Source organism: Astyanax mexicanus, chromosome 4, assembly GCF_023375975.1.
Source record: "Astyanax mexicanus isolate ESR-SI-001 chromosome 4, AstMex3_surface, whole genome shotgun sequence".
Taxonomy (NCBI): domain Eukaryota; kingdom Metazoa; phylum Chordata; class Actinopteri; order Characiformes; family Acestrorhamphidae; genus Astyanax; species Astyanax mexicanus.
Window position 1 is genome coordinate 52,246,275 of NC_064411.1, and position 144,179 is coordinate 52,390,453.

The 144,179-nt window shown below is 38.4% G+C and overlaps 1 protein-coding gene across 2 annotated transcripts; it reads right to left on the reverse strand.

Annotated features, from left to right (window-relative positions):
- Positions 1 to 12,808: 12,808 nt before the first annotated feature.
- cables1 (Cdk5 and Abl enzyme substrate 1) lies at positions 12,809 to 80,665 on the reverse strand. Of its 2 annotated transcripts, XM_022678690.2 has the most exons (10): positions 79,958 to 80,665; positions 48,859 to 48,930; positions 47,300 to 47,392; positions 42,830 to 42,907; positions 31,398 to 31,503; positions 29,669 to 29,822; positions 28,770 to 28,873; positions 22,017 to 22,123; positions 18,954 to 19,161; positions 12,809 to 16,990 (listed from the first exon to the last, which is right to left on the reverse strand). In XM_022678690.2, exons 1-10 carry the CDS (start codon positions 80,443 to 80,445, stop codon positions 16,850 to 16,852), a joined length of 1,551 nt encoding a protein of 516 aa, XP_022534411.2. In that variant the 5' UTR covers positions 80,446 to 80,665; the 3' UTR covers positions 12,809 to 16,849. The 2 variants fall into 2 exon arrangements, with proteins under 2 accessions (XP_022534411.2, XP_022534412.2); XM_022678691.2 differs by lacking the exon at positions 42,830 to 42,907 and having other exon boundaries at positions 79,958 to 80,660.
- Positions 80,666 to 144,179: the final 63,514 nt, after the last annotated feature.

Here is a 144,179-nt window from a genome sequence, read left to right on the forward strand (position 1 = left end):
ATCAATTTGCACACTGTTGTCCAGTGACTAATAAGTGCCAAACCTTTGTATTATACATTGGGTAGCAAGTGAACAATCAGTTCTTGATGTGTTACAGCAGGAAAAATGGGTCTTATTGAAGGTAGAGTCCACCAGATGGCTTTTGTAAAGGTTGTCAATCAACTGGTCTTCATGAAGTCAGAGTCCATAATCTTGTTTTGGTGAAGGTAGAATCCATCAACTGGTCTTCATGAAGGTAGAATCCATCAAGCCTTCTCAAAGGTAGAGTCTATAAGCTGGTCTTCATGAAGTTAGAATCCATACATTTGTCCTTTTGAAGGTAGAGTCCATCAACTGATCTTAACAAAGATAGGGTCAGCCAGTTGGTCGTCATGAAGGTAGAGTCAACCAACTGGTCCTAACAAAGGTAGTCTTGTCTTGACAAATGTATAGTCAGCCAACTGGTCTTCATAAAACTATATTCCATAAGCTGATCTACACGAATGTGAAGACAACCAGCTGGCCTTCATCAAGGTAGAGTCAACCAACTGGTCATCATGAAGGTAAAGTCTATCAACAGGTCTTCATGAAGGTAGAGTCCATTATCTGGTCTTCATAAAAGATAAAGTCAATCATCTTGTCCCTATGAAGGTAGAGTCCATCAACTGATCTTCACAAAGGTAGAGTCTATCATCTGGTCTTCTTGACGGTAGAGTCAACTAACTGGTTTTCACAAAGGTGTAGCCAACCAGCTGGTCTTCAGAAAGGTAGAGTCTATTATCTGGTCTTCTTGAATTAAAAGACATCCTGTTGGCCTTCATCAGGGTAGAGTCAAACAACTTGGTAGAGTCAACCAGCTGGTTATCTTCAAAGGTAGAAAATCTTGAAGTCTAAAATCTGGTCTTCAGAAAGGTATAATCTATAAGCTGGTCTTCATGAATGTAAAGACATCCGGCTGGCCTTTATCAGAGTAGAATCAACCAACTGATTATCATGAAGGCAAAGTCTAAAATCTGGTCTTCACAAAGGTAGAGTCTATCATCTGGTCATCATGAAGGTAGAGTCAACCAACTGGTCCCAGCAAATGTGGTCAACCATTGTGTCTTGACAAATATGTAGTCAACCAGCTGGTGTTTATAAAGCTTTAATCCATAGGCTGATCTACACAAATGTAAAAAACAACCAGCTGACCTTCATCAGGGTGGAGTTAACCAACTGGTCATCATGAAGGTAAAGTTTATCATCTGGTCATTGTGTATAATTATAAGAACTTAAACTCCAACGGCAGTGTCTACAACCGTGTGACCTAGGGGTTCTGATTAGTACTTGAACCAATGACCTCTTGACCATGGAGGCATGGTATCTACCATTGAGCCACAGCATCTCACAAGGGACACAGTTGTTTTCTTAACATTTGAGTTTTTATATTAGACCTAACTCTAAAAAAATCCAACCTGTTGACCCAGGTCAGGCTTGAAACCAAGAACCAAGTGTTTCTAATAAAGTGGCCAGTATGTACAGTACTGCATGTTCAGTGCTGCTATTAAACTGGAGTGGCCCAGGTGTTTTGGCGATTTCTAAGCTACCCGTAGGTTAACCTGGAATGTGGAAAGGCGTCAAATCCACTTCTTTTTTAAGCTGCTTATATAAATGTTCTCTGCACACAGAGGGAGGGTTTAATCTTACCGGCTTTCGTGAGATTTTAGACCTTGTTTTCCTCCTCTTGCCAGATACTTCATTGGACTTGCTTCTATTTTTAGCAATTTTGGGGTACAGTAAAGTTAATCAATGTCCTTCATCCTCTGCATCCTGTAGCATTCTTAATAAAAAACAGCAATTAAAGTAAAGATCAGGTTCTCAAACTGAGATCTGAGAAAGCTTCTTGCTAATATATATTTTAGACCTATCAGTGCACTACATCACTACTGCTTTAAACTTTTTCCCACATTTAAAGTGCCAAAACCCAGGATACACAGTTTTCCACCTTAGGTTTCCTCAAAATGTATTCGACCAGGAATAAAGACACGCTAAAAAATGAAGAGATCATTTCAGTTTCTGAATCAGTTTCTCTGATTTTGCTATTTTTAGGTTTATGTTTGAGTCAAATGAACATTGTTATTTTATGCTATAAACTACAGACAACATTTCTCCCAAATTACAAATAAAAATATTGTGATTTAGAGACTTTATTTGCAGAAAATGAGAAATAACAAAAAAAAGGCAAAAAATGTTTTCAATTGAATAAATTAATTAATTTTTTTCTGTCTTGCATTTTTATTTTAAACGATAAATTCCACAAGTGCGGTAACTTTTTTGCAAACTACTTATTTTTTTTTTTACTCACCCAAATAAACTTAGGTTTTCATGAGAGAGGTACAGCTCTGGAAAAAAATTAAGAGACCACTTCAGTTTCTGAATAAATTTCTCTTTTTTTTGCTATTTATAAATGTTTGAGTAAAATGAACATTGCTTTTATTTCTCCAAGTGAAAATAAATAGTCATTTAGAGCATTTATTTGCAGTAAATTAGAAATGCCTGAAATAACAAAAAAAAGATGCAGAGCTTTCAGACCTCAAATAATGCAAAGAAAACAAGTTCATATTCATAAAGTTTTAAGAGTCAATATTTCAATCAATCAATCGACATTTATTTGAACTCGGGAAAAACATTGAGGGTGAACCTCATCTACAATGTTGCAGAGCCTTTACAACATAAAATAATACATTTGAAATAATAAGGAATAAAATAGTAAAAAAAAAACTAATTTTAAATCAACATTTAATATAAATAAATAAAATATATATGTAAAACAGACAATTCTAAAATACCTTAAAAACATCTAATTTTACAAATAAAAAGTAAAATATACATATATAAATATATATATATATATATAAATGAGTAAAAAGATAATAGTAAAAGTAAAGTAAAATGTTAAGAAATGATCAAATGAATAATAGAACTAAAAACAAGAATGAAAATATATAAAACATTAGAATAAAACAATAAAGTAATAATAAATAAATAAAAACAAATGAAATAAATTAAAAATTAAAATAAGAAAAAGAAAAAAAAAACTAATAAAAAAATCATAAACAAATATTTGGTGGAATAACCCTGGTTTTTAATTACAGTTTCCATGCATCTTGGCATCATGTTCTCCTCCACCAGTCTTACACACTGCTTTTGGATAACTTTATGCTGCTTTACTCCTGGTGCAAAAATTCAATGAGTTCAGTTTGGTGGTTTGATGGCTTGTGATCATCCATCTTCCTCTTGATTATATTCCAGAGGTTTTCCATTTGGTAAAATCAAAGAAACTCATCATTTTTAAGTGCTCTCTATTTTTTTTCCAGATTGTGAGAATTTGATTTAAAGCACAGAGTTTGTGTTAAAGAACAAACAAACAGAAAGACGCAAACAGAAAGGCCAGAATCAGTGAGCAGGTCTGTCAGATTGAGCTGAAGCATGAATAAGTAAGGTGGCCAGGCCTTGCGTGTCTCTTCTTGCGTCACTCATTGGAGGTTAATGGGCTCATCTGACAGTGAAACAGGATGAGGAGGGAGGCCTCAGGCATTAGATAGCCGTCTCGAGTGCGGGAGCGCCGGAATCAGATTCAGTGGCCCATCTGGGCTGATTTTCCCAGGGGGAGTGACTTCATTCAACCCGGCCGCTCTGCACCGACCTCTGGGCCACATTTCACATTTCACTAAGTTCCACTTTACTGGTATCTACAGGGGTTGGACAATGAAACTGAAACAGCGGTCATTTTAGTGTGGGAGGTTTCATGGTTAAATTGGAGCAGCCTGGAGGCCAATCTTCATTAATTGCTCATTGCACCAGTAAGAGCAGTAAGAGTGTGAAGGTTCAATTAGCAGGGTAAGAGCACAGTTCTGATCAAAATATTGCAATGCACACAACATTATGGGTGACATACCAGAGTTCAAAAGAGGACAAATTGTTGGTGCACGTCTTGCTGGAGCATCTGTGACCAAGACAGCAAGTCTTTGTGATGCATCAAGAGCCACGGTATCCAGGGTAATGTCAGCATACCACCAAGAAGAACCAACCACATCCAACAGGATTAACTGTGGACGCTGTAAGAGGAAGCTGTCTGAAAGGGATGTTCGGGTGCTAACCCGGATTGTATCCAAAAAACATAAAACCACGGCTGATCAAATCACGCAGAATTCAATGTGCACCTCAATTCTCCTGTTTCCACCAGAACTGTCCGTCACCACAATAAATTATTGTGCTCTAAAACCAGGTGTTTCAGTTTCATTGTCCAACCGCTGTACATGCCAATAAAATCCTAAAAATCAGTGTCTCAGAAAATGTGAATAGTATATAAGACCAATTGGTACTTTTGTCAGTGTGGGCAGTGTGCCAAGTCCTGCTGGAAAATGAAATCCGCGTCTCCATAAAAGTTGTCAGTAGCAGAGGGAAGTCTTCAGACACAAGCAGATGACATGTCTCTCCAAACCATCTTAATTTAAGTGCAATACTCTTATTTAACTAAAAAAGGAGTAGAGTTTCCAAAAATTCACTCTGTTGTCTCCAGCTCTGTCCGTATCCCGGCAACATCATGACGCACTGTTGCTATGGGAGACCCACATTAAAGCAAATTTTGCCTGCACACAAAATCCCAGCTCAAACGAAATAACTACCTCCATACAGAAGAGCAGCATCTCAGGGATTAAACGAGTTTAAGCACATTTACCACCATCCAGAACTTCTCAAACACACAGATTCTACAAACCTGAAGGAAGAGGGAGGAGGGGGGATATGTGTTAGACAGGCTGGACTGGGATTCCTGCATTCAGGGGAATTGTAATTGGGAATCACAACATAAGTCAATATATGCATTCTAAATGTTGCACATGTTAAATATATAACATGTTGCAAAACCAAATATGTGAAAATGCAGATGTAACAAGTTATGATAAGAAATTATGATGTGATGGTGCAAATTTAACACATTTTGGAATTCTGAAATGCAAAACTGCAAAAATAGGTTGTAGGTTCCAGTATGTGAAAATGCTGATGTCACACAAATGTAACAACTTTTGCAATTCTTTGTTGCAATGAAGAAAATATAAAACTTTGTGCATTCCAATATGTGAATTTAACTAGGCAATTACACAAATGCAATTACACAAAAACACACTGTGGAATTCTGATGTGATTACGCAAATTTTGGCACAATTTTGGAATTCTAAAGTAAAACATAGGGCTCCATAATTTATAAAAACACTATTTTGTTAAGTTAAGTTATTTTGGTGGAAATACAATGTGCTCGCACGAATGTAGAAAACAGAATTCTAAATATGCAATAATGCAGTCAGCATTTCAGCCAATATATGGTTAAAAAGCTTTTTAAAGCTTTATTTTTTGGTTGAAAGTGAAAGCTGAACAGACGTGTTTTTGAAGTGGACTAAAACTGTTCAGGATAAACTTAATTCTGGCATGTATCTTTTTCGATTTTCAAGGGAGAAATCGCTGTAGATCCAGCGCTTGTTTTACTTTAAAAGAGAATGTTTTTTTAAGAATTACATATATATATATATATTTTTTTTACTTAGCTTAGCTTTACTCGACTTAATTACCCCCCCCCCCCTAACCTAACCACCACCCAGCAGTGAAACCTGCTGAATTAGAAGGAAAACATGGCGACACCCTTGTTCCTTACTAGTGTCACATAATGCGCCTTATAATTCAGTGCACCTTATATATGAATTAGACCAGAAAATAGACATGTATTGATTATTAGTGCACTATGTGGATTATAATCCAGTGTGCTGGATATTGTGAAAAATACAGTAGACTATAGACCAGCAGGGTCACTTATTATGTCACAAAAATAAAAACATGGTTGCGACAGAACAAACTAATTAGTTTTCAGCCCTGTTCTGTCCCTACTCAGTGCATACATATTATTCAGCTATTTTTCCAGCAATTTTTACAATACTAATTCCCACTTTAAAAGTTATCATTTTGCTAGCTTTGGTCATTTTACACATTTTATACATTTTACACATTTTGCCGGTACAATTTTTGCATTCATACACTCACCTGTACTCTCTTCCTGGTCTGGCAAAGGGCCCTATCTTCTTCTTCTTCTTCTTTCAGGTTTATGGCGGATGGCAGACCAACTGAAGGTGCATTACCGCCACCTACTGAGCAGGAGTGTGAAGTGTGATTTCGGGAAGTGACATGGCCAATAATAAACAAAATGTAGGTGAAAGGAAATTCATAAATAAGTACATAAAACTAAAAGAAAGTAAACGAGAGAGGGAAAAAAAAAAAAAAAAAAAAAAAAAAAAAAAAAAAAAAACTAAATAAAGCAAAATATACCAATAGCTTTCAAATATTGAAAAACCAGTTTATGAACCGACCCCATCCCTGCCCCATAAGAAAGCAATCCTGTCAAAGAAAATTCTTTATGACCCTTGTCTTTAAGAGAAGAAAACAAAATCTTCCTTTGTACAGCATATTTATTGCAACAAAAAAGAACATGGTCCACGGTTTCCCTCTGCGGACAGTGGCGACAAAGCCCTGTGGAGTGTTTCTGTATAATTTGCAAAGAGGCATTCAGCATACTGTGACCTATTCGGAGCCTTGTTAGTACAATTTCCTGCCTCCGACCGTACCCTCCACTCCCTCCAAAACCAACTCTCGGTTGTATTGCAAACAAATGCCTCCCCTTTGGTTCATGTTCCCAATTAGACTGCCATAATGTTCTAACATGTTGCTTTACAACCACTCTTGCCTCAGCTTTGCTAAGAGGGATATTGAGATCACTTCTATTTTGCTTCAGGCAGTGTTTAGCAGCTTTGTCAGCAGTCTCATTACCGTCCACCCCTACATGTGCTGGAACCCATAAAAACTGAACTAAAATAGTCTGCATGTGTAAACGAAATAATGCCTGAGATATTTCTAAAATTAGGTCTTGTCTACATTTAGATTTGCCAGACTGGATGCTTTGTAAAGCAGACAAAGAATCTGAACAAATCACCATCCTCATTGGGCAAACATCCTCAGCCCACTGCAATGCTAAAAGAATGGCGACAAGCTCGGAGGAAAATACAGATAGGTTATCAGACAGTCGCCTACCAACAACCACATGAAATTCTGGCACAAAAAACGCTGCTGATGTGGAACCCACAGTAGGATCCTTTGACCCATCAGTATACACCTGCAGAGTACCATAATAATTAAGTGCCAGATGTTGTTCTACCATAACAGCTGTACTTCCTGCATCACTCCATTTTTTATTAAGGAGGGAAAAATCAACCCTAGGCAATGGGAACAGCCAAGGTGGTACCACTGATATAGGAACAGTACTGCTGAAAGCACGAGCCTGCAATCCCATTTCGCCTGCTTCTGAGTTGCTCAGACACCCAAAACTCCTTGAGGGACCATGAAGAGGAGCACTGCAATCATGTAGAACAGACACAGCTGGATGGCTCTCTATGTGCCCCTTCAGGTTGGACCAATATACAGTAGACAATGCAAGTCTTCTTAAATGCAAAGGCATTTCTCCTGTTTCAACCTGTAGAGAAGCCACTGGGGAGGATCTAACTGCACCACAACACAATCTCAGAGCTTGTGCTTGAATTACATCGAGTAATTTTAGGTTAGACTCAGCAGCTGATCTATAGGCCATGCAGCCATAGTCAAAAACCGATCTAATTAGAGCATCATAAATGCACAGGAGAGAGGAACGGTCAGCCCCCCAGTCACTTCCCGCCAAGCATTTAAGGACATTTAATCCTTTTTTGCATTTGTCTATGATCTTCATAATGTGATGCTTCCAGGTCAATTTCGAGTCCATCCACAAACCAAGAAACTTGATTACCTTCACCTGTTCCAGAGTCTGACCATACAATTTAAGCCCAAGTTCATTTGTTTTTGATCTCTTAGAAAAATAGATGACCTGGGATTTAGCCACAGATAACTTGAATCCCCATTCATTTGCCCAGTGTTCAACCCCAACAATTGCCTCCTGCATCTTTCGCTTAACAAAGGATAGATTCCTCCCTCTCTTCCACAGAGCCCCATCATCTGCATACAAAGATTTTGCTATGTCAGGACTAACCCCAGAAAAGATATCATTGATCATAATGTTAAATAAAATAGGGCTACAGACACTGCCTTGCGGAGTCCCATTTTCAATAGAATACACTTTAGAACATGAAGTACCCACCCTGACCTGTATGGACCTATTCATTAAAAAATCCATTACCCAGTTGTACATCCTCCCTCCGATTCCGAGCATAGACAGCTTAATTAGCAGACCTTCTCGCCACAGCATATCATAAGCCTTCTCAATATCAAAAAATACAGCAACAACCACTTCTTTATAAAGCTGAGCCCTCCTGATATCCGCTTCTAAACCTAGGATTGAGTCCATTGTCATTCTGCCCCTACGAAAACCACTCTGATAAGGAGAAAAGCTATTCTGACGCTCAAGAAAGTAGGACAACCTTTCTGTTATCATGCGTTCCATAAGCTTACTTAAATGTGAAGTTAAAGAAATAGGCCTATAACCAGCTGTATCAGACAAGTCCTTTCCTGGCTTTCCTACTGGTACCACTACGGCCAATTTCCAAGCTGACGGAAGTTGCCCTGCTGTCCAAACTTCATTATAAAAGTCCAAAATTATACTAAGAGATTTGTCTGTGAGATGTTTAAACATATCATAACAGATATTATCTTTACCAGGGGATGTTCGGCCAGATCTCTCTATGGCTTGTTTGAGTTCTAGTAATGTAAGATCACTATCTAAAACACTATCAAACACCAATTTCTTATTTAATACCTCAGGGTTTTGTGCAAGGACTCTACTCCTGCAGGCCACCAGCTCACTACTTAAATTTGCAGATCCATGAACCTGTACAAAAGCTTGAGCCAGAACTTCTGCCTTGTCCACATCAGTCACAGCTTCCCAGTCTCCCTTCTGTAAAACAGGAATCGTCCCAGTTTTTCTAATGCCCCTCATTTTCCTAATCATAGTCCAAATTTCAGTCACAGGAATGTCAGTCCCAATACTACTACAAAAGGACCTCCAGTACTCCTTCTTTGAAGATTTTACAGTTTTCCTGACCACAGCTTGAGCTTGTTTATAAATAATTAGATCAGATGCCAACAAGGTTCTTCGCACCACACGGAGGGCAGTATTACGCCTTCTGACTGCTAAAGAGCATTCTGGAGTCCACCAGGGAACTGCTGCCTTCTTACCACCAAACTTCTTTACAGGTATGGAGTCCTCAGCAGCTCTATACAGAATTCCACACAGCTCCTCATTACATTTATTTACATCTCCAGACATAGACCAGTCCAACAATCTAAGTTCACACAGTTCAGAGAATTTGTTCTAATCAGCCTTATCAAAATTCCACCTATGCAAGTATCCTCTTGGTTCTGTAACAACCTCTGTACCCAACTCACAAAAAATAGGATAATGGTCACTACCCAGAGAAGTAAAATGCACCACATCCCAAGTACTCATGCCAGCCAAATCAGAAGAAGCTAGTGTTAAATCAATAGCAGACTTGGTATGACTATTCATACTAAACCTAGTAGCCCTACCATCATTTAAACATACCAGGCCCTCTTCCATTAAAAACTCCAAAGGGCCCTATCATTGTTTTAGCTGCCCTTATATAGGGCCTGAGCAAAATTGGGGCATGCACACTGGGCCTATTTTGGGCCATACCATTTTTGAGGGGGTTCTTTGGTGTTAAAAATATTTTAATTATTCTTTTCTTGTTTATTTCATTGGATAGTGGCCTATGGAATGTATTATGATTATTTTGAGAATTATTTTTTTCCATTGTCTGTTTATTTGATTTATTGTTTGTTTTGTTTATAATTGTATTCCCCTGCAATGGAAAATATGTTGGTTTTGGCTGGGTTGGGTAGGCCAGTGGTGGCCTATTTAAGGCCTCATTTCATGTTTGATAAAGATTGGTTAAGGTTAAGATTTGGTACGGTTGGTTGGTTGTCGTATGAACCAATGTACGACTTAAGGAATAGGTTGATTCATTATGTAAATTTTTGTTTATTTATTTTTTTGGTATTTTGCCATTTTTGTGCACCTTCACAAATAAATTCACTTGCACTGGATGTGCTACTGCAGTTGCCATTATTTCTTTTTCCTACAACCCACAACCTTTTTCGGCACAACTACCCTCACCTACAAGTAAGGTGTGACAATGGTATACATGTGTTAAGGGTCCAGTACTGTCCTGGTAGTACTTAAAGAGCATTAATAGAACGGATTCACCGGAGCTGGTTTGCGATATTTAGAGTGTGCTATACAGTTTAACCAGTTTGGCATGCGTCTTGTAGTCCTTCTGGGCTCCATAATGTGGAAACACGAATAGTATTTTGTATTTTGCCTTTTACTACAGTGGCTAACAGTATTAGCAGTAGCGGCTAAGCTAGTCACCTTTCACTGCACCCTGTGTTTACAAACTGCCCCTATATGGCGATCTGAACATCCAGTTCCCCAAAGCAAAGGGGGCAAATCGCCACCTCAGCCAAAATTCCAACCTCTTTACAAAAAAGGAAGCGAAGAGAGAGAGAGAGAGAGAATCCCTCTCTCGCTCGACCACTCGCTCTGACGGTGTACACATATTTGCCCACAATGCGGGTCAGTGCCGCGGCCGGGGCTCAGGAAGGGCCGCAGATACCCGCTCAATAGGGTCTTTATGGGGGGAATTAGAGGGTCAATGCTGAGGCTTTAGGCCTGCAGGGCGGGGAGCGCGAGTGCGTGTGCGCGAGTGTTTGTTTTGATCAGTGCAGCACGAGACGGGCCTGACCGCGGGCGTGTTTACACCGGCCAGGCCTCGCAATTGCATCAGAGCAGGCAGGACTGCCGTGTTTTGGCTGCTTTTGGCAGAACCGACTGTGCTATCTGATTTCTAATCAGACTTCTGTTGAGAGTCCTGGACAATAACACTATATAACATGATATAACATGATATAATGCAATATAACGCAATACAGCGATGGTGACTGAGCACCAGTTCATGTACTGAACATTTAATCTGGACTGCTGCGACTCCAGCCGCTCCTAAACTGGGTTTAACGATCATTAACAAACTCAAAGCACAGTTCAGCACAGGTACACAGTGTACTGAGGGGAAGGCGGAGTCAGATAGAATACACCTGTACCAGACATCCCAAGTTGCAAAAGTTGATTTCAGGGAGGTTACTTTTTGGGTGTTACAAATTTACTTTACATTTTATAAATGTAGTAATTTAATTTACTTTCTAAAAAAGTTATATGATACACTGTACTTTAAGTGAACTACTGTAGCAGTTGTTTTTAACACTTTGCTAAAATGTACAATAGTATATGTGGAAATACTTTTTTTAGAAGTATATTTATGGCGTCACATCAATGTCAAAAGTCGAGGGCGCAAAAATACCAGGTGAAAAAAAATAGCCAGCGTGTTTTAACATTTTGCGTGTGTTAATTAACTTCTTGTGAGCACAAATGTGAAACTAGCGAGCAAAAAAAAGTGAAAGGTGTGCACGCTGAAGAAAATGTTGCTCTTGAGCTTCATTTTTCTCCTTTCGCTGTGTGAATTACCCGCAGAAGCAGCAGCAGCTTGTGCTCGAGAGAGGCTTTTGCGTTCAAGTTTTAAAAGGGGTGGTTTTGACAGTTTAGGGGCGGGGTCAGGGTCGCCTTCGAACGCTCAGCGAACGCTATTGGCTGATATCTCCAGGGTTTGTGGCGGACCGCCTACCTCCACGAGTCGGAGGAGTGCGGAGAAAGAAGGACAGAAGGAGAGTTAGCTAACTGGCTATGCTAACATCCAACAGATTGGTATTAATCTACAATGCAGAGCGTTAAAATAATGAAAAAACACTGAATATAAGGTGGCTGCGTCCAGAAACTTTTGCTACTCCTCCTTTCCTACTTCTCCTTTCCTACCCCGGAAAAAAGGTGGAGGAATCGAGGAGAGGAGAGGAGGAGGAGGAGTGGAGGAAAGGAGCTGTAATTGGGGAAACGGAACAGCTGATCCCTTTTAGATAGGATGTTGACTACCGATGAACTGAGCCAATCACAACGCTCATTTTCAGCACATACCAGATACTGCCCAGCCAATCACAGCTTCTGGATAGAGCTCCGCATACAAAAATAAACACGAGAAATCAAAAAACACAATTCCAGATTCTAGAGATCATAACTTTGACAAGCATATCAAGCTTCAAGATTTGCTATTGATGAAGGTTGCATATGTAAATATTAAATAATTTTTATAGTAAAATATGATTTAATTGAATGTAATAAATAAAAAAAACTAATATTAATAAATAATAAATATAATAATACATATTATATTTTTCATACATTTTGAAGTACTGTGTACATGTACAGCAACATGTTACATATAGGGTCATTAATATAGTTTTACTAAACTATAAATTATATTACTGCTTTACTTGCTGTTTAATTAGATAAGGATCCTAGTTAATTAATATGCTTATGACGTGTATTTGTGAGTTTCCTTCCCCAATCCCACGTGCTTTGTGGGCGTGGATGCAGTGATGTCATTCGAAAATCCCTAAAAGTCTTCCGGAGTAGGATGCTTTTATGTACCCTCAGTTGGAAGCCTCTTCAAGGAGGATTTTAAGCGGCTTCTCTGGACGCAGCCGGTGTGTCTATGGTTGAAAGATGAATTTTGATGTGTAATTATGCAAATGTGACAATACTTACACCTGCCTATAGAAACAGCTGCTAGCTATATAAAGAAATGTTATATCCTTGAAATGCATTTTAAAACAGTATTAATAAAATAATCACAATTACAAATATGAAACAATTTCCTTTTTTATTCAACAAGCAAAGCAGCGTATTTACAGAAGTGTTTCTATTTTACAGACGAGTCGTTTCAGTTAGTTGTGGAGATTCCATCTGTCTGTGAACGAAGCCTAAAGTGCAAGTCAAATCTGATTTACAACAAACGTTTATCATCAATTACAATCATTCAGAATTCCCATTTCATTGTAGCTCACTTGCAGCGTAACTTATTAATGCCATCCGATATTATATCAGTATTTCATCAATCCAAAACAGAACAGGATTTGTTTTTACTCTTCTATATTTTTCTAGATTTTCACTTGGAAAAATTTGCTCTAGCTGATTTTTTTATTTTAGAATGATAAATGCATAGTCAGAGTGACACAGTCAATACAATATTTTCATATATTTGTTTTTAGGAAAAAGTGAAATGTGTTTGAGTCACACTGATGAACAGTGTTTTCGAATGCAGCGATTAGGGGGAAAAGGGAAAAAAAAAAAAAAAAAAAAAAGTCCACTATCAGAAAAGACCAATCATGAGGAAAAAATGGGAGCAAAAAAAAGCAAGAATCTTTTATTTGTGTTAAAGAGAAAATGCTTTTGATAATTTCCTATGAATCCTGTATTCATGTATAAATATATATGTATGCATTTATAAAGTACACATATATACATACATATATATATATATATATATATATATATATATATATATATAACACGTTTTACCTCTGCTCCTTATGTACATATGTGTACTTATATATTTTAATAATTATGAGTTATTATACAAGCTTAAAGTGTTACCAAATAAAGTACTACTTGGTTTGGTTCCTACTTTTGGTTGTCCCTGGGTTACTAGAACACTCAGGGTTCTTCAGTCTAGCGCTATCGGGTGGCCTTTATGTCCCGCTAGCTTTGTGGTTAGCTGCTAATGCTAATGCTGCTGCACCTAGCCTTAGTGCTGGAGAAACTTACTCACTGAAAACTTACGCTTAGATTTCAAAAATATTGAAAGTCTAAGCTTAGTGTAATTTTTAATAGAACACTTTACTCACTCAAATAAACAGTTTTCAGGAGAGGAATCTTTGTAGATTTTTATTTTATTTTAATAATTACAGTTTTTTTTTTACTTAAGACACTTCCCCAAGGATCCATATTAGAAGGGAAAAATGGCGGCACCCTTGCTCACTTTGATGTACGCATTCTTACTAGTGTTGCTTAATGTACCTTATAATTTGGTGCATTTTATGTATGAAACTAGACATGTAGATAAAATACATGTAGATTTCACAGATTTCATACAGAATCTTGGGTCATGTTGCAAATAATGGCATTAAATCAATTGTGAATGCATTTATCTATGCTTATTAGCTGTTGGTAAGGTATAAGGTATTATGTATGCTACATAATGCAATCATAAAATGCATTAATAATGGATGAATACATGAATACAGGATTCATATGGATCTGTTACCATGCTTATTTTTTTTTCAAACTACCTTTAAAAAAAAGGGTCCAGATTTAAAAGATTTTCATAACGAAAGGCTGGACCCTGGATCGTAATACTGCTGAAGTGTCTTCAGTACAGTCTGGACTGTATTAATTACCATTTTATATATATATATATATATATATATATATATATATATTGTACGGCTTCTTTTTCCGTAGCTTCGTAGCGTTCCATCTCTCCAGCGTAGCACTAGAAACGTGCTAAAAATCCACTCTAACATAGAGCACAGGGACAGTAACCGCAAGTGCAGCTCGTCACGCCGCCATCGGAAAACAACAAACCCAAAAAAAGAGGAAAAACCACAAAAAAGTATAAAAGGAATCAATAGTATGTTGATGCACATCTGTATAAACCACTCCCACCCCCTCCCCCAGGCATCCGTATCGACGCAAACGCAGGGAATGCTGGTTAAAAGGAATTCTTAGTGAGCGAAATGAGATGACGACGTTATCTCCGACGTTTCCGCAGCTCCCGACACCAGGAAAGTGCACTTTTAGTGTATGAGAAGGTCCGTTAAACAACTGAGCAACAGTCGCAGTCACCCGTGAGAGCTCTAGAGAAGTCTGTTAACAGGTTGATTTTAAGGCTATGAAGAGTGTAGAGGAGAATGAACCAGGTCCGTCACGAAGTTCACACTTGTGGTTCCTTCCTCGAGCGTGCAAAAGCATGGATAGGCTACATTTATAATCTACAGGGGTTGGACAATGAAACTGAAACACCTGTCATCGTTTTAGTGTGGGAGGTTTCATTTATGGCTAAATTGAAGCAGCCTGGTGTTCAATCTTCATTAATTGCACATTATTGCACCAGTAAGAGCAGAGTGTGAAGGTTCAATTAGCAGGGTAAGAGCACAGTTCGGCTCAAAATATTAATATTGCAATGCACACTATAACATTATGGGTGACATACCAGAGTTCAAAAGAGGACAAATTGTTGGTGCACGTCTTGCTGGAGCATCTGTGACCAAGACAGCAAGTCTTTGTGATGCATCAAGAGCCACGGTATCCAGGGCAATGTCAGCATACCACCAAGAAGGACCAACCACATCCAACAGGATTAACTGTGGATGCTGTAAGAGGAAGCTGTCTGAAAGGGATGTTTGGGTGCTAACCCGGATTGTATCCAAAAAACATAAAACCACGGCTGATCAAATCACGGCAGAATTCAATGTGCACCTCAACTCTCCTGTTTCCACCAGAACTGTCCGTCACCACAATAAATTATTGTGGTCTAAAACCATGTGTTTCAGTTTCATTGCCCAACCCCTGTACACATCAATCTTAAGACATCTGTCTGTGGTCTCAACATTTTGTTTCTTGGGTTTATTCAAGGTCAATGAAGGTCAATTGGTAAAGGTAGTGGATAACACCACACTACTTTGGGTAAGAACTTGGAAAAGAACACCAAAAACGCCTGTTTTTCCTGGTATCTGTGGTCCCAATAATAATAAGTGTTTCCACACTTTGTTTTCTGTTCGTCCATAACTAGGTCTTGGTGTTGTTATCCACAACGCTACACCAACATCACCTTCCCTGTGGTTGACTAGAGTTTGATTCCTTGGTTAGGCAAGTACTAAAGATCTTAAAACACTTGTGATTATATAACTAGTATTTCCATGTATTGTTCAATGTTATGACCATAGTTATGACCACAGGTGTTATTGAGATCTTTGGTGCTGGTGGTGATAATGTTGATGTTGGTGTAGTGTCGTGGATAACCACACTAAGTCCACTAAGTTTTTTTTATGGAAGAAAAAAGTGTGGTAAGACAAATATCTGAAAAAAAGAGGGGTTCTTGGCCTTCCCCAAAGTAGTGTGGTGTTATCCACTACCTTCACCAATTGACCTTCATTGACCTTGAATAATAAAGTTGGTATGACCAGACTGATGCTTGCAGAACTTGGGAGCACTTGGGAGCACTCTGGGTGTTCCAGCAGACTAAGGCGCTGCTACTGTGATCGGGACAACGCTGATTCGAATCCTGGTCATGCAGCTTGCCTTTAGCCATCAGCTGCCGGAGCCCCGAGAGAGCAACGACTAAATCCAAGTGTGGACTTCGGTACAGACCAATGAGTAGAGAGAACATGTTCAGATTTGGCCAAAGAGAAGCAAGCGAATGAGCGTGAAAAGTGTGAAAAATGTGAAAACTTTTTCCAACAGTCCATCAATGAAAAAAAGGCCAAAACCAGTTTGTTTTAAAAAAAAGGAAAAAAAAAGAAAAGAAAAAAGTTCTCCCGGATAAGAAATGAATTCAGAAATCTGGATACAGTCCTTTTTCTTCGAGAGTCTCTCGTAACTCTGAGCTGAAGAAGAAAAAATAAAATAAAAATAAAATAAATGAAATAAAATAAAACTGCTTCTTAGCACTGTAAAACATAAAATAAAGTAACATCCAATATGGGAGTCGTCGCTTTGGCTGAAGAAAGCTCTTTGAAAAGGAGAAAGTGTCTTTATCTCCGACACCTCCGGACCGGAGATGTCGGCCAGGTGCATAGGGTGGATCAGGAGAGTGGGGCCGGCTCTCCTGATGGAAAGCTGCTGCTAGGAGTTCTGCAGGAGGCGTCTATAGTGGGGCATGACCTCGTGCTCCGGGAGGTGCAGGTTGAACTCCAGGGCCACCAGCACGGGGAACTCGAAGGCGATCAGCTCGCGGCGATTCACCCGAAACCTCTCCTCCAGTTTCTGAAGAGCAAAAAAAAAAAACACCCCTCATTTATTATACATCAATCAGCCGGCAGGGATTGAACGCAACACCGCAAACAGCATGAAAGTTGCAGACGAGTGTAAAGATTTCATCAGGGAGGTGTGAAGGACCGAGCAGTGATATGATTCGTCACGGCGCTCGCTGTGTCCGGGTTGAACCTGACTGCACCTGGTTTAAGGATTAACTGATTAACCGTGTAGTTGGGTAAGCTGGAAGTGTCTGAATTTTGCTGCTTCAGTTTTACACTAAAGCTACAGGGTAAATGTGCCTGAAAAGTAGTGCTTGGCAATTATGGCCTAAATTTAAAAAAAAAAAAAAAAAAGCGCGGAGAAACTCACACACTAAAGCAGGGGTGTCCAAACTAAGGCCCGCGGGCCATTTGCGGCCCGTTTCCTTTTTTGGAGCGGCCCGTGAGGTATTTTAGGTTTTCTGCGCATTTCTAGCGCAGAAAAACGGGCCAAAGAGTCTAAAAGTGGAGAGGGTGCGCATTTCTAGCGAAGAAAAACGGGCCAAAGAGTCTAAAAGCGGAGAGGGTGCGCATTTCTAGCGAAGAAAAACGGGCCAAAGAGTCTAAAAGCGGAGAGAGTGCACATTTCTAGCGCAGAAAAACGGGGCAAAAGAGTCTAAAAGCGGAGAGGGTGCACATTTCTAGCGCAGAAAAACGTGGCAAAAGAGTCTAAAAGCGGAGAGGGTGCGCATTTCTAGCGCAGAAAAACGGGCCAAAGAGTCTAAAAGCGGAGAGGGTGCGCATTTCTAGTGCAGAAAAACGGGCCAAAGAGTCTAAAAGCGGAGAGGGTGCTCATTTCTAGCGCAGAAAAACGTGGCAAAAGAGTCTAAAAGCGGAGAGGGTGCACATTTCTAACGCAGAAAAATGGGGCAAAGAGTCTAAAAGCGGAGAGAGTGCGCATTTCTAGCTCAGAAAAACGGCCAGAGAGTCTAAAAGCGGAGAGGGTGCACATTTCTAGCGCAGAAAAACGGGGCAAAAGAGTCTAAAAGCGGAGAGGGTGCTCATTTCTAGCGCAGAAAAACGTGGCAAAAGAGTCTAAAAGCAGAGAGGGTGCAAATTTCTAGCGCAGAAAAATGGGGCAAAGAGTCTAAAAGCGGAGAGAGTGCGCATTTCTAGCGCAGAAAAACGGGGCAAAAGAGTCTAAAAGCGGAGAGGGTGCACATTTCTAGCGCAGAAAAACGGGCCAAAGAGTCTAAAAGCGGAGTGCGCATTTCTAGCGCAGAAAAACGGGCCAAAGAGTCTAAAAGTGGAGAGGGTGCGCATTTCTAGCGAAGAAAAACGGGCCAAAGAGTCTAAAAGTTGCCGTAATTAAGGAGTTTAATATTAAGAGACATCATGAAATGAAATATCAATTTGAAAAATCTTAGTTTACACAACACTGTCAAAGATAAAGATAGTCAAGTAAAATGGTGTTTAAATGAAATAATCAGGAAAATGTATTATTTAAAGTGGTATATTTCATTATTATTATTATTGTTTTCCACTATTAATCACGGATCCTCAATTAATCACGGATCCTTAATTAATCACGGATCCTTAACTGATCACAGATCCTCACCGGAGAACGATGACGTCTGTGGGGTAAACAAATAGACAGATAAATACTTCAGACATGAGTAGCGTTTTTGGATATTTTAGATTAAAAAGATAAAAGGGGTAAAATGAGATTGGGCCTACTTTGCCTGGGCAATTATATCACTAGCATTGTAAGCCTGTTGGGAGCATCAGCTAAAAGCTCTGTATTTCAGAATGCTGGTGGTGAACAGATGTGTGCTATTCGACAAAAGTTAGTACTTGTTATCGCGTTTCACTACAACCCAAGTTCATTTCACACCAGATTTCTCCTTTAAGTAAGATTATCCTGTTAATTTCACATTAAACACTAAACATGTGGAACCCACCCCTGCAGAAATATAATCATCTACCATACTCACGTCTATCAGGGTCTTGACCTCGTGCTTCTTGAGGTCTCCGCCGATCTTGGCCGCCAGGAGGACGCAGGCGCCGGCGCAGAGTTTGCGGTTCTGCTTGTGAAGCTTGCCCTGCAGCACCAGCTTCTCGAAATAGACGAAGGCCATGGCCACGGTGGGCTCTTCATAACCGCACTCATCCTGAGCCAGCTTACGGATCTCCCTCTTCAGACTGAAACACAAGAAACCAGTCAGAATCAGTCTAACATGAATATAAGCAGGTGAAATAATTACAACCAATCAGAGAGCTGAGCGGTGGGTTGCTGTTGTGTGCTGGGTGGATGCAGTGGTATCCCTTGTAGTTGTGTTGGTAGATAGAGGTTCATATAGTGCTGCTTTGTGGTGGCAATGGTATCCCTGGTGTTTGCTTTAGGGTTGCAGTGTGGATAATATATTGCTGCTAGGTGGTTGCAATGGTATCCCACATGTTTGCTAGGATGTTGCTAATTGGAATTATGGTTGCAAATTGTACCTACAGAGTTTGCTTTGGGGTTACTGGATGGTTACTATGGTGCTCCTCGGTGGTTGAGATTGTTTTGCAGTAGCAAAATGGTATTCCAGTTTCGATGGTATTCCAGGTGGTTGCTAAGATGTTGCTAAGTGGTTACTACGGAGGTGGTTACTGGGCCTGTTTTGTTGCTTCAGGGCCTGGAGAACATGCTTCAAGGTCCTGGACTACTTGCTGCTATGTGGTTGCAATGGTATCCCACGTGGTTGCTAGGATGTTGCTAATTAGTTATTATGGTACTCCTGGGTGGTTCCAAACTGTACCTCCAGGGTTTGCTTAGGGGTTGCTGGATGGTTACTATGGTGCTCCTCGGTGGTTGAGATTGTTTTGCGGTATCAAGGCAATTTCAATGGTATTGCAGGCGGTTGCTAAGTGGTTACTAAGGAGCAGGGTGGTTACCAAGCCTGCCGGTTTTGCTGCTTCAGGGCCTTGACAACTTGCAGCTTTGTGGTTGCAATGGTATCCCACATGGTTGCTAGGATAAAGCTAATTAGTTATTATGATACTTCTGGATGGTTCCAAATTGTACCTCCAGGGTTTGCTTTGGGGTTGCTGGATGGTTACTATGGTGCTTCTAGGTGGTTAAGATTGTTTTGTGGTAGCAAGGCAGTTTCAATGGGATCCCAAGTGGTTGCTAAGTTGTTGCTAGTTGGTTACTAAAGAGGCAAGGTGGTTACCAAGCCTGCCTGTTTTGCTGCTTCAGGGCTTTGACAACTTGCTGCTTTATGGTTGCAATAGTATCCCACGTGGTTGCTAGGATAAAGCTAATTAGTTATTATGGTTCTTCTGAGTGGTTGCAAATTGTACCTCCAGACATGCCTTTGGGGTTGCTGGATGGTTACTATGGTGCTACTCGGTGGTTAAGATGTTTTGCGGTAGCAAGGCAGTTTCAATGGTATCCCAGGTGGTTGCTAAGGTGTTGCTAAGTGGTTACCATGGAGAAATCTACTTCAGTTTCTGAATCAGTTTCTCTGATTTTGCTATTTATAGGTTTATGTTTGAGTAAAATGAACATTGTTGTTTTATTCTATAAACTACAAACAACATTTCTCCCAAATTCCAAATAAAAATATTGTCATTTAAAGCATTTATTTGCAGAAAATGAGAAATGACTGAACTAACAAAAAGCTTTCAGACCTCAAATAATGCAAAGAAAACAAGTTCATGTTCATAAAGTTTTAAGAGTTCAGAAATCAATATTTGGTGGAATAAACCTGGTTTTTAATCACAGTTTTCATGCATCTTGGCATCATGTTCTCCTTCACCAGTCTTACACACTGCTTTTGGATAACTTTATGCTGCTTTACTCCTGGTGCAAAAATTCAAGCAGTTCAGTTTGGTTTGATGGCTTGGTCTGAACATCTAACACACAGTGTACAAATGGTTTTTAGTGGAGTTCAGCTCTGGGTCCCTATGGTGGGCATGTATTAGTGGTGGGCAATATGTTCCTAAAATAATATCACGCTATTACAGGGTATTTTTGTGATAATGATATCCTTTGTGATATGATAAAACACTGAATAATCAGATTAATTATAGAAACAAAATAAATTTTAAAAGTTTTAATTAGTTTTAAAACAGGTTTAAACATTCATTAGAAAACAAATTGACTTTATAATTTTATTTAAAAAAAAAATATATATATATATATATATATTAATATTTATAACAAGAACTCTATCACAAAACTATACAAAAAAAGTACAAACTTAAAAAAAAATACTCTAACCCTCCTTTAATCTTTGGGGTCAATTTGACCCTATTTAAGGTTTATAGTCTTTTATATTTTTGTGATTCATAATTATTGTCTTTTCTTAATTTTAAGAATTTTAAGCATTAATTAAGACAATACATAAAAATATTTTTTTTATATTTTACACACATTTGTGTGGTAATTATGCTGAGGTCAGTATGACCAGAATGACCAGTTTTATGTTATAAAACTGATTCAGTTTTATAATCTTTCTCTAAATGTGTATATATACACATAAAGGGGTTGGAGAATGAAACTGAAACACCTGGTTTTAGAGCACAATAATTGATTGTGGTGACGGACAGTTCTGGTGGAAACAGGAGAGTTGAGGTGCACATTGAATTCTGCGGGATTTGATCAGCCGTGGTTTTATGTTTTTTGGATACAATCTGGGTTAGCACCCAAACATCCCTTTCAGACAGCTTCCTCTTACAGCGTCCACAGTTAATCCTGTTGGATGTGGTTGGTCCTTCTTGGTGGTATGCTGACATTACCCTGGATACTGTGGCTCTTGATGCATCACAAAGACTTGCTGTCTTGGTCACAGATGCTCCAGCAAGACGTGCACCAACAATTTGTCCTCTTTTGAACTCTGGTATGTCACCCATAATGTTATAGTGTGCATTGCAATATTTAGAGCAGAACTGTGCTCTTACCCTGCTAATTGAACCTTCACACTCTGCTCTTACTGGTGCAATGTGCATCCCCTGGATATCAATAAAATGTTTGATATAGGATATGGCACACCCTCTAGCATGTACTGTACCTTCTGATCTTGCTCAGAGTCAGGCGAATGTGAGGGAACTTCTCCTTGAAGGTCTCGTTCATGTCCTTCTTGAGGTCGGAGGGTTTGACGTACTCGATGACTGTGGTCTGTGTGGAAGAGGAAAACGTGTTACGTGGTTAAGGGGATCTCCTTCACACTATTGCACGAATATAACCAAGATTAGTGAAAGCTAATCCGGGTCAGTTCAGAGGATCTCTTTCATTTTAAAGCCACTGAACGTCTTTGTCAACGGAAGGCCTCGGGGCGGGTCGTGTTTCATGACTGCTTTACTGCTTGTAAACAAAGTCGGTGTCAACAACCCTCAAAATTTGGGTCAGTATGTTCCGCAGTCGTTCTTGGCAAATAGTGCACTTAAAAAAGTTCACGTTTTTTAAAATGAGCATAAAATACAGACCCTAAGATCTTGTGGAACATCCCTAGTTTTGATGCATACAGCGTTTTCACACCTGTAGTTTTTAGGTTTCTATGGTCCAGATCAGTTGATGAGTTTTATTGTTTATTTGGAGCGTTTCCCCCTCTGCTTGGTTTGTTTTCACACAGGCATATTAAACCTAAACGCACCAAAATGCTCACCAATAAACCACATGAGCACATTCTCTACTCTGATTAATCAGAGCTGTCTGGCAAGAAGCTAAACAAAGTAAATATAGTGAGAAGTGAAAAGATTCTGTGTTACAGTCTGTATATCTGTGCAGTGTGAAGCTGCTTTAACATTTTAAACACAGTGTTTTTAATGGGATGTGCAGCGCAGAATGGTTTGCACAGATATGAGCAGTGAACGCAGCACGTACTGCGCTCAGTGTAAACAGCATGGAGCAGCAGAGACAGTGTTTGTTCATAGCTGTGGTAATTAGTGTTATCTGTCTAATATATCAGATTAAACTGTGCTTTATCAGCAGTTTATCTCTAATAAAAGGAGTATAATTGATAGCTGGGTCGGATCGAGACCGGATCATGTTCTCACCACAAGCGAATCGCTCCAGAGTTGACACCCTTTGGGACCGGGCCGAGACTGCACTAAGGGAACAAACCAACCAGAGTCTGTTTTAACCAGAACAAATAGTTCTGGTGTGAAAACGCCCTCAGATATATCCTAAATATGGCCCAAAACAAAGCTAAAATATAGATATAAAAAATAGAAACGTGCATTTCCTGAATGGAATAAAGAACAGTTGTGCAAATTCATTGGTTGCCAGATATATACGATTGCTAGGCTATTGCTATGTGCTCATATAGTTGAGACTAATGTTTTTTGCTAAACGGTTGCAATGGTATACCAGGTGGTTGCTATTGGGTTGCTAGTTAGTTGCTTGGTGGTTGCTATGGTCTCCGAGGTGGTTGCTATTGGGTTGCTAGTTAGTTGCAAGGATGTTGCTAGAGGTGTTGCTCTGTGATTGCTGTGATGTTTCTAATGGTTACTAATAGGTTGCTAAATGGTGGAAAACCTGTTTCAAGATGGATGCCATGGCATTTCTAAGTGGTTACTATGGTGTCCTTCGATGTTTGCAATGATATCGAAGGTTGTTGCTATTGTGGTGCAAGATGGCTGCCGGTTCATTGCTTTGTTGCTGATATGTTTTTTCTAGACAGTTGCCATGTTGCTTCTAGCTGGTTACTATTGTGTTTCTAGATTATTGCAAATGTATCCAATGTTGTTAATCTGGTGCTGCTAGGGTGTTGCAATGGTATACCACAGGGATGCTACTGGATTGCAAGGTGGTTGCGAGGGTGTTGCTAGGAGGTTGATACGGCCATGTGGCTGCAATGTTGCAATTGTTGCAAGCTGGCTGATGTGGGTGGTTCTAGGTTTCTAGGTCCTTACTATGGGGTTCCAAGGGTGTTGCAATGGTATACCAGGCGGTCGCTATTGGATTGCTAGGTGGTTGAATAGGAGTTGCTCAGAGGTTGCTATGGCGTTGCAAGCTGGTTATAATGTTATTACAGTGTTCTTAGATGGTTGCAATGGTATCCAAGGTGGTTACCATGGTGTTGCAGGGTGGCTGCTAGGGCGTTGCTATGTTTTTGATAGAGTATCCCAAAAATTTCTTCTATGTTTTCTACTAGTGTATTTGTATCATTGTGAGTAAAGAAAATATAACTATACATTAATAATAATAACAATTAAAAACAACAATCTGGAGTTGATTTCTTGAGCTAGATGAACGTTATCCAGCAGAAAAATAACAATAAAAGCTAGTTTAAATTGGATTTCAATGCAGTTACTGTTAATCCTAACTAATACTTACAATAAAATAAAGTGATTAATGCTATTTTAATAAGACGAAACGCTGAGAGATTTATTTCACACACTAAATAAATAAATAAATAAATAAAGAAAGAAAATAAAACATTGTGTTCTGTCTCCTCTGCTGAACACAATGCTAATTGTCTTAAACAATTCCACTATTCCATCAGCAATAGAAGGAAGGGGAAGGGAGCCGAGCCTGGATTTGTGCTGGAGTTCAAGTGCGAGTCCCAATAACAAAAACACAGCTCTGAAATGGGAAATGAACCGGGAGGATATTATGTAAACACGATAAAGAAGCCCTTTCCTCTGGAACACGAGAACATGAGAGCACGAGAACACGATAACGGCCGCCGCTAACGAACACGTAGCTCTGAGAGAATTCAACCTCAGCCTCAGCCTGAGGAGATCAAACACAGGCAGCAGTGTGGAGTCCAGCCTCCAGACATTCCACACGCCCGGGGGGAGGGGCTTAACAAGGTCACGGCGGGCCAGAGTGTGTGAAAATAAACAAAACGCAGGACAAGATAGTGCTGTGAAGTGACTTCAAAGGAGTAAAGAGAGACACATCTTCAGGAGAATCATCATTAGTTTTGCTCATCTCTGCTTTGATTTTCTCAGTCAGTTTTTCAGGCTTTCAGTTAACAGCTGTGCTGAACTCATCAAGAGTTAATTACTTGAATTTCTTGTCTCTTAATAAAGTGTTTGAGAGCATCAGTTAAAGTAAAGTAGTGAAGAGGTAGAGTTACAGGTATATAGTGAATAGTGAATATTTGAGTAATGTTCTAATCCAGATTAAGAGAAGCAAGAACTACTCAACTAAATAAAGAAACATTATGATGATGAAACTGGCACTCATCAGGACCACCCCAGGAAAGAAGAGCACGTTTTTTCAGCCTTATCACTATGGTTTTGGATGGCTGCGGTGGTATTACTCGGTTGCTAGGTGGTTGCAAAGGTGTTGATTTGTAGTTGCTGCTGGTGTTGCTATGTAATTGCTATGGTGTTGCCAAGTGGTTGTCGGCTGTGATGTTGCTAATAGTTACTAATGTGCTACTTGCTATATGGTGTATATGATGTTGCAAGGTGGCTGGCATAGTGTCTCTTGCTGTGAAGTTGCTAACTGTTCCTAACATATTACTAAAAGAAAAACGATGGATATGGTGTAAGGTGTGCAAGGTGGCTGCCATGGTCTTTCTATGTGGTTACCATGGATTTCTTAGACGATTGCAATAGTATCCAGTGTTTTTACTCTGGTGCTGCTAGATGGTTGCAGTTGTAAAACTGATTGTTGCCACACCATTGCTTCGTTGTTGCTAGGGTGATCTCAAATGTGGCTGTGATAATTAGCGATATCTGGCTAATTGTCAGATTAAACTGCGCCTTAACAGCAGTTTAGCTCAAATAAAAGGAATATATTTTATAGCTGTTTGAGATGGTTATTATAGTTTTCCTGGACGGTTGCAATGGTATGCAGAGTGGTTATGATGGTGTTGCAAGGTGGCTGCTAGGGTGTTGCTAGGTTTTTCATAGAGTATCCCAAAATGTTTCTTCAATGTTGTCTTAAATGGTTGCCCAAGTGTTGTTTGTTGAGTCTATGTCTATGTCTATATATATATAAATATATATATATATATATATATATATATATATATATATATATATATATATATATATATATATATATATATGATGTTGCAAGGTGGCTGCTATAGTGTCTCTTGCTGTGAAGTTGCTAACTGTTACTAACATATTACTAAAAAAATGGTGGATATGGTGTTGCAAGGTGGCTGCCATGTTTTTTTATGTGGTTACTATGGATTTCTTAGATGGTTGCAATGGTATCCAGTGTTTTTACTCTGGTGCTGCTAGATGGTCGGAGTGGTATAACAGATTTTTGCCACAACATTACTTTGTTGTTGCTAGGGTGATGCCAAATGGTTGCTATGGTTACTTCCAGTTGGTTACTATTGTGTTGAGTTACAGGTATACAGTGAACAGCTCTATTTGAGTAATGTTCTAATCCAGATTATGAGAAGTAACAACTACTCAACTAAGTAAAGAAAAAAAAGAAGAAAAAAAAAAGTATCCTCAAGTTCAGTCGCAAATGATGGAACTGGCACTCATCAAGAGGAAGCCCCAGGAAAGGAAGAGCAAGAGATTCCAATGTTCTTTAAAGTGACCAGCCTCAAAAACCACAAGTTAACAGCTCCCCAGATAAGAGTATTTTGGTTTAACACTTTTAAGTTACTACATGATTCCTTATGTGTTCCTTCATAGTCTGGATCACTTCAGTATCCATTTAATAAAAACTAAAAAATTATTAAAAACTTTGAGAAGTTTTGACTTGTTTTGAATATTAGTGAACAACAAAATATTATGACCATAGATGAGAAACACAGTTATGACCAAAATATGAGGATAATTTTAGCATTCTTTGGAACTATTCCTTAAAAAAACCCCAAGTGATTAAAGATTAAAGGCCTGAATTATTTTCAAACGAAATGATTTATGATCTCTGGATCTCGTGAAAGCCTCGATTTATCCCACACTTAACTCTCACAGTTGGGATAAACAGCTGGTGACACAATCTGAACTATCCTCAGTTCACACGATCCAACAGAAATAATTCATTCAAATCACACAAAAATAAACTATTTACTATCTGTTCAGATGCTCTTTTTCATAGTGCAGTTCTCTAATATAAAGACTGGTAATGCTGTACCAATACAGCCACACCCACATTAAATCACACTCATTATTAGAGCTGTTGGCACAGGCAGTATATATATATATATATATATATATATATATATATATATATATATATATATATATATATATATATATATATATATCAGCACTGTGAGGTTATATAATGCTGCAGACCAGCAGCAGCAGCAGATCTGCCCACTGCCTGTTCTGAAAGACCAGTATTTCTGTGGGTGATCAACCCAAAAATAGCTCTGTTAAATTAACTGTAACGCTCTGTAAAAAACGGATAAAACTGTACATTTTGTGATTTTACACTTTACAACTTGCTTAAACCAAAAAATCCAGAATGAAATACAGAACAGTTGTACAAATCAATTGGTTCCCACATCTATACAGTTGCTAGGCTGTTGCTATGTGGTCACTAGGGTGAGACTAAATTTTTGCTAGATGGTTGCAATGGTATACCAAGTGGCTGCTATTGGGTTGCTAAGTGGTTGCAAAGATGTTGCTTTCTTGTTGCTTCTGGTGTTGCTTTGTGATTGCTATGGTGTTGCCAAGTGGTTGCTGTGACATTGCTAATTGTTACTAATGTATTACAAAAAAAATTGTGGATATGATGTTGCAAGGTGGCTGCCGTGGTATTTAAGTGGTTACCATATTTTTTGGACTAAGGCACACCTAAAATGTTTTACTTTTCTCAAAAATCAAAAGTGCACCTTATGTATGAATTCTACCAGTCAGGTTGTAAGGAGCAGTAAAGCTACTCCTAAATTAGTGCTTCTTGCCACGGCTAGGTAGCGCTGTTAACCTTAGCTGGCTATGCTGCTAACTGCGGCTGGATATGCTGCTAACCATAGCTGGCTAACATTGCTTACTGGGGCTGGCTATGCTGCTAACCATAGCTAAGTATTTCTGCTAACTGGAGCTGGCTAGTGCTGCTAACCGAGGCTAGCTAAGCAGCTAACCGGGGCTGGCTGGCACTGCTAACCGGGGCTGGCTAGCACTGCTAATGGGGGCTGGCTAGCACTGCTAACGGGGGCTGGCTAGCATTGCTAACGGGGGCTGGCTAGCACTGCTAACCGGGGCTGGCAGGCACTGTTAACCGGGGCTGGCTGGCACTGCTAACCGGGGCTAGCTGGAACTGCTAACCGGGGTGGCTGGCATTGATAACCGGGGCTGGCTGGCATTGATAACCGGGGCTGGCTGGCACTGCTAACCTGGGCTGGCTAGCACTGCTAACTGCACCTGGCTATGCTGCTAACTGCGGCTAGCGCTCACCCTTGGACAAAATACTGGAAAGCTAAGTTTACTGTAAATAAACGGAAGCGCTTTACTCACCTAAATAAACATTTTCAGGAGAGAAATCTGTGTAGATTAACATCCAGCACTCGTTTGAGTTTAAAAGAAAAAGTCAGAAAGATACGGTACTATTGTGTTCCTCAACGGTTGCAATGATATCCAGTGTTTTTGCTCTGATGCTACAAGATGCAACAGATAGTAGACAGACCATTGCTTTGTTGTTGCTAGGGTGATGTTGAATGGTTGCTATGGTGTTTTTTTAAGTGGTTGCCAGGTATTTCACTATATATTGACTCGATTTAACTTCAAACTTTTGTGTATTGTATTGGAAGCCAATTTAAAAAGATTTCTATTGGTTCTTTCATTGTGAAATTGTCACACAATAATTGGACAAATTTAAACACTGGGTTTTGTGAGACAGCATCAAATGCATTTTACCACGAGCATGATTTACACTACAGCAGTGAACTCACCATGTAAGAAGGGAAGATGAGGACTCGCTTGTGCTTTCCACATGGCCACTGTGGGTCATCCAGAAGGTTGGGGTCGTACTCCCTGAAATCTCCCACTTCGTTCCCTGTGGGCGGAGAGAGAACACAGTAAACAGACCCAGCGTGAGCTGGAAGTGCCAAATCGTCCACAGCAGCAGCCGTCCCAGTGAACACACGGACGACCCTGAATCGGTCAGGGGTTTGGTGTACAGGCTGTTGTGAAAACACAGATGTTTTTAACAGTACCCTACAGCATTCACTGCTCACACACTCACCCAGTCCCCCTATATCAATATACTATCAGCCTTACTATGATGGACAGACATAGAGACAGTCAGACAGACCGAGAGAAAGGAAAATAGATAGATAACTATACAGATAGATAGTTATACAGATAGATAGACAGAAAGATAGGCTGATATCTATACAGACAAACTACACGGACAGACAGACAGGCAAAATAGATAGACAGACCAAGACAGACACACAGACAGACAGATAGACAAACAGATAAATAGCTATACAGGTAGAGAGTTATACAGACAGAGGGACAGAGAGATAGGCTGATATCTATACAGACAGACAGGCTAAAAAGATAAAGGAAGATACACAGGAAGAGACGTAGATAGCAATACAGGTAGATAGTTATACAGATAGACAGACAGAGAAACATGCCAATATGTAGACAGACAGACAGACAGATAGACAGATAGAGAGACAGATAGCCAGACAGATAGAAAGAGAAATAGACAAACAGACAAAGAGACAGATACACAGACAGATAGAGACAGGCAGCTGGATAGATAGAGAGACAGACAGACAGATAATGAGAGGAATGAGTGGGAAGTGAAAGCAGGATTTGGGGGGGGTGGTGGTGGTACCTGTGTCCAGGCTGCTCTGGTTGCTGTTGGCACGTGCCAGGCTGAGGCTCCGGTGGCTGGCGTTCCGGGACTGAGAGAAGGACGAGGTGGAGTCGATGGTGTTCCTGCGGCCCAGGACGTTGGTGGGGTACAGAAACTGCATATAGGACACAGTCTGTGGACGGAGAGGAACAGGACACATCAGTAACCATCAACACACACCTTTCTACATACACTTTACGACCAAAAGTACTGGAACATCTTCACATTACATTTACAGGAGATAGATAGATAGACAGACAGACGGACAGACAGGTAGGACAGACAGGTAGAGAAGGCAGATAGATAAAGAGACATACAGACAGATACATAGATACATAGACTGAATATACAGACAGATAGAATAGATAGACATGTAGAATAGAGAAGTAGGACAGACAGGTCGGGTAGATCTGATACAAATACAGATACTTTTACTTTATTATTAGTACTATAATTAAGGTTATATTTAAGGTTATATGATGAGGCTGAAACAGACCACACAGACCTTTGAAGAATTAAATATTAAATACGCTAAATATTAAATACAGGGCATTTTTTTTTGCACTGGTTGCGCAGGAGACTTTTATTTTGACAGGTAGCGTAGTGGATTAGCTGCAATAGCTATTGGCTAACCGGTGACGCTAACTGTATTTCCGAGCTGAATTAATCACTGTTTTTTAATAACAGATTTCTTGGTGCTGGTTAGAGTGGGTAGGATCTGTGGTTTGATATTAGATGTGGATTATGGCTGTAGTTCACTTGAGAAAGTTACTTATTACATTCACAATGCTGGAATGCAGCTGTCGGCTCAATGCTAGCTAGGCTAACAGACTGCAGATGTTAATGGAGATGGCTAACGGCTAGCTGGCGATGCTAACTGTATTTCAGTAATATATTTATCACTGTTTTTTTTTTAACAACAGATGGGTGTGTTTGTGCTGGTTAGTGTTTGTAGATCCTGTGGTTTTATAGGATAGGTGGATTATGATTTAGATTACTCCAGTCTGTAGTTATAATACCTTTACAACACCAGAATGCAGCTGCTGTCGGTTCAATGCTAGCTAGGCTAACAGACTGCTGGTGTTAATCTGTTCACCCCTCAGACGCTCCTTTACTTTTTTTGTATAAAAACAGCTAAAGTTACTCATTCAGCCGCAGACTGAAGCTGCTGGGGGTTCAGGGTAAACTGTGGAACTGGAATCCGGATCAGTGATGCATTTCGTTTTAATGTTACGGCGGGTTTATTGCCCAGCTCAAGCTGTGGACTGGAATATGGATCGGTAAGAGGATCGGCTGCGATCGGCTGATATCCGATTTGTCGAATTATGTCAATATCGGCCCCAATCGGTCCCATCTCTACTATAAACACATGAATGGATGGATAGGCAGACTGGTTAGACAGACACATACATAGATACATGGATTGACTATATAGACAGACAGACAGACAGAGACAAAAAGACAGATACATAGACTAGCTATATAACCATAATGGATGGATGAATGGATGGATGGACGGAGAGACTGGCTATACAGACAGATATAAATACATGGACTGGCTATACAGACAGACAGCCACACAGACAGATAGCTAGTCAGGCTATACAGACAGAGACATATGCACGGGCACTGAATCTCTAATGAATCTCTAATGAAGATTCAGTATAAGGGCTCAATACAGGAACAGGAAGCTGGAACACAGACTCACCTTGCCGTCGGCGCCGAGCTCCACGCCCTCCAGACCAATCACCATCTCCTTGGCGCTCACGCCACCTGAGGGGTGTCTCTGCCGCCCACTCTCCACCTTCACTTCCCTGCCGAGACGAGAGAACAGCCTCAGAACCCTGACCTCACCTCCACCACCACCACCACCATCATACCACCACCATCCAACTCCTGACTGACCAATCACAGCCCTGCAGCTCATCAGTACATCTCCATTAGCTCTGGAAAGGTGGGGAAGCATGGGGGACAGGTGTGATTTTTGGGTGGGTGAGATCTGGAGCCACTGGGTTATGCAGGATTCAGGAGGAAATGAAGCTCAAATCAATTCAAGGTCAAATTAATCAAAACAGAACGATCCCAGCCACACCCACAGGAATGCAAAGCAAGCCGCTACATTTAAAGCAATGGATTAGGGAGAAAAAAATAATGATTATAAAGCATCCAGGAATGAAGGTACATCAAACACAGCTACAAATAATAGTGAAGCAGATGTGGAATTGGGCAATTTTAACTCCTGATACTATAAGGTCCAGAATACAATCCTCTAGCCATCAACCAGCATCTTTTTTGGCTGAGCAACTCGTACAAATTAAATAAACCTAAATGTTTCAGTTTATTTTGCTTTTCAAAGAATATATTATTAGAAAACTATAATAAAAAGCTATTTATTGAACACAGAAATTAATTTTCTCAAAACTCCAGCAAACACCAACAAACATCAATAAATACAGTGTTTCCTCTACTACGGCTGCACGATATTGAGGGAAAAAAAATGACATTACGATATATTGTTGTTCTGTACTATATATTGCTATATTAAAAAAAAAATACAAGATTTAAAAATAAATGTTAGCCATACACCAATGGTCCAACATGTTGTAATACTGAAAGTGCTTTTGTCTGCAAAGTATTGCCAACTATTCAGTGCATCCCTAATATACAGCAAGACACTACCTAAAAATGATGAGTTTCTTTTTTTTTTTTTTTTTTACGAATTCAAAACCTATAATAATATAATCAAGAGGAAGATGGATGATCATAAGCCATCAAACCAAGCAGAACTGCTTGAATTTTTGCACCAGGAGTAAAGCAGCATAAAGTTATCCAAAAGCAGTGTGCAAGACTGGTGGAGGAGAACATGATGCCAAGATGAAGCATGAAAACTGTGATAAAAAAAACGGTTATTCCACCAAATATTAATTTCTGAATCAATATGTGCATCTTTTTTTGTTTTGTTATTTCAGCCGTTTCTCATTTTCTGCAAATAAATGCTCTAAATAACACATTTTTTATTTGGAATTTGGGAGAAATGTAGTCAGTAGTTTATAGAATAAAACAGCAATGTTCATTTTACTCAAATATATACCTATCGCTGTCGTTCCCAGTCTCTTCCACTGTGTTATAATATCACTGACAGTTGGCTGTGGAATATTTAGTAGTGAAATTTCATGAGTGGACTGAGAGCGTCCTTACCATTCTTTCAGTAACATTTGTAGTAGCAGTCTGCATGACTAGCTGAGCTCAATGATTTGGATGGGTGAGCAAATACTTTTAGCAATATAGTGCATATACAGACATGCTAAAAGTCATGGGATATCAGTATGTAAACGGATCACGAAGTGTTCCCTTAGGAGACGGTTTGAGAACACTCAGTATGCTGTTTACTGGTATCTGATCCAGACGAACAGGTCTATTATAGTAATAAAGCTGCCAAACATGCTCTTATTGTTTGGTGCGTCCATTGTTGGTCTTTTGGCTTGTTGGACCAATTAGTTTAAATTTAACACCCAGAGCTAAACCCAACCTGTCCAACCTGTCCACCGTCTCGCCTCCAACCCTCTGAAAACATGCAGCTGCTGCAAGAGGAAGCCATGCTTTCCTTTCCTCATAACCGCCAGCATGTCCTCACACTGAACGCTGACGAGTGATTATAGTGGCAGTCCAGGTTTCGGACTGTTAAAAAGAGCAAAAGCATGAGAAAAATGTGTATAATTATACATGTAGCACCAGTCAAGAGTTTGGACACGTCTTAAATTCAGTGTTTTTAGTGTTCTGCATTTTAGATTAACACTAAAGTCATCCAAACTATGAAGAAACAACCATGAAATTGTTTAAAGGGTTCACGTTTTAACCAATAAATTTACATGATTTTTTTAATAACTTTTCCTTGCCTTTAAGGCAAATTGTCATGACCATACAATTTTAAAAAACATCAGTGCAGACATTGACAATAACACCGAAAACCAACTAAAACTATAATTAAAATATATTTAATTATAGTAGGTCTAAAATGAAGCAGATAAAAATGTTCACATGAAATTTTATTAATAATAAAATGTGTGGCAGATCCTGATCTTGATAAACTGAAACACAAAGATTTGTAAAGGCATATTTCCATAACTTTTGCAAAGCTTTCTGGGTATTTTTATTTTTCCTAAACTTATCCAGACCTGAAAATTGCAATTTTCAAAAATTCCATGTATTTTTCAGGTTTTTCATGATTGTATTAACCCTGTATTTAGTAAACAAAAAAGGGTTTAAAACAAACCAGAATATGTTTTATATTTTATATTCTTCAAAGTAGCACCTCTTTTATGAGGTAGAGTCACCTGGAATTCAGGCTTTCAGTTAACAGCTGTGCTGAACTCATCAAGAGTTAATTACCTGAATTTCTTGCCTCTTAATAAAGTGTTTGAGAGCATCAGTTGTAAAATAGTAGTGAAGAGGTAGAGTTACAGGTATACAGTGAATAAAAGCTCTATTTGAATAATGTTTTAATCCATATTATGTAGGCCTGTCACGAAAAAAAAAATTTTGTGAACAATATACTGTCCCACAAATTATTGCGTTAAACGATATTGTTGCCATTTTAAGACCATTATATAATTATAATAACAATGTCATAACAAAGGAATTACACTGTTTTAAAGACTATACACATTGCGAAGTGCAACCCCGGTCTGTCCAAGCTGGCCCACATTGGACCGATATAAAGACCCTATCTCAGCCTTCACTCGAGAGACGAAGGCTGTTAAAAGACTAGAGCCGCACTGGGCCATTACTTTGTTTCTTTAAGTTAGTTTTGGGTGTTGATTGAGGCCTTTTTTCCTAATAAAAGTATGTTTTGAGTTAATTTACTCCCTGTGACTGTGTCTCTCTGTGCATTCTGCACTACTGGGTCATGGCGGCCAGTCACAATATATGTTTTCTGTATTTTGTAAGTGCAAACACAATGCACGATATCACGATTATTAAAATGACTGCGGTCATTTCCATTAAGTCGATAATGTAATTATTGTGACAGGCCTAATATAATATATTAGACGCAAGAATTACTAAACTAAATATAGAAAATATACTTTGATAAAATGAAGGTCAGTCAATTCGAAACATTTAAATAGCTTTGAAAGTATCCTCAAGTGCAGTTGCATAAAAAAGAGCATCAAAAACTTTAATAATGATGAAACTGGCACTCATCTGGACTGCCCAAGGAAAGGAAAAGTAAGAGTTACCAGTCCCAGAAACCACAAGTTAACAGCTCCCCAGATCCATAGACTGGATCACTTCACTATTCATATATAATGTAGGGAAAAAAAATAAAACATATAAAACACTGAATAAAAAGGTGTGTAAATAGCTCTAGTGTCTAAATTTCCTAAATTAGTGCTTTTATAATTATACTGAATCAGCTGCTCCAAACCAACCCCCCTCCAGTCTCTTCTACAGTTAAACGGTTAAAAAAAGAAAAGCCATAAGGAAGCGTTTTGAGAAAAACCACAGCCTTTAAAACGAGTCCGGAAGCTGGAAAACCTGCAGCAGCACATTTATTTACTGAGCAGCAGAGTGAGCCAACATACGCCTGGATAATGTATGCAGAACTGCGGGAAAAGCACATGTGCTCTCAGTGCATTAACCCCTTACCTCCCTCAAACAGCTGCTGTTACTGGTTATTTTACTACAGTATCACTAATACAGCTACAGCTACAGCTGTCTTGGCCAGGGTTCACTTGTAAAAGAGATTTTTAATCTCAATGTGACTACCCTGGTTAAATAAAGGTAAATAAATAAATAAATCAAATGTAACTGTGAAATTACATTTGTAAATATTCAGTACACTATAGAATCTTTTCTGAGTATTGTGCATTTTTTCAATGTAAGGAAATGACAAAATAGCTAAAATACAAATATGTTTACAAATATATGTGTGTAAGCAAAAATATGATCATTTTAAGTTCAAACCTAAAATTCTGAAAAATCTAAAGAAGCAATTTTTCAATGATAGTTTTCTAAACGTTTTCTAATTTTTAATTGTTGAACTTTTTTCACATCAGGAAATTATTAATATTAAAAATATTGAAAAAAAAAAAAATAATTAAAAATAGTAATAAAAAAATAAAAAATATAGCTGCACACAAATATATATTTAAAGTCTTTTCATGAAAAATTTAAACAAAAATAAATAAATACATTCTGTTACTGAACATTCATACCTTAAAAAAGGTTTTATTTTCTAATTTTCTTTAATGAAGTTAAAATACAAGTAACTTTTCCTTTAATGGAACATTCTCATATAAAAAAATACCAAAAAACGATTTTTTTCTTAAAAAGAAATTCAGAAATATAAAATTAAATAATAGAATAATAAATAAATAATAGAAATATAAAAAAATTAAGTCATAAAAAATATAATTAACTTATTCATGTTGAATTCTCACAGAATAGCTTATTTATGAACAATTCATACCATTTTTTTTTCTTAAAATTAAACAAAAATTTAAGTAATTAACATTATTAATTCTTATTATAATAATAATAGTAAAAAGAAAACATTTTTTTTCAATTATTTTTTTTATTTGTTTGTATTTGTAATTATTTTGCATTTTATTATGTCAGGGAAAGACAAAAATATAGCTGCATACAAATATATATTAAAAAAAATATTTTATAAAAAAAAAATCTTTTTGGTGAATTCTTACAAAGATATGAATCTTTTTTATGCTAATTTTAATAATATAATAATGCAAAAATCGTTCTACATTTTAATGATCAGATATATCTTTATTTCTGTACTGTGTGTTTTTTTTTGTTTGTTTGTTTTTAAACTGAACTTAATCAGGTTATCAGTGCAGATGAAACAGTGCTGATTGTGTATTTTATCTGGATTTCGGAGCTCCAGGAGTTCAGAATGAAAGCTCTCTTCAGTCTGAGGTCATGTGGACTCTGATAGGTCGGTCGATAGGTCCAGCATGTTAATGGAGCTGCACATGCAGAGCGATTGAGTGGTCAGCTGACTCTCTCACTAACTGCACTAAAATCAATGTGTAACAGCGAGAGCTGAGAGAACGCACAACACATTACTGCACAGATCACTGCTGATATAGACCCACACCAGCACTGTTTAAACACAGGCAAGCGCCCTGCCTGCCTGTGTGTGTGTGTGAGCCAACAACCTGTGCATCGTGCAGCTTGATATAGGGCGTGTTGGTGTGTCTTTGCTATCATAACCACAGAAAAAGTACACCTTGCGCAGCTTAAAATGCACAAACACCATGTAATAATTTTCTGAATTAACCTGACTAGTGTATTTCTAATCAGGAATTTACCTTAGCAGTGCTATTCTAATCATGAATTTACATCAGCAGTGCTTTTCTAAACATACATTTACCTCAGTAGTGTATTTATAATCTGTTACAGTCAGACTTGAGTCTGACTTATTGCATATAAAGCTTCATTTTAAAAAGTTTATTTTTAAAAGTGTAGCAATGCCCACCAGCCATTACAAATCAAAAGCCCCTATAACACTGTTAATCTAAAAGTATTACCATAAATAATTAAGGTAAAAAAGAAAAAGGTAATAAAGAAAGGTACTATTCTAATCATGAATTTACCTTACTAGTCTATTTATAATCATGAATTTACCTTAGCAGTGCTATTCTAATCATGAATTTACCTCAGTAGTGCTTTTCTAAACATACATACATTTACCTCAGTAGTGTATTTATAATCTGTTATAGTCAGACTTAAGTCAGACTTATTATATGTAAAGCTTTATGTTAAAGTGTAGTAATGCCAACCAGCCATTACAAATTAAAAGCTCCTATAACACTGTTAATCTAAAAGTATTACCGTAAATAATTAAAGGTAATAAAGAAAGGTACTATTCTTATCATAAATTTACCTCACTTTTGTATTTCTAATCATGAATTTACTTTAGCAGTGCTATTCTAATCATGAATATACCTCAGTAGCGCTTTTCTAAACATACATTTACCTCAGTGGTGTATTTATAATCTGTCTAACGGTCATTCACAGGCAGTCCCTGCAGTTAATCCAGTGCGCATGACTACGCTGACGTCTAGCCAAAACATCAAGCTGACTTACCCGGGTCGTGTTTTTTTTTTACAGGATACAAATGACATAACCGCTTGTGTTCACTTACATAACCGCAAAGACTTTATTTATTATTATTATTAAAGTTCTGCTTCCATAACAGTTTAATATCTATTATGTGTACAGTCTGTACAGTGTGGCTAGACATGTGGATGTGTGTTTACACTTAAACCCTTAAAAAAGGGTAAAAACTCCTAATTCTCCTGTTTTTAAACCCATTGAGTGACTTTTCTTATCTTCACCGTTTTTACTCCCCAAACAGTTGCTAAGTTTGCTATCAGCACAAGCCAGACATAGCTTCAGCTTCAAGGTCATAACTCTGCCCCCCTACCCCCCTCTACAATAATAACTCCCAACACATGAACTTACTGACCTGCTGCACGGCTGCTACAGTTCCAAAAACTCAGTGACAAGAATCAGACTAATGATTAGATCTGATTATGGCCCACACTGTTAATATAAAAAAATACTGCTAATAAATAAAGATAAAACAGAACGGTGCTATTCTAATCACGAATTTACCTCAGTAGTATATTTCTAATTATGAATTTACCTCAGTGGTGTATTTTTAATCATGAATTTACCCCAGCACTTCTACTCTAATTATGAATTTACCTCAGTAGTGCATTTCAAATTATGAATTTACCTCAGCAATGCTATTCTAATCATGAATTTACCTCAGTAGTATATTACTAATTATGAATTTACCTCAGTAGTGCATTTCAAATCATGAATTTACCTCAGCAATGCTATACTAATCATGAATTTACCTCAAAAGTGTACTTCTAGTCACAAACTTACCTCAGCACTTCTATTTTAAATCATCCATTTACATCAGCAGTGCTGTTGCAATCATGAATGTAACTCAGTAGAGCTATTCTAATGATGTATTTACCTCATTAGTGCTATTCCAATCATAAGTTTACCTTAGCAGTGCTGTTGTAATCATGAATTTACCTCTGCAGTGCTATTGTAATCATGAACTTACCTCAGTAGTGTATTTCTAGTCATGAACTTACCTTAGCACTTCTATTTTAAATCATATATTTACGTCAGCAGTTCTGTTGCAATCATACATTTGCCTCAGTAGTGCTATTCCAATCATGATTTTACCTCAGCAGTGCTAATCATGTATTTGCCTTAGTAGTGCTTTTCCAATAATGATTTTTACCTCAGAAGTGCTATACTTATTATACATTTACCTCAGAAGTGCTATACTTATTATACATTTACCTCAGCAGTGCTATTGTAATCATGAATTTACCTCAGTAGTGTGTCTTTAGTCATGAACTTACCTCAGCACTTTTATTCCAATCAAAAATGTACCTCAGCAGTGCTATTCCAATCATAGATCTACCTTGCCAGTGCTCTTGTAATCATGAATTTACCTCAGCAGTGCTATTCTAATCATACATTTACCTCAGCAATGCTGTGGTATGAATTCACCTCAGTAGGGCTATTCCAATCATGATTTTACCTAGTACCTAGCAGTACTATTCTAATCAAAATGAACCTCAACATTGCAATTCCAAGCATGGATTTATCTCAGTTTATTCTTAAGTTTATTTCTAATTCAGTTCAGCAGTCATATTCTAATCATGAATTTTCTTCAGCAGTGCTATTCTAATCATAACTGTAGTTACTCTAAAAGCATTTTCACACTGAAAGTGCTTTTGTTTGCCATTTTCAGAGAAATATTTAGTGTTTCCTACTTTTCGCATCCCTTCAGTGAATGTTTACTGAAATTGTCTTTTGTCCCAGAACATCTTCCTCCAGGACAGATCTGTCCAAGCCTAGCGTAGTCTTTTACAGTGAATGGTGTCATCTGAGAGCATAGGCTACGTAAAGAGTGAAGAATAAGCAGGTGCAGAGCTTTAGAGAGAGTCAGGAAACGAGGCGGCGCTGAACGCTAAAGAAAATAAGCTGCAGATCTTCAGTGCAGGAACAAGTAGCCCATTTAAGACGCAGTACAGACATGTGAGGACACGGTCCGTAAAGAGCAGGTCTGCACATGTTCTCACAGCCTTTTAACCAGAAATCAACCAGAAACTGCCTTTTCTGACTCAAAACCGCTGTCTGAGCAGCCCCGTACTGAATTACACTGGAGATAAACTGGAGGAAAGTGTGTATTTTTAGACAAAGTGATTAAGAATTGAATTATTTATGAGTAGGGGTGCACCGATCATGAATTTTTATGGGCAATCTTTATTTATTTACAGCCAAATCGATCAACAGCTCATTTTATTGGCCAATTTGATGGCAACAGTAAAGACAATGGGTTTATTGACGCTTTAAACAAAGCTCACTATTTGCGGCCTAAAGTGAATAGAGTGAATAAAACTTACCTCAGCAGTGCTATTGAAGTCATACATTAAATTGAACTAGAGTATTGACTTGAATTCTAATTTTACATTTACCTCAGCAGTGCTGTTGTATTCATGAAATTACCTCAGTAGTACTATTCCAATCATGAATTTACCTCAGTAGTGTATTTCTAATAATGAATTCACCTCAGTGGTGCTATTCCAATCATAAATTTACCTCAGCATGGCTACTGTAATCACAAATTCACCTCAGTTGTCTATTTCTAGTCATAACCTTACGTCAACCTTACTTCAGCAGTGCTAATTTTATATTTGCCTCAGTAGTGCTATTCCAATCATGACTTTACTTCAGCAGTGCTAATCATGTATTTTTCTTAGTAGTGCTATTCCAATAATAATTTTGCCTCAGAAGTGCTATTCTAATTATTTATTTACCTCAGCAGGGCTATTGTAATCATGGATTTATCTCAGAAGTATATTTCTAAATATGAATTTAACACAGCACTGCTATGATAATCATAAATTAATACAGTGATATGCAACACATGGAGGCAGAACAAAACAATCCTGGAGAGAGAGAGAAGAGAGAGAGAGAGAGAAGAGAGAGAGAGAGAGGGGGGGAGGTGGTCTTGGCCCGGCTCCAAACCTCAAACCACTTGATAGCTATTTGTTTGTGGTGAGAACCTGATCTGATCTCAACAAACCGACAATCAAACAGTCCTTTTATTGATCTTATCGGCTGTTCAGGTGCAGTTTAACCTGATTTACTAACCAGATTATTACTACAGCGCTGAACAAATGCTGTCTCTTCTGCTGCTCCATGTTAAGCTGTTATGTTATGTGAAAACACTTTAACTGCTTGATCACCACACTACCCATTGAAAACATTGTGTTTGAAATATATATATATATGTATATACATATATATATATATATATATATATATATATATATAATTATATAGTCATTAAATCGGACTGTAGTCTGCATGTTTACCATGTTAAAACAAGCTACGTGAGACGAACTGCTTTCCGGAACACTCAGTGTTTGTCAGTGTAGCACTGTCGGGTGATTAGCTGCTAATGTTAATGCTGCTGCACCAAGCCTTAGTGGAAATCTGGAAATCTAAGCTTACTCTGAATAAACAAAAGCTCACCCACAGAAATCTGTGTAGATTAACATCCAGCACTCGTTTGAAAATGTGTGAAAAATAGGGTATTACCGATATATAAGCATCGAAGAATCACAGTATCGTGATACCATGCCCTGTGATCCTCACCCCTACTAATGTAGCACTGGTATTGGTCCACCAAAAGTGCCAAAGGGCAGCAACTCCAATTTTAGCATTATCACAGGCGCTAAAGAGTCGCTGTGCCTCCATATTCATCACTTTAACACCAAAATAAGCCTTTAAACAGGCAAAATGATTAGAAGACATGCCCCATTCATGTTCATCATACACTCTGTAATAGTTCCAAACATTTTTTTCTTTTTTTTAATGTATATCCACAGCAAATACCAGGGTTCATACACATTTTAACCAATAACTTTTCATGATTTTTGTTTTTTACTTATTCATGCCTTCAAGGCTAATTTTTTATGACATGGACAATAAAACTTGAAATATAATCTAATAAATTCATTTTAGGCCAAAAATGAAAATGAATCAGATAAAATATTGACAAGCAATATTTAATAATAATAAAATGTGTGTCAGATCCTGAGAGCTCCATTGTTTGGGGCTAAATTACTGAATTAACTGAATTAACAAAATATAAGATTTTCTCCATCGATAAACTGAAACACAAAGTTGACCTAATTTCCCTGACTTTTCAAAACTTTCTGGGTATTTTTATTTTTCCAAAACTTATCCATATTTTTTAATTCCATTACTTTTCAAGGTTTTTCATGACCCTATGAACTCATATCTACAGGGGTTGGACAATGAAACTGAAACACTGAAAACTGGCTCACCTGGTGGAAACAGGAGAGTTGAGGTGCACATTGAATTCTGCGTGATTTGATCAGCCGTGGTTTTATGATTTTTGGATACAATCCGGGTTAGCACCCGAACATCCCTTTCAGACAGCTTCCTCTTACAGCGTCCACAGTTAATCCTGTTGGATGTGGTTGGTCCTTCTTGGTGGTATGCTGACATTACCCTGGATACCGTGGCTCTTGATGCATCACAAAGACTTGCTGTCTTGGTCACAGATGCTCCAGCAAGACGTGAACCAACAATTTGTCCTCTTTTGAACTCTGGTATGTCACCCATAATGTTGTGTGCATTGCAATAATTTGAGCAGAACTGTGCTCTTACCCTGCTAATTGAACCTTGAACACTCTTACAGCTCTTACTGGTGCAATAATGTGCAATTATTGAAGATTGGACACCAGGCTGCTCCAATTTAGCATGAATGAAACCTGCCACACTAAAATGTGTGACAGCTGTTTCAGTTTCATTGTCCAACCCAAAAACAACAACTCAGCCAATCATTTAGACATCATATACCACAGATTCAGATTCAGTGCACCCCATTCATTGGTCTTAAAAGAAAAAAAATAATAATCAGCGGTGAGGAAGGATTGAGGGAGTGACGGGGTGGTAACTCAGGGAGGCGTGATGATGAAGAAGAAGGAGGAGGAGGAGGAGGAAGAGGAGGAGGAGGAATAAAGAGTTAACATGCTGATGAATACATACCCTGTTTGGCTACAATCACGATAGGGCAGGACAGAAAATACACTATAGAAGGATCTTCTGCCACTGATAAGGACTATCCTACAAAGACAAAACCATAAATAAACTAATTCAGTGACCTGTGGCAAAACACAGAGAACAGGACTAGACTAGAGAGATGGAGTGACATAACAGTGACCAGTCAAACCAGTGACAATACAAGTGTCTGGTGGACGAGTGTGGAGTATAGAACACAAAATAACAGGCTTTAAAAGTCAAACAAACATGTATAAAAAGAACAGTGAAAGAAAACGTAATGTTAGAAACAGGAAAAAAAAAAAAACTAAAACAGGCAAAGAGTTAAAGCAGCAGTTCATGAGATACTTTTACTATTAAATTGATGAAAATTAGTATTCCTTGGGAGTTAGGAGTGGACAAAAACGTTCAAATTAACAAAAACAATATACTCAATCAGACATCAATTTATTTACATTAACCTGCATTAAAAGTACTCTTCCTCATGCTCACTGCAATTACACATTTTCACCAGAGAGGTCTCCAAATCCACAAAACCTGCAGAATGTCGCTTGAAGCTAAAACTATCTCAAAAATCTAAAAAAACAAACAAACAAACAAAAAAATAGAATATTATTGAAAATGTACTTTATTTCAGTAATTCCGTTCAAAATGTGAAACTCATATCGTCGCTGTCCTATGAAAAACACTTATCTCCATTTTTGTCGATTTTCAGTTTAGTACATAATTTGAACAGACAAACTGTCTTTTACACTGTGTCAAAATTTCTTGATGAACGGACCAATAGAAACTCTTCAAAATTACCTGAAATAAACTGTTTTTACATTGACTTCCATTGAAAGTTTACAAGGTTTTTTCCCTCTCCTGTAAAGTTGCTGTTTTGGAGATAAGTGTTTTTCAATGGACAGCGACGATATGTATATTATATAGATGTATTGTGGCGTCTGTGTGTGTGTGTGTGGCTGCTGTGTGCCTGTCTCTGTGTGCCCGCCTCTGTGTGCCTGTGTGTGAGTGGATGTCAGGTGTGGGGCCTCCCTTTTAGGTGGGGTTATGCAGAGTGGTGGGCACCACTCTGAATCTACCATCCGGTAGATTCCTTGCTGGTTTAGTGACCTTAGGGCTCTTTATGCTGTGTGAGCGGTTGGGTTTCGCTCTCCTGTGAGTGGCAAGCCTGTTAATAAAGAGCTGTTGAGTACTTGCAATGAGTCTCACGAGTCCTCCTTCCTCTTCCACGCCACAGTATTAAATCTATTTTAAGCGTTTATATTTTTTATTGTTGATGATTATTACGGCTTACAGACAAAAAAAAAACAAACACCAAAAATCAGTGTCTCCGAAAATGTTAATATGATATATTAAAGACCAATTGGTAAATTTTTTAAAGGGTAGGGAGTGTGCTATAAAGTCCTGCTGGAAAATGAAACATGAAAAAACTAAACTGCACTGACTTTAGACTTGATAATAAAACACAGTGGATCAACACCAGCAGATGATCAGCATGTCTCTCCAAACCATCACTGATCATCAGTACATTTTACATTTCATTTGTAAATCAAGGGAGAAATCAGAGTCTGGAGGAAGAGTGGAGAGACACACAGTCCAAACTGCTCGAGGTCTAGTGTGAAGTTTCCACCAATCAGTGATGCAGATTTCATTTTCCAGCAGGACTTGGCACACTGCCCACACTGCCAAAAGTTATATACGACTAATTGTATATAACTTAAATATATTAAAATAGATCACTCTGTGTTTAATACATCTATATAATATATGAGTTTTACATTTTCAACTGAATTACTGTAATAAAGTAACTTTTTTTCAATTATATTTATTTTTTGAGATGCACCTGTATATTGAACACTTAAACACTTATCATAAATATTACAGTTTTAGTCAACATGTTATGTCTATATCTGCAGTAGACACACTGTCAAGTTATATATTTACCAAAACAACAGTAATATATTAGCTAACAGTGTGCTGCACTGCGTATCTGTCACTCATCTTTCAACAAGTTATTATTTAACAGAAGCTTCAAGGTCAGTGTTTTGCAGTAGATCATTGGTTTTTCACCCTGGTCATGGAGGACCACCTGCTCTGCACATTTTAGTGGTTACCCCTCTACCAAAACACCTGATTTAGATCATTAGTGATAAACACTCACCAAATAAACAGTTTTCAGGAGAGAAATGTGTGTCAATTAATATTCAGTGCTCGTTTAACATTAAAATATATATATATATATATATATATATATATATATATATATATATATATATATATATATATATACTTTTAAGAATTACAGTTTTGTTTACTGAACTTAGTTACCCCACCTCCCACCACCAGCCAGCGAGGGACCTGCTGAATTAGAAGAGAAACATGGTGACACCCCTCTTCCTTACTAGTATGCATTTGTGTCCATTTCCACATTGGTGTCAGCAAAATGGGTGCAATTTAACTCTTTCAGACCTGAATTAGCATATGTTCCAATGATGGAAAAATATAAAAATGCATTTTTTTCTGTCTGTATTGCACACAAAACAAGACTCAATTCAATTAAATCCAATTAACTAAAATATTGAATTGTTTTTTTTTTGTTCCAATTTAATATTGATATTTTTATCACACTAACCATACTTTATATATGTAACACTTATAAAAAGTGTTTTAAATTATGAAATATTAATCAAATTATTATTATTTTGACTTGTTGGCTCATATAGTGCTTTCATTAAATGTTACTGTTTTTGGCCAATCATTGTTTTAGTCCGGTGCATTGGGCGGGGCTAAGCTACAGTTTTTTTGGCTTGTAAACTTGTTAATTGGCTGGTTTATAAATTATTCTAATAGCTACAGCTCTCAATTAGTTTCATGTAAGCAAAAATTACACACCATTAAACATTAAAAAAAAAAAAATACATGGGTCTGGGGTCCAAAAGGGTTAATAATTACTGTGAGTAGCTGAATTCATTCATTAAAATAGGGGTACGCAAACTAAGATCCTGTCTATTTTTTGTTAAATTTAAATTATGTCACATCACATTTTGAGGTTTTAAAAGAAGGAAATGCTCTAATTATTAATATTATTAGAACAGGAGCAGCTACTGTCTGAAACACCTGATACACTTCATCTGACACGCTGGCACAGAGCCACAGCACACACACACACACATTCACTGAGGGCATGAGCCATTAAGACCCGTTCACAACCAAAGCACAACCATCCAGATCAGCAGCTTCTGATTGCCCATGCAGCCGGGCATTAAACAGGAAATAAAAACGATACAGTACAAACGCAACCTTCTATCTAGGTGTAGTGGTCAGATTGTAATGGGCAAATTAGTACAGAAAGTACAGAACAATATGCAGTTGATTTAGGGCGTGTTAGTGTGTCTTTGCTGTCGTATCAACGGGAAAAGTACACTTTTGCTCGGCTCAAAACATGCAAAAATAATCATGGGTGTGTTTTAGGTGTAACATGAAATAAACCAATCAGCGCATCATTCACCATTTCCTTTAAGAGCCAGGTGTGCTCTGACTTTGGTGGATTGCTATTTTAACGGCGCAACGCTTTTCACATTTCAGCAGAGGAAACTAAGCTGCTCATTCACCCTGTGAAAGTGCGCCAGCAGGTCATTTATGGGAACAGCATTGATTTTATTTAGTACTCTCCTTATTACTCCTGCACTTTATGTTGTCTATTGCTTGTGGTTCTATGTTGCACCATGGTTCCGGAGGAACGTAATTTCATCACACTGTGTACCTGTACTCAGATGTAATGACAATAAAAGCCTCTTGACTTGACTTGACTTGTTGATGAAAACGTTATGTGCATCTGCATTGCCGAGATAGCAATGAACGTCTGACGGGTGACTGTTGTCAGGGTTTTAATCAATCAGTAAGTGGTGCACACCTGTGTTTTCTATTGCCAAGATAGCAATATGCCAGAAATTTACCTGAACACATCCACTTCCAGACTACTACGCCTATCAGTGTAGATTTATTCACAAGCTCCGTTGCTATTTAAACGACGCAGGTGGAAGGAGTGAAAATAGACTGTTGAGGGGGTGTAAGATAGCAATGAGCATCGTGACGCGCCTTGCGCAGAGTGTGAGATACATGACTCCGCCTTTTTTCCAACTACTGCCACTGCAGAATCACTAGGCAGCCAATAAATGTGCTCGGAAGAAAGTGCCAGAACACTGGCGGTTGTACATTTATGAGTAAAAACACTTAGAAAAAAGATTTAAAAAAACACTCAACAGGATGAAATGTAAAAATATATGCAAACAAATGGAATCAAATTAATTCATATAAATAAAAAACAAAAAACAAAGATAACAAAGCAAAACTGCTGGTCACATGTCTGAGATAAGAGTCAGTTGCAGTATCACAGAAACTGAAGCGCTTGTTTACGGTGTGTGTTAACGGTGTGTGTTTACAGTATAGCTGTACCTTCCATTGCGGATATCGTGTTGCCTCATGTTCTTAATGAAGTGGACCTTCTTGAAGCTCTTTGGTCGGGGTGAACCAGATAAGGTTCGGCATCTGAGAGAAAGAGAGAGAGAGACAGAGAGAGAGATGTTCAGGTGTTCAGTCTTACATAAGAGAAGTTTGGACACACATTCCCATTCAACTAGGGGTGTGTTTAAAAAAAAACAAAAAAAAAAAACTATTTTTTCGATTCGAATCAATCTTCATTTGAATGATCCAATATCAATTCATATAAATCCAAAACGATCTTTACAATTTTCTCATTTTCCCTGTATATGCAAACAGTTTTAACGTCTCGCATTTAATCTTGCGAGACCATGCTTTTTTGAGCACCGCCCTCTGGCTGGGGTGATCAGTTAAGCTGGAGCACGGCATCCAGGATTCGTTTTCATTTTTCATCAAATGATACTAAAAAAATATTTGTTCTAACTCAAACTCATTGACATTGGCTCATTTTTTGTGAAAAACATATATCAAAACACATTTTCGATGAACACACACTGTACACCCCCCCCCCCCCCCCCCCACACACACACATACATTTATATTACATACAGTATGTTTGGTCAAGGGCTAATAAATATTGCTTCATTTGTAAATTTGAAACTAAACAAATTTTCTACTCATATCTTGAGTTTAATTCATTTTCTTTCACATTTTATTAAAAAACTAATAAAAAAAGAGTAGCACTTTTTAAAAGAAATGTAACATAAGAAAGGTAAAGGGCAAATATTAACCATGTAAGCTGTTTATATTGCTTGCAATTTAGGTGAAGCGAGCATGTGTAAAGCATTTTAATGTAAAATTGCTTAATTTTGCTGAATTAAATACAAGTAACAAAGTAAACGAGTAACACAAATATGAACACCACACAAGGGTTAAAATGTAAGTAATTTAAGTCAGTTTTAAGTTGTTTTCCAGTGTTGTTTTCACCTGTACTTTATTTAAAGTAAGACCTGACTAGCTGAATCCACCGTTAGCTTAGCGGGTTAGCCAATTCACTGGTTAAGCTAATCCCCCTTTATCTAGATTTCCAAGTACCACACGCGGCTGATGTGCTAAGTTAAGCCCTGCTGGTGCTTTTCCTTTATTTTTTTACTCCACACTGTAAATTAATATTAAAGGAGAAATCTGGTGTAAAATGAACTTGGGTTGTAGTGAAACATGATAACAAGTACTATTTTTTGTTGAATATCCCACCTCCATTCTCCTCCAGCATTCCCAAATACAGAGCTTTTAACCGATGCTCCTGACAGGCTTACAATGCGAGTGATAGGGGCATAGATTTACCCATACAACGAAATCACTATTTTTACACCATTAACAAACTCAAAATAACTTCACACTTTCATTGATAGAATTCAGAGGGTCCTGACATTTAAAACAAGGCTTTGACAGCTTTAAAGGTGCACAGATCATCAGTTTATACACTCAGTACCTTTAAGATGTTCCCAGGGTGCTGCAGTACTTAAGTTAATACACGTTAAAGTCAAATATGTGTGTGTGGTGAATGTGTGTACCTGCGAAGAGGAGCGTTCTCCTCAATATCCTCCAGAGTCTCCAGTGAAGAACGCTGGGAAATCAGTCTCCGCCTGCAGAGAGAAATACAAGATATTAAGCAAAAGCACACACAGCAAATGATACACTGCAGTGAATAAAACTAGGGCTGCACGATATTGAAAAAATGTAATGTAACATTGCAAATGTTCATTTTTCAACGATATATATCGTGATATTAAACAATGCAGTGCCCATGAAGTCAACAGCCCCGCCCCCACCCGCGCGCTGTCTCACCCCTGGACCAATCAAGAGCTGAGTCAGCGCCAAGCTCACCTCAAAACCCGAGGAAAACCCAACAGCAAAACAACAGTAATCCGCTCTTTAATCAGGCATTTAAATGGATTTTTAAAAAGTGAATAAGAGCATAGTTTTTCTGGGATTAAAAGCGTGAATTCAGCTGTAACTGGAAATATCTGCACCGCAAATCTGTGCTGGAATGAGGTGCACAGCTTTCCACACGTGCCCAACCATGTGGAGGGAGGCCATGCGTGCGGTTACCTCGTGTTTACTCCTGCAACCCCGCGCTCCCCCTCCCCCTTGTGCTTCTCAGGCAGCAGCAGCCCGTCACTCACACAGACACAGAGACAGTGCTGTGTCTCTACTTCTTGTGTCAAACCATTGCAACATGATGTGTTTGATTTAACTGCCTTAAGTGACATTGCACATCCTACATCAATAATAGTCCTTGGGGAAGACTTCTAACACTTTATTGGCTCTGGATAAGATTGTTAATATACATGTAAAAGTCTCACTTTCGATGTTCTAGTCCGTCTAAAGTGTGCCTCTATGCGATTTGCAAATGGTGCATCCAAACTTTTGACTGGTACTCAATTTCACTAACACTGCTGGTGCTCTCCAGTACATTATCAACGCCATAGAAACAGGACTGTATTGCTATGGCAACGGCTGCATCCCCCTGGGCTGTACTAAACATTCCATCAATGGATCCAATCATCATAAAGATGAAGGTGTGGAGACTAATTGCTGTGTACAGTTAAAGAGGGGTTTCAGAGAGTTATTACTGATTTAAACATGGCCAACAATCAAAATCTACCATATTATATTATAATATAATAAATAATATGAATAAATAATACAATCAGCTGTGCTGGACATGTTTAAAGGATCTGTTACTCTTGCAAACTTTAAAAAAGGGGAGGTTCTTCTATGGTTCTTCTTTAGAACAGCACTCAAGGTTGCTGCAATACTTGGTATCCAGTGAAGTCATAGATAGGCAGATGTATAAATGATTACAGGTGTGGTCTGATTGCCACAAAAGAGCATGGGTAGTGCACCTCTTGGTGAGAGACTGTTAACTGCTAGACATGCTTCTGGACGTGATTCGTTTCTCAGGGGGACGTCTGTGAAAAATTTCACACTTTTACTCAATGATAAAACTGCTGCATCTGGACTGCAATAAAAAAAAAAAAAAAAAAAACCAGGAGGACCAAATTTTTTTTTGCTTATTTTTTTTTTTGCTTTCTCGTTCACGTGACATCGCGTTCAGTAGCTCCTTCATTTTCATTCGCTGTTGTGTTTTTAACGTGAATCTCCGTGGAAACGTAATCAGTGTAATTACGGTGCGTGGCAGTGGACAAATAGCATTTTTATTAAACACCAGGAGACGAAATTTAGAGATGTGTGTCTGGATGGGACTAAAATTACTGGAGGACCACAGAGTTCATCTAAATGCAGTAGATAATTCAGCCCGTCATTTTCTCAAAGGACGTCTGAGAAAAACACATACATGATCGTTTTGAACCCCCCATAAAAGAGAAAATAACCCCCGGACCCCCTGAGAAACTCAAAGACTTTGAGAGTGGATGTACTCAAAGCCTAGTTTACAGACTTTATTAGGCGAATTTTTGGACTGAAAAAGGCCACAAGAAGGCAAAAAAAGTGCTTCCTTCAATTACCCTATAAAACAGGAAGGCTTTTAGAGGCTACTGTTGGGTAGTGTACCTCTTGGTGAGAGATCATTGACTGTTACACACATAGACTGTATATAGCTGGACAGAGCATCGTCTTTCAAAAGTGAAGCCACCACAGGTCGGGCGCCCCCTGCTGTTCGGTTTCAGAAAGCTGTGTAACCCCACCCATCCCCATAGGTTTCAATGCCAAAACAGAACAACTTTCAAATCACGTTTTTTTCTAATATACTGTAATTCTACCTCCATTATTTAAATGCAGCAGCTAGTGTAACCTCTGCTTATATTGTCAAATTTTTATATCCCCACAGAATTCGGTTTTTAAAAACGTTATTCAGCTCTATTCAAAAAAGGTGTGGTTATTGTAAAAGGGCTGGTTATGGGTGGGACCAATAACAGACCGTCAGTTCCGCTCCGCTCCGCTCTGCAGCCTGTGACCTCGAGGCAGCCCTCAGGGGCGGGGTTATTTACATGAGTAGGCTGTCTCTCCACAGTCTTTCTCCCTCCTCTGGTCTCTACTGCGCAGAATCGAGTGGCAGGATCGCCAACATGGCGGAAGATTTTGGCTTCATTTTCATTGAATGAATGTGAACGGAGACACGGCGTCCATCTTTTTTTACAGTCTCATGTCACATGTTTCATTAATGCAATCAAAGACTCTGACAGCCAGTAACCAGACTTTAAGGGGTAGTTATGTATCAGATACACAAATTATTATAGATGTGGTTTGATTATAGACACTGGGTCTCTCTGGGGCTACTATAGAAGGCTAATACTACCACCCACAGTGGACACGGAGCGCAGTAGGCGGTAATGATGATCGTGACCGGCAGTGTCTGGCTGGAATTGTCCATGTGAACAGAGAAGGGACTCTGGCAGAAATCCCCAGAAATACATGAATATTGCACAGGTCTATGTGGAGTGTTCTCTAGCTTCCACTGGACGTGGCAAAAGTCATGGAACACGTGGCTATTATGTATAGTAATTAAAGGTTTAATAATGCTTGGAGAACCACTGGTGTGAAACGTTTGAGCAACTTTCCAGCGCTACTATTGGCTGGAGTAACCGAGCATGAGCTCATGAAGAAATGTTCCAGAGTGAATCGGTCGTAAGAGGATAACGTGCACATTTTCACACACTGCGCTCATTCATTACCGAAAAGACCCTCTTTCATCACGCCCGAGGAAACGAGGTGACTTCATTAGCCTTCTGATACTCTCTAATCCACGCAAGATTGCTCAAAAGCCTCCAACGCAACATGCACTTCTATTTCTAGAAACCCAGCGTGCATTTTCTTTCTTTTTTCCCTCCCCTGAGGTTACGCTGAGGTTTTTTTCCACCTCGTATTTATTTTTCCAGAGATGATCGGAGGACAGCAGTTCACAGAACCAGGTCATGTCTACTGCTGCTGCTGTTTCTGCTCCTGTAATGCTTTCTACAGAGCAGAAAAAGAGAGAAAAAGAAAAGAGAAAAAGAAAGAGAAAAAGCAAACAAAGCGAGAACACACTCTCTGCTTCATACAGCAGATCATGTCACACTCAATCTACTGTACAGCAAACATGGAAAACGGAAACAGAAGGAAAAAAAGAAAAAGCGGAGGAGAGAAAGTAAGAGAAAGAATGCAAGAGGGAGAAAGTGTGGTAGCGGGAAAAAAGTGAGACACGGAGAGAAAAAGAGGTACAGAGAGAGAGAGACAGGAAGCGAGAGAGGATGAGAGGGAAAAAAGAGTGGTAAATGTGGGGGGAGAGAGAGAGACTGAGGAAAAAGAGTGGTAGATAGTGGGAGAGAAAGTGTGAGAGAGAAAAAGAAAGAGTGGGAGAGAGAGAGGGACGGTGGAAGAGAGGTAAAAGTGTGGTAGATAGTGGGAGAGAAAGAGAGAGGATGAGCGGAAGAGAGGAAAGAAAAAAGAGAGGTAGACAATGCAACAGAGAGAGAGACGAAGAGATGGAGGGAAAAGAGTGGCAGACAGTGCAAGAGAGAGAGACAGATGAAGAGAGGGAGGGAATAGAGTGGTAGATAGTGGGAGAGAAAGAGAGAGAGAGAGAGAGAGAGAGAGAGAGACAGTGGAAGAGAGGTAAAAGTGTGATAGACAGTGGGAGAGAAAGAGAGAGGATGAGCGGAAGAAAGGGAAGAAAAAGAGTGGTAGACAGTGCAAGAGAGAGAGACAGACGAAGAGAGGGAGGGAAAAGAGTGGTAGATAGTAGGAGAGAAAGAGAAAGAGAAAGGGAAGAAAAAGAGTGGTGGAGAGTGGGGAAGAAAGAGAGAGAGGAAGAGAGAGAGCAAAAGAGAGAGATCGGGAAGGACAGAGCAAGAGAGAAAAAAGGGAGAGAGAGGGGGGAAGCAAGCTAGAATAAAAATTGAGAAAATAGTTGAAAGAGTGACAGAAAGAGAAAAATAAAGAAGGAAAAAAAGAGAAAGCGGAGGAGAGAAAGCAAGACTGAAGAGTGAAAGTAAGAGAAAGAATGCAAGAGGGAGAAAGTGTGGTAGCGGGAAAAAAGTAAAAAGGGATTGAGACAAAAAGAGAGACACAAACAGAGAAAAAGAGGTACAGAGAGAGAGAGATTGGGAGGAAAAAAAGAGTGGTAGAGAGTGGGAGAGAAAGACAGGAAGAGAGAGGATGAGAGAGAAAAAAGAGTGGTAAATGTGGGGAGAGAGAGAGAGAGACTACGGAAAAAGAGTGGTAGATAGTTTGGGAGAAAGAGTGAGAGAGAAAAAGAAAGTGAGAGAGAGAGAGGTAAAAGCGTGGTAGATAGTGGGAGAGAAAGAGAAAGGGTGAGAAAAAGAGAAAGGGAAGAAAAAGAGTGGTAGACAGTGCAAGAGAGAGAGAGACAGACAAAGAGAGGGAGGGAAAAGAGTGGTAGATAGTGGGAGAGAAAGAGAAAAGGAAGAAAGAGTGGTAGAGTGTGGGAGAAAGAGAGAGAGGAAAAAGAGTGGTAGAGAGTGAGAAAGATAGATAGAGAGGAAGAGAGAGAGAGAAAGAGAGAGAGAGCGGAGAGGACAGAGCAAGAGAGAAAAAAGGGAGAGAGAGGGGGAAGCAAGCTAGAATAAAAACTGAGAAAAAAGTGACAGGGTAGACAGTGAAAGCAAGAAAGAAAGACTGAGCAAACGCAAAACTAAAGTGAGAGTGAGAGTACAAACAAGAGAGAATGCAAACAAGTGAGTTTGAATTAGAGAAGTTGTTTAGAGATCAGCAAACGCTGCAAGAGTACAGCATGAATAAACGAGCGAGCTCAAAAACAAACTAGTGGGAGCACACAAAAGTGAGAGAGCAACCGAGAAAGCTCAAACAGAATCAAGTTAGCTTAAAAAAAAAGAATATCGAGATCAAACGCGAGAGAAGCTGTGAGCACAAACGAGAAATAATGTAGTGAGAGCTCAAGCAAGAAACAGCGAGAGCAAATCAGAGCTCCAACAAGTAGTGAGAGCAAACGAGAGCACAAATATGAGAGAGTAGTGAGAGCACACAAACAAGATCAAATGAGAGAGAAATTATAAGAGCAAACAAGAGAGCTTAAACGAGAGAGAAGTATTGAGAGCAAACAAGTAGAGAGAACGAATGAGAGAGCTCCAATGAGGGAGTACAAATGAGAAGCGAGAGCAAACAAGAGCACAAGAGAGAAATAGTGAGAGCAAATGAGAAAGCACAAAGAAGCAAGAGCTCAAAGAAAAAAGCTTAAAAGAGAAATCTCAAACAAGAGAGAAGCAGTAGGTGCAATTGAGAGAGTAGCGAGAGCAAACAAGAGCATGAGAGAAATAGTGAGAGCAAATGAGAGAGCACAGAGAAGTGAGAGCTCAAAGGAGAAAGCTTAAACGAGAGAGAAGTATTGAGAGCAAACAAGTAGAGAGAACGAATGAGAGAGCACCAATGAGGGAGTACAAATGAGAAGCGAGAGCAAACAAGAGCACAAGAGAGAATTAGTGAGAGCAAATGAGAAAGCACAAAGAAGCAAGAGCTCAAAGGAAAAAGCTTAAAAGAGAAATCTCAAACAAGAGAGAAGCAGTAGGTGCAATTGAGAGAGTTAAAAAAAAGAAAAGCAGAAAGAACAGACTTAAGATTACAAACAGGAGAATAGTGAGAGCAAATGAGAGCAAAAATGAGAAAGTAGCGAGAGCAAACAAGAGCATGAGTAAGAGTTTAGAGTAGAAAGCTCTCACGTGAGAGAACTTAAAAGAGAAACCTTAAATGAGAGAGAAGTATTGAGAGCAAATGAGAGCAAAAATGAGAGTAGCGAGAGCAAACAAGAGAATGACAGAGAAATAGTGAGCAAGAGCAAAGATAAGCATAAGAGAGTAGTAGTGAGAGCAAATGAGAGAGCACAGAGAAGTGAGAAAGCTTAAACGAGAGAGAAGTATTGAGAGCAAGTATTGACAGCAAACAAGTAGAAAGAACGAATGAGAGAGCTCCAATGAGGGAGTACAAATGAGAAGCGAGAGCAAACAAGAGCACAAGAGGGAAATAGTGAGAGCAAATGAGAAAGCACAAAGAAGCAAGAGCTCAAAGGAAAAAGCTTAAAAGAGAAATCTCAAACAAGAGAGAAGCAGTAGGTGCAATTGAGAGAGTAGCGAGAGCAAACAAGAGCATGAGAGAGAAATAGTGAGCAAGAGCAAAGCTCTTTCTTCTAAACGAGAGTAGAAGTGAGAGAACTTAAAAGAGAAACCTTAAATGAGAGAGAAGTATTGAGAGCAAATTGAGAGTGCTCCAATGAGGGACTACAAATGATAGAGTAGCGAGAGCAAACAAGAGCATGAGAGAGAATAAGTGAGAGCAAATGAGAGAGCACAGAGAAGCGAGAGTTCGAAAGAAAAAAGCTCAAAAGAGAAATCTCAAACCGAAGAAAAGCAGTAAGAGCAAACGAGAGAAAGCAAAAATGAGAGAAAAGTGAGAAAACAGAATAGAAAGCTACAGCGAGAGCGAAGCGAGAGCAAATATGAGAAGGGAACAATCGTGAGAGAGAGAGAGAGAGAGAAAGAAACCCCTAGAACTTGGAGAAGCTCATGCCTATGATTCAGAATATCTACAGCTTTCTAGGAATAATCAGTCAATCAATAAATCAGTGAGTTTATTATAATCTCTTTAGGGCTGACGCAGGACTTACAGTTCAGTACTCTTCATCTAACCCCGTTACCCCCACCAGAACAGGGCAACCATCCAGCAAGTGCCCCACGAGGAACTCCAGCCCGGGTCACGCGCCTGAATTAATCACAGTCTGATACTCCGATTCTCCACTTCTGGAATTACTTTTACAGCGTCCAACTCGAGCGCATAACCCGGCTTAAGAACACAAAGCACAATAAATTCAATTCATTTATAAAGGTGTGCTTCAGCCGGGCGGAGGATTAACATTTCCCCTCACGGGCCAGGTGCCTCCATCTCATCAGCTTAGCTGCCCCCGATTTTATTAGTATCATGACTTAGTTTTAGTCATCGGTTTGGTTACGAAATATGACTAAATATATGCAAAAACCAGCACAATCTACATATGCAATGTTTCTTCTGAAATTATAAGGGTATGTTTCATGTGTTTGACCATGTTTCAGAGTCTACTGTTGGACATAATGCTTCCACATGGTCTGCTTCTATTTTGGCTGTTGGAAATACAGGTGCGCCACTGACTGATTAAAACCCTGACAACAGTCAATCGTCAGAGTCCATTCCTATAGGTGCTCCCAGCGCAAACCTGACTTTTAACTTAACAATAAACAGAAAAAAGAATAAAAGAACATTACTGTTCCCTTAAATTAGCTGCTGGTGTATCTTCACACTGTTAAGATACGAACACGCCAAAGTCAGAGCTCACCTGCCTCTTAAAAGGAAATGGAAAATATGAGATCACTTAAAAATGATGGAATATAATCAAGAGGAAGATGGATGATCACAAGCCATCAAACCAAACTGAACTGCTTAATTTTTTGCACCAGGAGTAAAGGCATAAAGCTACCCAAAAGCAGTGTGTAAGACTGGTGGAGGAGAACATGCCAAGACACGTGAAAACCAGTGTTATTCCAACAAACAGAGATTTCTGAGGTCTGAAATCTCTGCAGCTTTTTTTGTTATTTCAGCCATTTCTCATTTTCTGCAAATAAATGTTTTAAATGACAATATTTTTATTTGGAATTTGGGAGAAATGTTGTCTGTAGTTTATAGAATAAATAAAAAATGTTCATTTTACTCAAACATAAACCTATAAATAGCAAAATCAGAGAAACTGATTCAGAAACTAAAGTGGTCTCTTCATTTTTTTAGGAGCTGTTAATTAAAAGTTAAAAGGCTGCTTTAAATTGTAAAAATAAAACATTAAAACAAAAAAAGAAATCCAGTATTCACTGATACATAGAATGGAATGGTAGATGGTAAACCCCCCCAGCTGCACCATCTACTTGGCACAATGGAATTTCCCTCAGTTTATCCCTTTAAATAAACACGAGGCATTGTTTCAGAAGCCGGACGGGCAGAGAGTTCCTGAAAACACGGCGCTACAGACGACAGCCACGCAACAATATTTGTTCTTGATGAACTTTTTATAGGCGTCCGTCTGAGTGCCGCTTCACTTCTGACACACAGCGAAAACACGTCAGAATAATTGTTTTCGATGAGATCCCGATTCCCCCTCTCCGCTGGGATTCCGGAAAAGTTCGGCATGCGAAAGGAATGTTACAGTAACGCCAGTCATGCATTTAACAATGCAGGGGACGTGACCCCATCGCCACCCTGCTCCATTCAACGCCAACGAAACGTAAAAGAATCCGGCCGCGGCCAAACGGGTTTCGTTTCACCACATCTGTTCCTGAAAGACGAAATGGGGAAATGTAAAAATAGGGTTCTCAAACCTCGTCAGAGAAGAGGAACTGCTGCTTCTCTATTCCGTCTTTTTCAAATTTCAAAGAGCTCATCAAAATGAAGATTGAGCTCTTAGATTTGCAGCCAAGAAACAGGAGTCTCGGATATTTCTGGCAGAATTCCGTCCTTTAGCTGAGAAATTCCCAGCAATGCTTTCGAAGAGGAGGTTCATTCAAGGTCATTAATACTAAAGATGCTTCTCATAGCTCTTTAAAGACCAAATTCCATAAAGAAGGTTCATGTTTAGGTTAAACCGTAGAGACTGTGGTCTCATTAGACACAAGAGTGTGTAAAAACGTCCTGTAAAAAGGCTCTCAGTGGCTAATCCTGGGTAGTGTACCTCCTGGTGAGATATTGTCGACTACCAGACATGCCTCTGTGACACACTCAGTGTGTCCAAGTAGTGTTGGGCAGTATAGCAGTTCATCCAGTATACCGAAAGGGGAAAAACAGTTAACAGTTAGCATAACTACCTAGAGTAAGCTAATATACTAGAGTAATGGTAGTCAAAGGCTTGTCTCGCTCTGTCCTGCTTGGAAAACAATGAGAACAGCACTTTATCTGAGGAGCTCCTGCTGCTGTTCCTCACTGTACGAGTGTTTTTTTTTATCAGAGTAAAATAGAAAAACAACAGCAAACAGCAATTATTCTCTCAAAAAAAGAGAGGAATGGAATTGCACAAGTGATCCACAGCTCGGAGAAAAGTTTCTTAGAATCAGTCCTGAGTACAGAATCATTTTTTTTTTTTTATAAGTGATAAAATACCCTAAAACTCTGGATACAAGGTACAAAAAACAACATCAATAGCAGTAACTATAGCCCTTTTAAATATTTAGTAATACTGAAGCTTGAAGAATAATTTTAATGCACACTAAATTGAATGTATTTGTTAACTACAGAAAGAAGGGAATTGTAGCTTTTTAACTGATTTTTACTGTAATGTCTCTAATGGCTTCAAAAATAGCAAATTGTAAATTGATATTAAACTTGTGTCTTACTTGTGCATTAGAGCTTTTAAAAAATATGGGGGAATATTGGGAAGATACTGTACTCTGTCTTCTTTATTAAAGTTAAGTTATATTTTATAGTAACTACAGACCTTTATTTTCTTAAAGACAAACAATAATTTCAAGGATGTTTCTCCTTGGGAAAAAATGGGTAAGAAATGAAGAAGAAAAAATACATACAAGTATCCTACAATCTCCTGAAAATAACATCCAGCCTGTGTGAATGTTTTTTTTTATAATATACTATGTAACTTTGTAAAAAAAATAGTTTAATACAGGTACGTCAAACTATTAAAATGTACTGCAAAACTGCCCTCACCAGTAGGAAATACAAATGACATGAAAAAATAAAAAAATATTCGCGACTAATCGACTAATCATACAAATAGTCGTCAGATTAGTCGACTACAAAAATAGTCATTAGTTGCAGCCCTATTTAATACTGCTCTTAAATCAGAGATATCTTCAATAAAGTCTCTCTCCTCTCTCTGTTCTAGTGCTGGGCGATATGGGAAAAATCATATATCACGATATGGATTTTTTTTTATATCACGATACCGATATATCATGATATACCACATTTAAGCATGTTTTCAGTTATTCTTCGAAAAATATGACAAAATAACATCATTGCTTACTTTTTTCCAACTTTATTTCAAAGTGACATTAAACCAAACTTTCACAAATGAGAATTACTACCTTTTAGTGCAGCAATACATTTATATGTATCAAATAAAAACAGATGAGGTAGATGCAGTAGCTAATTTTTTCTAAATTATACAGGTATTTAAATTGAGTTATTAAAATCAACTCTTAACATTTTTTAAAGTGTCCTTCAAATAACGTAAAGCAGCTTCATGTCGCAAAAAAAAAAAAAACACATTATGAAGCTTTTTTTTTGCGAAGATTACTTTATTATTACTTATATAAACCGAGTTTATGCAACGTGACCACGTTAATACATTTCATTGTGGCCTACTTTATATATTTGCATGAATAATTGATGAAATTACTGTAGAAACAATAGGGACGATAGAAGGTAAGTAGCACGATAGATACTTTTCTATTGTCCCCATGATATTTATCGTCATATCGCACAGCACTACTCTGTTCCTGAACGATTTCGTGTTCATTAGGTCACATTCTATAAAATCATCACGAGCAAGCCCTAATTTCAGAGTGCGTTCACTCCAGGTCAATCTGGCCTGATCCCATAGCCTGTGCAGTCAGCCGGCACAGGACACGTTTACAGCTAAACGCACAACACTAATCACAACCCAATGGGGTGAGATTGGAGAGGGTTGAGCTTCCGTAACGATGGAGGAGCTCTGGAGCTCTGGTGGAACAGTAGAGCCGTTAGTCCAATCAGACAGAAGGTGAAGAGGAGCCTGAAGTAATGACCGGTCTGGAATAACCAATATCATCAAAACACTGTCGCTCCATTTCTTTACACATTAGAACAGAACTGCAATAACTGGTTTCTGAAGACACAGAATACACACAAAAAAAAACACTCTAAACTACTTTAAAACCAGAGAAAAGCATGTGGTTTTGATTAATAGTGTTTTATACAGGTGTAGCAGGTGTATACAGCCAGTGAAAACCCAAGAATCAAATTAGAATGTTATATAAGACCAATTGGTACTTTTGGCAGTGTGGGCAGTGTGCCAAGTCCTGCCGGAAAATGAAATCCACACCTCCATAAAAGTTGTCAACAGAGGGAAGAATGGACATGTACTTTGGACTTATAATTCATTTTACTTCAGTCCTGGATATATGGAGATTTTTGGAGTGCATTATTATTAGTATGACATTCTGGATCATTGACCTGTGTAACAAATCTGATAAAATTCTTGTATTTTTAATATCTCAGTTAGGGGTGTGACAAACATATTGTATGCTATAATAAAATAATAAAATATATATTTTGTTGCAGTATTGTATTCTTAAAATATTTTTCTTTTAATTCATTGTTTTGTCATATCGCCAAGAGTATCGTTATCATGAAAATACTATAAACTACCATGATATTAATTTAGGGCCATATCGCCTACCCCTACTTATTGCCAATGAAAACCCAAAAATCAGTATCTTTTAAAAATTTAATATTATACAGTAGAAGACTGATCAATTGGTACTTTTGGCAGTACTGTGGGCAGTGTGCCAAGTCCTGCTGGAAAATGAAATCTGCTGTAAGATTTTGCGGGAAAACAAAACTGCACTGACCTTAGACTTGATAATAAAACACAGTGGATCAACACCAGCAGATGACATGTCTCTACAAACCATCACTGATCATCAGTAAATTTTACATTTCATTTGTAAATCAAGGGAGAAATCAGAGTCTGGAGGAAGAGTGGAGAGACACACAGTCCAAACTGCTCGAGGTCTAGTGTGAAGTTTCCACCAATCAGTGATGGTTTGGATAAAGAGAGACATGTCATCTGCTGGTGTTGATCCACTGTGTTTTATTATCAAGTGTTATATATCCATGCATCGACAGGCTAAACTTGTTCTGAAGGCACGAATGAAGCGATACGAAGCAGTTATCCCTGTTTTTTCGATTCCTTGATTACTAATATAATTAATAGAGACAGCCCCCCCAGGAGACCCACCATAGCATAGCAGATCCATCAGCCTGGTCAGAACTAATGACCCTCTCCAACATCAAAACCCTGCAGCTCCGCTTCCACTCGACCCAGCAGCCACAAATCACATGATTATTAGGAACAATACTAACATCTGACAGGTGATAGGCCTGAAGTGTGTATGATGTGTGTGTGTCTATATGTGTGTGTGTGTGCCTTTTATAGGCATGTTTTAGCACATCAAACACACAGAGACTCTGCTGCTCTGTTTCCCCTCTGAAGCTGCTCTTGGCAGCCAATCTGAGGAGTCTGGGCTTTCCTGGATAACAGTGGCTGGACGGGCAGCGGGAGGGAGTCGGGAGAGGAAGTGGAGGTCGGGGTAAACGAGTAGAGGAGAGAGAGAGAGAGAGGGAAAGAGAGAGAGAGAGAGAGAGAGAGGAAGACTAGAGACGGGCATTCTGCCTTTTTGTAAAGCCAGAAAACATGAGTTCATTTCCACCAGCTGCTCCCCAAGAACAAGCCAGATACTGTGTGTAGAAGAGAGTGTTTTAGTGTGTGTGTTTGGAGAAGAGTGTGTGTGTGTGTGTGTGTGTGTGTGTATTAGGGGTGTCACGATTTTGATATTTTATCGAAATCGATTGAAATGATGTCATGGTCTCGAGCCTCGAAGTCAAAAAGATGATCGCGATCCCTCCCTCTAAGCTACGCAAATGGCGCAGCACACTGTAGCTGAAAGAGCAGCCCTTTCTCCAGAGAATGTGGACATTCTCATCTTCTTAAAGAAAAACATGAAAATATAAAAATAACGTTTTTTTGTCTAGTCTCAAATATGTTAATAGTTTTGGTACCTTAAGGACCTTAAGGTACCTTAATATATCTTTATTAAAGAAAAAAACTGTCATTCTCAGGGACCGAAAAAAGTCTTAATGTCTTATTTTTCATGTTTAACTGTTATAGTAGGATAGAGTTCAGTTTGTTAAGGCTCTAATTGTTCTATTATTTTGTACATGACTGTTCCTGTATTTTTTAAATATTTATTTTGTTATGTTGCATTGCTGTTTTAATAGTGCACACTGCTGCTACCAGAAAAAACACAAGATGGCATTACATATATATCTTAATTAAATTATTTAAATTTGACCATTAGTGCCTAATGTGGTGTATTACAGATCACTTGTACCACTTTGCATCACTTATATCAAGCCCACCTTTTGAAATAAGATATTGTAAATTGGATGAATCATCAAACCAACGACTGACCATAGACTAAAACTCTAAAACTGGCATAAGCCTCTCTGCTGTAAAAAAAAAACAAAAGAAGAAAGAAAGAAACTCGAGAATCAAATCGAATTGTGACTCTAAAATCGGAAATAAAATCGAATTAAGGATTTAGAGAACCGGGGCACCCCTAGTGTGTGTGTGTGTGTGTGTGTTGGGGGGGATGTGGAGTCTCTTCGCAACAAACACTCACTAAAACCCTGCTTTTAATGCCCCTTATCTCTCTTTTTTCTTTATAACAGTGTGTAAAATGCGCTTTGACCCCAAAATTGCCATTTAAATCAGCACAACACAGTGCTGGTGATTACTGTATCTATTGTAACTGTAGACTAGAGGTGGGCGATATGGCCCTATATTTTATGGTATTTTCGCAATAACGAAACTCTTGGCAATGTGACAAAACACTAAAATAAAAAAAAAAATGATTTCAAGAATACACTACTGCAACAAAACCAAAAAAATGTGCACCGATAAACCACATGAGCACATGGTCTCCTCTGATTGGTCAAAGCTCTCTGGTGCGGGAGCAAGACAGTAAATATAGTGAGAAGACTCTGTGTTCCAGTATGTATATCTGTGCAGTGTGAAGCTGTTTTTACACAGAACACTGCACATACTGCAATCTTAGTGTGTAAACAGCTTGGAGCAGCAGCAGAGACAGCATTAGTTCATAACAGTATATTACTAATTAAAACTGGGCGATGAATCAATTTTATCGATTAATTTGAATTTACAGTTAAGGACAATGAGTTTCTCCATCCATCCATCCATCCATCCATCCATCCATCCATCCATCCATCCATCCATCCATCCATCCATCCATCCATCCATCCATCCATCCATCCATCCATCCATCCATCCATCCATCCATCCATCCATCCATCCATCCATCCATCCATCCATCCATCCATCCATCCCGCATTATGTCAGTACCTAAACTATGTTGGAGAAAGCTTTCTAAAAGTTACTAGATGTTCTCACTGTTTACAAGTGTTTTTTTTTTGCTTATTTCTGGTTGCACTTTAACCACAAAGGGAACATTTTAAGTGAAACCAAATTAAATAAGAACTAGTTTTTAACCATTTATTTATCATTTTTAGTTAGATTTTTAGTAGGGAAAAAAATCGATTTAAATCGAAAATCTGATTTTTTTTTTTAAATCGAAGATTTTTTTTTTTGGGCCATATCGCCCAGCTCTATTACTAATATATCAGATTAAACTGCAACTTATCAACAGTTTATCTCAATTAAAAAGACGTATATATGAGAGCAGGTCAAATCAAGACCAGATCACGTTCTCCTGTGAAGTTGGGGTCTGATTTCAAATTAACAGCCTAAAAATATTATGAGCACATCCTTCTTTCTACACCCATTATCCATTTTGTCAGCTCCACTGATTGCATAGGACACTGTAATTATTTCTATAATCAACAGTCAATTCATGATACTGAAGATAAACTCAAATATTTCATTCAAATAGCCAATAAACTCAATGATTAAACATTCCACTCTTTATAGCTGCTCCTTCAGACACTCCAAGCATGATTCAGCCAACCCAACGTCTGCCAAACACTGAAGAGTGTGCCATTCCTGACCGTGAACGCAAGAAAACATCCATTTCAGCTGTAATTAGCTGCAATCTGAAGGTGTACGAGTATTTCCAGACATCTGACAGCTCTTTAGCAGCTCTGCCTCTCAGACTGAAGCCATATGTTCACTTTTAACACTTTATACAGACACAAATACGCTCTCTGTAAGTGCTGACGGTCTGCCGAGAGACTTCTACCTCACGAGCCAGCTGTCCAAACACGCCGCTCTTTAGCATAACAAGCTAATAATCACACTTTGTATATACTGTATAAAGAAGCTACTAGCTTAGCATATTCCTGACAGGTTAGTGGACATGCTAAGCGTGCTACACACCACTCAGGTGATTTTACATCTACCTTATATGGTCTGGTGTTGTGCCGAAATACGACTCCCCTGGCAGTGATGTGGGTATATAACAGATTACGCCAATTCCTGGTGATTCTGTATCTACTGTAACTATAGATTAACCCTAGGCCTGTCACCGATAACAATGTCTTGTAGACAATATACAGGGGTTAGATTTCAGCAGCCGTGGTTTTATGTTTTTTGGATACAATCCGGGTTAGCACCCGAACATCCCTTTCAGACAGCTTCCTCTTACAGCATCCACAGTTAATCCTGTTGGATGTGGTTGGTCCTTCTTGGTGGTATGCTGACATTACCCTGGATACCGTGGCTCTTGATACATCACAAAGACTTGCTGTCTTGGTCACAGATGCTCCAGCAAGACGTGCACCAACAATTTGTCCTCTTTTGAACTCTGGTATGTCGCCCATAATGTTGTGTGCATTGCAATATTTTGAGCAGAACTGTGCTTTTACCCTGCTAATTAAACCTTCACACTCTTACTGCTCTTACTGGGGCAATAATGTGCAATTAATGAAGATTGGACACCAGGCTGCTCCAATTTAGCTATGAAACCTCCCACACTAAAATGACAGGTGTTTCAGTTTGATTCTCCAACCCCTGTATATTGACCCAGAAATTGTTGCGATTACTATTGTCAGATTACGGTGGAATTTGGGGTCAAACTTGGTTTAAAAAAATATGTGTATATATGTGTAAAAAAATTAAATAAATAAAAGTCCTGCTTAAAATGTTTAATTTCAGAGACATTTCATAACCTATAAAAAATGCATTTATTGTGGTAATTTTCGCCTCTGCAGCGCCCTCTCAGGTTCAACTGTGCTATAGGTAAGAATGATATTCAAATTAATCAATCAATCAATCAATAATACAGCCCCCCTGCTTACATCCAACACTGTTCAGCCCAATCATCTTTCCCTCCTGCCCCACTCCTAAACCCATACATCACCCAGTGCCCCTCCCAAACTACTGCTTTTCAGGAATACCTTTTTAGGTATTCTAAGTATTGTTTCTATTACAGCTGAAGCCAGAGGCAGATTTTGAGCTTTGCTGGAAGAACAGAGCCAGTCTAAATTTACTTTAAGTGTGTTTAAACAGCATTTCCAATGACATTTCAGGGTCAAATTAGCAAAATAAATCCATAAAATTAAAGACAATTTAATCTGTATGACGCTAAGGTGCTTTATTTAGTTAAGAAATCGCTACAAAAAAAAAGAAAAATTATTTAGAGAATAATGTGTGCAAAAAACACATAATCTAATCTAATAAACTGCATTAGATTATAAGAACAGTCTGGAGGTGTTTGCCCAGCACTGGATGATCACTCTGTTGCTGCACAGAACGAACCAGCAGTGAATTAGTGGTCATGTGACCTGTGGAGGAAATGCCTCCTGAAGAGAAAAGGCAGAGAATTGGGATTAGTTAACTCTTTCAGAGCTGCAGTCTGAACTGTATATGTAAGGATTACAAACTAAACCATGCATAGTAAGAAGTGAATAGTGTCCCATGACTTTTGGCATGCCCTGCGAAAGCTAATGAACAATGCACTGACCTGCTGTGAGATGTGTATGTGGGGTCTCCTGTATTGAATGTGGATGAGATTGATTTTGAGTCGCTTTTACATGGTTACATGGTTTACATGGACAATTAAAGCCAGACACCACCGGTCACCATTATTACCACTGTCCACTGTGAGTGATGATACAAGCCTTCTATGATATTTTCCTTGTACACCTGTGTCACTGTGGATCAAGAAAAATTAAAATACCTCAATTCACGTTGTTTTGCCATGAGCACCTTGCACCTTGACCAGTGTCCAGTCAACCTCACTCACGAGATAACACCTCACAACTTATAGGTACAGGTGTGGGTGTTCCCAAACCAGACGTTTATTTAGATTTAGAGCTCACAAACTGCTGTCCCATGCCTTTTGGCACATCAGTGCATTATACGTACATACATACAAATATACTAATTGTTGATGATTATGGCTTACAGCCAATGAAAACCCAAAAATCAGTGTCTTAGAAAATCTGAATATTATATAAGACCAATTGGTACTTTTGGCAGTGTGGGCAGTGTGCCAAGTCCTGCTGGAAAATGAAATCTGAACTGCAATGACTTTGGACTTGACATAACATAGTGTAATTAGTGCTGTGCTGGACATATATATATATATATATATATATATATATATATATATATATATATATATATATATATATATATATATATATATATACATACGTATATATATATATATATACGTATGTATATATATATATATATATATATATATACATATATATATATATATATATATATATACAGTGAGTCCAAGAAGTATTTGATCCCTTGCTGATTTTCTTCGTTGGCCCACTAATAAAGACATGATCATTCTATACTTTTAATGGTAGATGTATTCTTACATGGAGAGACAGAATATTAAAAAGAAAATCCAGAAAATAAATCTAAGGAATATATATTAATTGATTTGTATTTCATGGAGTGAAATAAGTATTTGATCCCTTAGTATTCATTAGCAGTTCTGGCTTTTACAGACCAGTTAGACACTCCCAATCAACTTGTTACCTGACCTGAAGCCACCTGTTCTCACTAATCACTTGTGTGAAAAACACCTGTCCACAGAATCCGACAGATCACACAGATTTCAAGTCTCCAACACGGGTAAAACCAAAGAGCTGTCACAGGACCTCAGAGTCAGAATTGTTGACCTTCACAAAGCTGGAATGGGCTACAAAAAGATTAGTAAGGTGTTGGATGTGAAAGTAACAACTATTGGTGCAATTATCAGAAAGTTTAAAGAGTATAACATGACAATCAACAGACCTCGGCCCGGTGCTCCAAAGAAGATTTCGCCTCGTGGGGTGGCAATGATGCTGAGAACGGTCAGAAATCGTCCTGCAACCACTCGGCAGGAGTTAGCAAATGACCTGAAGGCAGCTGGGACCACAGTTTGCAAGGAAACAATTGGCAACACTTTGCGCAACAATGGATTCACATCCTGCAGTGCCCGAAAGGTACCCCTGCTGAAGAGAGCACATGTGGAGGCGCGCCTCAAGTATGCCAATGATCATTTGAAAGATGAACCAAGTTATTGGGAGAAGGTTTTGTGGTCAGACGAGACCAAAATTGAACTTTTTGGCCTCAACTCCACCCGCCATGTGTGGAGGAAGAAAAATGCTGCCTATGACCCCAAGAACACTGTGCCCACTGTCAAGCATGGAGGTGGAAGCATAATGTTTTGGGGGTGTTTCTCTGCCAAGGGTACAGCGCTACTTCACCGCATCACTGGGAAGATGGATGGAGCCATGTACCGCACAATCCTGAGGGACAACCTCCTCCCCTCTGCCAGGGATCTGAAAATGGGCCGTGGTTGGGTCTTCCAACATGATAACGACCCTAAACATACAGCAAAGGCAACAAAGGATTGGCTCAAGAAAAATCACATTAAGGTCATGGAGTGGCCCAGCCAGTCGCCAGACCTCAATCCGATCGAAAATCTATGGAGGGAGCTGAAGGTCAGAGTTGCCAAGCGACAGCCTACCAACCTTCATGATTTAGAGAGGATCTGCAAAGAAGAGTGGGCCAAAATTCCCCCTGGTGTGTGTGCTAAACTTGTGGTTAGCTTCAAAAAACGTCTCACCGCTGTGCTTGCAAACAAAGGCTTTGCCACTAAGTATTGAGTGTGTTTGGCAAGAGGGATCAAATACTTATTTTCCTCATTGAAATACAAATTAATTAAAATACATTCTTTAAATTTATATATATATATATATATATAAATAAAACTATAAATAACTTCCAATACTCACCTAATTTCATTGCATTGCATTAATACCACTATATGAACACCAATAATGCTAATATATGCAATATATATATATATATATATATATATATTATATATATATATATATATATATATATATATGACTGCTTAAAGCCCAGCTGTTCAATAAAGTGATGAAATAAAGCAAAAAAACACATAAAAACATCACACTACGCTACATAACAAGCTGGAAGTCCTTCTGAAAAACACATGGCAACATGAGCCAGGTTTTTCTCCATTCCTCCTGTATCCTGCAGTGCAGTTACGGTCCTGTTCTCATAAAAACAGTTTCAGATATCCCCACGGCCCCATAACAAAGCCACCGGACAAAGACGGTCCAGCCTGCGTGCCAGCCTGGCCCTGGATCAGGTTACAGTAAGTTTATAGCTTCACGTTAAAGAACAAGCAAGACAGAGCGATAAGAGACACGCCGGAGAGAAAGTGAGCATTGTGGTGTAACACTCCAGCTCTCTTTGTTATGAAAGAGCTTTTACTGCTAGACTGATAACAATGTAGCTGTAGAGCAAACTAGCAGCTTCTGTCAACAGCACACCTTAAATTCAGTGTTTTTCCATTACTTTAAAATGTTCTGCACTGTAGATTAATACTAAAAAAAGTGTTAAACAAACCAGAATATATTTTATAATAGTTTATATTCTTCAAAGTAGAACATCTTGCTTAAATAGAGACAGTGTTGCACATCTTGGCAAAACCTTTCACCTGAAATTTCAGGCATTCAGTTAACAGCTGTGCTGAACTCCTCAAGAGTTAATTACTTGAAAAAGTTTCAGAGCATCAGTTGTAAAGTTGTGAAGAGGTTCCCTGGTAAAAATAATATATATATATATATATATACTTAATTGTAGGGGTGGGCGATATTATATCGTGTACAATATATCGTGACACAGAAATATCGTGATATTAAAAATCCATATCGTGATAACAGGGCTGTTCTGTCTTAAAAGTAGTCTATTATTTACTGTGAAGCTTTAGGTGTATTTATTGTATAATTGTTTTAGTTTGCAGTTTATATGCATGCACTAAATATTCTGCAATATTATTTGCTGCATTATATTATTTTATGCGATATTATTTATTTTGCCACATTATGATTATTCTGTTATACTATTATACTATATTCCTGAAATGAATGAATTATTTTAGTTTTCCTATATCGCCAAGTAGTGCTGGACGATATGGCCAAAATTCATATCACGATATATTCCTTAATTTCGGTCGATACGATATAATTTCGATATCGATATAAATACTTAGAAGGCCACAGAAAACTGCGAAGAATCCCTGCAATGGATATCTGTACACTACTGTCTGAAAATTTAATTTAAGTCTTTGAAACCTCCTTTCACAAAAACATTATAATACTTAAGAAATAAAAAATAGTCAAGATAAATCAATGCTCAATTTTATTTGCATATAGCAAAATAAAAACATGACATCCCTGTCAAACATAAGCCTATATAACTATTACCAATAAAAATAACTTTAAATTAGGACAGAAGCAGAGCTTCTTATTCTTTTGTAAACAAATTTAACAGATCAAAACAAAAGTGTTTCAACTAGGATAAAGAATAAAAGAAGCCTTTATATACATAAAAGCAACAAGATTTTCCCGTCAAATAAACAAACCTATAGGCTTTATCAACTATAAATAACTTAGTTACAATATAAGCTACAAAAGTGCTTCAGCCAAAATACAACTCTTTATAAACATAAAAGGAACATGATATCCCCGTCAAATAAACAAACCTAAAGGATTCATAAACTTTAAATAACTTAAATAACTTACAACATAAGCTATAAAAGTGCTTCAGCCAGTATAAGGAAAATATTGTATGTAGTGGAACTGATTGAGGTGGTGGAACAGATTAGATGTTTTAACGTTACCGCTGCTAACCTGCTCCACTCTCCGGCACAATTTGCAGCAAACTGAAGTTTAGCAGACCTTTGAGAGTTGAACCAAATCCTCACCACTGAATTAGACCTCCCTCCTTCAATTGATCACTTGTGGAAGCGGCAGGGGCATTCATTTTGCATCAAAAATGTCCCGTGCTGGGAGCCAAGAGGACCCGCGGCTGACCGAGAGGACCCGCGACTGACCGCGGACCGAGCGGACCCGAGGCTAGGCTAGGCTCGGCTTGGTTCCGCTCCGTTCCACTCCAGCGCGGAGCATTTCAGATGCGAACCGAGCCTACCTTAGCCTTGGATCCGCTCGTCCCGGCTCCGTTTGGCTCCAGCGCGAGGCATTTTAGATGCGTAGCGGACCCGAGCCTAGCCTAGCCTAGCCAAATCTAGCCTAGCCTAGCCTAGCCTATCTGGCTACGTGCCTATGTGATTACATCATCACGCACAGAGATAGTCCAGCTACGGAGGCTGATTGTGTTCAGCTGTGCGGCGAGCTGACGCCAGTAAAATGCCTGTCCGTGACAGATTCTGTAAATAATACATATCGATATACCACAAAAATGATATCACCGTTATTGAAACATTTCTTATCGCGATAAATACCGATATCGAATTATTGTCCAGGCCTATCGCCAAGTATATCGTTATCGCAAAAATACCCTGAAATATCGTGATATTATTTTAGAGCCATATCGCCCACCCCTACTTAATTGTAATTAAAACATATTGAGAAATGTGGAAGTATGCTGTAAATATATTAATAGATTTATCTACTTACTTAAAACATATTAAAAGTACATTAATGTTATGCTTTCAACAAATGTTTGAAAATTAACTTTGATCATATTTTTTTTGTTTTTAGAAAGTACAATATAGTGTGTATTAAAAAAATAGACTAGTATGAAGTACACTTTTAGTTTAATGTAATTCAATATACTTCTAAAATACTTATTTCCAAATATACTTTTGCACATTTTTAGCAAAGTATGTTAAAAACGTCTGTTACAATAGTTCACTTACAAAGTACAATGCATCATGTAACATTTTTTAGATAGCAAATAAAATTACTATTACTAATTAAAAAAAATTAAAGTTAATTTGTAAAATGCTAAAAATTTTAGTACATTATATTAAAATATATTTTTATACCCAATAAAGTATATCAGAAATGTGCTACTAACAAAAGACAGGAACAAGAAGCATATATATTTGTACTCTAATGTAAATATAGATCACATATTTAACATCAATTCTTAGTACATTTCTTAGATACAGTTGTAATACTCATCATTAAATGTATTATAATTTTACAAGCTTGTAAGCTTATTTAAAATATGGGGTTACATACATGAAGTAGTTTAAAATGTTATTTAAGTATATTTATAAGTATATGATATTTAAGTATAATTCCATTTTAGTACAGTTAAGTACACTTAGAACAATTTAAGTAAGACTTTTGTACTATTTTTATACTGTAATTAAAGTATAAAAAAAGTACAAAAAAAGTTATTGCATTTTAGCACTACTTGAATCTACTTTTTTCACTAGGGTAGAGTTACAGGTATACAGTGAATAGCTCTATTTGAGTAATGCTCTACTCCATATTATGAGAAGCAAGAAATTCTCAACTAAGTAAGTGCACTTTTTCAAGTGCAGTCGCAACAAAAAAACATCTAAAAAACATTATAATGGTGAAACTGGCACTCATCAGGAGCGCCCCAGGAAAGGAAGACCTACAGTTACCAGCCCACAGAAGCTACACTGGACAGTAGAGACAGTTACTCCAGCAAAAGCAGAATAAACTGGGTTTAATACCCTTGATTTCAGAAGAAACACTGAATGTTAAGGTGTCTCAATACTCAATAATGTTAAATGTGAAGTCCCGCAGCCTGTATCTGAATATACTCAGCTTATATTAGACTGATAATGACCTATTTACCTATTTAGGTGTAGAATCTGTTATTATATGACCTACTGCTCTACATACAGAGTGATGAAGCGTCTGAGACTCTGGTCTGGTTCTGACCAGGTTTTAATATAATGTGGATCTGGCAGATGTTCTTTTATTTAGTCCAGTAGAACCAATAGAAATTCTCCAAAATTAATAAAATTGAAAGTAAAGTGTAAAGTTACGTTTACGTGAAAGCAACAGTATCAAAATATTTCTGGACCTTTAATCGCAGGAGAAAAGGAAACAAGGCGCCATGTGTATTTGCTGACATGCCAAAACTCATGGGACAGGAACTAATTTTGTGTCCCATGACTTTTGCCCAGCGGTTCCTGCGCTCCCAAAATATATATATTTTTGTTGCTCTTTTTTTTTATCATACGTCAATTTTCTTTTTGATAATCAAACATTTTTAATATCAGACAAAGATAACCTAAGTAAGTACATAAAGCACTTAACGGAAAAATCTATCTAACAAACTTGGCCCTATGAGGGGAAAAAGTAATTGCCCCCCATGAATTACGTTACGTTATCTGCCGCAAAACCAACACATAACTGCAGAAAAAGAACTAAGATACTAAGATGTCAAACATGGTGGTGGTAGTGTGATGGTATGGGGCTGCTTTGCTGCTTTAAGACCTGGAAAAACCCAGAATTCTTCTATCCAATAGAAAATCCTTACCTTAACTAAGGCATGATTGGGTTCTGCAGCAGGACAATGACCCAAAGCACAACAGTAAAGGCTTGGATAGATTTTTCTCTTGGTAAATATAATAATAATAAAAAAAGTGCTTTTTATATTTATTCAGGTTATCTTTGTCTGATATTAAAGTTTGTTTGATAATCTGAAAAATGTATAAGTAAAGATCTCATTCCATCGTTTTCAAATTAATTTTAAACAGACTAGTTGTGTCTCTAGTATGAATGAACGCCATGTGAGCCGTTTTTTTGCGGAAAAAAAAAAAAAAAAAAGTTCTCCAGTGTTTCTATTTAACCCTGCTTTAGATCACTGGATTAGTGATCTCTGAAGAAAGACAGTATTTGGCTCTTGCTCATGAATATTCATACTTGCAAATGGACTGCCTCTGATTGGCTAATAGCACTGCAGCAGAGAATGCGACCTGCTGCCTCCACCCACAGTCCATTTTACAGCTCTAAAAACTCAAAGGACAAAATGTTTTCAGAGATAGTATATAGTTATAAAGATACTGCACTGAGTGCTGGATAAAATAAACCCTTAAACTTCACTTAACGTCAGACTCGAGGCGAGTCTTACCTCAGTCTTACCCTTTGTCAAAGCCTCAGAGTTCGCTCTACATCATAAAATCCAAAGTGAACGGAGCCCCCTTTAACCGGTGTTCTGTCAAGTTGTGCTACCTTGTCAAAGCGTGCTTCCCTAGTGTTCTCGGTAAAACGCAGAATCAACCGGAGATCCAACTTAAACCTACAGTTACTTACATACAAGACAGCCTAATAATGTTAACTAGCTCTGTAAACAGAAGCTGTGAACTCTGCATGTGGGCGGTCCTGAGCCGAGGTGGGCGAGGCCATGAAGTCACTGGTTGATGTAGACACCCTAACGTCTCTTTGATCAACTCGTATTTCTGAGGATTTTCTTTTACCAGCTACTGCAGACAATGGACACTGAGAAACAGTTTCATGTGCAGCATCAAATACAACTCAACACAAGAGAGACCCATAGTATTTCACATAGAACAAGAAAAAAATGATTTTCGCAGAAGAAGACCTTTAAAAAAAAAAAAAGCAAAAACAGGAGAAACATTTTTTGATTTAGTTATCTGCTGAAGGCTGTGGAGCGCTGAATGTGCAGAAACGTCAGCTGATTGCTCAGTCAGAGCTGAGTGATGGCAGGTGTTTGGTGTGAGGTTGTAGCCGGCGTGTTTCGGCGTCTCCCCCCCTCCTCCCTGTCTGTGAGCTTTATGAAGGCCAGGCGAGAGCGAGGCGTGCACCGAGGGTTCAGATCTGACGCTGGATCAGACAGATTTACAGGCTTTGGGTCAGGACAGGGTGTGTGTGTGTGTGTGGGGCGTGTAGTTACAGGTGTGTGTTAATGGCAGGCGGCAGCTGCCAGACGTGGAGGTGTGAGAAATGTACTGCAATCATTTTTATTGACCTTAATATTGCCCACTGTGTTTTCTTCAAGGGAAGCTTATTAATGATTATTTTGACAATCGATTAATAGCTTTAAAAATATCATATTTTGGACAATATTATTGCGTACAATACAATATGGTACACCCCTAGTGTGTGTGTGTGTGTTCATTTGCACATCTGCTGGACTAACAGCTGTACGTCCTTCAGTGCTGCACAATATTGGATTTTTTTTTTTTTTCTTTCTATCTATATCGCGATATTAAAGAATGCAGAGCTCATGACGTCACCAGCCCCACCCCCTCCGAGCACTGTCTCGCATCTGGACCAATGAAAAGAGTCAGCGCAGAGCTCAAATCAAAACCTGAGGAAAACAGCAAAACAACAGTAATCGCCCCCTCGTGCTTCTCAGGCAGCAGCAGCCTGCCACTCACACAGACACAGAGACAACTCTGTGTATCGACTTCTTGTGCCAAGAATCGCAATGACTATGCTTAAACAGAATATCGTGCAGGTCTAACGTCCTTCATCCTTCTAAGTGCTCTTCACGCTTAATTCTAGAACATTGCTGTGGGGATGTGATGGCACACAGCCTATGGAGCATCATTAGTGAAAATATATGGCTATATTGACCTTGTCCCCAAAACAACTCATACCATAGTACCCTATCAAAAACTAATGCAAATCTAATAATGCAAAGTTTTAACTTAACAAGACATGGCCAGAAGTTTATGGACACATTCTTTTCACACATTTAATCAAAATATCAAATGGTACCCCTGGTGAAGAAAAATGTACTTAATTGAACTTAAAACATATTGAGAAATGTCTAAGTATACTGTAAATACACTAACAGGTTTATGTACTTACTTCAAATATATTAAAAGTAAAAATATATTTAAAAAAAAAAAGTATATATTATATTTAGTATATAGTATATTTTAAAAAAATAGACTACTATGAAGTAGACTTTTAGAGTAGTTTAATGTAATTCAATATACTTCTAAAATACTTATTTTCAAATATACTTTTGTACATTTTTAGCAAAGTGTGTTAAAACGGCTATTACAGTAGTTCACTTAAAATGTATGATGTATTATGTAACTTTTTAGAAAGTAAATTAAAGTTAAAAAAAATTGTAACACGCTTAAAATTGTAGTACAGTATATTAAAATATATTTTTATACCCAATGAAGTACACTAGAAAGAAGTGTGCAAGAAGCATATACATATATATATATATAATATATATATATTGGTACTCTAAAGTTTTGAACTGATATTTAACATCAATTCCTAGTACATTCCTAATGTACTCAGTGTATAATAGTGATACAGTTATAGTAATACTCTATATATTAAATGTATTATAATTTTACTGTAAGCATATTTAAAATATTTAAACATTTTAAAAGGGTTACACACAAAGTAGTTTAAATGCTACTTAAGTATATTTAAAATAGTTCCACTTTAGTACAGTTAAGTACACTTAGCACAATTTAAGTAAGACTTTTAAACTATTTTTATACAATTAAAAACATAATAAGTATATATTTTTTTCTTTAAATATACTGATTAATAAAATGGATACATGAACACTTTAGTGCAATAAAAGCACAATAATGCTTAGTATACTTTAATCTACTGTTTTTTTTTCACTGGGGACGGTATTTGTTAAGATGATTGTATGAACATTGCTGTGAGGATTTGACTGCACACAGCCTAATCCTAGAACGTCCCAACAGTACAGTATCAGACAGAGCTCCATCACTCCACAAGCTGCTTCACAATACTTTAAGCTGATGTTCTCTGGATTGGATGTGGTGGCTCTAGGCTCAGTCGTGGCTGTGTCAGCAGTTTGGGGGTGTCCGAATAGTTTTGGACCCTGCAGTTTAATGTTCTGATGAGTTAGCAGCAGCAGCAGCACTGTTGCACAGATCACGCATGAGACAGCGCTGGTTATGGTATTTGACAGCATGGGGCGATTTCTGCCGGCCGCATGATGCAGCTATGCAGACGTCAGCTGACTCAATACTGAATTACAGGACAGAGAATGTCCTGACCCGACACTTCCAGCTCCCCCTCTACTACACTGTACTGTACTGGACTGAGCTGGACACAGTGGGATATAGATTAAGGCCGGTAAATCTTGTTTGGTATGTGGCTGCTGTGTAATGTTATACGGTCATGGCCTAGACTCTTACATAAGTCTACTGCTAGATACGTATTTGTATCAGGTTTCTCATTATTCACCAAAACCCAATGAATGATGCACCCAATGTCAAGGTCTGTCAACTGGAGAAATTGTGTTTGAGTGGGTTGTGGAGTCATATCTAGCAGTCGATGATCTCTCACCAGGAGGTACACTATCCAAAAGAAGCCTATGGCTACGTTCACATTACAATCCACATTGCTCAAATCTGATTTTTTGCTCAGATCAGATTTAACTATATCGACGGTTCACATTTGAACACACTCACAAATGTAAGTGATCTGTATAATGTGTGTGTAATGTGAACATGTGAATCTGTCCCTGAAACGCCGCCTCACATGCGCACATTGATACGTTTATAAACATTCCTTCCACTCCTTCCTCACCAAGAACAAAAAAAAACTCATATTTGAAGGAAATGGATGAGTGGAGTGCTCATATGTGGAGCATCTTTTGCTGGAGTGAAGAAACAGTAAACAGCTGCTCTGAAGTTCATGCTCAGGTCGAGGAGGTAAAAAAAAAAAGGACAGGTGGTTTGCTTTTGCTGTTTTTTTTTGCAGCTAGAGCTGCACAGCTGCACCAAGAGATGCAGTGTGGGTACGAGAGAGAAGCACGTAACGCTAATGCTAATGTGTAAAACAAATAAAATAAAATAAAAAAAAACGCATGAATTCCGATTTGTTCATGTCACATTCATGTCGCATGTCCATGAATTGGATACACCTCTGATTAAGGACCACATATGAAAGTGACTCTAATCTGATTTGAAAAAATAAGATTAGCCACGCTCACACAACCAATGGAAAAAAAAAAACAGATCTGAGCTATATTAAGCAAAAAAAAAATCAGATTTGAGTCACTTCAGCCTGGTAATGTGAACGTAGCCTATGAGAAAATGTCAGAGCGAGTTGTAGATGCATGTTTAGCAGTCAACGATCTCTCACCAAGAGGTACACTACCCAAAATGAACCTATATTAAAATATCCTGACTTGACACTTTCAGCTTCTCCACTAGACTGGACTATGCTGGACACAATGACTTATAGCCTAAGGCTGGTAAATCTTGTGTGGTATGTGGCTGCCGTGTAATGTTATGGTCATGGCCTGCTCTCTTACATAAGTATGCTGAAGCCTGTGTGTGTGTGTGTGTGTGTGTGTGTGACTGCACAACACACTAACAGAAGACCATAGGGCAGCTAATAGGCTGAAAAGAGAGAGCTGTGATTGGGGTTAGTTGGTCAGGAGCTGCCGAACTGCAGATGCTACACAGTGCTGAACTCATTATTATCATTCTAATACTGAAACTAACACACAAACACACACACACACACACACACACATATATATACACACTCATTGACAAAGGTGTAAGGTGTCGCTACAGTATAAGCATGAGTTGTATAGGTGGCTGTTAAGGGGTTGCCCTGTGGTAGCTGGGGTATTGTTGCTAAAATAATATGGTATTACTGCTATAAAATGCTAAAAGTGGTTTATACCAGCCTTTAGTTGTTGCTATGGTATATGTGTTGGATATTCCATCATAGAGGCCTGATCTCTCAGCAGAAGGTACTCTATCCAAAAGTAGCTTCTGAGGAACTTTATTATAGGTCTGCATTATTGTTTTTGGTCAATGAGACCAGAAAGATGGATGGATGGATGGATGGATGGATGGATGGATGGATGGATGGATGGACCAGATAGATAGATAGAAAGACCAGATAGAGAAGATAGACTAAATAGACTAGATAGATAGACCACACAGATATACAGAAATATACACCAGATAGACAAGATAAACTAAATAGACGAGATAGATAGACAGACAAACCAGATAGATAGACCAGATAGACCAGATAGATAGACCAGATAGACAAGATAGACGAGCTAGATAGACAGACAAACAAGGTAGATAGACCAGACAGACCAGATAGATAGACCAGATAGACAAGATAGACTAAATAGACTAGATAGATAGACCACACAGATATACAGAAATATACACCAGATAGACAAGATAAACTAAATAGACGAGATAGATAGACAGACAAACCAGATAGATAGACCAGATAGACTAAATAGACTAGATAGATAGACCACACAGATATACAGAAATATACACCAGATAGACAAGATAAACTAAATAGACGAGATAGATAGACAGACAAACCAGATAGATAGACCAGATAGACCAGATAGATAGACCAGATAGACAAGATAGACGAGCTAGATAGACAGACAAACAAGGTAGATAGACCAGACAGACCAGATAGATAGACCAGATAGACAAGATAGACTAAATAGACTAGATAGATAGACCACACAGATATACAGAAATATACACCAGATAGACAAGATAAACTAAATAGACGAGATAGATAGACAGACAAACCAGATAGATAGACCAGATAGACAAGATAGACTAAATAGACTAGATAGATAGACCACACAGATATACAGAAATATACACCAGATAGACAAGATAAACTAAATAGACGAGATAGATAGACAGACAAACCAGATAGATAGACCAGATAAGACAAGATAGACTAAATAGACTAGATAGATAGACCACACAGATATACAGAAATATACACCAGATAGACAAGATAAACTAAATAGACGAGATAGATAGACAGACAAACCAGATAGATAGACCAGATAGACAAGATAGACAGAAAAACCAGATAGATAGACCAGATAGAATGGATGGATGGATGGATGGATGGATAGATAGATAATCAGACTGAATAGATAGATAGACAGACTGAAAGATAGACCGATATATAAATAGCTTGATAGATAAACAGATCGATATATAGATAGCTCAACAGATAGATTAACCAAAATATATATATATATATATATATATATATATATATATATATATATATATATATATATAGATAGCTTGATAGATAGGTAGACCGACAGATAGATAGACCTATATAATCAGATAGACTTAATAGATAGATAGACCGATATATAAATAGCTTGATAGATAAATAGACCAATATATAGATAGCTCGACAGATAGATAGACCAATATGTTGATAGACCAGATAGACCGATAGACCAGATAGATAGTCAGATTGACCAGATAGATAGACAGATTGACCAGATAGATAGGCGTCCCAATGGATTAAAACACAATATCATGATTTCACGATTATCAAATATAATTGTGATGAAGTCCATTTATTGCATGATAATTTAATAATGCAATTATCGTTACAGCCCTTGAGCTCTCTTTTAAAGAAGCTTTTGCGTTTATTGCAGAAGCATGTTTTTCGCAGTCAACGATCTCTCACCAGGAGGTGCACAACCCAAAAGTAGCTTAAGATAAACAAACAAACATACACAAAAAACACACACACTCACACACACTCTTCACGTGCATGTTTGCTTGCTTTGCTAACCTGGATCTCTGCAGCTCGAGCGCGGCATTGCTGAGCGGGGGCGCTCCCTCCAGACAGCAGTAGGTGCCGTAGCCCTGCGCGCTCGCGCTGGCTCGGTACGCCGCGGGCGCCGTTCCCTGAGTGAAGGTGTGCAGTCTGCCCCTGCACGCAGGCAGCAGCGTCCCGGAGAACGGGGAGCCTACCGCGCCGGGGGAAGAGGAGGCCCACACGTCCGCGTCTCGCGCTCCCGGAGTCCCCGGGGCTCCTTGAGCCCAGTTTGCGTGCGCGGCGGGCCCGGGCACGGGAGAGGGAGCGGGCGCGAGCGGCGGGGGCTGGTCCTCGTCGTTGCCGGGGTCTCCGTTCTCCGAGTCGTCGGCGTCGCGCGCCACGGGCCGCCCGTCCAGAGAGATGTTGCTGAGAAAGGACAGCGCTGCCTCGCGCCGCCGCGGATCCGCGCGCCTGCGCGGGAGCTCCACACCGGACAGCTTGGGCTGCAGCGCGGCCGCCATCGACGGATCCACCGCGCGGAGGAGCGGTGCGGGGAGTGCGGGATGGGGGTGCGGGAGGAGGAGGAGGAGGAGGGGAGAGTATCGTGTACTGCGCTCAACCGGTCCGTGTCATCGCGCGCGAGAGCGAGCGAGTTGTTAACGAAACGGCAGGCGGAATATAATCGCCATGTCGCTGCGTGTGTGCGCGCGAGCGCGTGTTTTTAGCACGAGGCTCTTTTTTTCAGTGTGTACGTACGAAAAAAAAAACACAGGGAGGGGAGGGGGTGGGGCGGAGGGCTGCTGCGGTCACGTGCGCGCAGCAGGAAAAACAAACCGACCAATCACATTCAAGGAACAGAGTGTTTTCTCTCTTTCTCTTTTTTTTCGTTTTTTTTCCTCTATTATTTTTTTCACAACCCACGCCCCCCATACATGTAGCTCCTCCCACCGGAGCTCCTCCCACCAGGCCGAGTCATTCCTTCATAAAAAAAAATAAATAAATAAAAATACAAAATATCAAAAAAAAAAAAAATATATATATATATATATATATATATATATATATATATTTTAGGAGTGGCATAAAATTATCCAAAAGCAGTGTGTAAGACTGGTGGAGGAGAACATCCCAATATGCATGAAAACTGTGATTAAAAAACAGAGTTTTTCCACCAAATGTTGATTTATGAACTTTATGAATATGAACATGATGAACACTATGCACCTTTTCATTGTACCTTATCAGTACTGCACTGTCCTGTCTGTTAAACCTGTCTGTTAAACTGTCTTGTCTGCTGTATTTATTGTAGGGTTATAGTTTAGTCTATGTTGCACCTGCATTTTTACACGTTTGCACTTTATGTTTGTCTATTGTATTGTTGTTCTTGTACTCAGATGTAATGACAATAAATGCCTATGATGCAGTTGTTGGTTGCTAAGGTGTGATAGTTACCAAGGTGTTGCTATGTGGTTGCTAAGGTGTTCTTGGGTGGTTGCTAAGGTTTTGATATGGTACAGTCGTGGTTGAAAAGTAGTTGTTTCTATGGTACAAATGTTGGTTTGTAAGGTGTTGCAAGGTGGCAGCATTAGATGGTTATTAGATGGTTGCCAAGGTGTTAGTATTGGTTGCTGAGGTGTTATTCATATAAAACAGAAGATCTCTATAATGTGTTTAAAAGCTATTTCTCAAACAATATCCTACTGGTCAGTTAGCCAGTCAGTAATGAGCTGAACTTTGCAGATGGTTCAGCTTGTTTTACTGTAAAAAAAAAATAAAATAAAATAAATAAATAAATAAATAGAAGACATAAAAATCATATTTTATCGAAATAGAATATATCTCCCTCTGTGATGAATAAAAATGAAAAATATTTTTCTGCTGTGCAAATTATTGGCAAACTGACACAATCACTATGTTAAAGCTCTTGGCCTGTGTAATATCTCCATCTGCTGGTCTTGTATATACACTACAGCTACAATACTTTAAAGTAGTGCTTTAAACCCCACCCTTTCATATAATTCAGTAGCACATAAAACCAGAAACTTCACCATATATTACAGCATTTAAAATACACACACACATACATACAAATGTACTTCACAGCAGACAGTATATGAACCCAATATACACAGTACCAGCGTAAAGTTCAGACACGCCTTCTCAATGAATGTTTGCTCTGGCATCCAACCCAACTGAGATGGTGATTTGAGGTGATTTAATTGGGATGAGCTGGAGCTTCACAGCGTGAAGGAAAAGCAGCAACTATTGTTCAGCACCTCCAGGAACTCCTTCCTGAGAAAACTATTCCAGGTGACTCTCCCTCATGAAGACACTGAGATTAAAATACCAAGACTTTGACTAGTCCACTCCAAACCCTTCATTTTGACATTTTTGTTCACTAGTTTAGGTGCTTTGGGTCATTGTCCTGCTGCAAAACCCAAGTACACCTGAGCTTAAGGTCACAAACTGATGGACGGACATTCTCCTTCAGGATCGTCTGGTAAACAGCAGAATTTATGGTTCCATCTATTACAGCAGCCTTTTTCACACAGGGTCAGCTTGATTTTAATATAACGTTTTCTTAATAAATAAAATCACAATAAAAAAAAAATGTATTTACTCAGGTCTCTCTTCAGTTGTGAAAATGTGAAAAAAATGCTAAAAGAGAAAATATTTTTTTTACAGCACTGTACTGTACTGTATAGTTGTAAAGGCACAGCTACAAAAGTTAAATCAGTGAAATCATAAGAAATAAGAAGATAAAAACAATTGGAAAAATGGACTAGCCTTGTTATTAATTCTAAATATATTAAAAAATAAAAATAAACTATACAAAAATCATCTTTGGTGGGTCTGTTAAGTTTAAATTAATTAATTAATTTTTTTTTTTACAGTGGTTGCCAAAAGTAGCAACTGTATTCAGTATATAGGTTATCCTGAAAACGTCTCTTTTAAGTGTTTTATGTAATCTGGTTTATAAATTATAAACATTAATTATCCACTGGATGGCGCTAAATCCTATACCTTTCCCCTCATATTAACACTGTTCACTGTTCAGCAACAGAACAGCCTCCCAACCCCCCTCACCCCCAATGAGAACAAAGCCATCTATATATATATATATATTTGTAAAGTTCACTGTACCTAAAACTATATTACAAGAACTTAACTATTCTAATAAGTAGTAAGAAATACGTTTTAACAAAAGTTTTTTAAATATATATATTATATTAAGATTTTCCTGAACTTATATTATTTATTCACAATGATTTTTCTCAAGTACTACATTTATTTTACATTGGTTTTAGTAAGAATTACACAATGAATATAATTTCTGCCAACTTAACCAGAACACAAAATGTATGAAAGTAAATTATTTCTGTTTTATGTCAATTGCTTTGCATAATAATTCTACTTTGAATGAGATGATCAGATTAATAAAAAAAAATTTAGATTTGTGTTAAGTCTTTTCTTTAATTTTATACTTTAAGTACTTTTTTTAATACTCATAGAAAAGTTGGTTAAGAAAGGAAATGCAATAGAGTGAACAGTATTGAGAGCACAGCCAGAGTTACTATAGCAGCAGCTCAGAAATTAGAATAATGATGCTCATTCTTACAGCTTACAACACAGAGACCAAGCAGTTACTATGTAACATATATATGTATATGTATCTACTGTATAAGTTTACTAAACCCTTGTGTGGTGTTCATATTTTTGTTATTTGTTTACTTTGTTACTTGTATTTAATTCAGCAAAATGAAGCAATTCTACATTAAAATGCTTTACACATGCTCGCTTCACCTACATTGCAAGCAATATAAACAGCTTACATGGTTAATATTTGCCCTTTACCTTTCTTTTGTTACATTTCTTTCAAAAAGTGCTACTCTTTTATTTATTAGTTTTTTAATAAAATGTAAAAGAAAATGAATTAAACTCAAGATATGAGTAGAAAATTTGTTTAGTTTCAAATTTACAAATGAAGCAATGTTTATTAGCCCTTGGCCAAACATACTGTATGTAATATAAATGTGTAGGGGGGGGGGGGGTGTACAGTGTGTGTTTATTGAAAATGTGTTTTGATATATGTTTTTCACAAAAAATGAGCCAATGCCAATGAGTTTGAGTTAGAAAAAAATATTTTTTTAGGATCATTTGATGAAAAATGAAAACGGGTCCCACAGACCCGAACACCACACAAGGGTTAAGGTAGCCTGAGGTGAATGACTACACACTGACGGTGAGTGTCAGAAACCGGGGCGCACACACCCAGTATGCAAATAGATTGTGCCAGAAGACAATGGAAAAGTAGATGCCAATGGCAACAGACTTAACAAACTCAGTTAGTTCAACTCAAAGATCTCTGTTTGAAAGTATAAATGGCCACAGGGTTAATATTGAGTTCAGACAAAACTTTTTTTTTCGATCACAGTTTTCATGCATTTGGCATAAAAAGCATGTTCTCCTCCACCAGTCTTACACACTGCTTTTGGGTAACTTTATGCTGCTTTGCTCCTGGTGCAAAAATTCAAGCAGTTCAGTTTGTTTTGATGGCTTGTGATCATCCATCTTCCCTTTGATTATATTCCAGAGGTTTTCAATTTGGTGAAATGAAAAAAAACCTCATCATTTTAAAGTGGTCTCTTAATTTTTACAGAGCTGTATACAGTGAGTTGACAGTGTGTTTTGATCCTTTTTTGACTCACTGTCATTGACCCAATATAGAAATAACATTCGATATCAAAAGTAACAGCCCACCACTGACGCAGAGTTGACCCCCCAAAACAGGAGTGAAAGCATTGGGACACATGGGTGGTCCTCAGTCTGTGATCTGGTGAAAATTCTTCCACGCTGATAACCTCCCTCAGTCAAAAGCACTGAGGTCAATAACATTATTTTAACATGGTGAGTCAGCCGGGGCTCGGTTAATGAGAAGTGCCCTCAGCAGCCCAGCGCCGTCTATTACCACCTCAAGAGCTTTATAATTCACTCCGCTCCACTGTTATTTCCCATTCAGCTCGTTCCTACGAAGCGTTACGAGGAATTAGGAATTTCTTATCGCTGGAATAAAGCAGTGTTTTTGCAGGAAGCTGCCCTGCTGAGCTCAGTAAACACAACATACAGGCCAGACCTGTGAATCATTAGATTAATCACTATCACCTTATTACATTACATTACATTACATTACATTTGGCAGACGCTTTTGTCCAAAGCGACTTACAATACTCAAGTACAATGTAAAATAAGTTTAAAGGTAAAACATCTTTGGATTGGGATAAGAGGAGGACAAAGGGGAATAATAGGATAGAGGAGTGAAGGAGAGGAAGAAGGAAATGAGGTTAGAAGTAGTTAGTGTGTTAGAGGTGTTAGGAGAGTAAGTGCTCTTTGAAGAGCTCTGTCTTCAGGAGTTTCTTAAAGATAGCGAGAGATTCTCCTGATCTGGTAGTAGAAGGTAGTTAGTTAGAGGTGTTAGGAGAGTAAGTGCTCTTTGAAGAGCTCTGTCTTCAGGAGTTTATTAAAGATAGTGAGAGATTCTCCTGATCTGGTAGTAGAAGGTAGTTAGTTAGTTAGAGGTGTTAGGAGAGTAAGTGCTCTTTGAAGAGCTCTGTCTTCAGGAGTTTCTTAAAGATAGCGAGAAAAAAAGATAGCATGTGGGTATTACCCACATGCTAATACCACTTCTCAATCTCATTTTATATTGACTTCTGTTTAGTGTTAGTGTACTGTACACTGAAAAAAATAAATCTGAGCGTTAGTTAAAGTAACGTAATTAAATCTGTATTATTAACAACAAAAAAATATGTTTCTACCTTTACATGAATATATCTAGTTTTTAATTACTCCACATTTGTTCAAATACAAGACATTGTGTATTATTTCCTTAATATAATTTATTTATGTAATCCCAACAAATCTTTTTTTTTTTAGGTACACAACAAATCTGCACAACAAACAGAAATCTTGTTATATTTACTAGGGTTTTAGTCACTGCCTGTCACTCACTGCTCTTTCTACAGTGTTGCAGCTTTCATGCAGCTTTCCTATAGGCTCCTGGTACCATATATCTGCATATTGGGTGTGGCCTTTCCCTTACTTACCATCTTTGTGTTGTCGGTTTCCCAAAGCTACCTGATCCTGGGCGTGCAGTAATTATAATGTACATGTTGATTGGCAGGTCTCAGTGTTGTAGAGCTGTAAGAGCACATTAACTTTATTCTGTGTTTCTAGTGCTCACAGTATGCTGGCTTTGAGCTACAGAGTTCACTCTTTACTGAGTTTACTCCTGTATTGCTCCATTATTATACTCTTAAATAATAATATACTAAATATGTTGAGAATACCCATAGTTAACTCAAAAAGATAAGTTATGTGAATATTACTAAAGTTTTATTAACTTGAAAGTGTGTGTTCAAATAAAGATGAATTGTTAGTTTATTTGACAAAACAGATATATTTTTTAAAAAGGACAAATTAAACACTTAAGTTGAGTTAACTCAGCTTTTTAAGTCAGCAGTATACAAGAGAAAATTAAGTTGACAATACTTAAATTTCCCATGTAGTGTCAATGGACTCTTTTAAGTTGACACTACCTGAAAAAGTTTGTTAGCACTACTGGAAAAAAATAAGTAGTAAATATAATGACTACTCTTGCTTGATTTACCTAATTATCTGATGCAAAAAGTTGACATGATTTTTTTTAAGTAGATCAAGCACACTATTTTTTTCAGTGTATTAGTGAATGCCTAGCAACTGTTGCTAGGCTACTAGATTTTTGGGGACTTTTACAGGATGTCGAGAAAGTATTATCTGAATTCTAAGACTGAAAGGCTGTGACCTTCTCCCTCATTAGTGCAGCGCTTTAAAGGGAAAGACTATGTACAGTGCCTTGCAAAATTATTTGCCCCCCCTTGAACTTTTCAACCTTTTGCCACATTTCAGGCTTCAAGCATAATGATATGAAATTGTAATATTTTTTGAAGAATTTTGCTAACAACAAGTTGGACACAATCGTGAAGTGGAATGAAATATATATTGGATACTTTTGACTTTTTTAAAAAGTAAAAACCTAAACAAAGTGTGAGAGATCCTCACTGGACTTGGGTTGGCTGCACTGAAAGTAAAGGGGCTGAATAATATTACATGCCCCACTTTTCAGTTTTTTATTTCTAAAAAAAATGTTTAAATTCACGATTGTTTCCCACTTGTTGTTGATTCTTCACAAACAATTACAATTTCGTATCTTTATGTTTGAAGCCTGAAAGCCTGAGAACTCCGGTGTAAAATGTGACTTTTGTTGTAGTAAAACATGATAAAAAGTACTTACCTTTGATGAATAGCACACCTCCGTTCTCCCACAGCGTTCAGAGATCCAGAAATTTTTACAGTTTGTCCAAACACCCTTCAGACTGGGTGATACGGGGCATAATTGACCCTGATAAATCACTTTTTACACTGTTATCCAGCTTAAAGTAGCTCCACACCTCCTTGCTAGAATAGCATAGCAGCCGGCACCAGGAGTAATGGCGGCGCTCAGAGCTGAAGCTAGTAGCGTTATGGGATGTAAACTGAGGTGTTTAATAAGCTTCTTGTGCACTTTTTATGTTATTAATGACTCGTTTTAAATGTCAGGGCTCTCCAGATTCTAGCAAGAGGTGTGGAGGAGCTACTTTGAGCTGGATAACGGTGGAAAAAGCTTTATTGAATTTATCGAATTAAATTATGCCCCGTGTCTCCCAGTCTGAAGGGTGTTTGGACAAACTGTTAAAATTTCTGGATCTCGGAACACTGTGGGAGAACAGAGGTGTGCTATTCATCAAAGGTAAGAACTTTTTTTTATGTTTTACTACAACAAAAGTCCATTTTACAACAGAGTTCTCCTTTAAAGTAGGCAATTTCCTGTCCCATGATTTCTGGTTCTATTAAATACGTCGGCCATTTTTCTTTGAGTGTCTGAATTGCAAAATAGCAGAATTGGAGTGTGATTTTGAGGGCACTATAAACTCCCATCGCTGTTTACTATGCAAGCTGAATGTGTCCCATAATGCATTGCGAATCATGTCTTACTACACCAAAAGTCCATTGTACAATGGAGTTCTCCTTTAAGTAGTTTTAAAACCAGTACTTTTACACTTTTACTTAAAGAGTAAAAAGCTTAAGTTGATATTTCAACTTCTACAGAAGTAATTTAAGTATCTATACCTCTACCTGTGTAATTAATGTCAATACGCAGTACTTTATACACCTTTGTTGGCCTACAACTGCTAATATACTGTACACAATAAGGTTTATATTTATAATATGCAGATGTTGCTTCTATTTCTCCTACTACCTTTTACTTTCTGCTGGACGCTGCCGGCGTTCTGCATGCTCACCGTTGTTTTATTACTTCCTAACTCCATTATTAGACTGTAATAATGCAGCGCTCTGCACATTTTCACAGTTATGTTTGACTCTCCCTCGTCCTCGCTCAACAATGAAGCGCTGAACCTGCGGATCCCTCGGCCGGGTGAACCCACGCCGCCCATCAGCCCGAGCCTCGGGCCCGTCTGTGTGAAACAGGGCTCTTCCTGTGTTTGTGTGGGGCTTCCTATTCTTCAAGTGTTTTGGCACCTTATTGTGCGAGCCGTGATCCGCATGATGTGGCTATTACAGAGGGCCGGTCCGGGGGAGGGACGTGCCGGGGGAACAATAAAAAACCATTAGGCCTCGCTGTAGAGCTATTAGTGTGTCACTGCTGATCAGACTGTCTGAACACTGACTGTTTCTGATGCCTGTCAAGAAAAAAATCCCTTAAAACTGAAAGTAAAAGCAAAATAATACTTATTATTATTGTGGTTTTGAGAACTTTCAGTTATGTAATGAATCACAATACAATAAAGTGCTTTTTGGTGCTTAAAACATACAAAAAAAAATACTAAATACTTACGTCCACTTGGGTCTCAACTGCCTCAACTGACCCTAGAAACACAGCATTTTGATTCTGGTGGTTAAGAAACTAAGACGGTACACAGCAAGATTAGCTGGCAGACTTCTTCTGAGGGAGGGATCTGTACCTATTGTCTATGGCAAGTCTGCAGATGAAGACGGGGGATGGAAGTACTTTCAAATAACAAAGAGTTTTGTGCTTCTATCACAGTTAAGCATGAACTAGCTTGTTCATGTTTTGTCATTTAGCACAAACAAGCTTATTGGTATAAAAGTGTCAGAGCCCTTAAATGGCTTATTCTGAAAAGGGCTGAAATTGGTAAGAATAGAGCTGGTAAGATCTCTTTATCTCTATGTAACAGTGATTTTGTGTAAACATAGCTATAGTTTTGTACTATAGCCCATAGTCCTACAGTATTCTAACTTCTGTAAAAAGAGCTATAATATGTCGACTTTAAGAGAAATTAATATTGTTACTTGCTGAACATGACATACAGAAAGTGTCTTCATTTCTTTAAAAAAAATAAAACTGTGTCAAGTTTGTGATGTCACTGAAAGGGGCTGTGGTTATCCCAAGACAACATTGTGTACAGTTAATTTTTGAATATGTTTTTTTTTTTATTTCTAATTTTTCCCATTTTCTCCCCAATTTACACAGCCAATTACCCAACCCACTCATTAGGACTCCCCCTATCACTAGTGATGCCCCAACACACCAGGAGGGTGAAGACTAACACATGCTTCCTCCGATACATGTGAAGTCAGCCACCGCTTCTTTTTGAGCTGCTGCTGATGCAGCATTGCCAAGCAGCCAGCGCGCTTGGAGGAAAGCACAGCGGCTCGGCTCCGGTACATCAGCTCACAGACGCCCTGTGCTGCAGACATCACCCTAGGAGTGATGTGGGGAAAGAGCGCCATCTACCCACCCGGAGGAAGCAGAGCCAATTGTGCTCCCTCTGAGCGCCGGCAGCTTGATGGCAAAGCTGCATGAGCTGGGGTTCGAACCGGCGACCTCCTGCTCATAGTGGAAGCGCTTTAGACAGCTGGACCACTCGGGGCCCGAATATGTTTAAATAAAGTAGCTTTAATTTACTCTTGAAATTCAACTCTGTCTCTATTATAACACTTTCATTGGCTATGTTCACACTACATCTTTCCAACGTAAGACTTAGAAACACACACTGAACTTCAGTTTTATGTCCTGTAAACAATGGTCACTTATCTCACCACTTATCTCATCCAGGCTAGAGGTGTCCAATGCTCAGCGATGCAGCACTCCACCACTGGACGTGTCTGGAGTGATGAATCACAAACAGTTATTATCTGTCTGAATTTTGCCAAGTGTAAAGTTTGGTGGAGGGGGGATAATGATAATGCTGTGTGGTTGTGTCCTTTAGTTCCAGTAAAAGGAACTCTCAAAACTAAAAGATTTTGGACAATTTCATGTTCCCAGCCTTGCAGAAAGAGTTTGGGGATGCCTCTGCTCCAACATGACCATATACTAGTTTAAAATAAAGCTCCATAAAGACACAGACAATAGAATTTGGTGTGGAGGAACTTTCACTGCCATAAATTATAGAGGAGACTGCGAGAAAGGCCTTCTCATCCAACATTGGTGTTTGATCCCAGAAATACACTTCTTCACATAAACACACTCCTAAACCTTGTGGAAAGCCTTCCCAGAAGAGCTAAAGCTGTTATAACTATAAAGTGTGGAATGACCAGAGGTGGAAAAAGTAACTTTACTTTGCTAAAATTCTACTTGAGTAAAAATAAAAGCACCCATCTAAAAATCTACTCGAGTAAAAGTAAAAAAGTACTTAATTTAAAATGTACTTTGAGTAAAAGTTACATAGTTACTTTTAATTATTTGATGTAAAAAAGTAAAAAAATCATAAATTAAAAATAGTTTTTAATGAACTATTATTCCACATTATAATTTGGATCTTTCAGGCAGTTTTTGTTCAGAACACCCCATAAAACATTTTCAAGAATAAGTGCCATAGGTTTCTATAATCCATTTTTTTTTCTTTACTATTAAAAAGGTATGGTAATATAGGCGACTATAAACTGTTATTTTATAGTTTTACAGGTCATTATTATTTTTTAACTTGCCATCGCTGTGCTTTAAGTGCTATTTACATTTTTTTTTTTTACATTTAAGCAGATTGTTTAATGATACAAGTACTTAACACCACATGCTTTCTCAGGTTTGATGTGGAAGTTTTGAAAGCTGACAGCTCTGTCCGGGGGCGGGGCACATTTTGTATTGCATGAGGAAGTTATTGCCTCGTTATTCCACACACGAGCATCCGTGCCAATTTATTTACATTTTTTTAAGTATTATTTTTTTAATTCAGACAATTGTTTTTTTTCCCAGCATTTTATTTTTTAATCAGTAAAGAGGAGTTTTCCAATGTAGCAAAGTAAATAATTAATTGTGTCAAAATGTACTTGAGTAAAAGTAAAATTACCTATTTTAAAAACTACTTTAAAAATGACAAATTACTCATAAAATCTACTCAATTACAGTAACTTGAGTAAATGTATTTAACCCTTGTGTGGTGTTCATATTTTTGTTACTCGTTTACTTTGTTACTTGTATTTAATTCAGCAAAATTAAGCAATTTTACATTAAAATGCTTTACACATGCTCGCTTCACCTAAATTGCAAGCAATATAAACAGCTTACATGGTTAATATTTGCCCTTTACCTTTCTTATGATACATTTCTTTCAAAAAGTGCTACTTTTTTTTAATTAGTTTTTTAATAAAATGTAAAAGAAAATGAATTAAACTCAAGATATGAGTAGAAAATTTGTTCAGTTTCAAATTTACAAATGAAGCAATGTTTATTAGCCCTTGGCCAAACATACTGTATGTAATATAAATGTGTGTGTGGGGGGGGGGGGGGGGGGTGTACAGTGTGTGTTTATTGAAAATGTGTTTTGATATATGTTTTTCACAAAAAATGAGCCAATCCCAATGAGTTTGAGTTAGAAAAAATATTTTTTTAGTATCATTTGATGAAAAATGAAAACCCGAACACCACACAAGGGTTAAAATTTATGGACTAACAATGAGATGTCAATTAATTTTCATTAGGTTCCAACAAAATCAAATTATTGATTTTGAGTATATTTTTGTAAATGCATTTATTATTTTATACAGTAAGTAAACAAATACAGACATCAACAAAAGCTGCTACCACATTCCACACACCCGCCAACCTGCTCTGAGTTTTATCAGCTGAAAGCAGGCTGAGCCGTGACTGATGATCAGGATCCACAGATCCGCTGCTGCCCATCGCCACCAAGTCTACCATTACCCCGCTGTGGTCAAGAGGCCAGAGGTGTCTGACCGCTGGTGACGACTGCAGGATTGTGTGAGTGTGGGAGGGGGCTGCGGTTCATCATCCTCCACGATTGATGAGCGAGAGCAAGTTACTGTCGAGGAAGCCCTCGTCCAGCCCGCCGGCCTACCCGCGGTCCCGCGGACCCCCACATCAAACGGGCCAGCGCTCGGCGGTGATGTATGGCCGTGGCCTCGCCGCTGCTCTCAGGCCCAGTCAGCCCGGGTCCATCAGGGGATTTATCTCTGAGGAAGATGAAAGCAGAGGGAGAGGCGGCTGCCAAACAAAGACTCGGGGGGGGGGGGGCAAACCGTGCGGGTCAGGCCAGGCCCTCACGCCCTCACACCAGCCAGATTTATAGAGATTTATTATACAGAACAGCAGCCCCACCGTCATTAACACTGAAAAAAAGTTTAATAAGCATTTATGAGGAGAATCACAGAGTCATTGATCATCCAATCCAACCCCCCACCATCCAACCACCATGGTCACAAATACATGTTATTTAATAGTAAAATGATCAGTTAGGTAGCTGACACACTGAAAAAAATGATGAGCAAAAATTACTTTAAATTTAAAAAAGAAAAAGAGTAACTTTCTGCATTTGCTTTTTTTTTAAGTAAATTTAATTTCAGATAAATTTAAGTAACTTCAACTCAAGTTTCAAGACTTAAATGTTACACAGAGTAAATAATGAACTGAACTTCAGTCAATCCTTTCTTTTAGTAAACTTTACTTCATTTATTTTTACTGAATCAATCCTTTCTTTTAGTAAACTTTACTTCATTTATTTTTACTGAATCAATCCTTTCTTTTAGTAAACTTTACTTCATTTATTTTTACTGAATCAATCCTTTCTTTTAGTAAACTTTACTTCATTTCTGCGTACAATATTACCTAATTACAATTACTTAATTTATACAATATTACTCAAATAATTTATGATACATAATATATTATAATTCCTGCAATTTAAATAATTTTAGTTAAAACACAAATATTACACTGTCTCAACACATGGATGCCATGTAATCAGTGTTGGGCAGGTTACTTTGAAAAGTAATTAGTTATAGTTACTAGTTACTTCTCCAAAAAAGTAACTGAGTTACTCCACTATAAAAGTAACTAGTTACCAGTAAAAGTAACCATTGCATTACTTTCGTGTTACCGCCCCTGTAACCCTCCCCCGGCCCCCTACCAACTATAACGGTGTTATAGTGACAGTCAGAGTAATTAGTTAGATTACTCATTACTGAAAAAAGTAACAGCGTTAGTAACACTGTTTATTTTAACACCGTTATTGTAATACGTGCCATCCATGTGTTGAGAAAATATTTAAATTTCAGGAATTATAATATATTATGTATGATAAATTATTTGAGTAATATTGTATAAATGAAGTAATTGTAATTAGGTAGTATTGTATGCAGAAATGAAGTAAAGTTTACTAAAAGAAAGGATTGATTCAGTAAAAATAAATGAAGTAAAGTTTACTAAAAGAAAGGATTGATTCAGTAAAAATAAATGAAGTAAAGTTTACTAAAAGAAAGGATTGATTCAGTAAAAATAAATAAAGTAAAGTTTACTAAAAGAAAGGATTGATTCAGTAAAAATAAATAAAGTAAAGTTTACTAAAAGAAAGGATTGATTCAGTAAAAATAAATAAAGTAAAGTTAACTAAAAGAAAGGATTGACTGAAGTTCAGTTCAATTATTTACTCTATGTTACATATAAGTCTTGAAACCGAGTTGAAGTTACTTAAATTTATCTGAAATTAAATTTACTTAAAAAAAAAAGCAAATGTAGAAAGTTGCGAAAGTTGCGATATACTCACCCAAGATGGCGGCGCGTTAACACGCAGCGGCCGCTCCGGGTCCGTTAAATGGTGCTTTTGTGTTACTATTTGTCGTTTTTTCCGTTTATTTCCTGCAAATATGTGCATCGGAACACCCGTGCACATGTTCTACCACCGCCAGACCCTGCTACAGTGGAGAAACCAGCCAGAAAACACGCTACCGGACGAGGTTCTGCAGACGCTACTTGAGCTTAGCCTGCTAAGAGACCCAGGCCGCCAGGCCGCGGTGTTTCCTGACGCCGGAGCCCAGCGGAAGTGCCATCGCAAGCGGTGCGAGCGTAAGCGGAAGCGCGGAAAGAGAGCCGGGATCTAAAGAGCCGGGGAGGCTAAAGGCTAGTCCTAGCCGGCCGGCTATACCATCGCTCTTTCTTGCAAACGTCTGTTCCCTTGACAATAAACTGGACTACATCCGACTCCAGCGAACTACCCAGCGTGAGTTCAGAGACTGCTGTGCTTTGGTTTTTGTGGAATCGTGGCTTAACGACAACATTCCGGACAGCGCCATTCAGCTAGCCGGGCTAACCGCGTTCAGAGCCGATAGAAGCGTGTCTCTATCCGGGAAGACCCGCGGTGGAGGCGTGTGTGTTTACATCAACACGGAATGGTGTAACAACGCTGTGACTGTCGCCAAACACTGCTCTCCGCTGGTGGAGTTCCTGATAGTCAAGTGCAGACCTTTTTATTTAGTACGGGAGTTCTCCGCCGTGCTAATAGCTGCTGTCTACATTCCACCCAGTGCTAGCATTGGTGCTAATGCTAAAGAGGCTCTGTGTGAACTCTATCGGACTATCAGCGATCTGCAAAACAAACACCCAGATGGACTGTTTATTATCGCCGGAGATTTCAACCACGCAAATCTCAAGTCAGTGCTCCCTAAATTCCACCAACATGTGGACTTTGCAATGAGAGGAGCGAGCGCGTTGGATCTTGTTTACACAAACATCCCCAGCGCGTACCGGGCGGAGCCCCGCCCCACCTCGCTTTCTCGGATCACATGTGTGTTTGGCTGACACCAACATACACACCACTCATCAGACGCTCCAGACCAGTTCAGAAGCAGGTGAAAACCTGGCCGGCAGGCTCCATCTCTGCCCTTCAGGACTGTTTTGAGTGCACTGCATGGGACATGTTTAGGGAGGCTGCTACTGAAGGCGATTCTGTTGATTTGGAGGAGTATGCAGCATCAGTCACTGGCTACATCAGCAAGTGTATTGATGATGTCACTGTCTCCAAGACCATCACCACACGCCCAAACCAGAAGCCTTGGATGACTGCTGAGGTACGTGCGCTGCTGAGGACCCGCGACTCCGCCTTCAGAGTGGGTGACAAGGTGGCCCTGAGGAAAGCGAGAGCCGACCTGTCAAGAGCTATCAGAGTGGTAAAGCGCGCACACGCCCAGAGAATCCACAGCCACTTCAAGGACACGGGTGACGCGCGGCGCATGTGGCAGGGCATCCAGGCAATCACCAACTACAGGACAATGCCACCGTCCTGTGAACGTGATGCCTCCCTCCCTGATGCCCTAAACAACTTTTATGCACGGTTTGAGGCACAAAACAACACGATGGCGAGAAAGACCATGCCCAAGCCGGACGAGCAGGTGTTGTGCCTGACTGCAGTGGATGTGAGGAACACTCTGCGCAGAGTCAACCCACGAAAATCTTCAACATCTCCCTGTGCAGCGCCACTGTCCCAACGTGCCTCAAGTCCACCACCATCGTTCCCGTGCCGAAGAAGTCCACAGTGTCCTGCCTGAATGACTGCCGTCCCGTTGCACTTACACCCATCATCATGAAGTGCATCGAGAGGCTAGTCATGAGGAACATCAAGACACGACTGCCCTCTTCAGTGGACCCCCTGCAGTTTGCGTATCGTCCCAATCGCTCCACGGATGATGCCATCACCACCACCCTTCATCTCTCCCTCACCCACCTGGAGAAGAAGGACACTTACGTCAGAATGCTGTTTATAGACTTCAGTTCAGCATTCAACACCATCATCCCACAGAACCTCACCAGGAAGCTAAGCTCGCTCGGCCTCAACACCCCCTCTGCAACTGGATCCTGGACTTTCTGACAGGGAGACCCCAGTCAGTCCGGTTCGGGGGCAGCACCTCCAGCACCATCACACTGAACACGGGGGCCCCCCAGGACAGTGTCCTGAGTCCTCTGCTGTTCACCCTGCTGACTCATGAATGTGCTGCAAAACACAGTTCTAACAGCTTTATCAAGTTCGCCGATGATACAACCGTGCTGGGTCTCATCACCAAAGGCGACGAGTCAGCATACAGAGAGGAGGTGCAGCGGCTGACAGACTGGTGTACAGTCAACAACCTTCACCTGAATGTGGACAAGACAAAGGAAATGGTTGTTGACTTCAAGAGAGCACAACACACCCACTCTCCACTCAACATCGACGGGTCCTCTGTGGAGATTGTTAAGAGCACCAAGTTCCTTGGTGTCCACTTAGCAGATAACCTCACCTGGACCCTGAACACCAGCTCTACAGCCAAGAAAGCCCAGCAGCGTCTCTACTTCCTCCGGAAGCTGAGAAAGGCCCGTCTCCCTCCACCCATCCTCACACTCTTCTATAGAGGGACCATTGAGAGCATCCTGAGCAGCTGCATCACTGCCTGGTTTGGGACCTGCACCGTCTCTGACCGCAAGACCCTCCAGCGTATTGTGAGGACAGCTGAGAGGATCATCGGCGTCTCTCTCCCCTCCATCACGGACATTTACACCACCCGCAGCATCCGCAAAGCAACCAGCATTGTGAATGACCCCACTCATCCCTCATACGAACTGTTCTCCCTCCTGCCTTCGGGAAGAAGGTACCGCAGCATCCGGTCCAGCACGACCAGATTCTGCAACAGCTTCTACCCCCAAGCCATCAGACTCCTTAACTGCAGAGACTGAACTGATGGTTTTTCTGTACATGCACACACACTCTTACCCCACTTACCCCAGAAAATGGAAAGCACTAAAAACCCTACTACCTCACTGGACTCTATTGCACACTGTGTAATAGAGTAATTACTACCTCACCTGGTCTTTTTTGCACACTGCAAAATTTGCACACTGTCTTGTTATTTATTATTCTTTGTCTGTATGGTGTTGTATAGTCTGTCTGCACTTTTGTACTCTTGCACTTACTGTTCTGTCTACACTGTGTTTATGTGCACCATGGTCCTTGGAGGAACGTTGTTTCGTTTCACTGTGTACTCTGTATATAGCTGAAATGACAATAAAAACCACTTTGACTTTGACTTTGAAGTCAATTTTACTCATCATTTTTTTCAGTGCATTTTTGCTTACAGTATATTCACTGTTAGCATATTAGCATTTTTGTGGGGCCAATATTTTTATGTTTTTATATTCTAAACTGTTTCAGATTGACTGATTAGATTAGAACATTACTAAAATAGAGCTTTTATTCACTGTATACCTGTAACTCTACCTCTTCACTACTTTACAACTGATGCTCTCAAACACTTTATTAAGAGACAAGAAATTCAAGTAATTAACTCTTGATGAGTTCAGCACAGCTGTTAACTGAACGCCTGGTAATACATGGAACAGGACAAGAACATGAACATTTTTCTATTTTTTGTGTTTCTTAATTTTATGAAAAAATTCATCTTTTAATAAATTCAAAAAGAATCATCAGCTTATTAATGTTTATTAGTTTCAATAGATCTTTTATTGTATTTAGCCTGTAAATTTAATGAATTAGGGTTTAAAGCTGTAAACAGTCTATGTGCGACAGAGGGAACTCTTACTGTTCCTTTCCTTGGGCGGTCCTGATGAGAGCCAGTTTCATCATAACATTTTTGTTCAGTTTCCTTCAACGTTGACTGACCTTCATTTCTAAAAGTATTTTGTTTCTTTACTTATTTGAATATTTCTTGCTTCTCATAACCTGGATTCGAACAAATTCGACTAAAATATTCACTATTCACTGTATACCTGTAACTCTACCTCTTCACTACTTTACTTTAACTGATGCTCTCAAACACTTTATTAAGAGACAAGAAATTCAAGTAATTAACTCTTGACGAGTTCAGCACAGCTGTTAACTGAAAGCCTGAATTCCAGGAGACTCTAGCTCATAAAACTGACTGAGAAAATACAGCAGAGATGTGCAAAACTGTCTCTATCTAAGCAAGAGGAGCTACTTTTTGAAGAATGTAAAATATTATATTCTCCATATTCTGTTTTGTTTAACACTGTACATTTAATTGAATTCTATTCAGTGTACATAAACTTTAACCCTTGCTCTAAATAATGTGCTATTCTAGCACAGATTAGCCCAAAAAGCATTATGCTAACATTACACATGTTCTGATTTGACCTCAGAACCTCAGAAGGACTGAACGATTGTAATCAGTTCAGTTTAATTCGACGCTTTTGTCATTAAACCAGAAAAAACACGAGCAACAGCTCTGAGAAAGAGATTTCTCTCCAGCTCCCCTCCGTCTCCAGTTGCGCTGCTGGGTTAAGAATAGAAGAACAATATGCTAATGTTGCAAGTGCGGTGATTTATCACTCGGCGTATGAGCAAATCGCTCTGGCAGCACGAGGCAGTCAGCTTGAGGAGTTCCAGGTTTCTATAGCCTACAAGAAACATTATTGCAGTGTCAAAAAATGTTGAATATGTACAAAATAATGGGCCAAGGAACGGCAAAGGGAGCGCAGGAGCGGTTCTGACCTGGAATCGCCTGAACCTTCATTTTTCTCGGTGATAAACAGCGCACATCGTTACTCCGCCGCAGTCGCGTTTAGGCGGCGAATGCTCCATTTTTAGTGTTGTCAGGAGTTTCGATAAAATCTTAACAATCCCTCTCGCGCCTTTTACTACAGCTAATGGTTTCAGGGTCTCGTGTTCGGCCAATCATCTACGCATTACCGAGCCCTGCAGCCAGCCAGCGTGAGCTCGCACCCGAGCTATTCAGCACTCCTTCATAAAGCTGATGTTTTCCTGGCATCAGGCGGAATTCCTCAGAAATAAGAAAAGCATTTCTGTGGAATAGCTGACCCCGGAATGCTCTTATATTAAATAAATGTAATCCAGTGAGATGCAATTACCATCATCAACTTACACATGTACATATGTTCTGTTCTGTTCTGTTCCTTTGTTCCAGATACTAGGGTTTTAAAAATACTTCTGTAGTTGAAGTTGAAGTATCAAGTATCAAGTGTAAAAGTACTGGTTTCAAATCTACTTAAAGTATAAAAGTAAAAGTAATATAAGGAAGATAACTTAAGAGAACTAAAAATTATTAAGATTAATAGGGGTGCGCAAACTTTTTCATATGCCTATTGTAAATTAATGTATTTTAGTAGAGTGTAAATATATTAAAGCTATTAAACAACTCAATTTTGGTTTCATCTGTCCACAGTATATTTAGCCAGTACTGCTGTGGCACATCCAGCTGATCTTTTGCAAACTTCAAACTTGCAGCAATGTTTTTTTTTTGGACAATAGTGGCTTCCTCCGTGGTGTCCTTCCATGAACTACATTCTTGTTTAAAAAATGTTTTAAAAATGTAAGCATATGCCAGAGATTTCTGTAAGTCTTCAGCTGACACTCTAGGAATCTTCCTCACCTCCTTGATCATTCTGCGCTGTGCTCTTGCAGTCATCTTTACAGGACTTTACCAAGCCTAGAGAGAGAAGCTGCAGTAACAGTGCTGAACTTCCTCCATTTGTAGAGCATCTGTCTTACCGTGGACACATGAACATCAAAGCTTTTAGAGATACTTTTGTAACCCTTTCCAGCTTCATGGAAGTCAACAATTCTTGAACGTAGGTCTTCTGAGAGCTTGATATTTTGTGTGAGGCATGATTCACATCAAGCAATGCTTCTTAACAACAGCAAACTCAAAACTGGCAGCTTTAACCAACACATCCAGTCTCATTACATTGATTGGACTCCAGGTTGGCTGACTCCAATTAGCTCTTAGAAAAGTCATTAGCTTTGGGATTCACATACTTTTTCCCCCTCACTGTGAATGTTAACATGTTGTGTTCAATAAAACCATGCAAACATATAGTTTTGGTTTGGTATTAGTTTAAACAGACTGTGTTTGTCTATTGTTGTGACTTAGATGGAGATCAGAACACATTTAATGACCAATTCATGCAGAAATCCAAGTATAATCCCAAAGGGTTCACATACTTTTTTATGCAGCCGTATATGTTATATTTAGGAATTAAGTAGGAATAAAGTTACGTTTAGACATAACTAGTTGCAGTTACAATTAAGGTAGGGTAAATGTAGGGTAGGTGTAGGAAGTTGCTGTTTATATATATATATATATATATATATATATATATATATATATATATATATATATATATATATATATATATATAATATTTTATCAGTTGTATTTGGTATGTAAAAGGTAGACATAGTAACTTTTTTATTGTAGTAACATTATGTTTATGATACAAAATGTTGTTTAAACACTGTATTGAGACCTACAATAACAAGTAATAATGCTTAATTAATGATCTCCTCTGTGTTTTTTATGGTCAGGGGTTAAAACGGCTGGATCATCGGAACAGAGCTTTACATTAATTCATTTACAACATTAAACGCAGTTCTGTAATATCAGGTTCTCTTGTTTGAACATTAATGTCACATTTAAGCTATATTTACTCTCCTTCTCCTCTGTGGAAGAAAAATACGGAGCCTGAGATAACATACTTGGCCGTCTAGCTCAGAATCAAAACACCCATTCGTATTAATTTAGAGAGAGGGGGGAGGGAGGGGGTGTAGGGGTAGGCCCTAAAGTTGGCACAGATCTTCTCTGCACCACATTCAATTCTGATGGATTTTTTTTTGCTATAATTGTGTGACTTTAACAGTCTTTAAAAACATGGTTTTATTTCACCTTGTCTAATTGTACAGTATTCTAACAATTACCTCTGTTTAGATCACATTTAGAACCATGTAGAGTGGTATTGTAGTTGGCAATGGGCTAATTAACTTTTTCTCTTGCACTTCCTTTCCTGGGGCAGTCCTGATGAGTGCCAGTTTCATCATTTTACATTTTTGACAGTCTTTATTTCAACTCCACTTGAGGATACTTTCAAAGTTGTTGAAATTCTTCTTTTCAGATTGACTGATTAATCATTACTCTAAAAACAAGTGCTATTTACCAGCTGCCATTAGGATGAGGAGATCGCTGGTTCAAATCCTGTTCATGCAGCTTGCCATCAGCTGCTGGAGCCCTGAGAGAGCACAATTGGTCTTGTTCTCTTTGAGTGGGTAAAGTAGCTGGCACTCTTTCCCCTCATCACTCCTAGGGTGATGTCGATCAGCACAAGGCTGCGTCTGTGAGCTGATGTATCGGAATCGAGTCGCTGCGCTTTCCTCCGAGTGCACTGTGATGCTACTTGGCAATGCAGCATCAGCAACAGTTTAAAAAGAGGCGGAGTCTGACTTCACATGTATCGGAGGAGGCATGTGCTAGTCTTCATGCTCCTGGTGTTGGGGTATCGCTAGTGATAGATAGAGTCCTAATGAGTGGGTTTGGATAATTACAAAAATAGGGCTATTCACTGCATACCAACTGTACTCCACCTCTTTACAACTTTACAATATAACTGATGCTCTCAAACACATTAAGATGCAAAGAGATTCAAGTAATTAACTCTCTTTTAAATACTTAAATATGTTTTTATTCATAGATTGAGATTAATTGAGATTAATCTACAATGCAGGACATTTTAAACTAATGGCTTCGTCTGGTACTGTATACCAAATGACTCAAAGGCTCAGTACGAAGGCCTGTTTAATTTAAAGAAATGACTGGGGAAAAAATGGAGAACATGAACACACATGTTATAAATGGGCCTCAGGGGGGAAAATAAATGTAGGACGTGGTCTCTTTAAGAGGATCCAGACAAAACAGATGATCCAAAAAAAAAAAAACGCCCATAACAGCACAGGGACCCTTCAGCTCCAGAGTATTGATGAACTGCCTGGAGCCTATTTTGATTCTGCGATGGCAAAGGAACGGCAGGATGAGGATAATGGAACGAAACAATAAAGGGCCTCGAATGGGGCCAGATTGGGGTAGAGGAGAGGAAACGTGGTCCAGGATTTATGAGGGAGGTCTGAGGTGAAGTAGCAGCACCAAGTTCAGCTGAAGGGTCAATTCGTGGAGTTCAAGTGCACCGGCGCACTGTAACTGAGGAATCTCGGAGGACGGAGGCTTTGGGAGAGGGAAGCAGCGCAGGAAGTGAGGGATGCGGGAGCAAGGGCAGGGGAAAACACACTCATACACCAGAGAAGATGCTCGCTGGTCAGCATGTGGAGAGGAAGGCGATCCGAGCATGGTGGAATGGGAGCTAATTGGTGGGGATGGGGTGGAGACCTCTGAAGTGGAGTTAATGTGAAAGCAGTCGTTTGTCATTTCGAAGTGAGTCCTGTAGAGAAACAGGGGCCGAAAACATTTAAAAAAGTACCTGTTAGCATCCCTGCTTTATGCCTGATGTGGCTGACTGTTAGCATTGTGACTACACTGCATTACTACACTGTAAACTCAAAACGATTGGAGGAAACCGATTGCCTTAAATCATTTAAGTTTAATAACTCAAACAATTTGAGCATAATTTATTTTTTTAAATGACCATGATTCATGTACACAATCATTGTTAAATAGAATTGAGTAAATCAAGAGACTTGTACTAATCCTTGTTCACCAGTGGCGTGCAGTTAATATAGCGGGTACCTATATTACCCTTCTGCAACTCCCCAAAACATTAAGTACACACAAAAACTCACCAGTCAGACGGCCTATTATTGTGAATTAGTTTTACATTAAAGAATAGCCTTTAAAAAGGCTTTTTAATATGATATGACACAATATTTGTCTCATTTATTGTCGCAATTCCATGATATTTAGCTAACTATTGAACTAATCCAGCATGAGCTACGTTTTACACTAAGCCATGCGTAAACCCTTCAACAGAGCGCCGAGAAGGGGTTAGACAGCCATGGCCCCGCCCCCGGAGTGAAAATCATGAATCCAAATAGGTTAGATTGTCCTGCGACTTTGCTAATATACTTCATGTATTTTGGACTCATGTGCACTGTGTAAAACCTGATAAGTTAAGTCTACTCAAATCATTTGAGGTAATTTGTTTTTTTAAAACTCATGTCTAAATGTCATGCTAGTTAGCATAGCAGAGAGTGCTAAATTCCAATGTATATGATCACTTAACACTGTCTTCCTTTTCCTTTTTTCTTTTCTATCTTTCCAATGAATAACTCCATACACTTCACAGTTTCATATTTTGCCGACTGCAGGAATCACTAACCTTACTGGCTACTGTCAGCAAATATAGTGCAAAATTCTTGAGCCGTCTTGCTGCCCCTGTATCTGTTAGCATTGCTGCTCTAACCCTGCTGAGGCCAGCTGTTAGCATCACTTCTATCCTGCTTCAAACTCCCAAACTTGCAAGTGGTGTTATTATTATTTCAACATCATTAGACAACTTGATGCATAAAAGATTGCATTTTTTTTGTGAAGAAATATTTGGATAATCGATTTCACCTAAACACTTCATGCTGCACTCTGCCATCTTGCATGTGCAGTGCAGGGTGAAGCGCTCTGCCCTGCATGGGAAGGGCAGCCATATCAGCTATAAAAATGCAAAGAGCATAGAACATACATGATAGATAGATAGATAGATAGATAGATAGATAGATAGATAGATAGATAGATAGATAGATACTTTATTGATCCCCGGGGGGAAATTCTTGATGCGGTGGGGGCGTGGCTTCATTCTCTGCTCAGGATGTCTCGCTCCAAACATCTTCCACACTTTCGTTTCCCATATGCATCACATTGTTTCGTATTACGTTCCCATCAAATGAATTATGCGCCTCTTTATGAGACAGCTGTTTGACCTCAGGTGACCTCTCTCACCTTTCCTGAAAATGCACTATTGTTTACACTATAAAAAAAGCCACAAATTGCACAAACCAGGATGAATCCTCCGGGTCAGCAGCTCTGCACAGGTTTAACACTTAGATAACAACTAGAGAGAGTCTGTGCTTAAGAGAACGGACAAGACTACTGTGTTAATCTGATCATAAAACTCTAGAAATCTACAGTTTTTATGGAGAGAGAGAGAGATAGAGCGATAGAGATAGAGGTATAGAGGGATAGAAAGGGAGGTATATAGAGAGAGAGGTATATAGAGAGATAGAGAGAGGTATAGAGAGAAAGTGGTATATATAGAGAGAGAAAGAGAGAGAGAGAGAGGGATATACAGAGATAGGTAGAGAGAGAGAGAGAAAGAAAGAGAGAGAAGTATAGAGGAAAAGAGTGATAGAGAGAAGGAGAGAGATAGAGAGTGGTAGAGAGAGCTGTACAGAGAGAGAGAGCTATATATATAGAGAGAGAGGTATAGACAGAGAGAGACTGAGAAAGAGAGGTATAGAGAGAGAGGTGTAGAGAGAGGTATAGAGAGAGACAGAGAGGAAGAAAGAGAGAGGTATATATATATATATATATATATATATAGAGAGAGAGAGAGAGAGAGAAAGACAGAGAGAGAGAGAGAGAGAGAGAGAGAGAGAGAAAACAATATATATTGAGAAAGATCAAGAGAGACAAACAGGTCAATTACAATGGTAATTAATATGCAATTTGTGAATTAGTGATTTGTTTATGTGTATTTTAACTGTTTACATATTTATTTAATTTAACTGATAATTAGTTCATTCATTAATTGAGATACAGAGAGAGAAAGAGAGAAAGTGAGAGAGAGAAAGTGGCATATATTGAGAAATATATATATAGAGAGGGAGAGAAAGATAGAGAAAGAGATATATATATATATAGAGAGAGAGAGAGTGGTATATAGAGAGAGTTTTAGAGCGAGGGACAGAGAAAGAGAGAGAGAGAGAGAGAGAGGGAGAAAGTAGTATATATTGAGAAATATATAGTGAGAGGGAGATAGAGAGATAGAAAGAGAGAGAGGGAGAGAGAGAGAGAGAGAGAGAGTGGTGGTCTTTCACTGGGTCCTGTAGGAGGCGTCTCTGGGGGCCGGCCGGGTTCCGCCCCGCTCTGTTCCAGCAGGTGCCAGGCACGCTGACCCCGGGACGTCCCGGCTGAGCCCTGATGGATTCACTCCTCTCCCTCCTCCTGCAGCTGAGCCTCCTCCGGGTGAGAAACGCTGATCTGGGCCGGGCCGGGTTCCCATACTCCTGTTTATCAGCTCTGACTGTGAACCATACACAAACATTACCTGCATAAAATTGCATTAAATTGTGCTGAAAAAAGTTCTGTAGCTCTTAAGTTTCATTTACTGTGTAATAATCTATGTAATATATTAGTTACAGGGCAACTAATGGTGAAGTACACGTAACAGTTGTACAGGTTATGTAATTAAACGTGTATCATTGTCAGTTAGACATACCAGAACATTACACACAAGTGAAAATGTGTGTATTAATGTGTAATTAATACAACTGTAATTTATCTGTACCAATGTGTACTTCACCAGTAGTTACACTGTTATTATATGGATTGTTAACATGTAATTACACAGTTATTTGAGACACTTATTATAAAGTGGCACCAAAAATTCTAACACTCTTCTAATACAATTTTAAACACTCTGGCTTCGGACTAAAAAAAATTTAAACATATATTATTATTTTTGTGTGCTGGAACGACCATTCCTGCTAACCCTTATATATTCATTCTAAAAAAACTCGGGTGTCAGGTCACTTTTCACGGGAGTTCTTCTTCTGGCCACGTCACACATCTTTATGTACACACGTACAGCCTCTAAAAGAGGATCCGACTCAGTTTTACTGAACGCGAGTAGCTGGTGGAGCAATGGAGACTTAGAAGAGAAGAGGAAACTCAGAGCTCAGTAGCTCATTCACTCATAGTAAAACCAATAAAACAAAGGAGTGAAGTTTCTGACTGAACATAACCTGGAATCGAATTCATCCACTCTAAAAGGAGACCGCATCACACCCACCCAGTTTAAAATGATTCTTCCGCATACTTGGTGCAATTACCCATTCTCACCAGAGAGGGACCTCAATCCCCCAAATCCCAAAACTTACGGACATCAGCTTTAATCTAAATGGTGTGATTTACCATCTGCCTAACCACTTTCAGACAGGCCAAGCTCCATTCCTCCTCAGATATTTCCTTTTGTAGATAATTCTTCCAGGTTTGATTTTCAATCAGATTTCAGATTTTGCAATGCAACTGCCCACGGCATCGTATCTGTTCATCTTCAAGGTACGCCCTTGATATGGCAGCAGTATGTGGATGAGCATTGTCTTGTTGGAATAGTGCACCATTTAGAAGGTGCATTCAGAAACGGTAGAGTCACTGGCTGAATGATTTCATTATGAAGACCAAAGCAGTGATCTGGCATTATATGAAATTGAACCCCACCAAGACAAAAGCAAGAATCACCACTGAAGAAGATCTGAGTCACTCCATGAGGGTCTTGCACAACTTCCCACAAATGTCATTTCCAGTGATATACATTAGGTGTTTGTACTATAGATCACTATAGATCAAAGCCTGTCATTTTATTGGCATCATAACTATCAACTTGGTGTCGGTAGTACCTATGTTGGGCCCTCAACAAAACAAAACCAGAGGATAGCATGTGAGAGATGCACCCTCTTCGGGTTTTACGAGGTCGGCCGTTGTGTCTTGTCAGTAGGGCTTTAGTAAAAATCCAGAGCAGCCTCTGTGGTTAGTGGTCCTTTAGACGTGGCTTGATCCCCAGCCTTATCCAGCTTGTATTTCACCTCGAGGAACACAAAACATGTGGCCTTTTCCACCCTCTTTATATGACATTCCTGTGTTCCACATGGTGAAATCCAGGTTAATCACCTCCTAAAAGGTGGAATCGGAGCCTCTGGCCCCATTTAACATATATTTCACATGATGGTGGAGGAGCTACTGAGGGATCCGAGAGAAGAAGAAAAGCTCTTCTGGGATGTGTGGGAGTAGCAGAGACAGTGGTGAAAAACATATACAGTGCTTTTAGACCTGATGCCAGTGGTGAATCACCATTGCAAGTTTAGGCTCAGGCCTAACATATATACATTTATAAAACATTTATTATTTCTTAGAGTAAAATATTAGTTAATTGTTAAAGGTGTTAGGCACCTCTATGATTGGGCTTTGGTTTTCACGGTGGTTGCTATGGTATCACAAGGGATTGCTGTGGTTTTGTGAAGTGGTTGCTACAGTGTCTCAAGTGGTTTGCAGTGGTAGTTTAAGAGATTGCTATGGTGTTGCTAGGTGATGGCTATGGTTTTGTCAGTGATTGCTATAGTATCACAAGTGGTTTGCAATGGCCATTCATATGGTTTTCTGGGTGCTTGATATGTTTTTGTAGGGTGGTTGCTACGGTATTAAAAGTGATTGCTTTGGTTTTGTGAGGTGGTTGCTACAGTGTCTCAAGTGGTTTGCTATGGTATTTCAAGTGATTGCTATGGTGTTGCTTGGTGATTGCTATTGTTTTTTTTGCAGTGGTTGCTGTGGTATCACAGCGCCTGGTCCTGTCTCGTCATGATGGGGAAATGTTCTCCGCATCGGAGTGACTGAACTCCGGCAGCACCTCCGGCAATTACTCATCTGCAGTTCTCGAGCCTCCAGTCCAGGCAGTTCAGATGAAGTTGTCATCTTCTCCTGGGCAGGGACGGCAGGCGAGCGCTGTGTTGTGAAAAGGGTGGGAGGAGAATGTTCGAAGAGAAAAAAAGAAGAGAAAAGAAAAGAAGAAAACATTAAGTCCTGCTCCAAGAGGCATTCTACAATGCATTAGGTCATGAGAATCTAATCACACTCTGCTCCAACGCTGAAATGAGCCAGCCGACGGGGCCCGGACAGGGCTCCAGCATTGGTCACTCGGAGTTTGTCTCCATCCGTGGAGAGCAGAGGATGATGAATACGAGGGGCAGAGCGCAATTCTTGAATTTCATCCTCGCTGAGTAACAGTAGAGCAAATTAGTGAAGTTTCGTAGACCCGGCGCTTCAGAACGAGCTCGTTCTGCTTCTGGGCTTCTGGGAATTCCGATCTCACGGGCGGAGAGGGTGAGCTGTGCGTGAGGAATGGCCATATCCAGTCGCCCGAGCTTATTTTTGTTTGTCGAAATTCAGAAGTGGGCCTGAAGTTACCCTGGAGGTGGCTCGTGTTTTCCATGTAGCTCAGCGACTTGGCAGAGGCCCGGAGCTTCGGTTCCCATTCTCTTCCCCTCCTTCTTTTCCTTCTCCTTCTCCTCCTTTCTTTTGCTTCTCCTCCACAAGAAAAAGTATCTCACACCCCTCCACCACCACCCACATCCCCCATCCTCCCTCCCTCCCTCCCTCCGTTCAGCAGGAAAGAGTGCGCAGGCCGCTGTGGAGACAGCCTGACTGCGCAGGCGGCCCGGCAGATGCACTGAAGATAAGTTTGTGTTTGTAAGTCGGGCCGCGACCCTCGGCAGCAGGACATTGACCAGAACCTGTCAGGCAGAGGGCAAGAGGTGCCCCCCCTCCCCCTCCGAAAGCACCAACACCACCAGCACCACTAACGCAACCAGCATCTACACGAATAAATATGAATGCCCCACGGTTTAATCAATGCCCCAGCGCTTTATGATGCGTTAGTCAGGATTTCATAATGCAAGAATAGATTAAATTAAATGTATCAAAGTTGAATTAATATTGAGCAACAAATCAATATTGATAATGACTGTAACATTGATTAATGACTGTACAACTGTAGAAACTGTAGATTAAGTTCCCCTTTTTTCACTCTATATTGTACGCTTTTAAAAAGTAAAATTCTTCAAGGGTTTAGTAAAGACAGAGTTTCTATTTAGAGCAATCAAAATATGTTTAAAATATAATAAAAAGCAAATAAAAACATAATAATGATCACATTTATAAGACAAAGACATTATGTTGATGAGATTCAATTTCAACATTGAATTATAAGTATTTTGATTCATAAAGTTGTTCATAATTTATTGAGGCCATTATCAAACGAAATACAAAAAAAGTTAAGTAAATATTAAATTATACATGTAAAATGTCTTTTTAAAAATAATGAATATATAAAATGTGAATATTAAATTATGAATTAAAAATGTTTTGTACAATGTAAAAGAAATTATCAATTAAGCAATGCTATAAATGTTTTATAAAAATCTACAAAAAATATATAAAAGGTTTTCTAAAGGTGTAAATAGTCAAATTAGAAATATGACTTCAAAAAATGACCTCAAAAATAATTATATTGTGGTAAAACTTCCCAAAACAAAACGTTCCTCCAATCATATTCAATATTGTATTATTGTATATTGTAGAAATAAAAAAATGAAGTGAATATTAAGCTATAGATGTAAAAAGTCTTGTAAAAATAAAAAAAAAGAAAATATGAATACATATCTCTAAAATGTAAATATTAAACTATGATTTTAAATTGTTGTCTACAAATGTAAAAGTTAAATCTCAACAAAAAATCTACAAATTTAAAACTATAAACTATAAAATAAAATTTAAAAGTTGTTTTTTAAAGGTGTAAATATTAAACCATATATCTTGCACAAAATGTTAATGTTACATTACAATTGAAAAATGTCTTGTAAAACATGTAAATGGTAAATTAGAAAATGACTAATTGTGCAAAATCTTCTTCTAATCATATGTATTATTCTAAACTTCCTTATTCTATAAATCAAACCAGTGAGGATTGATCTTTATTGTTGTGAAAGTTGAGTTTCCTCAGGTATCATTATAAAATGCGTCACAGTGATGTCAGAAATTCCAGCCTGAAAACATCTCGTCCTTCACCCTCACCCCCTATCTCCAGCCTCATCCTCCAGCCCAGCCGGGGGAGCAGCTCTGTGGGGGGAGGGAAGCCCCAGTGGAGCCGGCGTTTCCCTCTGGAGCTTCGATACCAGATCCCTCAGTCCCCATCCAGCCCCAAAAACACAGGGTCCGGCAGCCACACAATGAGGGCAGCATCACTTCCCCTCCAGCCGAGGGACTAATGGATGGACGCAGGGCGACAGCGACGCCGAAGCTGTGCTGAAAACACTACGTCAGCACTTTCTCAGGGCTACAGTTATCTGGACTTAGCAGGACAGTCTGGCAACAGGGCTTTGCTTTGCTTTGTTGATGAATCTGGAGGTTCTCAATGGGTTTACTTAAAGATTTTGGCTCATTTTTAAAGTTTTTTACAGATGCATGAATTGTTAATTCACAAAAACTAACTGTGCAGTTCTGTGGAGTGATGCCAGTAATTAAGAGTCTTCAGTTCTGGTCCAGGAGGGATGGTGTTCTTGATAGTTTGGAGATTCACTGCAAAAAAAAAATAAATATTAGCAAGTGAAATGATCTAATTTCAAGATTTATTGTCTTATTTGGCTTACTAAGCATTGTAGATTATTAAATAATCAGAATTTTCGCCTTGTTTTAACCAATTTGAACAAAAAGTCACCATTAAAGTTATTCTGATATGTGTGTCCAAGTTTAGACCAGTGATTTTTGCTTGATTTAAGTCTTACCTCACTATTTTAGAGACTTTACGATTGCTTATTTAAATGAATCTTACTAAAAAAACATAAAGCTCTGGAAAATACATAAGAGACCCCTTAAAAATTACTAAAAAAACAAAAACCTCTGGAATATAATCAAGAGGAAGATGGATGATCACAAGCCATCAAACCACCAAACTGAACTGCTTGAATTTTTGCACCAGGAGTAAAGGCACGAAGTTATCCAAAAGCAGTGTGTAAGACTGGTGGAGGAGAACATGATGCCAAGATGCATGAAAACTGTGATTAAAAAACCAGGGTTATTCCACCAAATATTGATTTCTGAACTCTTAAAACTTTATGAATATGAACTTTTTTTATTTGCATTATTTGAGGTCTGAAAGCTCTGCGTCTTTTTGTTATTTCAGCCATTTCTCATTATCTGCAAATAAATGATATAAATGTCACTATGTTTATTTGGAATTTGGGAGAAATGTTGTCTGTAGTTTATAGAATAAAACAAAATGTTCATTTTACTCAAACATATACCTATAAATAGCAAAACCAGAGAAACTGATTTAGAAACTGCAAGGTTGACTCTTACCATCATCATTGGGGCATTTGCACATCAGTTGCTTCCCCTTAAATCAAGAGTATTAGAAAGTTTGTCCTTCTTTTGTTGGAGTAACTGTCTCTACTGTTCATAGAATGCACCCACAGCTGATCTGGATTTAAAAGTCCTTTAAAAAGTCCTGTCTTTGTGAGGGTCAAGAAACTTTTATTTTTTTTACAAAACCAATTGTGAAAACATGATGTACAGAAAAGGCATCCTAGGACACTAGGATGTTAGTGGTTGGTGTGGTGCAGTGGATAACACCACCGCCTGCTCCTAAGCTACCACATCATGTGGAAGTCTGGGGTTCAATTCCAGGTCTGGGTGACTGAATGCTGTGCTACACCAATAAGTGACCTTGGGCAAGACTCCTAACACTACAGCTACTATAAATGCCATAAACAAATAACTAAACAAAAAAAGTCTTCCTGCAGTCTCAGCTCTCTGCTTCCTGCCAGAAGTATTCCAGGGTATGGCAGTTTCGTCCTCAGAGCATTGAGGACCGAGGCGTTCCTGATGACTTCCTGGCTCGGACTAAAGAGCTGAGCCCACTGGGGGCACAGGACAAGATGAAAGCACTGGCACCACTTGAAATGCCAGGAGGAAAGGATTGAAAAAGTTGGCTTTGAAGTGGGTGTAATTGGGCTTTCAGCGGATTCATCTGCTTGATAGAGTAAATTTAGTTCGCTGGGGTCTGATTGGCTGCGATGGAAGATGAGGAATCTGCTAGCTTGACCTTTCCCATCCTTGTATATGGTCTTTTTTAGGGTATTTGCTTGAGGGAGGGGGTCCACTTTGGACGCTTTTGGGTGCAAATTGAGATAGAAATGTTTTTTAATTGGCAAAAACACATGGATTTCAATTGTTTCCTCTAAAATCAAGAGTATTAGAAAGTTCATCTTGTTTTTTGGTGGAGTAACTGTCTATACTGTCCATGGAAAACTTTCTACTGGATTTTGTAGCATTGATATAAGGCTTTGATTTTGAACTTATCCCAAAAGTACTGAATGGCGCATTATCATTCCGGAGAACACAAGTTAAAGTGCTCCAGACCTCAGTGCTGGGAGTCTTCATATCCCTAATGGCCTTTAGGTCTGCTGCTTGAGAACTTCAGACAGTATACAGCAGAATTTTAGGTAGCAGACTTTGTTTGAGGGAGGGATCTAAAGCTATTATCCGTGACAAATCAGCAGATGAAGATTGGAGATGGAAGTACTTTCTAATAAATAATGAGTTTTGTGTTTCTATTGCAGTTAAGCATGAACTAGTTTGATCGCTTTTTGCTGTTTAGCATAAGAAAACACTAACAGCTTATTTACGTAAAAATGACAGAGCCTTTAAATGGCTCATTCTAAAATGGACTAAAACTGGTAGAAATAGAGCTGGTGAGATCTCTTTTTCTCTTTATGTAAAAGTGATTTCGTGCAAGGAACTTCATGAACATGTATTGTAGAGCCCATAGACTTATTCTAACTTGTGTAAAAAAAAGTTAGGAAAGGTATAATATGTCCCCTTTCAAGGCAAAGTAACAGCCTGTTAAATTTGTAGGCAAAAATAAAGGGGTTTATGAAAGAATTATAGCAGTTTTTGTTTCATAAACCCATAAATGTTGTAAACTGGCCTCAGAGGACCACGAATACAGACATCATGTAGTTCATTTGGACTCTTAAACTTTAAATCTCAGCTCTGAAAGACTGATGAAAGCTCTTTGGACCTTTTTACACTATTTTTTTTATACAGTATTGCTGTGGGGAGCGGGAGTAAGCACTGTGTGAGATCTCCCTAATGATGTCCGAGCAACTGAGGGAACATGGGAAATTAACCAGGCGAATTTTGATGAAGGAAAACAGGAAATCAATCCCAAAACAGAGCAAATCACCACTTGGCAATGTCACAGCATTTTTGAAGTTATGCGCAGAGACCGTGAAAGCTAAAGCACGCACATTACAGAGTAAGAGCTTTTAACTGGAGTATATTTATATGCATATCTGTATACAGTACCAGTCAAAAGTTTGGACACACCTTAAATTCAGGGTTTTATTTATTATTTTAAACAAAAACAAACTTGATTATGATTTACATTATCTTTTTTTTACATTCTTTAAAGTAGCACCTTTTGCTACCAGAGTTCAAAAGAGGACAAATTGTTGGTTCACGTCTTGCTGGCGCATCTGTGACCAAGACAGCAAGTCTTTGTGATGCATCAAGAGCCACGGTATCCAGGGTAATGTCAGCATACCACCAAGAAGGACCAACCACATCCAACAGGATTAACTGTGGACGCTGTAAGAGGAAGCTGTCTGAAAGGGATGTTCGGGTGCTAACGCAGATTGTATTAAAAAAAACATGAAAAACCACGGCTGATCAAATCATGGCAGATTTCAATGTTTCCACCAGAACTGTCCGTCACCACAATAAATTACTGTGGTATAAAACCAGGTGTCTCAGTTTCAGTGTCCAACCCCTGTACGTGAATTCCATTGTAATGGACACCAGGTTTAAAACGGTTAATGTACTAACCCTTCACCCAAACAACTACACACCTTCCCATTTCCCAATCCTCAGAAATATCTCTATATTTTCAGACACTGCCCCCAGGTCACCAAGTTCCTCACGCTGAGCTCCAGCATCTATCACCTTCCAGCTCTGAGAATGTTCTCGGTTATAACTCTTCCCGGCATTACCTCTGGGTGGTACCACTTGAGTGTAAGTACTAGAGCTGGGCCATTCACCCTTGAAATGAAGGATGTGGGTAATGGATGTCCGTTTAAGTGGTCCTAGTCCCACTCAGACCTTTACGAGTGAGTGAGAATGGAATGACTTCATGCCGTAATGCTCACCTATAGCGAGCTGTGCTGTGAGTGTTTGATTTATCCTTCTGGGGTCAGGGCTACATTCAGTAACACCGTATATGGCGAGTGGGCTAAGCTGTGTTTTTCTCGGCTAGACTTTAATCGACATATTTATGGGTTTGATACAGTTTCCTGCAGCTCAAAAACAGCAGAACTTGTGTGGATTCGTGTGATTTGATTGGATAAGAAGCATGCATATCATCGCTGTCCAATGGAAAACAAGTACAGGGGTTGGTTTTATGTTTTTTGGATACAATCCGGATTAGCACCTGAACATCCCTTTCAGACAGCTTCCTCTTACAGCGTCCACAGTTAATCCTGTTGGATGTGGTTGGTCCTTCTTGGTGGTATGCTGACATTACCCTGGATACCGTGGCTCTTGATACATCACAAAGACTTGCTGTCTTGGTCACAGATGCTCCAGCAAGACGTGCACCAACAATTTGTCCTCTTTTGAACTCTGGTATGTCACCCATAATGATGTGTGCATTGCAATATTTTGAGCATAACTGTGGTCTTTCTATGCTAATTGAAGCTTCACACTCTGCTCTTACTGGTGCAATAATGTGCAATTAATGAAGATTGAACACCAGGCTGCTCCAATTTAGCATGAAACCTCCCACACTAAAATGACAGGTGTTTCAGTTTCATTGTCCAACCCCTGTATTTCCAAAACAGCAACTTTACAGGAGAGAGAAATGTTAAATGACGTGAATCTGTGTATTCTGCTTAGAACAAAGCCAAGTCACAACTATTATCACCAAGGTTGAAAAAAAAATTAGGTATGAACACCATGGCAACCACTTGGCAACACCTTTGGAACTTTCTTGGAACACTATAGAAACCACTTCTATAACCAATACTATAGCGATCACCTGGGATTCCATTGCAATCACATAAAATAAAATAGGAATTAAATAGAAACCAAGTCAAGAAACGACGAGACAAGACAAGACAACCTAATAACCTTTAACCCATAAATGCAGTTAAAGACAGTGGGACAGTCAAAATCAACATTGGAATATATTCCTCTATTATACTTTGCAACCGGGGTGTTGGCAGATACAGCACTTAAACAGGTTTGCATATTATACTCAGCAAGTGGGGTATTGGGGCATGCAGCACTCGGAAAGATTCCCATATTATACTCAGCAGCCGGGGTGTTGCCACAATTGGCTTGGGCCGATTGATGTATTACTTATACTTGGCAACTGGAGTTCTTGATGCATGCAGCACTTGGAAAGATTCACGTATTATACTCAGCAGCCGGGGTGTTGCCACTATTGGCTTGGGCTGATTGACTTATTACTTATACTTGGCAACCAGAGTTTTTGGCGCATGCAGCATTTGGAAAGATTCCTGTATTATACTCAGCAGACGAGGTGTTGGCACAATTGGCTTGGGCCGATTGACATATTACTTATATTTGGCAACCAGAGTTCCTGGCACCTGCAGCACTTGGAAAGATTCTCGTATTATACTCAGCAGCCGGGGTGTTGCCACAATTGGCCTGGGCCGATTTACTTATTACTTATACTTGGCAACCAGAGTTCTTGGCGCATTCAGCACTCAGAAAGACTCCCATATTATACTCAGTAGTCGGGTGTTGCCACAATTGGCTTGGGCCGCTTGACTTATACTTATACTTGGCAACCGGAGTTCCTTGGCTCATCAAGCACTCAGGAAGATTCCTGTATTATACTCAGCAGCTGGATGTTGCCAAATTGGCTTCGGCCGATTGACGTACTAATTATACTTGGCAACCAGAGTTTTTGGCACATGCAGCACTCAGAAAGATTCCCATATTATACTCAGCAGCCGGGATGTTGCTACAATTGGTTTGGACCGATTGACGTATTACTTATACTTGGCAACCGGAGTTCTTGGTGCATGCAGCACTTGGAAAGATTCCCGTATTATACACAGCAGCCGGGGAGTTGCCACTAAATATATATGCTATATATGCTTGTTATTTTTTAGCACCTATACAATTTTCATTATTCCTTTAAAGCAATTTCCGTTGTTAGCTTTTTGATGATGTCACCAGTACCATCAGAGAACAGGCACGGGCCTCCGTCTAGCCGTCCTGCGCTCCTGAATGGAAGGGAAGGGCAAACAGCAGACGACAAGTCAGAGAAAAGGCGAGTGTTGACACTAACATCCGCCGCTCTGAAGGTATTTACCCCTCACTCTCCGTGACTTAATGTTTAATCCCTGATCAAGCGCCACGCAGCGCGGGAACACACAGCACTGTGTGAACTGCTGCACGGCCCAGTGTGTGACCTCTACTGTACACACACCTTCCCCTCACATCAAAGACTACAGGAAGAGGGCGTCTACAGGTAAAGGGTCACCCAGGGGTCAAAAGCTGGAGACTGATTGGATGAATCACAGACCAGGGAAGGTCACCTGCTGGACCGATACCTGGAGTCATGCCCCAGAACTGGCCTGAGATCAGACTCGGCTCGCTGGTGTCACTGTTAATTCTAACATTTCTTCTTTGTTAAAACTATTTCTTTTAGCTTAACCTGATTAAATACTTGCTTTTAATTTTAAAATAAATGCATTTTAAGTCACTTTAAGTTGTAAATGCTCAGCTGTATTGACAATAAGGATTACAATCAATGTATTACAAAGTGAAAACAAAGTTTGATTAATTTATATATTGTGCTATTAAAAATTAATATTATTTTTTCCTTTTTTATTTTTATGAATGTCCTCTTTTGTCTCCTTGTTTTCAAACCTTTCTTAGACCTATTTATCAATTATTTTATCATTTCTATCTCTTCTAATACCATTCTTAAATATATTTTTTATTTTTAAACAACTAATTTTGTCTCATTGATGCTTTAATTTAAGTTTCAATTCAAGTCAATAGATATTTTACCATCTTATAGTATCCCTTTTATCTTTTACATTTTTTATTTTATTTTTATTACTTTACTACACCTTTTTGAATTTGTATTATCATAGTTTAGTTGTGCATTATGTTAATTAGCACTGTAATTATTTATTAAAATTTTTAAGGAGTTATGTTTCTTAGCTTAGCTTAGCTTAGCATTTAATTTAATTTAATTGTTTCATATCATACCTTTTTTGTCTTAAATATTTAATCTTTGCCTTTTTAGCCTAAAATCTCACATCTATTTGTTTCACCATGTTATTTTACTGTTTCTCATTTTTTATTAACTAATTCTTATTTTGATACATTTCTTGCTATTTTTTTATATATTATTTCCTTTTAAATAAATATTTATATTGTAAATGTACATCAAAAAAACAATTAAGGTCAATGCTTTGATTTTGGTTTTACTGGCTACTGATGATTAGTTTTGTTCATTGTTTTTTTGTTTAAAAATCTATTTATTTTACCATCTAATTTCCCTTTTTTATTTATTTATTATCTATTAATTCTTAATTTGAATTATTTGCTTATTTTTTATATATTATTTCTTTTAAAAATATATATTAATATTACTATATTAATCTAAATTAAGGTCAATACTTAGATTTTAGTGTTACTTGCTGCTGATCAGTGGCTAAGCTTTGAATGGATCTAAAGCTTTTAGAGTTGTGGTAGATGGTGGAAGGTGAATAAGGTAAATTAGTTGGGTAAAGTTATCAGAGTTGAGCGGGACTCTGATGTGCGGAGGTTAAACTCGTGGCTCCGTTAACTCAAACAGGGCCTCTTTGACTTGTGATGTATTGCTAAGCAAACATGGACGCCAATTACAGAGTAACATGAACTTAGTTATATAAAGGAGGAGGGGGGGGGGGTGTCTGGCTGGAGTTTTAGACATTGATTCTACAATAGGGTTAGGTGTGACTGATGCTGTGCTTTACGTGATCTGACACCTTTCTGTGTAAATACTGTGAAGAGTATATGTGCTTAACATAACTGAGGGCTATAAGTAAGTATTTGGTGTGGTTTGGTTTACGAAGTTTCTTAGCATCTTTACAATGGGTCCTATTTACTGAATGATCTTTTAAAATAAAGTCATTCCTTTCCAATTCCAAAAATTTCAATTTAATATATATTTGCATATATATATATATATATTTTATCTAGTATTGGGTACCATGACTTTTGTCGTGGTCCACGGAAGCTAAAGTACATTGAAGAGCATTGAGGAATACTCTGAGAAAAAAGCATAAATTGTTCTTAAACCTTTTAAACCCTTGCATCCACTACAGTGTACATCACATATTTCCCTTTTCAACCCGGGACCCGTTTTCATTTTTCATCAAATGATACAAAAAAAATATTTTTTCTAACTCGAACTCATTGGCATTGGCTCATTTTTTGTGAAAAACATATATCAAAACACATTTTCGATAAACACACACTGTACACCCCCCCCCCCCCCCAACCACACACACACACATTTATACTACATACAGTATGTTTGGCCAAGGGCTAATAAACATTGCTTCATTTGTAAATTTGAAACTAAACAAATTTTCTACTCATATCTTGAGTTTAATTCATTTTCTTTTACATTTTATTAAAAAACTAATAAAAAAAAGAGTAGCACTTTTTAAAAGAAATGTAACATAAGAAAGGTAAAGGGCAAATATTAACCATGTAAGCTGTTTATATTGCTTGCAATTTAGGTGAAGCGAGCATGTGTAAAGCATTTTAATGTAGAATTGCTTAATTTTGCTGAATTAAATACAAGTAACAAAGTAAACGAGTAACAAAAATATGAACACCACACAAGGGTTAATGTTGTGTTGCACATAACACTAATTGAGACTAACTGTTGTCCATCGGGATAGAATATAAACTCTAGCTTGGTTGTAAGGATTTCTGAATTAGAACTTAATTTGCTGAATATAAAAGAGCATTTTGTTTTCACACCTGTGGTTTTTAGGTTTCTATGATCTGGATCAGTTGATGAGTTTTATTGTTTATATGGAGAGTTTCTCCCTCTGTTTGGTTTGTTTTCACACAGGCATATAAACCTAAAAGCACCAAAATCTGCACCAATAAACCTGTTATATATAACCTGTTCAGTGTGAAGCTGCTTTAATACAGAACACTGAAAATTTGCAGCTGTGCTTTTAAACACAGTGTTTTTTAATCGGACATGCGGCATGACTGCGAGCAGGGAATGCTGCACATTACTGCATGTGTAAACAGCATGGAGCAGCAAAACAGCTTTAGTTCATAGCAGTATATAATCTGGCTAATATATCAAATCAAACTGTGGCTTATTAGCAGTTTAGCTCAATTAAAAAGAAGTAGAGCTTAGATCAGGGGTGTCCAAACTACGGCCCGCGGGCCATTTGCAGCCCGTTTCCTTTTTTGGAGCGGCCCGCGAGGTATTTTAGAAATAGAATGAAAGTTGGCCCAATGTTAAGCAGGTTTTTATAATGTGAGATTCAAAGTTTGAACACTAGGTGTCAGAAACAGGCCAAAGAGTCTAATAGTGGTGAGGGTGCGCATTACTAGCGCAGAAAAACGGACCAAAGAGTCTAAAAGCGGAGAGGGTGCGCATTTCTAGCTCAGAAAAACGGACCAAAGAGTCTAAAAGCGGAGAGGGTGCGCATTACTAGCGCAGAAAAACGGACCAAAGAGTCTAAAAGCGGAGAGGGTGTGCATTTCTAGCGCAGAAAAATGGGCCAAAGAGTCTAAAAGCGGAGAGGGTGCGCATTACTAGCGCAGAAAAACGGACCAAAGAGTCTAAAAGCGGAGAGGGTGTGCATTTCTAGCGCAGAAAAACGGGCCAAAGAGTCTAAAAGCGGAGAGGGTGCGCATTACTAGCGCAGAAAAACGGACCAAAGAGTCTAAAAGCGGAGAGGGTGCGCATTTCTAGTGCAGAAAAACGGGCCAAAGAGTCTAAAAGCGGAGAGAGTGCGCATTTCTAGCGCAGAAAAAACGGGGCAAAGAGTCTAAAAGCGCTGAAGACTAGCACATGCCTCCTCCGATACATGCGAAGTCAGCCACTGCTTCTTTTCGAGCTGCTGCTGATGCAGCATTGCCGAGCAGCATCACAGCGCACTTCGAGGAAAGCGCAGCGGCTCGGTTCTGATACATCAGCTCACAGACGTCCTGTGCTGTGGACATCACCCTAGGAGTGATGTGGGGAGAGAGCGCCATCTACCCACCCGGAGGGAGCAGGGCGCCGGAAAAGAAAGTATATTTGATCGAGACCAGATCACGTTCTCACCAGAAGCAAACTGCTCCAGAAAATCAATCCACACGTTGGGCAGGGGCAGGGCAGATTACCGTAGAAGTTAGGGTCATTAATTTGCGTTAAAGAATTAACAACGCATTACTGATTCCAAATTAATTACATGCATCTTTATACTGTATATTGAAGCCAACTTGTAAGAAGTCAAGTAGCCAAATATGGCTGAAACCCTTTGGAAACTTTTCTTAGATTTTTTGTTACTTTAAACAGGTTGAAAATGCAGATATAATATAATAAAATATAATAGATGCATCTCGAAGAATTCCCAGAAAGCTCTTCACCCTGCAACTGGACACCGTCAGTAAGTGCTCTGCTAAGTATAGCTCTGTAAATATCAGATGATGTATTAAATGATATTCCCCATCTTACAGGACATCCTCCAAACACCGTCCTATTGAATGTCCCAAATAGCCGGTGATTAATGATGCGGGGTCCGGCCCGCCGAACAGAGCTGATGGAGCCGGAGCGCCGTTCCCATGGATACTGTCCTCGCCCAGTAAACACTCGGGAGACGGAGCTAAAACACGGGTTGCCATCGCCTGAGTCCCATCAGCCCTGTAAACCCCGGGGACCACACAAAGTGTATTTACACCTCACACTTCTCCATATAAACACCGCCGCTTATTAATTGAGCATCTGTGGAGAACACGCGGTGCTTCTCGCCCGGGTTTGGGCACGGCGGCTCCTCGCCGGACCCCCGGTCCCCAACGCTCTCTAATTGAGGGATTCCAGTGAGAGCTCCACTGAGGACCATCTCCCCCCCAAAGCTGTTATCACACGGGCTGTCAGACACAACTCCAGAGCAGCTAGCGAGGAATGCGGCTGCTGGACCGCCTCGGCTGGAACTCCATAAGAACCACCTGAAGAGCCGTCTGTCTATATTGAGGCCACAAGATAATACACAGATCCAGCATAACATTATGATCACCTCTATGTTTGAGGTCATAATGTCATATGCCACAAATGAGGATTCTTCTGGCCACAAGATAATTTAGGATATATTGAGGCCACAGTATAAGACATTGAGATCCAAAGATGACATTATTAAGGCCACAAGATAAGCCCAAGGCCACATAATCATACATTGAGCCTGAAGATATTGCATATATATTAAGGTCATAAGATACTGTATAGAGATATCCATAAGATGTGTAATGAGAGCATATGATAATGTATATCAAATATTTTAAGGCTTTATAATAATATATTGAAACCATAAGCTAAAATATTGAGGCTGTATTGAAGCTACAAGATGATATATTGACGCCATGACATAATATTTTAAAAATATGAAAAAATATACTAAGGTCATCAGGTAATATATTGAGGCCACTCGATAATATGTTGAGGCTACAATATTACACATGGAGATCATTCACATGGAGTGACATTCTTAAGGCCGCACGATAATATACATTGAGGCTGAAGAGAATAGACTAAGGTCATAAGATAGTATATTAAGGCTTCAAGATAATATATTGAGGTCATGCGGAAATATGTTGAGGCTATGACATAATGTATTAAAGCTGCAGGATGACATATTTAGACTTACAAGATGATATATTATTATGGCCACAAGGTAATATTTTGAGGCTTCATGATAATATATTGAAGCCACAACAAAATATATTGAGGCTAAGCCATAACGTATTGGACCTACAAAAATATATATTTTGAAATGACAAGATAATATATTGAGGCTATGACGTAATGTATTAAAGCTACAGGATGATATATTTAAACTTACAAGATGATATATTAAGGCCACAAAGTAATATTTTGAGGCTTTATGATAATATATTGAAGCCACAAAAAAAACTATTGAGATTAAGACATAATGTATTGGACCTACAAAATTATATATTGAAACTACAAGATAATATATTGAGGCAACAAGATAATTTATTGAGGCAATAAGATAACATTTAGGTCTACCACAGGTTATATGAAGTCCATGAGATACCTATGCTATTATCAAAAGTGTCATCATAATATATTAAGGCCACAAGATAATATATTGGAGCCACAAGATAAAATATTGAAGAAACAAAATAATATATTCAGGCCAAGATACAGTATACCGTAGCTAGAAAAATATAGTCATCATTCATCTTGTGGTCACAACATACTTTATAATATATTTTGGTAGTGGACTACTTACGCTATTATCACAAGTGCCGTCATAATATTTTGAGGCCAAGAAAGAGCATACTGAAGCCACAATATAATAATAATGTAGATACAGACACACAAAAAATTAGAATATCATTGAAAAGTTACTTTATTTAAGTAATTCAGTTCAAAATGTGAAACTAATATATGTTATATAGATGTATTACACAGAGAGTGATCTATTTTAAGCGTTTATTTCTTTTATTATTGATGATTAAGGTTTACAGCCAATAAAAACCCAAAAATCAGTGTCTCAGAAAATTTGAATATTATATATAAGACCAATCTGTACTTTTGGTATGCAGTGTGGGCAGTGTGCCAAGTCCTGCTGGAAAATGAAATCTGCATCTTCATAAAAGTTGTCAGTAGCAGAGGGAAGCATGAAGTGCTGTAAGATTCTGCGGTAAAAATAAACTGCACTGACTTTAGACTTGATAATAAAACACAGTGGATCAACACCAGCAGATGACAGACATGACTCTCCAAACCATCACTGATCATCAGTAAAAAATTACATTTCATTTGTAAATGAAGGGAGAAATCAGAGTCTGGAGGAAGAGTGGAGAGACACACAGTTCAAGCTGCTGTGATGGTCACCTGTATATATGTTATTATGTGGCCACAACATACTGTATAATCTCTCGGTAGTGGACTATGTCCCCCCAGAGCTATTATTAGAAGGGTTTTCAGCCACAGCTCCAGATCAGTTTGTGAGGAATGTGTTCTGCTACAGCGAGGGTCCAGAGATCCTCCACACTGTCCGTCTGTCACACGTCTCCATTAGCCCCGCCCCTTTTAAAAACAACCACTCTGTAAGTAGTGAAGAGGTGCCAGAGCTAATTATAAACAGATCACTGATGTTCCAGAGATCCAGTAAATGCTGGGAGCAGAGGGATGGGGGAGGAGGTGAGGGGGGTGTTCTGGTTGAGGGAGCGTTCACTAGTCCGTGAAAGGGGACCTCACACAGGGACCAGGAGTGACAAGTGTTTAGGAGCACGTCCAAACACCGTGAAGAGGACACCAAGTGGAGAGCAGAGACCCGTCCCTACAGAGCGAGGACAACAACTGAGGATCCAGTATGAAGTACCATAACCAGAGTGAAGTGCTCTGTCTGAAATGGTCAGATGTTCTTAGATGTTTCACCAAAACATTTTCCAGAACATATATTTCTGTAACTCTGGTTATAAAATTCAATTTACTCTAAATATTCTACTTTAAAATCCAACATTTCCTTAAATTAAAGTGTGCTACAGATAATGTGTGTGTGAGGCTACAAAATATTATACTGAGACTACAAGCAAATACGCAAAATATATTGATGCTACATGACAGTATGTGAAGCTACAAGTTAATATAGTATTTAAGGTACAAGACAATATATTGAAGCTCCAAAAAAGATTGAGGCTACAATATAATATATTGAAGCCACAAGATAATATATTAAGTCCACACAATAAAATATTAAGGACATGATATTGATAATAAATTGAGACCAAATATTAATTTAGCAAGGCCACAGTATATGTCAATATATATTGATATATTGAGGCCCCAAGACAATATGTTTATACATATATACATTAATATTTGGTCCCAATATATATAATATATATAGAGATAGTGTGTGTTTTAACATACTATCTTGTGACCTCAATATAATATCTCAATATAGCCTCAATATGCCTCAACATGCTTTCTTGTGGGCTCAACTTACTGTATTACCTTGTGGCTTCAATAAATGATCGTATGGCCTTAGTATATTATGTAGTGGCTTCAATATATCATCTTGTAGCTTCAATATATTATCTTATAACTTTAATATATTATTGTATGGCTTCACTATATTTTTGTGGCTTTAATAAATGATCTTGCACCTTCAAATTATTACATTCTGGCTTCAATATATTATCTTGCAGGTTTAATATATTATTTTGTGGCCTCAATATGTATTTTTGTGCCTCAACTTACTGTTTTGCCTTGTGTCTTCAGTTCATTATATTGTAGCTTCAATATATTATCTTGTAGCTTCAATATATTATGTAATGGCTTCATTATATTATCTCATAGCTTCAATATATCTTCTTGTGGCTTCAATACATTATATTGTAGCTTCAATATATTATCTTATGACTTCAATATGTCATCTTTTAGCTTTAATATATTATCTTGAAGGTTCAATATATTGTATTCTGGCCTCAATATATTATCTTGTGGCTTCAACATTTTGTATTCTGGCCTTAATATGTTATCTTATAGCTTCAAAGATTTTTCTTGTAGTTTCAACATATTGTCATGTTACTTCATTATATTACCTTGTAGCTTCGATATACTGTTGTGTAGCCTCAGTGTATTGTCCTATAATTTCAATATATTGTAATATATGTAATCTTGTAGCTTCAATATATCATATTTGTGCCTTAATACATTTTATTTTACCCCTGCGTATACTAAGTATATATTGAAGAACACCCTAATTTGATTTGTTGCTGTTTTATTAGAAGGTCCTCCTCCTTTTTCCTTAGAAAAACACACCTGTTTGAATCAGTGAATGCTTGTAAATTTGTACCAATTTTTTTATTTTTTTTTTTAACGGCGATAAACGTTTCACTATCAGCTGAACCCTGCCGTACTGTGTCATGGCCCGCACCACACCAGCAGACGCCAGATAGTGGTGTGCTGTGACTGTGGTGAATGATGGGTTGTACAGTGTGGGAACAAGCTGAGAATAGTGAGCGAGACATTCTCCAGAGCTAGATGAAGTGCTCTGTCTTCCTCTTAGAAAAACAACAGCATGTTTAAGTGCTATCTAGCCCCCGAAACCCGGCCGGCACCAAAGAGTCCAATTTATTCTGGTGTCCGCCGCTCACTTTTTCCCCTCCTTCTTCCCTGAATGATGGATCAGAGAAACGAGCGTCTCAGTGGAGGAAGTGTGGGAGAGAGAGAGGCTCGGCCTGTAGCTCCTCACCGCCTGCGGCGTCCCTCAGGGTGGTGATAGCGGCCCACTTCTGTTCAGTTCTGGAGGGACTGAAAAAGACGGGAGTCGGGATGAAAGAAACCAATGGGTGTTTGAGAGACCACAAATAAATGTCGCTATCCAATGAAAAACACTTATCTCCATTTTTGTCGATTTTTAGTTTACTACATAATTTGAAGAGACAAAATTTCTTGATGAACGGACCAATAGAAACTCTTCAAAATTACCTGAAATAAACTCCTTTTACATTGACTTCCATTGAAAGTTTACAAGCTTTCTTTTCTCTCTCCTGTAAAGTTGCTCTTTTGGAGATAAGTGTTTTTTTCATTGGACAGCAACGAAATATACTAACACCACAAGATATATTGATAGAATTCATTGAGTCTACGAGTTTATTTTTAGACCATGAGATAACAGGTCAACAAGATAAAATAAAAAATACAAAAATATAAAATATAAAAATAAAAAAGAGAGGCAACAGGGTAATATATATTATAATAAGATTATATTTTGTGACCATATGATAAGATATTGAAGCTACAAAATGATATTTTGAGGCCACAAAATAATATATTGAACCCACAATAAATCATATTGAGGCTACAAGAAATTATATTAAGCAAAAAAACTTAATATATTGGAGCCACAATATAATATATAATCTATAATAATATATTTAGAGCCACTAGACAGTACATTGGCATTGGCAAAAAAAAAGGTCACAGGGTAAAAAAAAGTCTTCATGGCCTCAGTATATTATCGTGTGGCCTCACAATACCATATTGTGGCTTCAAAATATTATATTATATCTTTGCCTCAGTGTATCATCTTGTGATTTCAATATACTGCTTTGTGGCCTCAACATAGGCAAAAAGATTACATGTTTAGGTTAGAAGATGATATTTTGAGGCAGTCTGTTGAAATCACAAGATGATATATTGCTGCTAGAGGTTATATTTTGAGGACATAAATTCATGTACTGAGGTCACCAGAGTGTTTTTAATACAATATTGATTCCACAACATTATAGATTAAGACCACACAATAACATTTTGAGACTACATCATGATATATTAAGGGTACATAATGACAAATATGATTTATCATAATTTATATTGAGGCCATGAGATACTATATTAAAGTAATACGAGTAATATATGTTCAAGATTTAAGACAGTATACAGTATTCTGTTGGGGTTCCTCAGGGTGGTGATATCGGCCCCCTTCGGTTTAGGTCTTCAGAGGCTAGAAGGCGACTAGTAGCCTGGATGAAAGAAGCAGAAGAGTCTGCAGATACTTGCCAAGCGGGAGTGTACTGTACGAGTGTGTACGAGTGTGTGTTTGTACGAGTGTGTGTGTAAGAGTGTGCTCGAGTGTGTGTGTGTGTGTCATGGTCAGGAATGTGTAGGAGACTGAGCTCTGGGCCTGTGTGAGTATTGTTGTAACCCTTGGGTTGCGAGTTTCCTCTGCAGAGCTTTGCTGCTGGTGTTTGGTAATGAGAATAAGAGTGAATAAGAGAGGGTGGGTGGGTGTGTTTAGTGTTTTGGGTGGGGGGGGGGGGTTGCGGCTGGGGGTGTGGGATGAGGTGATGGAAGTGGTGTGGTGGTGGTGGGGGGGGGGGGGGGGGGGTGAAATTCTGATGTAATGGCCAGGAAATGTGATAGCTCCTTTCGGAAGAGTTGAGGAGCCAGCCACTGTCTCCTTCAGCCGCCAGCACCTTCCTTTTTCACTTCTAATCTCTCTCTCTCTTACACACACACACACACACACTTTCTCAAAAACACACTCAGGGGATAAAGGGGTTAAATAAATGTTAGTAGGGTGATAAAAAAAAAAATCAGCCATTGGTGCCTTGGGACTACTGGGAGCTTTGCTAGAAGAAGGATGTATGATGTCATCACTTTCCAAGTGGTCCCCCAACCTTCTCAATAACAGCACTGTTGTTGGCATCACCATTATAGTCGTCATCATCATCATCATCATCATCATCATCATCATCATCATCATTATCATCAAACATGAATTTTTTAGAGGCACACTCCAAACAGAGGGCTATAAGAAATAACAAATAAGAAAAAGAAGAAAAAACTACGTGCTTGGACCTTAATTACTGGCAAGATGGGGCACAAACGACCAAAGAAAGCAACAATTTTGAGTATTTTCCTTGTCAAAAATGACGACAACCACTAAATTACCATAGTTTAATGTGTTTTTCCATGTTTTATGGCCGTTTTTTCATAACAAGCTTAAAAAAAGAGGATGAATGGATTAAATAAATGTTAGTAGGGTGATAAAAAAGTAAAAATCAGCCATTGATGCTTGGGACTACTGGGAGCTTTGCTAGAAGAAGGATGTATATATCACCACTTTCCAAGTGGTACCCCAACCTTCTCAATAACAGCACTGTTGTTGGCATCACCATTATAGTCATCATCATCATCATCATCTTCATCGTCTTTAAACAGGGATTTTTTAGAGGCACACTCCAAACAGAGGGTATACATATACAAATACCTGGCAAGATTGAGCACAAACAACTAAAGAAAGCAACAATTTTGAGTTTTTCCTTGTTAAAAATTATGACAACCACTAAATTATGATAGTTTCATGTGTAGTTCCATGTTTTATGGCAATTTTCTTCATAACAAGCATAAAAAATTGCTTGTTATGCTTAAAGAGGTGCAACAGATGGCTGAGGCTGCAGATTTTAAGGTGGAATGGAACCTAAAGATCCCATCACTTTATATACAGGTGTGGTCTGATTAGAGACTGTATCTTACGCCACTAGAGGGTGTAAAAATCTACTTTTGGGAAGTGTACCTCCTGGTGAGAAATCGTTAAATCTAGGCACATTTAGAGGCTCAACTTTTGCCCTGTTAACAGATTGACACAAGCAACCAAAGAAAGCAACAAATTTTAGCGTTTTCCTTGTCAAAAATGACGACAACCACTAAATTATCATAGTTTCATGTGTATTTCCATATTTTACGGCCGTTTCTTCAAAACAAGCATAAAAAATCCCTAGTAGTTATTTTCAGTTGCTAGCTAGCTAGCTTACTTTCCTGTTCCACCTTAAAAAAGGTGCAACAGATAGATGAGGCTGCAGCTTTTAAGGTGGAATAGAACAATTCAATTCAATAAAAAGCTAATAAAAGCTAAATTTCACTTCCCATCACAAAGGAATTACGCAATGGACAAAGGACTTTTCTGTTTTAACCTCCAATCTCTCTCTCACACACACAGACATTTTCTCAAGAACACACTCAGGGGATAAAGGGGTTAAATAAATGTTAGTAGGGTGATAAAAAAAAAAAAATCAGCCATTTTCCCACAACCGTCTCAATAACAGCACGTTATTGGTCGTTGGCACCACCATCATTGTCATCATCATCATCATGGTCTGATTAGACACTGTATCTTGCCACTAGAGGGTTTAGAAATCTACTTTTGGGTAGTGTACCCCCTGGTGAGAAATCGTTAAATCTAAGCACATTTAGAGGCTCAACCTTTGCCCAGTTAATTTGTAATTTTTAAAGTAGCTTTTAAAATAGGTAATTTTACTTTTACTCAAGTACATTTTGACACAAGTAATTTACTTCGCTACTGAGTAAAAATTAAAAGCTGGGAAAAAAACAATTTTCTGAATTAAAAAATATATTAATTGCCGAGGATGCGCCGGTGTTCTGTCGAGTTATGCTACCCATCGATATGTGCTTCCTTACGGCACTGCGCACGCGCCCACCAACATTTTTTGTAAGATTTCATGTTTTTAACAATAATTCCTAAAGTTTTTTATTTGGGAACATTAAACAATCTGCTTAAATGTTAAAAAAAACATGTAAATTGTCACGAAGTGACCCAGGCAGGGAGACGAGGAAAGCGGACACAAGTGCAGGTAAGAACTAAATAAATAATAATTTAATAAATAAATAACAAATAAGCAAAGAAACAAGGAACGAGTAACACTAAACAAAGAAACACAAATAACCAATAACCAAAACAAACAAGCGATAATAATAAACAAACCAAACAGGGCAGGGAAATATAAACAAGGGAATAAACTAATAAACACAAAGCAGGGGTATATACAAGGAACTAGGGAACACGGAAATAAACAAGAAACTAGAAACATTAAACAAGAGATAAACAAAGGCTAAAGCTAAGAAAACGAGGGCTAGGCTAGAAAACACGAGAATGACAAAACAACAGAGGAAGGTGCAAAGACCGACGGAGGACAAGGTGGCAGAGGAGGGCTATTTATAGTAACATAAAACACACTAGAATTGGAAACACCTGGGGAAGGGGCGGAGCTACAAATGAGAAACACATGGTGGAAATCTACTGACAGGAGACACAGAGAGGCACAGGTCACGTGAGGAAGACACACAGAGACACGAGACAGGGCTAAGACGTGACATAAGTAGCAGATAAAGCAAAGAAAAAGTGATAAAAAATACGGTTTATAGTCACCTATATGACCATAACTTTTGAACAGTAAAGAGAAAAAAATGGATCATAGAAACCTTGTTGCCACTTGTTCTTGAAAATGTTTTATGGGGTGGTCTAAACAAATATTGCCTGAAAGATCCAAATTATTATGTGGAATAATAGTTCATTAAAAACAATTTAATTCATGATTTGTTTTACTTTTTTACATCAAATAATTAAAAGTAACTACGTAACTTTTACTCAAAGTACATTTTAAAGTTAGTACTTTTTTACTTTTACTTGAGTAGAATTTTAGCAAAGTAAAGGTACTTTTACTTAATTACAAATTTTCAGTATTTTTTCCACCTCTGCTGTTGTACACTTCAAAATTTAAATGAGAAATGGGACTGGGCCTTAATCTAAAGAACATTGAGAAGAACTCAAACCCTGAGCTGACTAGTCATAAACTAAATCTACTGAGCACTAAGTCCACCAAGCCTCTTTTTATGGCTCCTCCCAACCTCTCTCTCACTTAACCTTCAACACCACTCTGACTCCACCCTTACTCATCATTATCCTACTGGAAAAACGACTGCTGGTGATGCAACTGACATGTGCAGCGTGTTCTGACCTTTTGTGTTATTGCTCAGAACCAGTGAGACCGTGAGCTGATCACTCATAGCCTGGTTAACCGCTCAACACTCACTGCACTGCGCTGTAGAAACGCATATGGGTGTTGCTCTGACATCATTACAATATGATGTAATGCTGAACATACAGTATACATAACAGGTCACAGAAGTGACCTGCATCATTATTTATTTCAGTAGAAACTTCTATATTTGTTTCATATTGGACTGTGAGTAATATTGTACAGTAGTGTTCCGATTCAGAGACACATGATCAGCAAGTGACATGAATCATTATTCAAAAAATGATACAAAATAAGTCATATTGAAGCATATGCACAAATTAGCATGAAAAAAGTCTATTAGATTAGCAATTTATGGAGCCACAATATATATATATATATATACCAAGCTGAACTGCTTGAATTTTTGCACCAGGAGTAAAGGCATAAAGTTATTCAAAAGCAGTGTGTAAGACTGGTGGAGGAGAACATGATGCCAAGATGCATGAAAACTGTGATTAAAAACCACCAGGGTTATTCCACCAAATATTGATTTCTGAACTCTTAAAACTTTATGAATATGAACTTGTTTTCTTTGCATTATTTGAGGTCTGAAAGTTCTGCGTCTTTTATTGTTATTTTATGGCTGTAATTTCAGCCATTTCTCGTTTTCTGCAAATATATGCTCTAAATGGCAATTAGTAAAAAAAGTAGTAAAATCAGAAAAACTTATTCAGAAACTGAAGATGTAAAACAGAGCTGATTTAAAAACAGAGCTGTATATTTTTGGGTTAAAATAAAAACTAGTGCTCACCAGATACTATGTGATGATTACTTAATGCACTTACGGTTGTCTAGGGAAGCTCTAGAAATGCAGAGATTTAACTGACTAACTTGCTAAAATTCTGGCACATTCAAGACCAGAGAGTATCTCTTTAAGACCCATTCAAGAGCAGTGGTAGATCTTTCGGATCTTTCAGAACAATTAGGAGTTCACATAGAGATTCAGGTTAGATCAGGTTAGACCAAGATTGGAAATACTTGCTTTCTTAGCACTTATGGTTGTCTAGGACAGCTCTAGCAAACTAACACTTGTTAAGCTCCTGAGCCCATTCCAGACCAGGGATTATATTTTTAAGGTCAACTATTAGATACAATTTTGAGCTTAACTCTGCAGATTTGGGATAAATATTTAAGGCCAGGATTGGGCATACCCGCTTTCTCAGAACTTACGGTTGTCTAGGGCAGCTCTAGTGATGCAGAGTTTTAATTGCCTAACTTCTGGCACATTCAGGACCAGGAAGTAGATCTTCAAAATCCATTTGAGAGCAGCGGGTAGACCTTCAGGATCCATTAGCAGGGGTAGCAGGGGTAGATCTTCAAGATCTGGATACTGTTAGAGGTACATATTTAAGACCAGGATTGGGCATATCTGCTTTCTCAGCACTTGCGGTTGTCTAGGGCAGCTCTAGTGATGCAAGAATTTAATCCTTTCAGACCTGAATTATGTTCCAGTGATGGAAAAATATATGAATATAAGATTTTTTTTCTGTGATGTAGACAAAACAGGACTGTAATATTTTATTACCATCTTTACATAAAATGAAATCCAATTAACAAAATAAATTAATAGTTTTTTAATGTCCATTGCATTGTTTAACATTTCTGTTTTAGATTAGATGTTGACCTTTTTATTTCACCAACCATAAACAGTAATAAAGATTGCAATAAATATTATAAAAAGTGTTCTAAACCACATAAAATTAGTTAAAATTAGTAAATTAGTAAAAAAAAACTAGTGCTACCATAGCTTAATGTTTAAGAGCAGGGCTGGGCATGCCTGTTTTCTCAGCACTTACGGTTGTCTAGGGCAGCTTTAACAGGAGGAGTTCGACCCATTCAGAGCCAGTGTTTGTCTGGTGTGACCACATAACTTTGTATATATATAGATTATATATAGATATATATATATATATAGATTTTTATTATTTTTACAAACTCTTGGCCACATAGTATCTTTATACCATGAATCAAAAGCACACTTAATGAATTCAGTTAAATTCATAAAAAGTGATAAACGGCTGTTGGTCCATCTCCGACTTATGAATAGCCATGAGAGTCGTATATTTCACTCTGAGTTAATCCTGAGGCCTACAGAACATTATCTCCAGCTCCATGGTGATGTGGGGGAAACATACGCTCCTCCAAAAGTTCCAAAAACCTGAAAGGAGTAAAAAAAAAAAAAGTCCAGCCTCGCTTTTCTCGTCCTGCCGAAATCTTGCCTCTCTCCTCATTTCCTTATGAAAACCAGAAGGGTGAGGCTGGAGGTGAGTTTCAGTTCACGGTTGAAAAGGGTGAAAACACTGGCATGTGCTCAGCAAATATGCTGCATTTATGAAAACACTGGAACGGAGTCGGAGAGAGCGGCGGAGAGAGCCGCTGTTGATTTAGTGCGATTATGAGAGTGCTGTAGGAATGGGAGGGCAGAGAGATAAAGTGTGTATCCACTGTCAAGGTCATGCTGGCAGGTGTTCCTGGGCGCACCAGCTCATAGCTGGAGAAACACTCTTGGCTCGGCTGAATCTCGAGAAAAGAGGAGAAAAAAAATCATTAACTGAGATATTTTTTTCTGCCCAGAGCTCTGCAGATCTGCAGTGAGAAACCGGGAAGTTCCAGGTTCATCCTGGAACCAAATTCAGAGAAACTTGGAAATGAAAAATGATTGGAATCTTCCTATTTAAATTATTTTATTGGAATAAATCCTGTTTACCTGTGCACGCTACAAAAAGAATAGTGGAGGCAATAAATTGGGAAATAAATGAATGCAGAAAAAATAATGATGTAAAATAGTTATGTAAGTAATTAAACAAATGAATCTAAAGAAAAAATATATATATATTTTTATGTATGTGTTTATTCTATACTAATTATAATTATTCTTTACCGTTTTAATCACCATATACCTTTTATTGAGTGATGTACATACGTTTCTATTAATATATATGTATTTATTCTATTAATATATATATATATATATATTATATATTATATATATATATATATATTTTTTTTTTTTGAAGAAATACTTCGTTACCTTAATTAAGTAGAAATGTTGGGTATCTATACTTCAGTGACTTTTTACTCCTACTCCTTACTTTTTTACGCAGTTATCGGTACTTTTTACTTTTTACATTTATTTTTATGTATATGTGTTTATTTTTGATAGTAATTATAATTATTCTTTACCGTTTTAATCACCGTATTACGTTTAGCAAGTGATTTACATACGTTACATACATATTTTTTTTTTGTAGAAATACTTTGTTACCTTACTTAAGTAGAAATGTTGGGTATCTATACTTCAGTGACTTTTTATTCCTACTCCTTACTTTTTTACGCAGTTATCGGTACTTTCTACTCCTTACTTTTTAAAAAATTGCCTTGTTACTCATATTTTATTCTGGCTTGTATTTGATGAGTTTAGGTGTAGAGGTGGGTAATCTAGGTCCATAAAGTAAAAATCCATCCCAGGATGTCGCTCTAATTGCTTGGCTGGCTCTGGAGCTAACTGAACCTAATCCCTGGGATGGATTTTTTTATTTATAAGGTTATTTTTCTCCTTATATTAATTTTACTTTTATACTTTACGTAGTTTTAAAAGCAGTACTTTTATACTTTTACTTAAGTAAAAAGTGATACTAAAACACTGATACTTCCACTTCTACAGAAGTATTTTTAAAGCCCAGTATCTACAATATGCTTCTACCTACAGAGGAACAGCGTTCTGGCTATGCCGTGGTCTGTGAAGGTGGAGGAACAGAGGAACAGGGAGCATAAGTCAACATCTCAGTTCCCCGTGCAGTAAGTGAGTCCGCTGGAGGAATAATAAACACGCTGGCAGAGACGGATGACGGACGACCCTGACCTTGAGCACGTACGTCGAGCCCGTGCCCACAGCAGCCGCTGTTCCCTCCGAACCGTTCCCACATTCCCCTCCGTATCACAGGAACCAATGACAGAGCTCATTTCCCCCCGCGATCAAACGCTTGTTGATCTTCACATTAAGGCGACGCGATGCGATCTGTCGCCGCGGCGGCGAATAATTGAACGTGCTGAAAATCGGGCACCGCTTAGAGGAGTTTCCTCCCTTTCAGAAGGCGCGGACGATTAGCTTAATGAAGGAGAGGAAAACAGGAAGTTTTAGAGGCTCGTCTGTAATTAATAGGCCTCCTCGGCCCGGAGGTCCAGAGAGCAAGGCCACAGGAAAGTGCTGAGATTTCCCTAAATATACAGAAATACACCGTAAACGAATACTGAAGTCATTCAGAGTATGAAGGAACACATAATGAATCATAAGTATCATAGTAAGCTATTGGATACATTCTGATTTTGTCAACGTTCAGAGTTCTTGAAACTCTCTTAATTCGTTCTTTACTTACAGGTGCAAGAAAAAACGTATCTGAACCCTTTGGGATTCCTTCGATTTTTGCAATAAATTGGTCATTAAATGTGCTCTGATCTTCATCTAAGAATATGGGAAGAACAAAGCAGGGTCTTCATGAATCAGTGCAGTGATTGCTGGAGTTAATCCAAGAAAACATATTAAAAATACTTTTTCTTGAAAAATATAGCTTTTTATAGTGTTTATTCTGGTTAAAAGACAAGAAAAAAAACGTTCATGTTTAAGGGGAGAAAGCATTAGCTGAGGCTAAAAATGTTTTTTTTCCATTGCCTTTTTCCATATATATTTTATTTAAATTTTACAACTTTGCATACAACAAACAACCATCTTCCCATCCACCCTCTCGCCCACCTACCTACCCACCCAAGTTTTGAGGCACCTCAAATTCAGAGGTTTTATTAATCATATTAAAATGTTCTGCATTGTAGATGAATACCCTATTTGAGTAATGTTCTAATCCATATTATGGCAAGAACTACTCAACTACAGTTGCAAAAAAAAGTATGGTAACCCTTTGGGATTCATTCGATTTTTGCAATAAATCGGTCATTAAATGTGTTCTGATCTTCATCTCATCAAGTCACAACAATAGACAAACACAGTCTGCCTAAACTAGAACCACTAAAAATCTATATGTTTGCACGTGTTTTATTGAACACAACATGGTAATATTCACAGTGAGGCGTAAAAAGTATGTGAATCTTAGGATTTCATAACTGGTTGATCCTTCCATCAGGCTGTGTGGATGCTGAACTCTCTTCCTGCTCTACCCCCCATCCCAATCCTGCCCCCAGCACACACTCACTCAGCATCCTGACCCCCCACTAATACAGTACTGAAACTCTGCACTACAATGCACAAAGTACTGGTCCCTTCCAAACGGACTTGCACTACACAACACCTGCACTACTGATATACTTGCACTGTCTATACGCACTTTAATTCCACTTAATTAAACTGTGAACTTTAAGGACTTACGCACCCATTCACTTTACCAGCCTTAAGCTATATACCATATACCGTATTTGCACTACTGTTATTTACTATTTTTACTGTCATTCCATCTCAATCACCATCAATATTGCACTATTGTCTTACGTATGTTTATTGTGTCTTGCTGTATTGAACATATAGTGTCTCCCACTCTTTTATATTATAATTATATATCTATTTTTACTTATTTACTTATATTTATATATCTATTCCTCCCCCACACCACTGCACCTTGTTTTTGTCTCATGTATGTCTATTTGTCCCTGCTGTATTGTACATATGCACATATGCAGTATTGACAATAAAACTACTTGACTTGACTTGACTTGACTCCTTTGGCAGCAAAAACCTCAACTAAATCTCAATGTTTCCTGTAGTTGCAGATCAGTCCTGCACTGCAAAAAAACTAAACCTTAGCAAGTGAAATGATATAATTTCAAGGCAATAAATCTTATATTTTATATATGATAAGGATTTCTGACTTAATAAGCATTGTTTCGTGTAAGATTGCTTTACTAATTTTGGGAATAATAATCGAATTCAGTCTTATTTAGAATTTTCACCTCGTTTTAAGTCATTTCAACTCAAAATAAGCACAAAAAGTTATTCTGTTATTCTGATTTTTCTGTAGAAATTCAACCCACAAAATAAGGAACTTTGGCTTGATTGAAGTCTTACTTTACTCATTTAAGACTTTGTTAATTTAAAAAATCTTCCTTAGAAAAATCTGCTCACTCCATTGGCAGCTTCATTTAGGCATTTGCGTCTCAATTTACATATATTTTGTCTAGTTTTGCCAACAGTCCGGAGGAATTCTGGATCATTTCTCTTCACAAAACTGTTTCAGTTCAGCTATAATATTCTTGGGATATCTGGTGTAGAGCTTAGATTCTCTTCCCACACCCGACCTGACCCAAGGCCGAGATTTATCACCACATTCCTCGGGCCGGGTCGGGCTCCAGAAAATAGTCTGAGATGAAGGCATCTGTTTTTTAATTATATTTTTATTTTTAAATAAAGCTCTGGTGTGATAATCACAATGTTGCTAAGTAACCAATTATTATTGTTAACGAAAACGAACCAAATAACGAAAACTGAAAGTGAAAAAACAAATTTATTTATAAGTGCTGTTTTCACTCCCAGAGTTCTACAACGGGGGTGTTGTGCCGATTCTGTCCGCGAAACGGGAGTCGGATTCAGCAGGAAGTCGGATTCAGCAGGGAGTCGGATTCGGCAGCGCGGCGGCACCTCGCGGTCCGCGGTGTTAGTTGTAAGCGCTCGCGCTAGCCGCAAAATACGGCAGAAAACACTGAGGGAGCTGCAGAATTATGTATGGGACTAGAATATGAGCACGAGGAGATAAAAGAGAAACAGGAGAAAAAGGAGAACCTTTACCTGTGAGTAGCTCATACACCAGAACACACAAATCTCTCTCTCTCTCTCTCTCTCTCTCTCTCTTTCTCTCTCTCTCTCAGCACTCTCCAGAAGGTGTATTTTCTTCTGTTGAAGCAGTTCGGTTGCTGATTTACTTCTATGTTTTGGGTCATGGTCCTGTAAAATTTAAACAAATATATATATATTTTAAAAAGGCAATAAGGGAACATTTTTTCTTTTTTTCTGTAACTTGTCTTTTAACCAGAATAAACACTATAAAAAGCTAAATTTTCCAAGAAAAAGTATTTTTAATATTTTTTCTTGGATTCACTCCAGCATTCACTGCACTGATTCATGAAGACCCTGCAGTGTTCTTCCCATATTCCAGCGTGAGTGCAGGGTTCCTGTGGAACACCACGTGCTGCTTCCTGCCTTGCGTCATCCCAGGTTTACGCTACTTACAGCTCTCGTTATCAGCGTATTATGAGCTCCCAGGGGACTGCTGATAGATCGGTGGGGCAGTCCCTAAACAACCCAGCCTCAGACTACTATCATACGCCTCTAAGAGAGAACAGCAACCAAAAATAGCCTCAGCTAATGCTTTCTCCACTTAAACATGACCTGTTTCTTTGATTTTAGCAAATTTAAAACCTCTGGAATAAAATCAAGAGGAAGATGGATGATCAGAAGCCATCAAACCAAACTGAACTGCATAAAGGTATCCAAAAGCAGTGTGTAAGACTGGTGGAGGAGAACATGATGCCAAGATGCATGAAAACTGTGATTAAAAAACAGGGTTATTCCACCAAATATTGATTTCTGATTAATGTTGAGGTCTGAAAGCTCTGCATCTTTTTTGTTATTTCTCATTTTCTGCAAATAAATGCTCCAAATGACAGAATTTGTATTTGTAATTTGGGAGAAATGTTGTCTGTAGTTTATAGAATAAAAAAACAATGTTCATTTTACTCAAACATGAACCTATAAATAGCAAAATCAGCTGTAGTACCATTGTAAAGTTTGGACACAACGTTTCTCATTCACTGTTATTTGTTATCTGTTTACCTATTTTCTATACTGCATATTAATTTTGCACAGAAGACTCTACTATAAAAAGATTATACTATAAAATCTATTACAAATAAATCCATAACTACATTTTTTTAATAGTTTTTTTCCATTTCCACTAAGTTGGGAGCCTTTGTGTAAGTTTATATTTCATATTGACCTTTTTTATGAGCTGTTACTTTGCCTTAATGGATCTAGTACTACTACTTATCCAGTTCATTGGTTCATAAACTTTTTAATTGGCTGGTTCGTGATCTATTTTAACAGACAACGGCTCTCAAATAGTGTTAGTGTTATGTGCAACAAAACTTTATGGAAAAATAAAGAAAATACATGATGTCCACACTGCAAAAAATAGACAAAATGTATGTGAATTGAGACGTAAATGCTTAATTTTAGCAAAAAAATCTGCCAATGGGTTGAGCAATTTTTTCTTAGTAAGATTTTTTAAATAAGCAATCACAAAATATCAAAATGAGTGAAATAAGCTTAAATCAAGCAAAATCCCTTATTTCTTGGTACACAAAAATAAGAATAACTTGACTAGTAACTTTTTGTGCTTATTTTGGGTTCAAATTACTTAAAGCTCCACTAGGTAGGATTGAGATTGTGTGCTTGTGGGCTCCCCCTACAGTTGTAGAGTGTAATAAAGGTTTCAGGTGGATTAGTTTCTCTTTCTCGTTTTCTGGCTTTCACAGACAAATGTTCAGTCTTTTTCCAGCTTCTGCCAGAGCGTCTGTATGTTAGTTTGTAAAGAATGAACCAGTAGTCCTTGTAGAACTGTTAGAACTAAAGGTCGGAAAGCAGGTCGCAGTTCTCGGGAGCGTTGGTCGTGGCCGCCTCGGAAAACTTACAGAGTCTGGTTTGAGCTCAGAGGAGCTCCGGCACAGACACGAGAGCACCGCTATTCCTCCTATTACACCTCAATGCAGCACTGCAGTGAGTTTCAAGCTGTAATTTTACTTCTTTAAAAAGATCAAAAATCAAGGAAATCCTACCTAGTGGGGCTTTAAAATAAGGTGAAAATTTTAAATGAGTCTGAATAAGATCGTATTCCTAAACAATCTTACACTTACGATGCTTAGTAAGACAAAAATTATTATCAGAGAAAAAAAAATAAGATTTATTGGCTTGAAATTAGATCATTTCACTTGCTAAGATAAACATTATTTTTGCAGTGCATTGTAATGCACACAGGGTCTGAAAGGGTTAATTAGTGTAATGTGCAACACAACATTAAAAAAAGGAAATACGTGATGTTCATGGTAATAGACGGAGGTTTTAAAAGGGTTAATCGAACCTGGGAACTTTCCTCTATTTCTAATCCAGTTTTAATCCTCAGAAAAATCCATTTGTTGCTATTTGTAGCGAAAGGAATGCAGTAGTACAACAGCTCACGCCCGACAACAACCTTTCCTCCTTTTAAAGCAGGCCTGCGCTCAGAACGTGCTGGCTCTTGTTGACACGTAGGTAATTGATTTAAATGGAGCTCGTATGAGTTCAGCAATTGTGTTGTTTTTAAAAGGGCCGAGCTCTGACAGAAATACGCTGGAAAGTATTGCATTTGGCGGTGAGCACAGTTTCCCATAGACCGATGTGTTGAACTCAGCTCCGAGCCTCTTGGACGCGAGCTGACTGTTGAGCTAGTGGGAGAGAGGAGATAGCACTGACCTCGCTCTGAACCCCTGCAAAAACTTGGATTATGTCTGGAGCAGTTGGAGAAAATACTTAAATGAACTTTAGTGATTTAGTGGGGCGGCTCACAGACTGCTTTTCTAAAATTAAAAGAATAAAAAACAAAAACGGGGAATTGCTAACAGCTAGACGAGAAAATTAAAATGTCGAAATATTCAAAACACACCTTGGGTAAACACACAAATGACAAATATCAGCGATTCGGGATTTACTGTGCTCTATTTTGGATTCAGGGTTCTGAACCTTTGCTTGCAGTAACAGCTCCACTCCTTTGGCTCGGGACGAAGGAGGAAAAAAAAAAAAAAAAAGCTCAAACTTCCCCTCCTTCCTGGCAAGATGCGTCTAAAAACAAGTAAAATAACGCTCAGTTCTGCACTGAAAAGTTTCGGAAAAGCTCAGGACATTCCCGAAGTGCAATCACGAAACTTCGCTTCAAGCAGCCGTCAACTCTGGAGATGTCTTTCTAGGGACTTCTCACTGAAGCCAACAGTATAAAATAGCATACAATAAAAAAAAAAATCGTATCACGTCCCATGACTTTTGTCACATCCCATGGAAAGTGAAGAACGCTAATGGCAGGAAATTATATTAGATCACATTAGATCTTAGAGCAAAATAAGCTGCTTTCAAGGTGACATAGGTTTCCCAGGAATATTCATGCATTTTCAAAAAGACAATGTAAAACCACTTGCTGCACGTATTATTGCATCTTGTACCCTGTCCCATGACTTCTGTCATGTACCATGAAAGATAAGAATGCTAAGTGCAGAAAATGTACATTTAGATCTTAGAGCAACATACGCTGCCTTCAAGACAATATGTGTCTTTCCAATAACATTGAGGCATTTATCAACAAGACAATGCAAAACCACATGCTTCACACATTATTGCATCTTGTATCATGTCCCATGACTTTTGTCATGTCCCATGGAAGCTAAAGAACACTGACTGAAGAAAAGTGCATTAGGACCTTAGAGCAAGCCATGCTGCCTTTAAGATGATATGTTTCTTTTCCAGGAACATCTAGGCATTTTTCAACACGACAACGCAAAACTATATCCTGCACACATTATTGCATCTTTTATTGTGTCTCATGACTTTTGTCATGTCCCATTTAAACTAAAGAATGCTGACTACAGAAAACTACATTTAGATCCAATAGCAATATATACTGCCTTCAAGACATTCCGTTTATTTTCCAGGGATTTCCATGCATTTTTCAAAAACACATTATTGCATCTTGTCTCTTGTCCCATGACTTTTGTCACATCCCATGAAAACCAAACAACACTGACTGCAGACAGTATGCTAAAATATGCTGCCTTTAAAATCTTTTCCAGATGTCCAATGCATTTTTAAACAAGACAATGCATGCATATATTTTTGCATATTTTAATAGAGAGCATAGAAGATTAAAGCAAAAAAACAGTTTTTAACAGGGCCTAAAGAGGGTAAAATGGGAGAAATAGTGGGATAAAGGAGGAAAAGGAGGGGGATAAAGAAATGATGTTATAAGTAGTTAGTTTGTTGTTAGAGGTGTTAGGAGAGTAGGTGCTCTTTGAAGAGCTCAGTCTCAAGTAGTTTTTTTTAAAGGTAGGGAGGAACGCTTTTCCTTACATCCCATGAAAAATAAAGAATACTGACTGCAGAAAAGTACACCGACATCTTAAAGCAACATCGGCTGATGTTTCTTTTCCAGGGATATCCTTGCTTTTTTAACAAGACAATGCAAATCCACATGCTGCATGCATCATTGCATCTCATATCATGTTCCATGGAAGCTAAAAAACACTGACTGCAGAAAAGTATACTAAGATTTTAGAGCAAAGTTGCCTTTAAGATGCCATTTTTTCAAGTTATGTTCAGTGCATTTTTCAACAAGACAATGCAAGACCACAAAATGCTCAAATAATTGCATCTTGTCTTCATACCTCATGAAAGATAAAAAAAAACTGACTGCAGAAAAGTACATTATTATGTTAGAGAATCGTATACGGTTATGTCTTGAAAATATGAGGTTTTTTTTCCATCAACATCAAGGCATTTGTCTATGAAACAAAACAAAACCACATGCTGCACATCCTTATTGCATTCTTTATTGCATCCCATGACTTTTGCCATGCCCCATAGAAGCTAAATAATACTGACTGCAAAAGCAAGTAAAAAGGACATTTAGATCTTAGACAACATATCCTGCTTTCAAGACGACATGTTTCTTTGCAAGAGTTATCCGTGCATTTATCAACAAGAAGATGCAAAACCACAAATGCAAAATGTAAACCCCTTACTGTTATTGTTACCTTAAGACGTGTTTGCTGGAAGAATGAAGCAAAAAAAACACCTTAAACGCTCAATTGATTGGGATCCTCAATACCAAAACAGGTTTTGAGTGGTGTAAAAAGAAATTGCCAACATAACAGAAAAGTAAATAAAATAAATAAATGTAAAAATGCTGTATTTTTCTAAGAAACATAACATTTTCCACACTGTGCCAACTCCTGATTTGGGTTTGTACTTTTTCATTCTGGTGAAACTCCCCAGAACTGATCAATTTCCCTTGCAAAGCTGAATCGTAAAACTGTTGCAGCTGTGGTTTATTCAGCAGCACCTTTGCCATGAAATTTGCCTGAGAGAAAGAGTAAGGATTGATAAACACTTTGTGTGACTAATCTACCGTGGAATATTTACATCTATGGTTGACTGGCCGTTCCTTCCATCAGCATAGATAAGTCTGCCTGGCTTCTGTGTAGAGCTGGGCAATATGATGATATTTTATTGTATTGTGATGAAAATATTTACTGTATTAGAGCATTTGCCAATATGCTATCGATGCATTAGCAATGCTGGATGAGCCCTGTTGCCAGCATTCCATCAACGAATTAGCAATGTTGGATGAAGCCTTTTTTTAGTATGCTAGCGCTGTGTTAGCATTGTTCAATAAGCAAAGTTGGTTGAGCCCTATTGCTAGCATACTGAGCTCCGTTACTGATAATGGATGAGCCCTGCTGCCGATATGGCAGCTCTGGGCTAGCATTGTTCGTTAAGCCAAGTTGCCAATATGCTAGTGATGCTAGCAATGTTGAATGAGCCCTTTCTCCAGCAAGTTAGCGATGCAATAGCAATGTTGGATATGCCTTGCCCTCAGCATACCAGCGCTACTTTAGCTCCATTCAATAAACCTAGTTAACCAGTTATATGCTAATGCTGTGTTAGTGGTGTTGATGAGTCCAGCCATTTGCATGCCAGCAATATATTAGCATAGTTTGATGAGCCCTGCTGCAGATATGCCAGCTCTGGGATAGCGTTGTTTGATATCCTCCTTAGACCCAGCTTTAGCATGCGATTAGTTAAGAGAAATAAAGGGTACGCGAACAGCACTTTATCTGAGGAGCTCCTGCTGCTGTTCCTCAATGTATGAACATTTTTATCAGAGTAAAATAGAAAAACAACAGCAAACAGGTGGGGAGGGATGGGTGTGGGTAAGGTGGATGGGATTAAAAGAGATAGAAAAACATTGTCTGTTTTTGCACTATATTGTTAATGATCTATTATCTATAAGACTTTCAATAAAAACTTGATTACAGAAAAACAACAGCAAACAGCAATTATTTGTCACAAGACATATGGAATTGCTCAATCAATCCACAGGGAAAAGTTCTAAGTACAGAATCACTTCATTCATTTATTCATAAAAAAATTACTTTGTCTTTGTACAAGAAGTAATTTCTGCAAAAATACCCTCAATATGTCCTCAAATGGGGACAAATAATTTTATTAAGTTTATTTTAATATTTTAATTGAGTGTTATGTTGGCATTTTACCACTAGATGTTACAGGAAGTTTCATGATGCAGAGAAGCACTATGTCCCCACATGAGGACGCAGGGTCTCAAGAGGATATGGTAACAATGCATTGGTGATGCAATGTTCAATGAGCCCTTTCTCTAGCATGCTAGTGCTGTGTTGCCAACGTTAGATGAGCCTTTTGACTAGCATGCTAGCAATGCATTAGCAACGTTAAATATGCCTTGCCCACAGCATACCAGTGCTAGTTTAGCATCGTTCAATGAATCCAGTTACTGTTATGCTAACGCTGTTTTAGTGATGTTGGATGAGTCCAGTCCTGCTGCCTATA

Coding starts and splice junctions, on each gene's coding strand:
- cables1 (XM_022678690.2), bottom strand. CDS start 80,445: ATGGCGGCCGCGCTGCAGCCCAAGCTGTCCGGTGTGGAGCTCCCGCGC. Junction 42,908..47,299: donor CACGATATCCGCAATGGAAG/GTACAGCTATAC, acceptor TTGTCTTTGTAG/GATAGTCCTTATCAGTGGCA. Junction 28,874..29,668: donor CCAGAGCAGCCTGGACACAG/GTACCACCACCA, acceptor CTCCGCCCACAG/GGAACGAAGTGGGAGATTTC.